Consider the following 121896-nt stretch of genomic DNA (forward strand, 5'->3'; position numbering starts at 1 on the left):
TCTTTCCTCCTTAGCACTTAGTTTACTCCCACTTGAACGCATCAGAGGAGCAAAGACAAAAAACCTTTGCTTTTACCATTCGATCACGCATACCGCTGGACGTGTGTCCTCAGCAGAGCAGTGGCCCCCTTCAAAAGTCACAGACTTTTCAAATTTCAGGCTTCAACTCACACTTCCAACCAGTTAGAGGCTACACAGCTAGAGCTAGCCAGTAAAGCAGGTACATGATGGCAGGACTGTTTCAAAACACAACGGTTATTTGTGTAGCAAGTGGGAAGGCATTTGATTGTTTAGTTATTGCTAAGATGAAAGTATGACAGAAACACCCACAGCAAAATTCAGGGAACCCAAATAGAATATACTTTCATTTTCACCAGGCTGTGTACACACACACACACACACACACACACACACACACACACACACACACACACACACACACACACACACACACACACACACACACACACACACACACACACACACACACACACACACACACACACACACACACACACACACACACACACACACACACACGGTTCTGATGCATCATAAACTTTTTCTGTTTCAGTGACACCGCATTGATGTTCAAATTCACTTCAGTGTGTTTAATTCAAAGCATTTTCTTTTTAAAGTAAAAGAATGTCAATGAAATGCTGTCCTGCACTGCTACGGCGCCCGTATAAGAAGGGTCAGATAAAGGAAACTGGTTTGTGTGGGGTGTGGAAAGGCTGTAAGACAGACAGGTGAAAGGATAACCTCAAACTAGATATTTAATTGGGTTATGTTTTGTTGTTTTATAAGACAAATTGACAAATTGCCATTCAACTGGCGCTCAAGCAATCATGTGTAGTTGTTCAAGGTGTGAATGACTCAGCCTACTCCATCTGGGACAGATTCATCAGCAGAAAACAACATTCCTCTTCTGTCAGGACCCCTTTCGTAAGTTGAACATGCCTGTTCAACCCTTTTTTGATAGTTTTTTCCAAATTGCATATCATGTTATTATCGACCTATCTGTGTGAGTTCCTCTGACCCAAAGGAAGTACAGGGTCCCATGGAACTTTAACTTTCTTTCTTTATTTTGATTTTTTTAGTTGCGTAATCACTCTAGACAATGTGTGAAATACCAGGATAGAAAAATCCATGCCATCAAATTGAATACATTGCATACAAATGTTGAGATTACACTGTGAAAAAACAACAACACACTTTTCAAATGTATGAATGCAGCCTATATTTCCTACAACAATAAGATACCTATTCATATATCCAGTTTTAATAAGTTATCCCGTTATGAGCTTATAATGCAGTCTGGTCAAATATTTGCACCAGAAATGATTGGTTTCAAATGTTTGTTTTTGCAGCTGAGGTCATGCAGCAGCCTGAGGTGTTACACTAAACAAGGGAAAACCTCACTGTAGCAGAGCAAGTAACCTTTGGCCTACATAATATAGCAACAAGTGCCGAGCCTGGTGCAGCTCTAAACTGTAGAAGTAATCCTTGAAAACACAGAACACTTACAAAGCAAAAAAAACAACAACAAAAAACAGACACAAACACAACAAAAAAAGAAGGAAAAGAACAAAAAGAAAGAAAACAGAAAGGAGAAGGAGATGAGTACCTGAGAAATAAGCCTCACAACAGTAGCTGCGTCTGTATTAGTCATCCATTTCAAGCCAGTATCTTTGGGGGAAAATACTAATCTTGATCCACAATTCTCACCGGGACAAGCGTTATTTCCTGCACTGAACACGAGTGAGTCCATGAGTGGAGGTTTGACAGAGCTGCGTGGTGTGACAATGAGTATGAAAGAGCAGGCAGGACAGAAAGGGGAGGGGGTGGGGGCGTTGCTGAAGGCTCAATGTGAAGGCTGATTTATGGTTCCGCGTTACACCAACGCAGAGCTGCGGCGTAGGGGACGCGGCGACGCGCATCGTACGGTGCGTATCGCCGCGTACCCTACGCCGTAGGCTCTGCGTCGATTTAACGCAGAACCATAATTCCGGCTTAAGGCGGGGACTGTTCCACCAGGCGGTTGCACAGTATAGAAAGAAGGGATTTGCGCAATTTTGTGTGCATGAAAATGTGTCTCTGACTGAACCGTATGTTTGCAGCAAGGCTACCGCCCAGTTCCAGCCTGAATGAATCTAACTGACTTTTATGATCATTTCATTTTGATCTCAGCACCATAACAAGGTTGTCAAATAAGTGATTTCAGTGGGCTTTAGCAGCTTGAAAGGGACACTATTGATGCACAATATAGGCTATGATGCAGGTTTGGACATGTCTGCTCATTCTCTGTGAATAGCTATGAACAAACCTCACCACCATACTTTGATTGTTCTTCTGTTCAGAGCTTTTCTTCCTTCCAGGGATAGATAACACTTTCATGTCTCATCAGGTTGATGAACTTTGACGGTTAACGTTTATCATTTATTTACTTTTTGATTTGACTTAAAAGCAAATATCCTCATTTTCTGATGAGCTTCAAATTATTGTTTTTTTAAAATATATTTTATCTCTTGCAACATTACAATAAAAACAGTGAAAGTAGTTGCCATGAATAAATAAATACAGCTAATGCACAGTATTTTTGTCTAAAGTGGTAAAGTTGGAAAACAAAGGACTTTAGCCGAGTTGAGGCTGTGACTCTAATGACCGACATTCCTGCGCTGCTGGAGAGAAACACTTTGTCCTCGCAGTCACTTGGCCTCCAGTCATCAAGAGGCAGATGAGTGAAATAGTAACACCACAGTCTAGTATACCAAAGCCCTCAAATAAATGTTTTAACAGGGAGTCAATGCAGGGAACAAAGAGAGAATGAATAAAAAAGGGACTTTCAGGGAATTTTGAAATATGTGACATTTGCTTACTGAATAACTGCTTACCGGAACTTAGACCGTGTAGTTACAGTCATTAAAGTGTCACAATGCCAAATGATGTACAAACATAAAAATGAAAGTAGACCCTACTGAACATACAATAGGATACTGTAAAATGTTCAAAGAGTGAAAAACAAACGACACTCTAACGTCTTCCTTTGATATTAAGAGGTTAAACTCAAACTGGGAAGCCTGATGAGGCCGTTTCTAAGAATGTCCGGATCCCTGCAGATTTGGGCCAATCACCTGGATCACTGAACAAACTCAATTGTTTCCGAATCTCAAACTCCAAGGAATTCAGTCCTAGTGCTAGGGATGCCTCTGTGTAGAATATATACAAATATTTATCTTGGAAATGTATTCAAGTAAGAGTAATAAGTAACAAAGAAATCTAATACTCAAGTAAAGTACAAATCCTCTGGATATGTACTTAAGTACAGTACTCAAGTAAATTTACTCCGTTACTGTCCACCACTGAACAAAACCAACTGGCAGCTTTTATTTAGCCTTCTTCTCAGGCTGACAGCATGTTAGTTGTGCTGTCGGAGTTAAAGTCGGTGCGGACGTCCTGCTGATCCAGAAGTCTTGCAAATGCAACAGATCTGTGTTTGTGAATCAGGACCCAGGTCCATGGACTCACTAGAATTCACAGACCCACCTGGGTCCACACACTCCCATTTCAGAGATACTGTTAAATGAAAAAGTGCTGCCAGAATCTACAGGGTTTCTCATGTTGCATGCTTGCAGGTTTGCATGCTCCTGAAATGTATGAAAATAACAATAAAGAAAAACTTAATGTGTTGAATAATGAACTTTTCTATATTCTCGACAAACAGAAGTCTTCCTTTGTTGAAAAACAAGAAAAAAAACATTATTTTAAATAAGCTTTAACTAAGCTTTGAATAAACCTCTCAAAACCACTGTTACACTCTCTGCTATAAATATATCTCATCCACATCAGAAGTATTTATTTATAGTTGGTAACAAATGCCTCCTGGTCACTACTCTGTACTCAAGTCACTATTTGGACTAGTCAGATCCGAGTTTTAGACCAAAGGGACACAAATCTCTTAAAAGAGTCACATTTAAGTCACTAGTCACTTCCAAATCATTTGGATGGAATATTAGAAAGCACTAAATACAGTTTTGAGTCTTAGGACAAAAGATCACATTAAGGTCAAATTGCGCAATGGTGCAAAAAAGAAAAAAAGAAGCAGTCAAACCCCAACCGTCAGTTAGTGTGTAAAATGTTAAAGTTCATGACAAATACAAATTGCTTATAGGGGTAGTAGAAAAAGCCCCTTTTTGTCTAAACGTGACATCAGCTTAGGTTTGTGAAATATCATCTGAGCAAACTTTAAGACTTCTGAAACAATGTTCTTTTGACAGACAAGACCATATGGAATATACCTATCTTCCCATAATGCACTGGGCTGCGTTCGGAAAACACCAATATGGCGTATGAGCACAAATGCCATCTTCTATCAGTAAAGAGTTGTGGTTGAAGGGGAATGATTTTGGCTTGTTTTCCATCCTGTGCAGTTACTGTGTTAACCATGAATTCCAGCAAACACCAGTCTTCTAGGGGTGGAGCCCGCTACTTGTGACACATTCAAAGTTACACTAAGGTTAATAAATTAAAGTATCTGGTTATGTCTGGACTTTAAATCACATGGTCAAAATAAGGAAAACATTATGTGCATTCAGAACAAATTAAATGATCTCCTGACCAAGCTTCAGTAGGCTATATCGCGATGGCACAACCAGAATCTGGTCACAGCAGACAGTTGACTGGCTTCTGGTTGTGTTGTAGTGCATTATGGGATATACAATACAGAACAGTAGCAGCAGCAGCACAGGTGAGTCCTTTCATCTCCTTCTCCAGTCCAATCTAAAATTGATCAGAAATGTTTGTAAAAACAAAAGGATCTTGAAGGTGTTTTTTTCCCCCAATCTGTGTCTTGGTCTGCATAACTACTTGATAAAGTAGGTAATTGATAAAGTGTTTGTTAGTTTACTTCAATGTCCCCAACAAAGGAAGACAAACCAAAGGTAACAATTCTAAATATTTGTTTATCAACCAAATTAATTGAAAAATGATTGCCAAAGGGAAAAGTTTCCTAAATAGGGTTGTGGGGAAAAACAAGGAATATCAGTATTAGGGTACTTATGGGACATCATGGTGAAAGTGTGAGTGATAAGTGTTGTTTGACAAATGAAGGCAAAATAAAGAAAAACTAAGGTACAAATAGGAATTGTAATATAAAATGACTGGAGCACAGAATAAATGGACTGCTGCAAAGATTTATGTAACCCCACTTACAACGGGCTTGTGCTGGACGTGCTCCATATAACGCCAACGAGCCAGCTGCAAAAATAGACCAGTGCTGATCTTCCCTGCAGTTGATGTGGTGTTGGTTGTTTAGACTCTAGAGCACCACCTCGTGGGAGTATAAATGTACAACAGATGGAGAAGAGTGGTTCATTAATTATACTGTGTTTCTCTCACCTGTTATTATTGTCCTATCGTCAGTAGAAACACAGAATAAGTTATTTAATTAGGCTAGTAGCTTATTAATTGCTTTTCACTTTGCATGATTTGTCTTTTTATTTGAAGAGTTTGTATAAAGTTTATATTATTGCTCACAGTCTAAACAAGCAATAGTGTATATTGATTTGTTTCTACATTTTTTTAGCCGCGTAGCATAATAAATGTTCTTAATATTTATTAGTACCACATTTTTTTCAACTTCAATCACTCAATACATTTTATTTAAATAGCGCTTTTTCGAAGATAAAGTTCAAACAGTGCATCACAATTAACTATGGAGTAAAATGGGCCAACAATAAAATGAATATATAAGCAAAACTAGGTAAAACAATATAGTCATGTTGCCTATTCAACTTAAAACTTGTTTAAATAAAAGGGTCTTCACCTGTTTTTAACAGTCAGTGTTTACTCTTAAAAAAAGCTGAAGACACTCAGGGGAAAATAAAGAGGGAGTGTTCATAAATGAGTGGCAATAGACTGAAAGGCATGATGTCTAATTTCATAAGTTCTTAGGACTGATAAAAGTTATGATCTGAGGAACTAAGTTTACGAGCTAAAGCATAAGGGGTTAAAAGATCACAAAAATATTTTGGGGCTTGGCAATGAAAAGCTTTAAAAGTCATAAAATCAAAGCATTCTTGACTGGCAGCCAGTGTAAAAAAATTGATGTGATGTGACGAATTGATTTGATTTTGTGCATGTATTGCTATAATAATAATAATAATAATAATAATAATAATAATAATAATAATAATAATAATAATAATTAGAGCTGCAAGCAGCAATGAACAGGCCCTCATACGTTCAGGCGTGCTGCAGTGGAAGCGCTTGTATGACTTGCTTGTAGATGTCTTCAGGCCTGGACATTTAGGAGATGACACCACCCACGACTCTATATATCAAACCATTCAAAAGTTATGGCAGAAAGTAGGAACTATCAGATATCGACCAATCAGATGCTAATTTGCAACAATTATGTTCAAGGACTCAAAACAGAGTCCGATGATACCACCCTCAAGTCTTTATGTCAAACCATTCAAAAGTTATGGCAGAAAATAGGAACAATCACATATCGACCAATCAGAAGAAGGGAGGGCGCGCTTTTTGGCGTCTATTGTCGCCACGGTAACGCTTTTGACTGAGAAAAGTCATGCGCGTTATCGCAGGATGGAGATGCATATTTTGATGTATAACACACCTGGGTGCATGTTACGGTTCGGCCCGCATTAACTGCCGAAGGAATGGCATAAATTTCGCTAAAATTACATGATTAATTCAAAATGGCCAACTTCCTGTTCGGTTTCGGCTATGGCGCCAAGAGACTTTTCTATAAGTTGCGACATGATACAGATGTGTATCGATTTTCGTGCATGTACGTCAAACCGTTTTGTGGGGCTTGAGGCACAAAGTTTTCTAGGGGGCGCTGTTGAGCAATTTTGCCACGCCCATTAATGCAAACCGTGAAATATCAAATTTATCGTCAGGCCTGGCTTGCTTGCAAATTTTGGCGACTTTTGGTGAACTATCAAATATGGACCAATCAGATGAAGGGGGGGTGCGCTTTTTGGCGTCTAGCGTCGCCACGGTAACGCTTTTGAAAGAGAAAAGTAATTTTCGTGGTCGCAGGATGGAGATGCATATTTTGATGTATATCACACCTGGGTGCACGTTACGGTTCGGGCCATATTAACTGCCGAAGGAATGGCATAAATTGCGCCAAAATTACACGATTAATTCAAAATGGCCGACTTCCTGTTCGGTTTCGGCCATGGCGCCAAGAGACTTTTCTTTAAGTTGCGACATGATACAGGTGTGTACCGATTTCCGTGCATGTACGTCAAACTGTATTGTGAGGCTTGAGGCACAAAGTTTTCTAAGGGGCGCTGTTGAGCCATTAGGCCACGCCCATTAATGCAAACCATTAAATATCAAATGGCATGGCAGCACCTGTGTCCAACTGGACTCACTGCAGTCTGACCAGCACTTTTCCAGCTGTACCCTCCTACTGTATGTGATTCCTTGCTTGTGTTGTTCTCTCAGATGTAAGTCGGTTTGGATAAAAGTGTCTTCTAATGACAGTAGTAGTAGTAGTAGTAGTAGTAGTAACTTGTGTATTCTACTTTTGTTACTATTAGCAAAAAACACCTAAAGTAACTTTGGACTCCCACGCCAGTCAGTTCTCTCTAAAACTGAATTTTGCACTATATGTACTATGTCACACATCATTAACTGAAGCTAGCGTACAGAGTTCCAGGTAAAGTTGCCAGAAGGAAACCTCCAACAGGGCCGACGCCCTGCAGAGCTCCGTCAGCGTGTCTCCGTTACACTGCAGCTCTACACAAGAACCAATGATCGAACAAATAACATTGCTTACCATGTGATGATGGTAATGTCTATTTTTCGTTGTTTGCAAACGTTCAACGACATAAAAGCAGACGACAAAGAAGAATGGAGGAAAAAAAGAAAGAGAAGAAGAAACAAGTAAACATGGAAGGGACAGTGACAGTTCTTGTTTGCACAAGGTCCAGTCTGAATTATTTTCTACATAAATCCTCATTCTCTGATTAACATTTAAAACATTTAGAATTGCATTGCCAATACAAAAGTTACTTATGAAAGCAAAACAAGATATTTTGGCCTGTAAAACATTGTTCTGTTAATTTCTCAAAACCAAAAATAGGAATTAAATTGTATTTTTATTCACCATTTGCCACCCGCTCGATGTCCTGGGAGTCCCTCTGATACTAAGCTCTGTTGGTTTCATGACATTTATTGTCCCCTCAAGGGCAGATGTTAAGAAATCATTACACAAACTGCAAATGAATTATCTTTGGCAACTTTTTCATGAAGTTCACAGAAACATAAGTCTTTATCAAACTGAGTTACTATTTTTATTTTAGCATATTTTATTAACGTGGCTTTCATGTCTAGTGTGCAAGAGGTATTTAAATATTTAAAAAGAATTTGCAAATTAAAAAGGTATTTGTACATTTTCTTCCTTTGGCAAGAAACAGTCTTAAATGAATTACTTTGCGTATTTTAAGGTCTGCATCATCTACATTATTTTTAAAGCGTTGTTATAAATAATGGTGAAAAAGAAAAACTTATAGCACATAATGAATATGTAAACTGTTAAGATGACACCCCCTAGGTAATGTATATGTGAAAATTAAGCAAGTACGTGATGTACAGACACGTACATGTACATGTTTCAAGATAAAAACAACTGAAACCATGCTGTTTATTAACTATCAAGATACAGATTCTGAAATGCTGCTAGTAACTGTACTGTACTGTAACTGTACACTGTGCCTGTGTAAGCATTCACACAATTGTTGCTCTTGCTTATTTGTAAACTGATGCTCAACATTGTGTTTTTCCCCCATTTTTTCCTTCCTTGTAGTTAAATCCATGTGATCTTTGTAGTGTTGCAACTCAATGACAAGGCCGGAATGTAGAACAAAATAATGTTTACTTAAACTAACTAGCAGTACAGCAAAATACAACTCAGCAGCAGATCGTAGTATCATGCATTTCAGTAGCCATCATCTGAATCTTCTTACTCTGCGTACACTTTACGTCTCAACAGTATCTGCTTTACAACACTGCCACCTAGCGTCATAAAGTAGCAATAACCAGGGAACACAACAATCTTAATGTTGACGATGCGTTGTAAACTACATCAGTGTTTGCAGCTTCGGATCCAACAACTGGAAATAGAGGGAGAGAAGGTGGAGGAGAGGGTGACCAACTTTAAGTTCATGTTTCAGTTGCATGTTGGCAAGGACCTAAAAAGGTCTGTGAACGCTGTCACTCTGGTATAAAAAGACTCAACAGAGACTTTTCTTCTTCTTCTGCTGGAGAAAACCCATCACCCTGAAAACCTGCTTGGATCCTTCCATGACTTATCAGTAGAAAATATAGTGACAAATTATTTAGCAGCCTGATAGGGGAACTGTTCAGTGGCTGAAAGAGCAGACAGATAGAACAATACTTCCTCGGCCCCCTCTAGAGGACATCTACAAACACTGTGAGAGATACTGTAATACTCGCCCCTTCTATGATCAGTTTTCACCACTGCATTCTGGGAGCTGGGATTATTTGAACTGTAACCACAAGCATATCATTGTAACACACTGGAGGAGCAAGGGTCCAAATGCAGGGGTTGTAAATTAAACACACACACACACACACACACACACACACACACACACACACACACACACACACACACACACACACACACACACACACACACACACACACACACACACACACACACACACACACACACACACCGTATATATTTTAGGGTTAATGTAGAAAAACAGCTATTTTGAAAACTAGCCGGTCAATGTGTAAATTAGCCGGCAGGGCGGTGAATGTGTAAAATAGCCGGCTAATGTGCAAAATAACCGTGAAGGCGGTGAATGTATAAATTAGCCGGCTAATGTGCAAAATAACCGTCAGGGCGGCTAATGTAGAAAAATAGACACAAGCTACTTTTTTTCAAGGTGGCAATACATTTTTAAGTTCATGGTGCGCGGGCATTTCACATTTTTAATCATCTCTCCAGTCTCGATGCTCCGGTCAGCTTGAATTGTCTCGAGCTGACCGTGGCATGCCGTGGCAATTATAGCAATTATTCTGAGTCCAAATCCCATGCAGTATATTCCTAAATTGAGTATTCCAAAACGAATAATGCAAACTACAGATCAAGGGTGCAAGGGCCCGTTCATCGCTGCTTGCAGCTTTAATTGCGACTTGAATTCTCTGACATTTCACAACTCATTTGACTTTTCATCAGTAGTTCAGATATTCAAAGAATTAGTAAACAGGATGATCGTATCAGAAGAAACATGCTGTCTTTAATCTGATTCCAAACAAGTTAAGGAATATGTTAATAAAGATCATGTCTCTAAGACCAGCAGGACATCTAAAACCACATGCGTTGACACAGCATCTTCCACTTCAGGCCCCCTCCCCCATTTCCTGTAAAAATAGCTGCGGAGCATCTCCTGAGCTACAATCTGTTATGTTCCTCCAAAGGTACGTTCTGTAGTTGGTTACTTCAGTCATCTGTTTTATTGTTCTTATTTTTACACTGGATTTCATGTTGCTGGTCAGTTTAATACTTTTTGATAGTTAACAGTTTTGCAAATGTTTTAGCCTGAGTTGCCCTGCTTTTCAGAGACTTATCTCTCTCTTTAAAAAAAAATCTAACTATCGACTGAGTAGACAGACCTGAATACAGTGTGTATGTTTCATATAGTCTTCTGTAGGGGTATATAAATAATGGTAATAGTTGAATACTGCCTGTGTCTTGCGAACATGCAGTGTATTTCAGATAAGTTGTGAAGACAGTCCAAGGACACCATCAGACCAAAGTCCACCTGGATATGGATAACATGCTGCTGCTGCTGCTGCTGCTGCTCCCGTTGTTGGCGAGCTCAGGTACGACTTCGGATGCAGAGATTATTGTTCACACTCAGCATAATTAATGAAACACACATATACAAAAGGATGCAAAGTAAATGACAGAAACAAATCTCAATTCATAAAATGACAATTACACTTCTCATTTTATGGCAGACACATTTTATTTTTGTCTGATGACAATATAATCTGAAACTAAAGCGTTTACCAAATTAAGATCAAATAAGAAAAATCTTAATTCCTAAAAGTAATGAAAATATTTTGAGATATGTGAAAAAAGAAAAAAACAACCTCTTCTCAGCAGAAATGAGTTTGGAGATTTTTGGTCAAATGTGTCTAAATGATAAAGTAGAATGTATAATAATTACTATAATTCTTTTCTCAATGGTTTCCAGTTCTTATCCTTCATTGTTTCCCAAGGCCTGCTCATTATTTCAGGGAACTCCCAGAACTGCATGTTGTTTTTTACCGTATCAGACTTGTTAACTTGTTAGTTGTTTTGTGTCTGAGGAAAACGGCTCCAGGTCTTATTGCTGACGGACCGTCTCTCTTCAAAACCTGTCTTTCTCACACTCTTTCTCGGTCGCCATTTCTACAAATATAGTTTACTTAATTCTGTCGGGATACGTTCATTGTTGCAAGAAATATATATCTAAAACACAATTTTGTAACATCTACATTTCAGCATCATCGATTTGCATGTTTTCCCCCCGTTGTGCCAGCTATGAAGGTGCTGACGTTCCAACTAATGTGTTGCTTTATGTTCAACCTTCTGTCCATGTCAACACTGATTTTGTTGGAAACTCCAGCTTTTCCTGCATCACTGTCTTGCTCTTCACGTTATTCTCATACTAAACTTGTCAACCCTTTTGTTTGTTTGTTTCCTTACCTGTCGATTGGGTTATTGTAACTCTACTTTGGATTGATCAGTCATTTACAAACTATCCAGAATGCACAAGCTTTATTTTCATTCCAATGTATATACTGTTTATATTTCGTAATTATATATTTTTTACGTTTTTACCCCTCCCCTTCATGTGTGTGTTAAGTGTACTGCTGCTAAACAAAGTGAGTTTTCCCATTGAGGGAGAAATAAAGGATAATCTCTAACCTTCTGACAGGGAAGAAAGGGTGTTTATTTGCCATTTTAATTCCCCTTTAATACATCAGGCTTTAGTAGCACAGGTACATAATTGAAACCCAATCCATTAGTGATATGTTCTGTGAGAAGTGCTTCAGGTGTATAGGGTGTCATGCCCTTTCCTATAGGCTGTTCTGCAACTGTGCAGCCAGTGTGAGACCCATTGTTGAGTGCTTGACTACAGCAGAGCTGTCATTTGTCACTCATTTCTACAGACATGATTTCTGGGTGCAACCAAAGGGTGGAAAGTTTCCAGTTCAATTATACTGTTTACCCAGTCCACAACAACAAGTTGGTTGTTGTTGCATGTTCAGTTTATTTTTGCTATAATTGATCCATTTGAAAAGGGGATCATTTGGAAATGATTGAAAAAATAAATGAATGAATGAATGAATTAACTAAAAATATGTTTTTTATTTATTTACGTCTGCACACATTCAAGAAAAATCGTTGCAGGGAACTCTAGCACCAGTAAGGAAGGGAAGAAAAACGGTTTCAAATTGGTGACATTAACAGGTGGAAATCAAGATAATATGGAACGAACGCAGCATCTTTTAAAGTTTACCGGAGTCTTTAGGAGAAAAATGTCAGATCATCCATGACCCTCCATGTTAAAACTGAAAATACAGGGGACTGGTTCTCTTGAATAATAATTAATATAACAGGAAACATCTGTTCGGTCATTCTCTAAAATAAGTAAAATCTCTGCTTGGTTCTGACGAGTTAATCGGGCTGTATTGAATGTACGTAGATGTGATGTTGAAATATCTGTGCTGTTAAAAACGTGTTTTTTATTTAATGATGAGTCTTTAACAGAAATGTATGGAGGGAGGTTTGAATCACTTAACTGTTGTTTCATGTCATCTTCTGCTGTGTGTCTGCTCTCTTTTATCTCTTAGAGTCTCTTCTGTCTAGATACGTCAGGTTGATGAATGGGACCACTCTGTGTTCGGGTAGACTGGAGGTCTATAACCCACGAAAGGGGACCTGGTTTTCATTGTGTGAAGCTGACTTTAACCAGCAGGATGCAAAGGTGGTCTGCAGGGAGCTTGGCTGTGGGCGTCCTTTAGTTCTCAAGGGGGTACTTTATGGAGAAGTGGAAGCTCCACTATGGACCGAAGAATTCCACTGTAAAGGTGATGAGTCTGATATCCAGAGCTGTGAAAGCTCAGGCTCAATTTTAAAGACCTGCTCACCTGGAAGAGTTGTTGGACTCACCTGCTCAGGTAGAAGAGATGCTTAAGCTTTGTTCATCATCATTTTTGATTATTGTTTCAGTGATGAGTTTCTTGTTTATATTCAGACCCCCTCGGGTTGATGGGAGGAACCAGTCGTTGTAGAGGTGCACTGGAACTGAAACATCTGGGAGAGTGGAGACCAGTATATGGCCCAGAGTGGACCCGGAGGGAAGCAGCTGTTGTGTGTGAATATCTGGACTGCGGTTCTGTAATTTCTGTACAACTGAGAAAGCTGTCCTCACGTAGGCCTGTGTGGTGGATCGATCCTGGCTGTGTTCAGTTTGGATTTTCTCTTAAGAACTGTACAATATCACGCTCCTTAGACTACATACTGGATGTCCAATGTTCAGGTGAATCCATTGGCGCTATCATTCGTGATTATCACGGTACTTGATGATGAAAATGTTTGAAAATTGCAAAAAGCTTTTAAAATCTATAACTGCAGCTCTGGAAATTTGGTACATTATAACAATTTTAATTTTTTGCAGAAATGATAAACCCAACATATTCCATGTTTTTTCTCCATCATCTTCCTTCTGTTTGTTAATTATCATAATTTTTTCTCATATGAGACCTTCAACACACTGAAATAAGTTGGTGCAAGGCACTCAAACGCTACAAAGGAGATGAACTACCACCTGTTGAGATCACCCTGTTATCTCAAACTGGTATCAATAAAAGTCAAAAGTCAAAAAGAGTCTTGAAAAACGATCAGAAGCTCAAATCAATATTTCCACAAAGACAGATCAGAAAATATCTGTATATTTTTCTTTCCTCACTGCATATTATCATTAAGCCATTTGAGAATTCTTAGAAATGTCTGTGTGTAAATGACACATGGAGGAAGTTGAAACTTAACACCAATGATCTCCAATCAATCAGATGGCGCTCCATCTTTGAAAGTTGATAAAACCAGAAAGACAAAATATTTGTTGTCAAGTACTACAATATGAAGCTATATTCACAGATGGCACTTAAAACTTTACTATAGAAAAAAACAATCCTAAATTGACCTTGTCCAGAGGTCCTGTCACTGTTTCCGGACCCAGAGGCCTCTGGGAGGGACTATCACACAGTGGAAGGATGTATAGAGGTCAGAAAATGTAGTATTCAAGATCTTTTATTAAACAAATGCACCATGTGCTCTGAACCAAATGAAATTATCATCCAAACATCAATTTTCACTTATATCCAGAGTGGTACAAGTTTATGCACAAATTAGAAATGGTACAATTCAAGACTGCACAACCAAAAAGGTGACTTGAGCTATCCTGAGATGTTGAATGCCCTAAGACATGTTTGCAAGAAGTATGGTACAAAACATCTGAAAGTTTTTATCACTTGGTATCCTTGATGCCAGAACATCTTTTAATTAAGGGTTGTGACAAGGAACATTTAAAAAGCTTTAAAACCTTTACTGTTTCAGTGTTGTTGTTGTTGTTGTTGTTTTGTTTAAATGTATGCCAGACCTGTAATGCAAAAATGTATTTATATTGATAAACAATCTCTTCTCATGCTTCTTGCTGTCTTTCACCTCTGTCTTGTATGTAGACTATGTCAAGTTGGTGAATGGGACCACTCTGTGTTCAGGCAGAGTGGAGGTGAAGTCCAACTCATTTAACCAGTATCACCGCCAGTGGTCCTCAGTGTGTGAAGCTGACTTTGACCAGCAGGATGCAAAGGTGGTCTGCAGGGAGCTTGGCTGTGGATCTCCTTCAGTTCTCATGGGGATGCTCTACAGAGAAGTGGAGGCTCCAATTTGGATGGAAAAATTCAACTGTGGAGGCTATGAATCAGCTCTCATGGACTGTAAGAGTTCAAGCTCAGATATAAACACCTGCTCACCTAGAAGAGCTGTTGGACTCACCTGCTCAGGTACAACATGGGGTGCAGGTATGAATTGCTTCCTTTCTGATTGTTTGAATTGAATTGAATTTGAATTTGAATTTGAATTTTATTCACACTCACACATGTGAATTGGTCTCCTGGAGAAGCTATCAAAAGCTTATGGTAGGTGCCAATGAACATACATACAGTAGGCAGGAATACATACATACACTTGCAGTTAATACACACATAACACAACAAAACAACATGCACATTATACTAGACTACCACTTACATGCAACATATCACATTACAAACACTTAACATGAAACATTTTGTGATCCCGGAGTGTACGTTTATATATATGAGCTTAACAATTGGTTCTTTAACTGCTGTTTAAATATGGAGATGGACTGTGACTTTTTAAGGTTATCATTCAGCTCATTCCAAATCTGTGGTCCCCGACACACAACACTCATACTTGTTCCCACAAGTTCACGTTTTTTCCCTATAATGAGGTGTTTGCGTCTAGTTTTGTGGGTGTGCTGGGGAACGGAGATTGGGATGAGTTGAGTTAATCTGGGATTCAAACCTGAGACCACCTGATATATTGTACACGCATTATGGAAGTAGTTATATTCTTTGAGAATACCATAGTGGGCAAACAGATGTCGAGTAGGTGAGTTAAATTCAGTCCAAGAGATGGCACGGATAATTTTTTTCTGTAAAACTTCTAATTTTTTTAGATGACTGGGGTAAGTATTACACCAAATAATATTGCAGTAATTTAAATGAGGTTCAAACAAGGTTTTATAAAGAGTGAGAAGGGCAGAGCGTGGAAGCAGGTGTCTCAGTTTGAAAAACAGACCGACATATTTAGATAATTTTTCCACAAGGTGATCTATATGACATTTAAAATTTAAATAGTCATCAATGAGGACCCCAAGGAACTTTGTAGAGTTTACTCTCTTTATTTCTTCATCATTTATTACGATCTGAAAGGCCAAATTTTCCATATTTATTCACTGAAGATTCTCTGGTTTGTGTTCAGAGCCTCTCAGGTTGGTGGGAGGAACCAGTCGCTGTGCAGGTATACTCCAGCTGCAACATCTGGGAGAGTGGAGATCAGTGTATGACTCTCTTTGGACCTTCAGGGAAGCAACGGTAGTGTGTAAACATCTGAACTGTGGTTCTGCAGTTTCCAAAAGACAGATACATTTGTCCTCAGACAGATCTGTGTGGTGGATGAGACCTGGCTGCATTCAGTCTGGATCTGTTCTGAAAGACTGTGCAACGGCAGGATTCTCTTCCTCTAACCTGGATGTCACTTGCTCAGGTAAGCCCATCAAAGACGAAGGCTCTCTGGTATAAGTACAGCAGTAATAGTTCCAGTCTGTTTCAACCTCACTTACAATCAGTAATTTATTTATTCATTTACTGGATCTTATCCAGAAGAATCCTTGTTGAATCTTGAATCTTGTTGAATACTTCAAACTTTCAGGACTGAGAACCCTGGACTTCAGTGACATTCTGGGCTTGAGGAGGCCCCTCTGATTTGATAGAATATTTTTGTTCATGTCAGTTACCTACGTCAGACTGGTGACATCATTTCCGTTTAGGGGGTGTTTTGTTGGATTGAAGGTAAATGTGCACGTTATCTCCATCATCTCTGGATGTGTTAGAATGGTGTTCTTTGTTTTGTGAAACTCCTGAGTAAAGTGACTCAGAAAAAAGCTGGTGTACTTCCTTAAGTACTGAAGAATAAAGTTGCAATGCATCCTCTATTATCTTACTTAGCATAAGTTACACTATTCCCACCATCTTTTCTCAATCTCATAAAGTTTTCCATCGACATCAAATGTGTGTCGTTGCAGATCTTTTTTCCCTTTGACGATCTGATCTCACCCTTGGTGTCATTACAGATCTGTTGTCTCGGCCAATTATATCTATGTCCTCCTCCAAGAACATTGTATCCAGGGACCAACCGCAGGAGTTTAAGGTTTCTCGGTGCTCCAGCTTCACCATCAGCTGCTCCATCCAGCCTCAGTACCCAGGTGGTTCCTTCCAGCTCTCCATGAACACATCATACAGCTACACCCAACCAGCTGTCAGTCACTCCGCACACTTCCTGTTTCCCGCTGCAGAGCCTTTCCACCAAGGAAACTACAGCTGTGTTTATCACATCTATATTTTTTCTCGTAACTTGTCCTCAGAGAGTCATCTTCTGTTTCTGACCGTCTCAGGTAAGCTGAAGCAGTCACAATGTTTATGTGCTTACACACTACACATGTTCACTGAAGACTAATTAAGCCCTTTCACTGAGAAGCAGTTTCTTTGCAGCCACTAAATTCATTATAACACCACTTAGTCTTACACCTCATGAGGGGAGAAATTTCTCAACGTATTATCATTCAAGTAGAAGTTAAGAGATCAAGGGTCTGTCTAGCTCTTTTTATCTAATCTAAGACAGTGAATGTTTAAAATGATGCGGCATCCTCAGCATTATAAGCGTGTGAGTATTGAACTGCAGTATCCCTGGAAGGGTGGGCAACAGCAACAGGTGGATATGAGAAGCTTCAGTAAAACGGTATTGTTTCCACCAGTTTCCAGTCTAAAAAGGTAGAATGAGACACAGATCCAGTTATTCAAATTTAATGAAATGCACACCAATATAGGCTAATGTGTAAGTAGCATCACCTCAAACAAGTCTAACATGTTGAGAGTATACACCGGTTGGTAACATTTAATTTGAGGTGGTCTGTATTGGTCTGGGTTTCATGGGAGCTTTTGGGCTTATGATGTTGTGTATGTCTGTGTTTGATCAGAGCCAACAGATTCAAAAGTTCTTCTCATCAGAGCGGCCGTTCTGTCGATGGCTTTACTGTTGGTTAACACTGCCCTGTATTTCTACTTTAAGGTACTATTTGCATCTGACGATTAATTTGCAGCTGACGATTAATAAGTATAAACTCGAAGAGGAGTGATGAGGTGAGATGTAATCTGTGTCCTGTTCTGTGGCTCCAGATAACAAGGGAACAGAAGATGATGAACAGGAAGAAGTCCACTGGTTGTGTTAATGATCTGTGATGTTTGTATGGCTGAAGAGGAAAGAGCTGAGTGACTGAAAGAGAAGCTCTGAGCATCTCATCTCACATCCACAATACCATTATGAAATATTAATTATTGATTAACCTTGTTCTGTCTATGTATATTTAATGCCACCATCATAGTATACATTCAGTAATGATACATTAATAATACACATACACCCTGTGAATAACATTTCCAATATCCGTAAATGGTTCACAAACTTTTATTTCTGGCTGCATTTTAGATAAGGCTTAACAATCCAAATCCTCATGAATAAATGAAATCAGATTAATCCCATCCATCCATTTTTTGCTACTACTGGTTCCAGGTCACAGTTTGAACAGTGGTCTCACAGCTCCCTCTCCTCAGCCACCTCTTTTAATACTGTAAGGCCCAAGTACCAGGAGGTCTTGCAGTCCATGTTTGGTGAACTGGGTCTAGTGATAGACTCTGTGGTCTTTGTTATTACTTATTTAGATTTGACTGTACAATGTTCCTGTTTGCTTTTAATTTAGTACATGTGTTAGTGGATTCTTAGTTTCACTGATGAGCAGATTAAGCCAAGATGTAAAATGTCCACCACATTTCATGTTTTAAAAAGCCATATTAAACTTGCTTCCTCTCTTTGGTACTGAAATCAGACTCAGACATTTGTTTTATATGCTGTATATGCTATTTTAGAAAAGGAAAATTTTAAGGAAAGATATAAAATTATCTACAATGTTGTGCATCTGATCCTGGTCTCCCTTTGTGACCTGGGGATAGTTAGAAAGACACCATCTGTGCAGCTCAGTGGTCTGGAGGGAACATACCAGGTAAACAAATCTTACATTTAGGTTGGAGCAAGACATGTTATGATATGATATGATATGATATGATATGATATGCTTTGAAGATGATAAGTAAGATTTTGGAATCAATATTCAATTTAACAGGAAGCCAGTGAAAGGAAGCAAGCAGGGGAGATGTGATCATAGTTCTTGCTGCAGCATTTTGAATTCATTGGAGACAATGGAGGGAACCCTGCCAATGATTTTTAGTATTATTGGTATCAGCAGGCATTTTGATCATCATCATGATATCACAATCATAATTTTATGTTTTACAAACTAACTCTTAAACTTTTATATTTGTAGTGCCTTTCGCCTAAGGAAAAACACACTATGCCACCTACATTCCCTCTAGCTTCTGAGAGATAATAATCCTGACATCCTGGCCTGTCCTACCAACCCAGCTCTTTCAAAAAAATTAAATTTTTTTAAGTTCAAAAAAAAATTTCCCTCCTTTATTAGAAGGTCAAAGTTCAGTCTCAGTTCTGTGTTTTATCGATGTAATTGTTAGGGTTTGGCACACCCTTCCTTCGCCAGAGGGCGCCAAAACCTGGTCAGGCTTGGCCAGAGCACCCGCAGCTGATCCCAATCACCATCCCCACACCTGACACCATTCAGCCTCGTCACCCAGCCTGCTCTTAAGCCTGCCTCCCACAAGCTGCGGTGTCGGATGATTCTCTCCAGCTCAGAGCCCCGTTTCCCGTTTGTGGACCTTCCCTTCCTGGGTCCTTTTGGATTACTTTTTCCAGCCGTGAGTTTCTCTCCGGTCTGCGCCCTTTGTTGGATTTTCCAGCCGTGAGTTTCCCTCTGGTCTGCGCCTTTTGTTGGACTTTCCAGCCGTATTTTTATGGTCTGTGATTTTGTGTTTGTCTTCCTTCCCTCCTGTGGAGCGCCTTTTGTTAATAAACTTTGTTATACCTGAACCTTGCTTGTGTTGTCCTGCATCTGGGTCCGCCCTCCTTCCCTCGAGCCTAACAGTAATGTTCTGTCCATATGGGTACTATCTGGGTAGATTTTTGTGTTATGTTATCTGTATCACGTGTGACATGAAATAAGGTCAGAATTTCCTCAGAGTGGATCCAACAGTTGGCAAGACTGTGCACCATTTCGTCTGAGTCCCTCATCCTTTCTGGCTAGCCACAGGATCTGAATCAAATCCTAATCGGCAACAAAAAAACAGTCTACAGAGAGTGCAGAACAATTAAACATTACTCTCTATTCAAATCACACAACATCTTACTTTCACTTCTGTGACAAACTGGGTGATGTACTTTACTTGTCACTTCTTTCCTCGCATTACATTTTTAGCCATATTTGTTTGAAATGCTTCACTTACTATCCTGGGTTTGTTTGTGGCACCATTAAACACAATATCCAAAACATTAGGAAATGAAAGCAAATGCACAATTAGTTTAATAGGTTTATTTAGGTACAGGTTTCATATTGGGTTGATTATACTTACCATTTGTTCATTTCCTTTCTCTGACTCAACAGTCAAGTATAGTGTTTGGGAAGGGCCAGCCCAGCATTTCTCATCTTTTTTTAACATCAGTGGTCATGGAGATTATGTAACAAAAACCATTATCCTTTAATCAGAAGGTGGCGCTATGGAGTTCATCCAAGATTGTCATACCCACTTGTTCAGAATGGATCATTAAGTGCTTAAATTTTGGGTGAGATTGGACAAGGTATGTGCAAGTTTTTTTATTTATTTAAAAGGGACAACGCACATTGACATGAGTTCATCACGTTTGTTTATGTTCATGTTCTGGATCTCTGGAAAGCGTCTAGAGACAACATCTGTTGTATTAGACGCTATATAAATAAAATTGAATTAAATGTGCCAGATTTAGCCATACAGGCTAATTTACATCTGCAGTCCCTGGCAGGTTGATGGCATATGTAAAAACACACACTAAAACCTTAACACAGAGTACAAACAATTAGTAAAACCATGACACTCCGAATAATGACAGACAACATAAAAGAATTATAGCACACAAACACATTAGCTCACATAAAAGCACATAAACACAAACGGGTATAAGTTTAATATAAGTTAATAAGTTAGAACAACTTATGTTCATGTCGAACATTGCTGCCCTTTCCCAGCAACGCCTTGATAAAAATTTCCAGCCATATTCAATGTCTTAACTACTGGTTGTATCAGCTCCTCTCGCTTGGAGCTGTGATGCATAATAGGAAACATGACATTTCCTTTGTGCCAAAAGGTGGTGCTACAACTGTTCCTGAATATTCCACTGCATGTAGACATGTTCAGGCTCAGACCACAATCGTACAAATCATTTTTGGACCAGATCAAACGGATTGAGGAATGGTAGCAGAACAGGTTACAGAGGTGGGCTTGGGTCTGGAGGACTCGGGTTCAAGCCCCATGATTGCAACCACTTTGGGCCACTTGGGGCCCAACCCTAACCCAAACAATGGCAGCCCAATGCTCCTAGTCAACTAGAGATGGGTTGAAAGCAGATAATAAATTCCCCTTGTGGGATGAATAAAGGTGAATAAAATAATAAAAAATAAACATTACAGATACAATAGGGTCCTCGTAGCCTTGTGCTCAGGCCCTAATAATAAAACTGCAAGCAGCGATGAACGGGCCCTCGCACCCGTGTGCATGTTCAGGTGTGCTGCAGTGGAAGCGCTTGTATGACTTGCATGTAGATTCTTCAGGCCTGGAAATTTTGCGGATGACACCAGCCACGACTCTCTATACCCAACCATTCAAAAGTTATGGCAGAAAGTAAGAACTATCAGATATCGACCAATCAGATAAAGGGGCGGGGCTAATTTGCACCAATTAAGGAGGAGTCAAAACCGAGTTCGACGACACCAGCCACGACTCTCTATGTCAAACCATTCAAAGGTTATAGTAGAAAATAGGGATTATCAAATATTGACCAATCAGAAGAAGGGGCGGGGCTAATTTGCAACCAATTATGTTCAAGGACTCAAAATCGAGTTCGATGACACCAGCCACGACTCTCTATGTCAAACCATTCAAAAGTTATGGCAGAAAATAGGAACTACCACATATCGACCAATCAGAAGAAGGGGCGGGGCTAATTCATGCCAATGAAGGTCAAGTAGTCAATACCGAGTCCGATGACACCACCCATGACTCTTTATATCACACCATTCAAAAGTTATGGCAGAAAGTAGGAACTATCAAATATGGACCAACCAGATGAAGTGGGGGCGCGCTTTTTGGCATCTATCATCGCCATGGTAACGCTTTTGACTGAGAAAAGTAATGCACGTCATCGCAGGATGGAGATGCACATTTTGATGTATAACACACCTGGGTGCACGTTACAGTTCGGGCGAAGAAGCGGCTGAAGAAATGGCATGAGTGCAAAATTTGGTGACTTGTGGGGCACATTTAGGGGGGCAAAAAGACCCTCCTTTTCGTCGGAAAAATAAGAAAGAAAGAAAGAAAGAAAGAAAGAAAGAAAAAAAAATGTCTACAGATACAATAGGGCCTTCGCACTGTAAGTGCTCGGGCCCTAAAAAAAAATCCCTACAGATACAATAGGGCATTCGAACTGTAAGTGCTCAGGCCCTAATAATAAAAGTAGATATTACAAATACAATAGGGTCTTCGTGCTGGGGCCCTAAAAAAGGATTGTTGTCGCTTAAAGATAAAGCTACAACAAGTGCACACGCCCCACCACAGCCCCTGCAAGACATTATCTGTTTTTTACAGACATTGACACATACAGTGTGTTTCTGTGTGTGCGTAAGCCACCACTTTCAATTGGTTCTTGAGAAAAGTGTTATTTTCCATGGCCACTCCTTACTCACTCTCAGGCTTCACAGAAACTCAGACTTCTTGGAAAGTGACAGCCATCCTATGTGAGGGGATATCTTTCTTTCACAGGCAAAATCTCAAGGTAAAATGTGAACAATTTGTTTGAAAACATATATATATATATTTAAAGTTATTTTACATGGTTAGAATTTCTGACAAATATTATAGGTACAAGGTATTACTCATGTTTACTTAAATGTGTTGATGGTGTTATAAAAGGTAATCTGTTAATTACGCTTGTAAAACTTGGACTTGACAAATGTAACTCCTAAAGTTTCTTTGACAGAAAAAAAACAACTATTCAGTATTGTTAAAATAATCATATATTCACTACGACGGTTTAAATTATATTTTTCAGTTTCAAGCTGGTGAAGTTTTGAAACCTTTTATGTTTCCTCAAAATTAAAGCTTGGATTCAAGGAAGAAAGAGCGTCTCATAAAAGCGTGGCGCATGGATGACATGAGCTAAGGTCGTGTGGGGAGGAAAATAAAAAAAATGCTTGCACCTCAGTACAAATGTGCATATATTCATTCAATTGGAACCAAATTGAATTTTCAGTTCTGCTGTTTCTATGGTAAATATGTATATACAGGTACACAGGTAGTCTTCAGTGTGTCCTAACAGCTTAATGTTTGTAATTTACAAAACTGTATGCAGTACTACTGCCACATAATGATTTGCTAAAATGCTGTATTCAGCAAGTAAAATGTTAAGAGCACAATGAATCATGCTCACAAAAGTGTTATATTACAAATCATGAACAAATTCATGATTTGTGATTGCATCACATGGAAAACAGCCCATGAGAAAAAAGAAAACAAAAAGAAAGCTGCACAAAACCTATGGAGGTAGATTTGTGTCTTAATTATTCAATCAAAAAAAAGATGGCTTCAATCAAAAAATATATTTTACATTTTCAAAAACCAGGCCGCTGGACAGTATCTGTCCATCTGTATAGAGGCCTTCCACACGTGCATTTTGATTTCTTACCTGTGTAATCTTTTGAGCAATTATGCCCTTGAACTCGATTTCTGCTGACTTACTCCCTTATCACAGTTTTGTGCTGGAGGCTGATAAGTGCATTAACCACATGCTTATCTGACAAAAGTGCTTCAACTTTATGATCCCTGTAATTCAGTTGTTCAAATCAATGGAAATGACTTTTTGGCCTAGTGTGACCTGTTTACCAGGTTAGCATGAGAAATGTTTTTGTCACATGAATCAAGGTGTGAAACCACTGAGGGAGGCATTGTTAGATCTGTGAAATCTGATGCCATAGATAACACAAATGGCTTCTTTCACTGAGGGACTTTAATATATTACATTTTGTTTTGCAGTGTTTAATGATAAATTCATTCAGAATGAGGTGCAATATTTCTTTTTATTTAACGTTTGGGTTTCAAATAGTTAATTGATACATTCTCCTCACAAGAAGCCCTGTGACCCAGTTGTGGTTTTAAACTCAAAACAGTGATGTTTTAAAGACCTTGTAGTCTGTAGCATAGCTATAGAGTCTTGTTCCATATTTTATGGTCAAAGTTTCAAGGAGAGATGGGATTAATAGTTTGATTGTGAAAATATTATGGATTTCTTGAGAGACAAGTAAAGATTTAATTTTGAACGCATCTTGTTTTTTCCTTTGAGTTAGTGATTTAACTTGTGAAATGAAGGTTTTGGTGATGATATTCTGAACCATTATTAACAATAGCAACAACAATTTTTTTTATCAGACATCAAACAGAAAATATAATTGTTGTTACTATTTCTGTGAAATTTGATAACATTTTAGTGTGTAACTTTATTTATAAGGATATAAAGCATTTTGTAATACTTACTGCAGCCACAAGAACCAATGGTACTTTCTTAAATAGCCTCATTCATACAGCTACTTGTTTCACTGCTTTAGTGTCTTTTTTCTGCCCTGTTGCGCTGCCTCAGGAGCTGAGTGCTGTGTGAATATGAAGTGCAGAAAGACATAAAGAAGATATGAGGATGGCTGCAAACACAGTGCAGAGGATAACATCAGTTAGTCATGGGATGGTGAGATATGACCAGAGGGGCTGTCTGACAGCACAGTTCAGTAAACAAGGCTTAATGAAAAAGTGGTGGGTGGGTTACGAGTGGGGTTAAACCACAGTGGCTGGTAAGAGAGAAACCAAATGGATGCTGAAGCTTGCTTAAGTTGCAGTAACATGCCAAACTCCTTCAGTGATGGGGAAACTGAAGCCCTACATAGCTGTGTGTGTCCTGGAGGTACAACCAGGTAGAAACTTCATTGTTTAGTTTGCTATTTTTACAGCTCTGTGTTTAATTCAGCACTGACTGAACAAAGCAATCAGTGAGCAGAGGCATTAGGGACTTGTTACTGATTGTAGACCGCAAAGCTGAGGAAAGGGGCAATCTTTAGATGCTTTTTTCACAACATACGCTGGGAATGGAATATTGAGCCTTCCTGGGTTCAGTGTGAAAGCACAGCTGGAGAGTGGAGGTGGAACAAAATTACTGGAAAAATGAATCAAAAGATCTACTTTGCCATTTTACTTCTGGTGATTAAAAATAATACTGAATAATATCTTTATCTACTCTGTGGTAATGCTGAATTCAATATATATATATATGTATATATATATATATATATATATATATATATATATATATATATATATATATATATATATGATAAATTATTTGATAAATGATAATATGTTGAATTCCTTGTTATGCTCTGACGTACAATGATTTAATTTCTTCCAAGGTTGAAATGGACCATAGACAAATCTCCCAAGGGAAACTAAATCTGAGTCCTGGGAACACACTGGGACATATTCAACCCAAGCCTCAGGAGAGAGAGCAATGGTCCAGTAAGATAGAGTTCATCTTGGCGGTGGCCGGACACATAGTTGGTCTGGGAAATGTTTGGAGGTTTCCATACCTTTGCTACAAGAATGGAGGAGGTAAAGCTCTGTTGTTGTTGGCTTTGTACAATATGATAACTTTATTTTGCTCTTTTATTCCCTTCTTATGTTCTTAATCCCTGTTTGTTTTATACTTTATCCTGCTCCGGTTTTTATTGTAAAGCACTTTGTGATTTTTATCTGTGATAAGTGCTATAGAAATAAAGTTGATTGATTGATGCTTTGTTCAGTTAATATTGTATGCACTTAAAAGTGAGGTAAGGACATAAAGATACTTAATAATCCAATTCAGTAGAAAAAAGATGGATCCCTTTTTGCAACAAGAGATGCACTTATGTCCTTGCACAAACGTGTTCGTGTATGTGCAGCCAAAAGCTTTTGAACAGGAAATATGTGGTAGATGAAGGCAAAAGGTTACATGCTCTAATGTGAATATGATTACAATGACATATCCCCAATCTGCAAATAATTGTTTACTGATCTCGGTTTAAATATTATAAACTGGAACTTTAATAGATCTCCTCACCTCTTACTTGGAATGATTGAGGCTGGGATGTGAGAAGAAAAAAGATTTCTTTGCAGAACATTTTTTAAATAATTACTAATATGTTTGTCATTCAGGAGCTTTCTTCATTCCCTACGTTTTGTTTTTGTTTACCTGTGGCATCCCTCTCTTCTTCCTGGAAACGTCTTTGGGACAGTTCACCAGTCAGGGTGGAATTACATGTTGGAGAAAAATCTGCCCTCTTTTTGAAGGTGGGTCATGAATCTTATAAAGAGTGGTAGTTTTGCCAGCTGTTTGCCTGTTATAATTGCTTGCTAGTAGGTCAATCCAGATAAAAGCACACTATCAGTACTATGCAAGGTCATCTGAACTTGTTTTTACTTTATTTACTTTATTTATTGCTTTTAAATCATTTGATCAGAAATGATTCCAGTTGGGATACTACATAACTAGCAGGGTTTGAAATATAACTCTGAATTCTATTTTGGGCAGTTTTTGATCTTTAAACTAAATTAGTTGGAATAGGATGTTTCTATAATAATGCGTAACCATGTTTTTACAGGCTTGGGATATGGAAGCCAAGTGGTTGTGTTGTACACAGGGGTTTATTACATCATCATACTGGCTTGGACTTTTCTCTACCTGTTTTCATCCTTCAAGACTGAGCTTCCATGGGTGAGCTGTAATAATACTTGGAATACAGGTAACAAGACTTCTATTGAGAAAATGTTTTACTTATGGTTTCCTTCTTAATCACAAAATCTCCCCCTCTTTTATGGTAGAATTTTGTTTTCAGCACAGCGATAATCAAACATCCCAGGACCTGTTTGGAAATGCTACATCTTCAGTTGTGGAATTTTGGGAGTAAGTCTCAGAAATGACACATTCATATCAGGGCTTCTGTTTGTCATATGATACTAACTTAACTTTGTTGCAGGAGGAGAATCTTGGGGCTGTCTGATGGAATTGATAAGATCGGAAATATTCGATGGGACCTGGCCCTCTGTCTTCTTCTTGCTTGGGTATTGTGCTATTTTTGTGTCTGGAACGGTGTGAAGACCACAGGAAAGGTAAATCTCAGGTCACATGTTAAATTGTTGTGCCTGACTCTACTTTTTCTTGGTTCTATGAAGTACTTAGTCATAAAAACTTGCACAAATTGTTGTCTTGTAGGTGGTGTACTTCACTGCCACATTTCCATATCTGATGTTGGCTGTGCTGCTCGTTCGGGGTCTTACTTTACCAGGAGCTAAAGAAGGCATTATGTTCTACCTCTACCCAGACCCATCACGCCTCACTGACCCAGAGGTATTATTACAAATTCAATAAAGTATGTTAAATCAGACTTTCACGAGTGCTGGAGGAAAAATTCATCCTCACCCTTACATATGAACAGAGAAAACCTACATCTGCTGCAAGATTAAATCACACAAATGTTTTTTTTTTAATTATTAAATTTTTAATTCAACATACATATATATGCAGACAGTTGTAAGAAGCAGACAAACAAATTTACCCAAGGGTGAGATTATGCTATGAAAATATAAAACCAAAAAAAAAAAATTCAGCTGTCATTGCTGTACCGGTAATTACCAGTCAGCTCTAGTTTTTTTTTTTTTGTACTTTCACACTGTGTATTTATGCTGGTTCAGCTACAATTCTTTTTTTTTTTCGGGGGTAGCGGGGTGGGGGTGGGGGTGGGGGGGTAGAAGAACTAAATACTTATTACTTATTATTACTTACTGAAGTTTAATTAAAAAAAGTACAGGCTTAGGAAAAAATAGAAAAAGTACAAAAAGTACAGGCTTAGAAAAAATTGGATTTTCTTTTTACTTTGTAACTTTTTTCATTATCTTGACTTGAAGTTCTCACCATAGCAGCAGAGAATTACAGGAACTGAGTCCAGTAAAAAAGTATCCATTGTGAGTGTTTCTGACAAAGGTAACCTTATAGATGAGCAATAATCTAACAAGTTTTTTTAACCACGCTATTATTCATTAAAAATGAAAACAGCATTGAAAGTCAAGGGCACAATACTTGATATTGTAAATCTATATCTGTTGGTGCAGATGGATCAGATTATAATTATAAAACAATTTCCAAACAATTCAGAGTTCAACATTCAGTTTGATTTGATATCACATCATTAATCCCTGAAGGCGAATTGCATTCAACATTCTTGGTTATTTAAAAAAAAAAAAGAAGTGCAGCCGTCTCACAGCAAGAAGGTCCTGGGTTCAATTCCCGCCGGGGTTGCTGTGGGTGCTGAAGTGCGTGTTAAGTTCCCCCATGACTTCAGCGCTCACACCCTGGGTGGGGTTGGCGAAAGGGCCTTTCTGTGGGGAGTTTGCATGTTCTCCCCGTGTTCCCTTGCGTAGCTAATGTGAGCTACCCTCACAAAAACATGCAACAGTCCTGGGCTATACATGCCCCATCTGACCAGCCAGGGCGCCGGGTGGGAGGGATCTGGCCGGAATAACGTGATCCTTCCACGCGCTACGGAGAAACCAGAGAAACCCCACATGTCTGGTGAAAAGAAGCAGCCTGCTCACTCCTCAAGTAAGGAGGATACTTGAGCCCAGTGTAGGGCCCTTCCGGGGTTGGTAGAGGATGGCAATGCCCAGGGCTGACTTAGGTAGGAGCACTGGGTGATAAAATGGGATAAAAAAAAAAAAATAATATTTAAAAAAAAAGATATTTTTCAAAATGGCAAAGCATCCAAAATAATAACCAGTCAGGAAAAGACATTTTTTTCAAATTTACCCAAGGGTGAGAATATGCTATTAAAATATAAAACCCCTACCCTAACCCCATAGAACTGAATGTGAAATTCAAAAAAGACCCGACTGAGCTTGTTGAAGCACAAAGGAAACGAAATGGGGCAATTTAGCTCAGAGGCTCCCCCTGTAGATGAGGAGGTTAAGTCACTGTTCCAATACTGTTCAAGGTCTACTGTTGTTTGGTCTCTCTCATGTTTTCGCCTACATCATGACTTTCTTGAGTGTCTTTGTTTACACTGTACAATTGGCAGTCTTATTAGATAAGGAAATCTCACGCTGTATGGCTTAGATCTGTTTATTATTGGGTAAGACATGAAGATCGGTGTGCTTAGACTCTAAGATGGAGCCCCCTAGTGTTGTAGGCTACGATCTGATACGGTGCGATGTAGGTTGCATCACTAGCAAGCGGAACAGTAAACAAACAAAAAGTGAAAATAAACTGCTCTGTTATAGCTTTTATGTGTGCAGAAAATGCTTCAAAAGAGAAACTGGCAAAATAGAGTCATGATTCGGTGGAAGAGACCAAGTTTGGATGTCAGTTTTGCAAAAAGAGACCGTGGTATACTCTGATGTGACTCAAGATGAAAATACAAATGTACATTAGCTTGTTATGTTAAGTGTTGATTTCTGTCACCACAACTCCATCAAATCTGATTCTTTTATCAGGGTTTCATAAAACTTTGTCTCTTTCATGTTACATAATTTTTTAGGGCGTTGCTCTGAGTCACGTTAATAGGTCATTGCAAGTTGCATTTTAATTTGGTAGTTAGTTGACAGCCACTGGGATACTTGTTGTTGCTTACATGGTTGTTCTTTTCATTTTGGCCCTACTTTTCTTAAAATCATCAAGGGACAACATTTAATTTATTTTTTTGTAAGTAAAGGCACAGTGAAAAATATATATGTTGTTATTCTGCAGATGCATTCTTCTAATAGTAAGATCCACAAGATTGTGAGACCCACCATGATCAGATGATATTGGAAATAATTTAAGCTTTTTTCCACTGATGACGTTGCAGCTAATATAAAACTAACTTGCACTGACCATTAACTCATTTAAACCCCTCAGGTATGGATGGATGCTGGCAGCCAAATCTTCTACTCCTATGGAGTTTGCACTGGGGTTCTGACTTCATTAGGAAGTTATAACAAGTACAGCAACAACTGCTATAGGTTTGTATTTCATGACTTTTACTACGCCCATAAATGACTTATGATAACTTATTTAAGTGTATATGATTTCTCCTGTTTGAATATCTCACCAACAGGGACTGTGTTTACCTGTGCCTGTTGAACAGTTTAACTAGCTTTGTTGCTGGTTTTGCTATCTTCTCTGTGCTTGGTTTCATGGCTAAGGAGCAAGGAGTGGATATATCAATGGTGGCTGAATCAGGTATTGAAGGTTTATGGTCCATTTTTAATAAAAAGCTGATGATGTGAATGACTAGAGTATGACTATTTTTCATGTCCTTTTACAGGTCCAGGCTTGGCATTTATTGCTTATCCTCGAGCTGTGGCTTTAATGCCACTTCCTCAGCTTTGGGCAATTTTCTTCTTCATCATGATCATCTTCTTAGGATTAGACAGTGAGGTAGGATTTAGATCAAGTCAAAAAACAACTTGGATTCTGATACTAAAATACAGCACTTTTGAAATCATGCATAATACTTTTTCACCACAGTTTGTATATCAGGAGGCCATGGTCACAACCATCTCCGACATGTATCCTTCCATCTTTCAAAACACCTGTTGCCGAAAACTTCTTCTTCTTGCAATCTGTGCTGGAGGTTTCTTAGCTGGCCTTGTGATGGTAACTGAGGTGAGTGGTCTGCGATTGTTATTAGTTAATCCTTCATTGACAGTGCAGTGGACAATAATATAATTTGTATTTTGACAGTTTTGGGTTTGAAATTATGAAGTTGAAATAATGAATTCACCTCTATTTGTGTAATTTTGATTGTTTCAAAAATGTAACATTGATCTGGGAACATTTGCAAGGCTCCATCTGAAGATTCCCTGAATAATAATAATCATAATATTGAACTAAATCATCGTCATCACGAAGCAGTTCGTTGCAACAATGCTAGGGGGTATGGAGATTCGGAAGGATCTCGGAAGTTCCTTGCAAATGCTGCATTGTAAACAAAAAAAAAGTCGAGTGAGAAGATGGTCTGTTTACCCTTTAAACAAGTCTAGGAGAAGGGCAAAGCGAAAAAAGTGAAAGGATGCAGTACAGCTGACCAATCCCAGCCCTTGCAGTCTGGCCCACCTCGAAGCATTGTCAAAACATTTTGAACGTGCACATCGGGTGATGCAGAGCTCTATGGGGGGTTCACGTTGACAGAGAGGCTCTGCTTCACGATGCCATCAATTCGATGGAGAAGCATAAACTATAAGAGCGGTGGAGAGTTATGCTGCTCTCCTTTTCATTGATCTAATTCTTCCTGTTCGTAGTGTTCATACATTGCAAAGATTGGCTGTGGTCTGTTTTTTTTCCTATTTTGTTTTTAAGTTCTCAGCAGGGAGTTTAAGCTGATGCACCATGAGGTCCTTAACTAGATTTTCAGGTCTGATTGGTTTCCTTCACAATCTGGTTATGAGCAGTGATAGAGGGAGAACTCCCACAGCATGAGGGGAGTGATGAAGGCCCAAGATGAACCACCTTGGGCCCTCTGAGCAAGACCCTTAGCCCTAATTGCTCCCCGTGTGTTTGTTCTCTCAGATGTAAGTCGCTTTGGATAAAAGCGTCTGCTAAATGACAGTATTATTAGGGCCCGAGCACTGACAGTGACATTTTTTTTTTCTCCTCGTTTTTTTTCCGAAGAAATGAGGGCCTTTTTGCCCCCCTAAACGTGCCCCAAATTTTGCACGCAAGCCAGGCCTGGCGATAAATTTGATATTTCATGGTTTGCATTAATGGGCGTGGCCTAATGGTTCAACAGCGCCCCCTAGAAAACTTTGTGCCTCAAGCCCCACAATACAGTTTGACATACAGTACATGCACGAAAATCGGTACACACCCGTATCATGTCGCAACTTAAAGGAGCTTGACGCAGGATTGAGGCAGGATTTATGAAAAAAATTCGTAAACGTTTTAAGTTTTCTAGTAATAATGTCAGATGAAGCGTTTCAAACCAAAAAGAATGAGCCCTCTATCGTATCTCTCCGTTGCCTTGAGCAGGCTGTGTGCTGCAAAATGTGCTGCAGTGCTGGGGCCGAGTTTCCCGCGCTGTCCTGCGGATGTGACGTCACATGACGCTGCATGCGCGTTCTCCCCGTTCTCCCGTGCCGGCTTCACTGTTGGCTGCAGTACCCCCAACGGCCGTCGTGGTGAAGGGTGGCGCTAGAGAGTCTCATTTCTTAAAAGGAGCCTCATGCTCCTTTAAAGAAAAGTCTCTCGGTGCCATGGCCGAAACCGAACAAGAAGTCGGCCATTTTGAATTAATCGTGTAATTTTGCCGCAATTTATGCCATTTCTTCGGCTGCTTCTTCGCCTGAACCGTAACGTGCACCCAGGTGTGTTATACATCAAAATGTGTGTCTCAATCCTGCGACGATGCGCATTACTTTTCTCAGTCAAAAGCGTTACCGTGGCGACGCTAGACCCCAAAAAGCGCGTCCCCCCTTCATCTGATTTGTCCATATTTGATAGTTCCTACTTTCTGCCATAACTTTTGAATGGTATGACATACAGAGTGGTGGTGTCATCGGACTCGGTTTGGAGTCCTTGAACATAATTGGTGCAAATTAGCCCCGCCCCTTCATCTGATTGGTCGATATCTGATAGTTCCTACTTTCTGCCATAACCTTTGAATGGTTTGATATGGAGAGTCGTGCCGGGTGTCATCCGCTAAATGTCCAGGCCTGAAGACATCTACATGCAAGTCATACAATCACTTCCACTGCAGCACACATGAACGTGCACAAGGGTGCGAGGGCCCGTTCATCGCTGCTTGCAGCTTTAATTATTATTATGTTTTCTTCAGCATTTACAGCAACGCATTTTTACCCATTTTGTCTTCATTGCATGAAACAGATGATAGAAAACACAAGATACATAATCTTAGGTCTATAGTATTTACTATAAAATAAATGTTAAAAAAAATACTAATGCAAAGGGCTGAAGTAATGGTTTCTGTTTCTGTGCATTTGCAGGGAGGCCTTTATATTTTCCAGTTATTTGATTACTATGCCTGCAGTGGGATGACACTTCTACTTTTTGCCATACTTCAGTCTGTCTGTATCGGATGGGTTTATGGTGAGTAGCAGTTTTTCCTTTTGTAAAGTCCTCTCGCACCCCAGTTTTTAAGGTCTTTTTGAAATTAGGTCACATTGCGCTAGCCATTGAAGGTAAAGTAATTAACACTACTGTACCTATTTTCTCCAGGTGCAGATCGTCACTATGATAATATACAGGATATGATTGGATATCGTCCCTGGCCATTTATGAAATACTGTTGGAAATACTTCACGCCAGCTATCTGCATTGTAAGTACATGGAATATAACCAACCTGCTCCCTGACCATCTGACAGCTGCCAGACTCTTTTGATCTGAAACTCAATAGTGTCTTCACAAGAAGGGATCAATCATTTTTGGGTGGAATGTATGAAAAAAGCCTGTCGTTTTTGTGAATAAACTTGGTGGGTTGTCATCTAATGCATAGCTGTGTTAGACACAAGGGTTTTTTTGTCTAGTTTAAAAAAACTAGTCACCATGTTGACAGCCATCCCAGCATCTAACAAGTACAGTTTCTGATTGCTTGAATATCTTACTTCAGTCTTTTTAACGTCAACACACTAAACCAAGCTTTGGTCGTGTAGATGATTTGTATTTTTGTCTTAAACTGTCAATATTTCTTACTAATCCTTTAATTTCTCTAATGGTAAGTGTGGATCATAACAAACAGATATTTCTGTATTGTCACCATTTAGATCATTTGGCATCTTTATGTGACTGATCTTTCTAGTGGACATTAGGGCCCAATATTCAGTCAAACTGATCTGGACATTTGCAGATGTAACACTCCTTATTGACATAAACCTTCAGGGGTTCAATCCATTTTTGAAAATTACTTGACACAAATCATGTCCGTTTGACTTCATGTCTTCTTCTTTACACTAATTGCTAGTATTTGTTTATTTTTCCATGTTTTTTCTTATAGTGCACATTTCTCTTCTCATTGGTTAAATATACTCCTCTTAAATTTAACAACACCTATGAATACCCATGGTGGGGATACGTCATTGGAGGATTCTTTACGCTCTCTTCAACATTAATGGTTCCACTGTGGATGCTGTATGCTGTGTGCGTCACTCCTGGAACACTAACACAGGTACATTTTTCCTATAGAAAAGCTTGTCTATTTCTTTTACCTGCTAGTACTCTTAAAGTGTAATTATTTTATCACACGTTAAACTATGTTTCTCTTTCACCTCACAGAGAATCAAACTCCTGTGCACACCGGCAAAGATCTTTCCTGCTTCAAAAGTGAAAATGAATATTGAAGCATTTCAGACTTTTACAGGCTTCTACACACTTCGAAATACAGAGAATCTGGATGAAAATGACGACATAACTCAGAGGACATCTATCATTTAAATGGGGAGAGAAAAAAGAGAGAAAAACAATCCAAACAGTGAACAATACAGAATCAACAGTTTTACTTGACAACCAAAACACTGCAATATACAAATATATATGTGCTCTCCATTTAAGTAAGATGCCTTGACCGTGAACAAATCGTGGCATTGACAGTGATGGATTGCATCAATCATGGCCTTTGGTTAAAGACTTGGTCCAGGACTACAGTGGACTACCACTAAAAATAAAGATCAGGTGAAAAGACATATCTGAAATATATAAAGATACTTCCAAACCTCAGTATTGTTCCAAGTCATCATCCAAAATTGCCCTAAATCATGTTGTTTTGCAAGTTCTGCAAAAAAAGAACAAACAAACAGAAAACAAAACAAAAGCAGAAATAAAAACAGGACCAAATATTTTTTGGGTCACTTTATTTTGAAAATATGATTTAGGCCATTATTTTAAGAATATGAAAAATAATCCCCAAGATTTAGTCTTTCTGCAAAAAATGACACATTTAAAAAATAAATAAATAAAATCTTGGTTAAAAGATGTGCTTTTTTTAAGTTACTACAGGTGATTAATTGTAATATTTTATGAGGCATCAAAACTCATTTTCAAGTATACATATTTTACAATATTAAGAACAAAAAGCATAAGATAAATGTAATGGTAACTTTTAAGAAAAAATTAATAATTATAATAATTAATAATTCTCTGTTGACTTACTTACAACAAAAATAAAACATTTTGTTCCAAAATGGAAATCAGCAAGTGACTGTTAGCTATTTTAGCTTAACCACATCCAAAACAGTAACAAATCTAAAAATACAGGTTCGCCTTTTTCATGTCAAAAGAGAATAATAATTATCCAAAAAAAGTGCACATACTGTATTTCATGAACAGACAAATTTGTTTTCATGTACATTTTGGTTTTCTGAGTCCTACATATGTTTTTGAGTGATTCATTAGTTACTATGTCCAATTTGCTTGAAAGATGATGATGATGTAAAAGAAGAATACATTTAGTCAAAAAAGACAAAAAAATGAAAAATGATGTTGCTTTCTTTCTGCCCCATTTAGATGTTAAAGAAGCTAAAGTACTGACATATTTTCTACAAATGCACGAGAGATGAAGATAGAAACTTAACTTCACAATGCACCTGTAACAAAAGTAAAACAGGCAACACCTTTAACACCTGATACTGTGGGAAAACTGGGTCTACGAGTTGTACACAGAGTGCACATTCCGATTTTATTACAGACTGATTACAGTGTAATATAAAACCTATTTTACGTTTAAAGTACAGTTTAACTGCTGTTCAGTGCAACTGCAAGAAAACACATCTCTGTGATAACTGCTTTGATTTAACAAAAAAGATAAATTTCATACAGATATGACAATTCACATTATTTCAGCAATATGTTATTGGGATTATTCTGCATTATTTTTGTTGGGGGATAACTTAACATCCTTTTTTCATGGCCAAAGTTAATTGTTAAAAAAGATAAATAAAACAAAAAGAAGAATATTTAAAAAAAAGTATATTAATTGACAAAAATATCCGCTTTTCTTTTTGTCTCATTGTGTTGTTCAAAAGTTAATGTCAAAACATGTTGCAGGTACTCTTGACAAGGAAAGACAGTAAAGAGCATTCATAATTTTTCTAATAATTCTACATTTCTTAAATTTAAAGTAAATACATTTTATTCCTTTAGGTTATACTTTGACCATGCTGGTTAGAAAGTCTAAGTATTTAGACAGTTACACAACATCTTTTCTGCAGGGTCTGTACAACGATTACAAACAAATCATGAATCCTATTTTACAGGGCTCAGGCTGAGTATAGAGAAATCAGAGTTGGGTCTTTTATCACCAAAATAGAGATTCTGAATAACCCAATGCATGCAATGCCAAACAAAATTACAATGTTTAATATTTTTTGTACTCATTGTTCAGTCTTAAGCTCAAGGGCAACTGAGGTTTTTTTTTTTTACTGCAGACACCCTCAGCTTTTGCCTGTTGTGCAGTCTCTTTTCTATCAGGTCTTAAAGACTTCCATCATTGTGACCAAATGCAGTTTTTCTCTCCTCTGTGTATTGAACTTGTTTCCAAAGGACATTTGGGATCTTTTTGTTTATTGTGCATTGTAACTTGACTTTTGTTTAAAAGGATAACTATGGATTATAATCTTGTTGGTTAGCAGAAAAACATATCTGTTAGGTGTAAGACTGTATTCAAGGACTATATCTTTTCATCCAAATCGCAATAATGAGTGGAATAAGGCTTTAGTGCCACAGCATCTCACACCAGGAGGATCACTTCTCTGTCTAATATAGAGGGAAAGGTAATGGTTCTTCTGAACTTATGAAAATACTATTAAATGTGGTGTTTATTATGTATATTTGTGCAAATCTATGTGCAAGACTTTCTTTGTTTATTTATATTAGGTTTTATTTTCATAAAGCCCATTTTGAGGTCAGAAGCAGGTTTCTTGTGTTTATTTAAATTCAAACTATTACTGAATTGAGCATTTGTTGCTGCATGTAGTTTGTTTGGTTCATCAAAAATTCTATATTAGAAATGTAATAACTTTGTTCATGAAATTAATATCTTAGAGTATTTTACAATTATTTTAGACTTACCTGTTATTTTTCTTACAAATGTGCACTCTACCTTTACTTTGTGATAGTTATTCTTCATCCTCCTGCAGTTCTAGTTTATGTAATACCAACACACTGTATTTATCATTAGTCATGATCAGTTTTTGGCCTCTGGGGGGCGCTTGAGATCAGTATTTGAAACTGAGTGCAGAGAGCAGAGCCTGATACTTCTCGCGTACAGTATCTGCGCACGGTCTCAATGTTAAAAAAAATAAAAAAATATAGGCTCTATGTATGTATATATATATATATATATATATATATATATATATATATATATATATATATATATATATATATATATATATATATATATATATATATATATATATATATATACATACGTGTGTGTGTGTGTATACATGTATGATATCAACGAAATATTATATCAACAGAATAGAACATAATATAGGCCTGCTTCATATATATTTGTGGGATATTAACTCTTCATCAGCACTTCTTCTTTAAAACAGAAATCAGATGTAAATATAGTGTGTTTAAAATGTGTTATGTTTTCCAATCTCTGAAATTACCTGATGGTTTGGCAACCTCCCAGGTCTAAAATGAAAGAGGAACTGGCGTCATCGAGAAACGACCCTTGTTGCTAGGTTAAAAGACCACTAGGGGGCTTGAGAACTGTAGTTCTTCCAATCCCACACTCTTTTGAGTTTCCATACAGAAAACAGAAATTAAAAGCTAACAAAAACTAAAAGAATATTGCTTTCAGTTTTCCATCCTGATGCTTTTAGCTCATTGTTCAAAATAACTATTTCCATTTCAGTCAGTACCTGGTGCCTAGAGACAGGACCAAACAAGGTGAAGCTGTGTTTCAGTTTTATGCCCAGAAAACCTGGAGCAGTCTTCCAGAAGATGTGAGACAAGCCTCAACGCTGACAATGTCCAAATCCAAGCTGAAAGCAGTTCTATTTAGCTGTGCATATCTACTGAACAGATTTTACCTACACTCTTTAATTTAATCAATTAATTATTATTTTTATGTTTTTAAGAAAAATGTTATTTGTCTTCTTGGGATTGTATCTAGCTGTAAAGCACTTTGAATTGCCTTGTGTATGAATTGTGCTCTAAAAATAAACCTGCCTTGCTTTACCGTCAGTACAGCACATCACCATCCAGATAGATTACATGTGAACCTTAAACAGTCCTGGCTTTTATCTTTATGAATTTATCATTGTGTAAATTTGATTTCATTTTGAATTTTTTTGTCATATCATTTATGTATATTTTGTATTTCTACTGCACAGTTTACTTTTGTTTTGTGTTGCATTCACAATTTCCCAATAAAATCTATTCTATTCTATTTTATAGTGATGTGTTAGCCAGGATCCTGACTGACAGGAACTACCGGTACTGCTATTTTCTTGTCCAAATAAAAACATATACTGTATACAGATGATTGCCTGAAGGAAAGCAACAAGTTGGCACAGCCATTGGTGATATGAGACTGTTTTTTGTTTCTTTGTTTTTTTCCTTTGACATGAGTTGTAAACTAAACAGTGTTTCATTTGCCCACTGGAAGGTATTGAATCAGTTTCTTTACATGGTAAAAATGGATCCATTCACCGGAAAATGCATTCACATTTCTGTTTTTCAGAGTTTTATGGCACTTAGTTTAGTTGTGTTGAGTTTAATTTAGTTTAGTTTAGTTGTGTTGAGTTTAATTTAGTTTAGTTTAGTTGGGTTTACACAAATGATATTGAAACGTTATGAATATTTATTAATGTCAAAATGGATCTATAACAATGCACGTTGTTCCCCTGTAGAAATGAAGACATTTAAAACTTTAAAAATGTATAACATTGCTACATCGTCAAATTCTTATTTTATCAGTGTGTAATACTTACCGGTACACACGGGGAGGAGAAAGCCTGAGAAAAGGACATTCTGCTTTAATCCTTAGTGTCTGGGCTACTAAGGTGTGTGTGTGTGTGTGTGTGTGTGTGTGTGTGTGTGTGTGTGTGTGTGTGTGTGTGTGTGTGTGTGTGTGTGTGTGTGTGTGTGTGTGTGTGTGTGTGTGCGCGTGTGTGCGTGTGTGCGTGTGTGCGTGTGTGCCTGCGTGCGTGCGTGCATACGTGCGTAAATGCGTACGTACGTGCGTACGTGCGTGCGTGCGTGCGTGCCCGGGGTGGGATTAGACAGGACACTGATCTCCTAACAAGGAATCTGCAACAGCAGGCCCTTAGGAAACTCTTCCCTCATGAATGTTTATTTTACAGAAACACAGCAACATGACAGAGAATGTTAACCACTTGATTGAACTGTAATTTTGATAGTAAAGTGTCTCTGAGAGTCACTTTTCAGGATTGCTTAACACATAAATTGAGATAATTTTTACATTTTCTGGGTAAACGTGATCAAGCAACCACCCCTAATTTCCCAGCATCATTCAGGATTCACGATTCGATGTTGTAATCAATGTTGTAATGTGATGTTGTAATGTAGAGTTATTAAAACATCCAACCAAACAACAGTTTGATTTCCAATGCTTTTGATTCAGAAATCAGAAATAATCATATACATATTTATAAACCTGTAAGGACATAAGTCATTTTCTTGTACACTATTTATATTTAACCTTTAAACCCTTTTATATATAATTCCACACTGACACCATTATTTAAGAGTTCTAAAAGACCTTTTTACTTTTGTAATTTATTTCCTTTATATGTATGTCTACAGAAGTTACCAGATACGATAATTTGCCTAGTAAAGGATTAGGCAAGTGTCCTTTTTCTCAACCCTCTCATCCCTGCATGTGACGTACATGATGTCCCCTGGGTAAAAACGCAAAATGAAGATTAGATCATGTTTATATATGTATGTAGTATGTATACTGAGCATCATAAACAGCAACTGTATTGAAAGTGTTTTCAAAACTGTGCTGTCCATGTGCCACAAGCGTTTTTGTATTACTCCTGCAAGCTGACAAGCTGGTGTGTGGTATAACCGTTCTAGATCCTGTAGTCTTTTTGACCCACTGACAGATTAGCTGCAGTTCCTGTTTTCTTCCTGCCACAGTTTCAACGCATTTAGGCTCCACAAGTGTGTTAAGTACTTGTTACTGTAAAGCAGAGTGCTAATGCCAATCAATGGTTGTTTATGCACGGCTGCAGGCGTGGGCAGGACACCCTAGTGATCTAAGCTGTTTTGGTCTTCTCACCTTGGTCAGGCTTTGACTTAAATCTCATTTAGTGCTCAGCTCTCACATCCCTGTGACACCAGATGCCCCACAATAAGGGGAAACAGAAAGCACGTTGACCTTCCAACACCATGCCTATCTATCTATCTATCTATCTATCTATCTATCTATCTATCTATCTATCTATCTATCTATCTATCTATCTATCTATCTATCTATCTATCTATCTATCTATCTATCTATCTATCTATCTATCTATCTATCTATCTATCTATCTATCTATCTATCTATCTATCTATCTATCTATCTATCTATCTATCTATCTATCTATTCATTCATATGTTCTCTTTTTACAATTTTTTTACACATCCCATACTAGACATTGTATGGGTCAATTTATGTCTAAATATTAAGCAGTAAATATTTGTAAAAATCTTATTGTTTTTCATAATTTTATACTACTTGCCATTTTTATTTACTGTACGTATACATAGAACGGAAAGCTGAATTGTCTTTATTTACACTAAATTGTTTGCAGATTATTGTCACAATCTCTATAATGTATGCAAGAACAATAAAAGAATAAAAAAAACATCACCATTCTTGTTTTGTTTTTGTTTTTAAATCACGTTTTGAAGAGTATATTATCAGCAATGTTGCCCCACAGAGAAAAATCAATCCAAAAAACAGGAAAAAAAAATTCTTCAAATAATAGAGCCAACGTTTTTTGTGGTAACATGTGAATTAAAGGAGACAGGAACTTCACCTTTAACCTGAAGTGTAATTCGGAGACAACCCAGTTTACTTATCACCTCTGACTTGCGTACAAGGTGTGAATCCAATTTGTGAGGATTGGAGATTAGGAGGGTACAAACCCTTCCGGTTTAACAGCCTGCTGGTGACAATTTTTGGATGCTAAGCAGATAAACACAAGCTTCTTGGTAAGGAAATCCTGCTAGTGCGCATTGCATTCTTATGAAAGCCTGGTGACAGATGGTTGTTCTGTTTGAACATTGAGGGCATTCCATTAAATGATGGTATTTTACTTATTGTGGATCACTTTCCTTTTGGAAGGATTTGAATAAAATGTGTTTTCAGAAGAAAAAATAATATTATTTGATTTAAATATTTTAAATCAAGTTAAATAAAAGTCTCTACTTGGGATAAAACATATATTGTCCTTATGCAAGCTAGGAATCACTTAATGCAGTGCATTTAATACATTCTAGTTGGGGTTAGGTCTGAATGAAAACAGCCAATTATGTTAATATGGAATGATTGTCTGAATTCTAATGGAATTAGATCAAAATTCATTAAACTTAAGATTTACACATGCCACATTTCTTAAAATGCTTGTATATATTCTTATCCAGGTCACAATAATAAAAAAAACCTTAAATGCTTGTCCTTAATTCATCTTTTAGATGCTTTAAGTGCTAGAATAAATTATTGCAAGCGGCATTTTCCAACAATAAATTAATTGGAATAAAATCAAATATAATATACACTGCCTTGTGGAACAATTAAAAAATCAAGAGAATTTTTAAAGACTTAGCTTTACATTCTGATAAACTGTGAGAAAAGTATTGTTGGTCCTATAAACATTGTATTATTAATTTTGATACATAATGAAGTTGATACCATATCCACACAACGCTTTTGTCCAGTGGATATTTGAGAAGTAAAGTGATGAAAACATTTACACAGAAAATAAATTGCACTCAAATGCTTGAATCTTTTATGTGGCAAACTATGATTATGTCAAACAGTTTGACTATTCAAGGTCACCTCATGTGTGAAACAGCTTCATTAGAAACTACTATGGAGTGCTGAAGTCTTTCTCACTCCTTCACATTCACAATGAATTTGTTCTTTGTTTGATAGCTGCAGTGTATCTCTCATAAACAAATATTTGTGTCAGTGAACATTACACAACCAAAATATGTCCTTATATTGTTTCCCCCAATTTCCTGTTCTTTTTTTCCCTGTGACAAATAACTATTAATTAATTATTTGGATAAACTTATTTGCATATAATGACTTGGAAGTAATTATTTTCATAGGATCTCTACAGAAACCAAGAATCTAAAACATTTAGTATAAATGACCGCTGGCTCATTCATATGTTGTATGGAATCTAAACTGTTGTTCATTAATTAAAATATAGTTAAAAAAAATAATAAATAACCCCCTCAATTTGATTAAAAAACAGACAAACAGACAAACAAATAAAACAAAAAACAAAAGAAAAGTCATGTTATGTCCATACATGTTACCGGGCACACAGTTATGTTCATACAGATTACGGGACACAGAGTTCCTGCAATTCAGATTCCACACAATGACCCAGCGGTCATTTTCCTTTAGCGTTTAGGTTGCCATAAGCAACTGTACATATTCATTTGCATGAAGTCACCTTAGCTTTTGAAGTTTGCTTTTGAAGAGTGAAAAGTTGATTTTCTAATGTGCTTTCTGATATGCACAAACATTCACTCAAGCAAAAGGATAAAACAAGCGATAACTTGCAACTATTGACAATTTAGAACCACTGAACATTTTTGAGTAAAGTAGTAGCTTCACCACGCTGAACTACTTACTTTTATTATTATTACAAAGAACATTCATGTTTTAGATTATTCATCATATTGGGGCAGTTTTTCTAGAGGAAGGGTCCAGAGATGTTTTGATTAAATGCTCTCCCTACATTTTAGCTGGCATGGCAATTTATTTACTCTTTATTCAGGAATTACATGTATCTATATATATATATATATATATATATATATATATATATATATATATATATATATATATATATATATATATATATATATATATATATATATATATATATATATATATATATATATATATATGTGTATATTTTTTGTTTTTTTTGTTTTTTTGTTTCCTAATAAACATGTTCACCTGTGGTATCTGAGGATGCTGCATGTGATATATGTACTGTTGCCAGGAAACAAACTCAGCACATCAATGCATTTATGACAATCTTTTTGTTTTATTTTTTATTATTGGAGCACTAGTGGTCTTTACTTGTCACTTATTTTCTAGTGGCCTTTATTGGGAAAGTAAGTAGACAGGAAACAGGTATTGATACGGGGGAGGATATGCAGTATAGAGCTCCTACTCAACCCACTGAGCTACAGTATCCATTCTTTACCACATTTCAACTGCACCTACAATCCAACAATTTTGACCTCATGCTTATTAGAAATTAACTTTTTTTATTTATTTCTTACATATTTGTTTATTTCATTTACTGCAAATGTATAATTTCCCTTAAATAAACTATTGTTCATTCAATTAAATTTAGCTTTTGTGAAAATCTGAATTATCGTTGCATAATCAAGCTTTGCTGACACAAATGGTGCTAAAAAAGGGCTTCCACCTCAACTGTCAATGAGGTGAAGACATTTCAGCATTAAACTGATAGAAGAGACGTTGCAGTTAATTGGATTTTGATTCTCTAATGTTGTAAGCTTACTTTTCCTAACAAAGATACAACCTGTCTGTAAAGGGATTACCTCAGGTGCTCCCAAACTTTATTCCTCATTGCCACTAATCTATTTAAATAGGTATCTCTTAGTTTCCCTATAACTTGAGGTGGTCAATAGTTTCTGTTAGGTTCCACACACAATGAGAACCAAATCAACATTGAAATTAACAAAAGATTGAACTGAAGTGTAAATGCATTAGTTACAAATGGTATTATGTAGTTAATCGATTAGGTAGTCACGTGCTAACTGAAGCAACCGACGTCTTTATTACATTTAACCTTTTAGGGCTCAAAGCTTTAGTGTTGAGACATTACAAGCTCTGGTGAACAGCCAGAATTTGTTAGATTTACGGAAATTACAGTATGTGATGTTCAACCTAAACCTCCATTTGAAAAGGGAAGAAAAAAAGTTATTTTAGTTCAGTTCATGCAGCACCAAATCACAGCATGTAATACCTCAGGATAGATTTGACACCGAAAAATTTACAAAAAATAAAAAATGGGTAGAACAAACCCATATAGAATGGTAAAAAAAAAATATTTGTTTCTTTCTGGCATTGTTGTAATTCTGTTTAACTTTCTGTTTTGTGTATATAGTATTTTCTGGACTATAAGCCGCTACTTTTTTCATAGGTTTTGAACCATGCGGCTTATACAAAGGTGCGGCTATTCTGTGGATTTTTCTTCCACCGCTCGGGCGCTCTAACCGGAATTAGAATAAAAACTAAGACAAAATAAATGCAAAGAAGAATACGTTACTTCTTCTTTAGCAGATAGAAGTAGGTAGAAGCAGATTTCAAACAGATACAGATAAATAGATAAATAAATACTGGTTATTTTCTCTTGGTTCTGTCCAGTTTTAATCAGCAAAGTTGCTGCCGTGTTAAAAGAGACTGTTAGGAAAGGATCTATTTAGGTACAAACATGTACATCATTTACAGTTCAAAATGGTTCTGTACATGTAGTAAATGTCTAATCTAACAACATAAATATTTGCGGCTTGCATATCTTTTTTTTTAAATAGAGCGGATGCAGCTTATATACAGGTGCGGCTTATAGTCCAGAAAATACGGTATGTCTTTTGGCGGCGGTAGATCGCTGTGACCCAATAGAAATACAGGATTAATAATGTTTGGATGAAGTCTTCATAAGAAAGTGTAGGATTGATTACCTTTATCTTTTTCTTTTAGAGGTTTTGTATCCCGCTCTTTTGAATGTAGTGCGCCTGGAAAAGATAAAAGAACATTTAGCACAAATACTGGGGTTCAAGTGTGAACAGGTCAAAATCTGGACCTAATTCAATCTGATTAGCTTACTGTATTTCTGTTCAAAGCTCAAAGTTCAGTTTCACTCTGTGATCATAACACTCTACTAAAACATTTATTTGAAGAAAAGCTTCCTTTGGGTGGTGTTCACAAACACTTGTAAATCCATAATGATGGTTTAATTAAGAGGCTGGATTCATTCATTGTTATTGGCTTGTGAATTACATTTGTCGGGGTAAAGCAATTGAACATTACTGACTAGACTGACCGATAACAAGGATGATGTTCTTACTTAGACAACCCAGGATTCCATTACCTCATTATGACTGGCTTTGAAATGGCATCTGCTAAAGTTAACTTAGTTAGTAGGGGCTTAGCAGAGGACTATTGTTTTAACCAACACCATCTGACAATAATGTCTGAAATGAACCCTGAAAATAATGCAGAAATAAAATGTGGATGTTGTATTACCTGTGAGTATTGAGTAAGGGTCAGGTTGGATTTTGTTTATATTATTCCTTATTTCATTGACGCCGGAGCAAAAGTGCTGCTTGAACCAGCAAGAGCCTCAGCTTCATGTGAGAGCTTTCTCTTTAACCATTTGTCCCTTGACTGTTTCTGTAATGTTGAGCTCTACGAACTGAAAACTACAGCAGTAGCTACAAGATATAGCCACCCCTGTTTCTAACCTCTTAACCTGGACTTTAATGCTGTCTTAGCCGCACTTACCTAAATGCTGTCTTAGCTGCACTTATTCTACAATTCAGCATGTTTAATGTGGCTTTATTGTTTCCTCTGTTCTAAGCCTTATATTACACACCATTTTATCATTTTGAATTATTAATGAAATCTAGCAGAATGATCTCTTAATACAATAAATACTGTATGCAATTTTTATTAGACAGACAGGACTCTCATTGGTGACGTGTTGAAGCTTGTGTTTGATGCCTTGAGGCTGTGATTGCTCGTTACTGCATCACACATACATGGAATAGTGGTGAAGTGTCATTAAAGAACTGAAGGAGTACAAATGAGAATAGCGTACCGTATTAGGCAGAGCTGCATGATGTCATTATACGTTGCATTTATCCGATCAGATCTGTGACCTGAGCAGTTAAAATAGCACCTATCCTCCTTGCTGTAGTTACCTAATTTCTATTGGTACTCGGTAGGTATATCGCTCTAACCACCAGAAGAAAGGTCTTCAGTGGAATACGGTTGTTCCACGATTTCCGGTCTTTTCATGTAATCCCAGAAAGCCACTGTGATTTTGAGATCACGGTTCAGTGGAAGCCAAACCATCTGTTGCAGGACTTCTTCTAGACTCTGGAGATAGGTCTGCATAACTTGCTGCATGTTTGGAGCTGCTGTCCCACTGCACACACTCTCTCTATGGACATAATGTCTAGAGAAGTATATACATTACTCTGCAAAAGTGTCAAACACCACTAGTTTTGTTGTTTTCCCAATATTTTATTAACACATATATACATTTTCCAGACTCTTTAAGGTAAAAAAAAAGATAATCCAAGAACTTGGCTCTCTTAAACCTTCACAGAGAGAAATTTATATCATGACATCGGTGTGGAAAAGCCTCCTTAAAAAGTGTTAAATCTGTAGTTGATTTTGAGAGAGGTCACTGTAAATACACACTTCTGCTTTAGCTTGAGTCATTTAGTTCAGGGGAATACACTTAAAAACAAACAAAGACAATCATTTAAGCTATGACATATCAAGACTAAAATTCATTATGTCTCTTATAAATTTTCTTTGACCATTTTTTGTTCTTTGTTATTAATCAAAGCTCAGCTATGATCTTGTGAGAACAAGACAAAAAATCTAACAGACTGGGCATCAGTTTCCTTGGTGAAGATGGTCTACACTATCATTGTTTTCATTACTGATAATATGAACATTTGTAAATAACACAATAAGAAATATTGTTAAAAGAATGTTAAGAAGTTGGTTTTTAACATGAGGTGAAGACGTGACTGAGGATGATGGTTGTGTAGAAAACCATAAATAAACTTGAGCTTACCATAACTGAGGAGCCATGAAGAGTGGTGAAGAAAGAATATTTCCAATTTCAGAACATATTGAGTGTCAATGTTGCCTATATCTTGCTATCACTATCTATCTATGTACTGCTTACTGGCAGGTGATTATTTAAGCACTCGTGTTCTCTGAAATCCCATTAAGAAATTGTTAGTTGCAAGCCAAGACTGTCAAACGCTGTCTTCCTTTAATTGTGTTAAACCAATAACCACAATTTGAAGTTCTTTATTTAATTTCGTCTCTTTATAGGCTACAGTTTCAACAGGTGTTTTTACTTGGGGGAAAAAAGCTCAAATTTAAGGTTAGACTTAAATTAATTAGGAATGTTTCTGGAAAGAAATGGTCTTCCTTAACTTGCCCTACAAACTAGAAAAAAAAAAGAGATCACTGATTACCAGAGATTATGGGCTGAATACCCGTATCCTCTTAGCCTTCCTTCTTTTAACAACCTGTGGGGTATATAACCATGGCTCCCGAATTGCATTTAAGAAGTTAGAGAGCTGCAAAGACAGAGCTAGAGGGTTACTATACTCTACTAATTCAATTCCTAACTTGCAAAGATGGAGAACGGCACAGAAGGCAAGAACTTCTACATCCCCATGAACAACAGGACGGGACTTGTGAGGAGTCCTTTCGATTATCCACAGTATTATTTGGCGGATCCATGGCAATTCAAGGTCCTGGCTTTTTACATGTTTTTTCTGATCTGCACTGGCTTCCCCATCAACGCTCTGACGCTGCTTGTCACAGCTCAGAACAAGAAACTCCGGCAACCGCTTAACTTCATCCTGGTGAACTTGGCTGTGGCAGGACTGATCATGGTCGTCTTTGGATTCACAGTCACCTTGTACTCTTCACTGTTCGGTTACTTTGCTATGGGACCCCTGAGCTGCACTATTGAAGGATTCATGGCTACACTTGGAGGTAACTGTATCAGAATTGTGATTATCCTACATGGAGACTTATTCAATATCACAGTCACAGTAGACGTCCTTGTTTGAAGTTTTCATCACAACTTGTGCCTCATTCATTTATTATTTATTTTACCTTTTTCCCAACAGGTCAAGTGTCTCTGTGGTCTCTTGTGGTCTTAGCTATTGAGAGATACATTGTAGTCTGTAAACCCATGGGAAGTTTCAAATTCACTGCCAGTCACTCGGCAGTGGGCTGTGGTTTCACCTGGCTCATGGCCTCCACCTGTGCGGTTCCTCCTTTGTTTGGGTGGTCAAGGTAATGAAATCATGCTTTTTCCTAATTAGAAATATACTTTAAGTTTGTTCTTTATGTATACAGTATTTCTTTGAAAACTGGCTATCAAGTTGTATACCTTTCATTTCTGTCTAGTCTGTCTGTTAACTTGCAAAAGTTTTAGTCACCCAATTTACTGAGACTTAGTCAGTTTAGGATTTCTTCACCATGTTTTAGTTGGGCATCTAAGAAAAAGTGGATTTATTCAGCTATTATATATCATTTAGGCTTCTCTCATGTTTATGTTTGATTTTATATGCTGCCAAAGTTATGTCAATATACTGTTTGACAGTCGGCTACCTTGGATTTGGATATTCATCATGTTGTGACAGTTAAATGTCTAAAAGCAACTTCATAAAGATATTCAACATTAGCCAGTGATTTACCAGCCAGACCAGAAAAACAAGGACCACACCATCACTCACCACTGACGTGCATGTTTTATATATAATGAACAAATATATTGTTCCAACCAAACATGTAAAAACACCTGCTCATTCAAAATGTTAAAAGAAAGGTCATGATCATAAATAAGATTCCAATCTCATAAGATGATGAAGACAGTTAAATGACCAGGGTGTGAGAATGGATCCAGCAGCCTCTTCAAGTAGTACAAGCAGACCCTTACCCATAATAAAGTAAAAAGAGGTAAAGGAATGGAAGAGGCCAGACAGGAATTTATGGACATGTTCCAGGAAAGAGGGGCTCTGAGGGCTGGTCCCATGCTGGAAATTCAGCTGAAAAGTATTTCTCTCCAGTTAGTGGTTGGCATGTCCACAGTTTGGAGGAGGTAGTGGTGGTCCGGGCGTGGCAGCTAGGTAAGGGGGTGTGGTTGGCGTAAGTGGTGATTGGCCTGCGAGAAGTGTTAGGTGGTAAAATAATAATAATATACAGTGTAATTTGGCTAATGGTAAATAATGCAATTTCAAGTCTGTAATTGTGTGTGTCTTTAATATTTAAGATTCAGGTTTCATCTACAAATGAAGTACAATTTAAATCAGTAACATTTACTATTCATTAGACTTTTCTGAGGGGAAGGGGGTATTGGAGGCTTGTGATTTTGTTAGATGACTTTGGGACTAGTTCATAGTCATGTCAATCTTTAAAAGCACTCAAGTCAATCCTCAAATAGTGTAGAAATAGCAGTAGTGCAATTTCCACACATATTTGATCTCAGCTAATTGATAAAACATTTATAGTGAGTTCACAGATAAGACATCCACTGTGTATGTTTTGTTGTGCTACAGTTGAATACAACCTCATACACCAAGCAGCTGAAACAAGCTTATGTTCTACAACTCACACAAGATGACAAAATAACTTTTTTTTTTTTGGTCTCGGTCTTGGTCTTGAGCTGAACTAGTCTTGGTCTTGACTTGGTCTGTCTTGGTCCTGGTCTTGGTCTTGATACTCTCAGGTCTTGGTAGTGTCTTGGTCTCGGTTTAGGCGGTTTTAATTACAAGTCTAGTTAACATACACATATGAAATTTCATAACAATATGTCGGCATTATGCATTTGTTCAGTGTATGTGATCAACACCTCTATGGACTTGCACATGTTCGGCTGCTGCTTAACTTTGTGAAAAGAAGTTGGCTTTCTCATAATGTTTAGAATTTAGTTAATGATGTGTCTAACTTAGTATTCCCTGTATTCTCAGGTATATTCCTGAGGGTATTCAGGTTTCCTGTGGACCTGACTACTACACCCTGGCGCCAGGCTACAACAATGAATCATTTGTGATGTACATGTTTGCCTGCCACTTTACTTTGCCCGTCTTCACCATCTTTTTCACATATGGAAGCCTTGTGATGACAGTAAAAGCTGTAAGTGTTTATAGTTAGGTTATTGTCAGACCACTGAGAAAAGAAATGTTCTTAAGTGGATCTTGTCATATAAATTCAGAAACCAATGGAACAAAACATGTACAGATAATTGTGGTGGTCGTCATTTTCAGGCTGCAGCCCAGCAGCAGGATTCTGCTTCCACCCAGAAAGCTGAGAAGGAAGTGACACGAATGTGCTTCCTGATGGTGTGTGGCTTCCTTGTCGCCTGGGTCCCATATGCTTCCTTTGCAGCATGGATCTTCTTTAACAGGGGAGCTGCCTTCTCAGCCAGCGCCATGGCTGTCCCTGCTTTTTTCTCAAAGAGCTCAGCGCTGTTTAATCCTATTATCTACATTTTGCTGAACAAACAGGTCAGATTTGCTTTTATGATTTTGTGTTTTAGCAGTTATACAGTGACACAAGGAATAAACATAATGTTTAAAAAAAAAGATGTAATATGCATGCAGACATTTTATTAAATGTCAAATGTAAGTTTAAAAAAAAATAACTGCAAGTCAAAGTTGTTAATAGCTGCGTGTGATGATGAGCATTGATGAACTGAAAAAAAAAAACAAAAAAAAAAACAAGAAATCAGTCGCCCCTTTGCACATCTCTCTTTTTTGAGACGGACAAAAGAGTCTTGTCCATCTCCACATATGCAAATGATGATGGCAAAAGTACTGTTTTAGATTCAGTTACTGTTCATTGTCTGATTATAATATATAACTCTTCATTATTTTATCTTATGTTTGTATTTTCTTTTCCTTATTTCAGTTCCGTACCTGCATTCTAGCTACAATTGGAATGGGCAGTATGGTTGAGGATGAGACCTCAGTGTCAACCAGCAAGACAGAAGTCTCTACTGCTGCATAAGGATTACAACAACACATCTTCTGAGGGTGTCCTTCCTAACATCTTCTTGATTCTGAATGGCTGTCTTGACATAGAAATACTAATTAAAAAAATAAAATTAAAGTGAAAAAAACAGAAGCAAAGAACATAAACTGTTCAAAAACAAACGGACATTCATCCTACACAACCCACATTACCAGACAGCGACAAGTTTTCTGTACACCTTTATACCGGTAATTGTCCTTAATTTTGAAAAATGGACTCTGAAATGAAACACAGCCTGGAGTGTTTCCTTGTTGAATGGTGATGCTAACATCTGCTTGGGAAATGTTCGAGGGGTGATGGGTGAGATTCACCTTTGTATATTTATGAAATGATGAGGTTTCAGCCCCAGTCATAATAGCCTGTAAATATTTTATAAATGAAAAAGTGTAGAAAAAATATTAAATGCATGCATCAAAATATGTACTGGTTCAACTTTCTTGCTTTTCTGTGGTTCAACAATTCTTTGTTTTATTTCAATTTTCCTTATGATTGTTCATTTTTCAGTACCTGCCACAGAATTTGAGACAAGCATTGGTTCGGTGTGTCAAAGTGTCACAGCCTTTGCTAAATCTTTCTTCCTCCAAACGACAGAGGATTAAATGTCAGAGGTAGTCAGCCTATTTACAGCAGTTGCTTGGCAGAGCGTCTCCATATAACAGCATAGGCTGGCTACAGATTCTATGAGTTTTACCTCTTGATTCATTTTAAAAACATGGGGAAAGACAGATATAACAACAGCCTTTGTCTGTTTTCCGTATTATAATGCTGTGAATGCACAAACCTTCAGCCAGACTTACTGCTTGTAGTGATGATTTCACAGAAGTGATTACACTGAAATAATACTACAGGCTAATTTTCCTCCTCAATATATCATCTTCTTCGGGTTGTGTTGTGTTGTATTCCACTTGTTGCCATCTTCATGAGTTGGAAAGTGCACAGCACGAGGCTGGTGGTGCTACTCAGTCTGCTTGGCGTCACTGGCTCTAGGGTTGTTCAACCAGAGACTAGAATCATATTCAGTATACCAAACATGTTGTTCTTTAGGACTTAAGATCAGACAACATAAGATTCAGTTCAGAGGAGTAAAATTATGTTCTTGACACCGGCCCTCCGTTGGACCGGTAACCTGTCCAGGCTGTACTCTAAGCTAAGACAGGCTCCATCAGAACCCGGTGACCCTGAGCATGAATGAGCAGATGCAGGTAATGGACGAATGGCTGCATGGGTGTAACACCAAATTCTGGGCCACATACTTAAGCCTCCTGGAAGGCTAAGACTTAGGCTCATTAATGGCTTAATTTGATGTATTATGTGCTAAGTTAATCATGCCTAGATTTTTAAAAGTATTATCAGCATCAATATTATCAGTAATATCTGGTAAGTAGCCTGTTCATCTATTCACACTTCAGTGGGAAAAAAATACCATTTTATATTTGGTTCGATACAGGATAACCATGGGATTTCATCTCTCATCATGTGCTTTAACATGTGGGCTGAATTTACCTTTACTAAAACAACAGCAACACAAAAACCTTTGGAGGCATACTTTTTGCCTCTTGTTCCTTCTTTTCTTATATAGTCTTAATTTGATTAAAACAACCTTATTTTTGAACAGATAAAGGAATTTTATGTTTTTTTTGTTATGCCGACATTTATTTTATTTTTTGTGATAGAAAATATATCAATAAAATAAAATCAAAAACATAAAATAACTTGAAATAAAAGCAAAAACATGTTCAAAACTTAACTAATGCCTTGTGGTAAATCTTGGAAATGCAAGTTTTTCTACTTCTGTTCCGTATTGATGTCAGACTAGGAAGCTGGATGTAACCCCTTATGGCAGGGGTCTTCAATTCCAGTCTTCGAGGGCTGTTGTCCTGCATGTTTACGATGTTTCCCTGCTTCCCCACACTGTGATACAAATGGCTGTGTCATTAACAAAGACCTTGCAGACCTTGATGACATACTGATGACGACCTTTAAATTGGATCAGGTGTGTTAAAGCAGACAAACATCTAAAACATATAGGACCCTTGAGGACTGGAATTGAAGACCCCTACCTTATGGGAATTAACAAACTAGCCTTGTAATACCATTTTGCCCCACTACAAGTCATTGTGGCAGGGTGGAGGACTGGGCGTGGTCTGCGGGGAGCAACGCACAGGTGGCGCAGGCCTGGTTCAGCTGATTGGGCACACCTGTGCCCAATCAATCTCTGCTCCCTGCCCGGGTATTTAAAGAGCGGCTGCACACCGGCAAAGGGCTCAGAGGGACGACACAGAGCTGCCGAGTGAGGGACGACGGCTACAGATACACGTGTGTGTCTGGGTGAAAATAAAAACCAACGATTTCTCCACTAAAAACCCTGTGTCGTCTTTCCTGTCGACTGAACCCAGTAGCACGAGTGGGCTACAGTGGCGCCCAATGTGGGGCGGAGGCAGGATGACGGAGGAATGCGGGGATCGGACCCTCGAGGCGGTGGCATCGCTGGCGCAGGTGCTGCAGCAGGCAGGGGAGGGTCGCCCGCCTACTCCGCTCGCGGAGGCCAGGCCCTTCACCTACCCGGACGTGAGGCGAGAGGTGCTGGACCGGGCGGTCCTGGACGCGGCGGTTCCTGAGGCGGTCTTGGACGCGCCGGTTCCCGAGGCGGTCCTGGATGCGCCCGCTCCCGAGGCGGTCCTGGACGCGCCCGCTCCCGAGGCGGACGCACCGACTCCCGAGGCGGACACGCCGGTTCCCGAGGCGGACGCACCGGTTCCCGAGACAGACGCGCCGGTTCCCTAGGCGGACGTGCCGGCTCCCAAGGCGGACGCACCGGCTCCCGAGGCGGACGCGCCGGCTCCCGAGACGGACGCGCCAGTTCCCTAGGCGGACGTGCCGGCTCCCGAGGCGGACGCGTTGGTTCCTGAGGTGGGCGCGCCAGCTTCTGTTCCGGAGGCGGTCCTGGACGCACCTGTTTTGGTTCCTGGGGTGGTCCTGGGCACACCTCGGCCGGCGCCGTGGATTCCGTCTGCCCCGAGGCCACCCTCGGTCCAGTCCCGAGAATGGCCCTCTCGCCGGTCAGCCCGGCACAGAGGGCGACCTCCCAAACAGTCTCGCGAGTCAGCCCGGCCCAGAGGGCGGCCTCCCAAACTGCCTCGCCGGTCGGCCCGACCTGGAAGACCCAGCCACCAAGAACCATGAAGACCCGGTGGCCTCAGGCCAGGGGGCTCAGATGGTGGTCCCTGGCTTCCTCTCCCACTCCAAGGGGTGGAGGGAGTTGGCTAGGCCCCATCGAGTCAGGCGATGGGGGTGTGTGGCAGGGTGGAGGATTGGGCGTGGTCTGCAGGGGAGCAGCACACAGGTGGCGCAGGCCTGGTTCAGCAGATTGGGCACACCTGTGCCCAATCAATCTCTCCACCCGCCTGGGTACTTAAGGAGCGGCTGCACACCAGCAGAGCACTCAGGGGGATGACACAGAGCTGCCGGAGATTCTGTCACGACGGCAGCTGCTTGTGTGTGTCTGGTGACCGACAGGTACCAATAAACCATTTCTCCGTTGAAAAAACACGTGTCCTCATTCCTGTCAGCTGACCCCAGTAGCAGGATTAGGCTACAGTCATATAAATCATTATAGCGTTCGATCATAATTTGCCTTCGGGCACACTCTGCTTGCACATTAATCAAGCTGAGACTAACACCCAGGAAAAATAATTTAGGCCGAACTCACAGTCACCTATTGGCACTTGAACGTTACGTGTGAATACTTTAATAAAGCAGCAAACGATATGTCCCGACACGTGGCAGAGCCATCTCCAACTATCACATGCTAAATATCTGTAGTTACCTGAGGAATCTTTATTCCCTGCTGCCATCACCGTAAAGAATTGAATCCTGTGAAGGACAGGGCAGCCGCTGTAAGTTTTTAGTGAAATACAGATTGATATCATAATCCAGGTGGGTAATGAACCTTTCAATACACCCCCAGCAGATATCAGATCTTTGGTCATGAAAACTATATTTACATATATAATCGTATTTATCTATCTGTCTGTTTATTTGAACTTCTAATAAAATTTCCTTGAATGAATCATTGTTCATGTTTATTTGTTGTACTCAAACCAATCCAGATGAGAACATACTTTCTGATGAGATATTGATACAGTTTATTTTTCCTCTGTAATCAAATGTGGTGCCCCAGAGAGTTTAATAAATTAAACACTATTTACTGAGTCCCTGGATTAATCTATACATAAAAGCACACTGTACATTATTTAGGATGTGAATTTATAAACACTCTTGTACAATCTTATTCATTACAAGCATTCTTACTCATAGATGTTTTTACATGCATTAAAGCAGGGGTTCTTAACCTTTCTGACCTTGGGGCCCAATTTTTTCAGTACAGAGTGGCCCGGGGCCCATTAAATATTAACACTTTATAGCAGGGGTATTCAACAAAAACTTTAAGAGGTCCATTTAGAGAAAATTTACTCAAGCGAAGGTCCAGAACATCATTATATATATATATATATATATATATATATATATATATATATATATATACATACACGTATGTATTTATTCAAGTAGCCTCATAGTTGTATCAACATCTGCATCTGACTGTTATATTAAAAAAAGTACATATTTTCCACTTAACATGTAACTTGAATTACACTTATTTTTTTCTCTTAAAAATAAAATACATTTTATTTAATTTTTCAAATGCTATCTTATTTTATATCTCTACCAGCAGTTTGAATTTCCCCTTTTCTTTCTTAATTGTCTCAACACATTTTTATAATAAATGCATATAAACATTGGTGAACCTGGAAGATATTTAGTTTCAATTATGTTCATTGTGGAGAAAGCTGCCTCACAGCTGTATGTGGACCCAAACATGTTTTTAGATGGTCAGTTTATTTTCTGTGACTTCAGTTCAGACTTGAGGTAATATGTTTGATGAAAAACTTTGTGTTTTGTTTCAGCGTTTCACTTTCGCACTTTGAACGCCACGGTCTCTGAACGTATGAGACACTGGTTTTGTCCCAGTGTGAAGACTGAACCAGGATGAATTGGTCCATTCCGGGTTGAACTTCCCTTTCCACCTGTTATGCTTCTCATCTCTGTATATAGAGCCAAGCTAATTACCGTATTTTGACGACCATTCGGGCGCCGTGTGGAAAGACGCACCCTCAGTTTTGTGTGTCATTTCTGGTTTTAAAACACACACACAGCGCACCGTGTGGAAAGGCCCCGTTAACACACACGGAGCGCCGCCGTACAACAACACACACAAGCATACAAGTGTGCATATTTAAAAATAGAGCGGGAACAAAACTTAGTTTGACTGTACTTTATTTAAGATATTACATGAATCAGTCGAGGACTCAGCGTGTCAGGTTTCATCCGAGCCTGATCAGCTGAGACGGGGAGCCCGCAGCTCTCTGGCTGCGGAGCAGCCGAGTCTTTCCAATGCTTTTGAGAAAGTCCGAACAGTCCAGTCCAGCAGACACGTCAGCCCACGCATCTACATGTACAATCCTTCAGCAGTAAACGACGGAGCCCGCAAGCCCGAGCGGCACCGACCTCCCCGGCCGCGGGGACGCGTCAGGATAAATGATCAGACCGCGCTCGTTCGCTCTGGGCGCAGACCCAAGTAATCGATCCCTGATCCTGGCGGAATCAGGCGGATCTAAACCTGCTCTGTGCAAAATGAAAGATTTACTCTGTAAATACACACCATTTCTCTAACTATTACACGTACAGCTAGCTGAGTGTCTTCTCCTCATTTGGTCGGGAGTTGCTATTCAGTCCTGCGGCCCCCGCGGCCCACACGTACAAAACTGAAATTTTTTTGCGGCCCACTAGGTGGCGCTCGCGGCCCAAGTGTGGGCCGCGGCCCTATGGTTAAGAATCACTGCATTAAAGCATACATATTCAACTATACTTGTTACTGTCCATATACAGTACAGACCAAAAGTTTGGACACACTTCCCCATTTTATACAGTGGGGGAAAAAAGCATGTAGTCAATCACTGATTGTGAAAGTTCTCCTACTTAGAAAGATGAGAGAGGTCTGTAATCTTCATCATCGGTACAATTCAGCTATGAGAGACAAAATGAGAAAAAAGGAAATCGCATTGTAAGATTTTTAAAGAATGAATTTGTAAATTATGGTGGAAAATATAATAACAAAAGTTCAACTCAATTCTTTGTAACATAACTTTTGTTGGCAGTGGAAGAGGTCAAATGTTTCGTGTAAGTTTTCACCAGGTTTGCACACACTGTGGCTGTTTTTTTGGCCCATTCTTCCATGCAGAGCAATGATGTTTCGGGTCTGCCCTTTGCAAACACTGACTTTCAACTCCTTCCACAAATGTTCTATGGGGTTGAGATCTGGAGACTGGCTAGGCCACTTCAGGACCTTGAAATGTTTCTTACGGAGCCACTCCTTCGTTGCCCGAATGGTGTGTTTGGGATCATTGTCATGCTGAAAGACCCAGCCACATTCCATCTTCAATGGCCTCCCTGATGGAATGAGGTTTTGGCTTAAAATCTCACAATACATGGTCCAATTCATTCTTCCCTTAACATGGATCAGTCGTCCTGTCCCATTTGCAGAAAAACAGCCTGAAACCATGATGTTTCCACCTCCATGTATCACAGTAGGTATGGTGTTCTTGGGATGCAACTCAGCATTTTTCTTCCTCCAAACACGACGAGTTGAGTTTTTACCAACTTGGTTTCATCTGACCATATGCTATTCTCCCAGTACTCTTCTGGATCATCCATATGCTCTCGGGCAAACTTCAGACGGGCCTGGACATGTACTGGCTTAAGCTGGGGGACACGTCTGGCACTGCAGGATTTGAGTCCCTACCAGTCGCACACCACCATATGCCGTTAGGCCAGGACCCGACTGTATCGACAGGCGGTGACTATTTATTGCTTTGACATTAACACATAAACCAATCAAAATTGACAACTCTCATATTTTGAATCAAATCAAACAAGCACACCAATCAAATGTATGAATTGCTTTCTTGACTCTTGACTTGAAATATAGAGAGGAGCTATTCACTAATAACCAGTGGCGTTTTCTTGCAGGTCAAGGGAAGCCAGGCTTCCTCACTTTACTCACTTTTTCAAAATATAACTGTTATTTAATAAAATACACTTTCTTTAATGGTTCAATTGATCCTTCTGCATTGTGGCTCTGTCTTCTCCTCGTCTCTCTTCATTAATTATTGAGCGTTTTATGATGTGTATAGCAGCGCCAACATAAATATGACATGGTGAATGAGAGTTGAAAACATGGTACCGCTGTCTATTGTCTGTAAGGAGGCCAAACTGAGTTGGAAAAATAAAAGAATGATTAACCAATCAGGTGAGGCTATTGTCACGACCCTGCTCCCCTGTGATTGGTCACGACAGTGTCAAGGGAAGCCATGAACTTGTTGGGATCAGGCCAATGACATTTGCATCTACTGTACGTAATGAATGAAATAACGGAAGATTTGTTTTGATAACTTGGTAAGCTAGCAAAATTATTAAAGGTGACCTATTATGGCATTTAATGTATATTTTAAACAGGCCTTGAATGTCTTAATAACAATCAAAAGCTTTTTTTTTCTACATAAATTAGAAATTCAGCCTCTGGGCCATGTCTTGATTTTTACCGCTTCTAACCTCCTTCTCTATGAGGGATTCTGAGGGGAGGGAAGGCTATGACAATGAGGCTCTGCACTGATTGGCTGTAGCAGGGGAGGGCACAAAGCCTCGCTCCTTGAGGCACAAAGTTTTCTAGGGGGCGCTGTTGAGCCATTTTGCCACGCCCATTAATGCAAACCATTAAATATTACATTTTTCGCCAGGCCTGGCTTTCGTGCAAAATTTGGTGACTTTTGGGGCACGTTTAGGGGGGCAAAAAGGCCCTCCTTTCGTCGGAAAAATAAAGAAAGAAGAAAAAAGAAGAAAGAAGAAAAATTCCTACAGATACAATAGGGCCTTCACACTGTAAGTGCTCAGGCCCTAATAACAGGTGATCACCAGATTCTGTCGCAGTGGTATCGAGAACTACAAGATTACCCCACGACACTGCTAATAACACAGGTTGCCACTGATAAAAACTGAGAAATACCTATTTACCCCTCTGTATGGAAAAAGACCACATTCACATTCATGCGTGCTCTAGTTCGCTACATAAATTATTTCCGTTTTCAAAAGACAAACTCTTGTTGAAAATGATAAACACTTTTCCACTTGATCTGAGGCTTGACATAAAAAAATACACACAGACATCAGAGTGTGGCAAAACAGACGGTCATTCATGTTTAGAGCGTCACAAAGACCAAAGAGCTCTCTCTCTCTCTCTCTCTCTCTCTCTCTCTCTCTCTCTCTCTCTCTCTCTCTCTCTCTCTCTCTCTCTCTCTCTCTGCCCCCCCCTCCACCTCAAAAATGGAGTAGTGTGTTACTGATGGTAGCGTTGGTTACTTTGGTCCCAGCTCTCTGCAGGTCATTCATCAGGTCTCTCCGTGTAGTTCTGGGATTTTTGCTAACCGTTCTCATGTTGATGAGATTTTGGTGATGAGATCTGGAGCCCCAGATCAAGGGAGATTATCAATGGTCTTGTATGTCTTCCATTTTCTTACAATTTCTCCCACAGTTGATTTATTCACACCAACCTGCTTGCCCATTGTAGATTCCGTCTTCCCAGCCTGGTGCAGGTCTACAATGTTCTTCCTGGTCTCTTTCTATAGCTCTTTGGTCTAGGCCATTGTTGAGTTTCGAGTCTGATTGTTCAAGGCTGTGGACAGGTGTCTTTTATAGAGATTTTTTTGTCTCATTTTGTCTTTCATATCGCGCTTTTCCACTAGTACCTACTCAGCCCGACTCGACCCGCCTCGCCTCGCCTTTGCGCTTCTCCACTAGGGGTCGAGGCGGGTGGAGGCGTGCCGAGTAGATACTTTTCTGTAACTATTCTGCTGAGGTTCTAAGCGTTCTAAGTCAGCCTGCATCTGACGTCATCACACTACAGGCCAACGATTGGTCAGGCGGCGGGGCCGTCAGACGTCTGGGTCAGGAGGCGGAAATCAGCAAAAGAGTGACTCGCTGCTTCTTGTTCATTTTATTCGACAGGCAATGGCAGCGCAAAAGTCTGTTTGGTGATCCATCTCTGAGGTGCAGATGTTCATAAACCTGGTGGCTGAGGAGAGAATAAAAAGGGATCTAGACGGGCGAAAAGGAACGACCAGATCCACAAGGCGTTCTGTCACTTCATAGCTGCTCGCGGCTCCCAACGGACTTTTCAGCAGTGCCGAGACAAACAAACAAAAAAAAAGCGGCGGCGCTTGAAGCTTCTTTCACTCTTATATTTTAACTTGATATCGGACACAAGTTACAGACCTAGCAGCACAGATATCATCTCCTCCAGGTTCTACATCTTTAGTTTTGTTGTCTTATTCGTTTAGATCACCCAATCAAATACATCACAGCAGCTTCGCTCCAACCCTCCTACGTCTGATCTGGGTATCGAAAATAAACGAGGGCAAGGCGTATATATATATATATATATATATATGTGTAAATGGTATGTATGGGTGTGTGTACTGTAGGCTATGCAGTATACAGTATACTGTATATATATTTGTATACCATAGTGAGATCAGTCAATCGTCCTGTATTTAAACTGGTCATTTAATCCCCTTAAGGATTTTTTTCAATCATGAAATACATTTAATAACAGTGTTAAATGTTATTTTGTTCCATTACATGTTCCATTGCTGCCTTAAGAGCCTAAATTGATGTTTTATCTCAGTCTAATAGGATTACTTCTTTAGCTAATTGGATTTGCCTAGACGTCATTGAGAACATGTTAACAGCTAGTACTCTCTCACAGTTGTACGCTTACACTAATGAGTTGAGTTGCCGTTTACATCTTATTCCAATTTATCAATTTAAGAGTGGTGTTTTTAATGCAACATGATCTAAGGAGACCCTCAGACTCTGTCCCACACAGGTCATGAAGTCTGTTAAGGTAGGATAAAGCAATAAAGTCTGACAATAAATTGACTTGACTGGTCAAGTCAATCGAGGATGAGGAACAGAATTGTGTCTGTGTTCACATACCTCTACACTGGGATCTTCCCCTTTTTTTTGCAGGAAACTGATGATTGTCCATGACACACACACACACACACACACACACACACACACACACACACACACACACACACACACACACACACAAATAAATAAAATAGCATAGCATGTAACACTGATGATATCAAACAACATACATAGAACTGTGTGGTGGTGCAACAATGTTGATGGTAATTTCCATCCTCTTGGCGATACAAGTTTACTTTAGCCGATGCTTAAACATTACATAGACTGCTTGCTTACCTGTTAGCCACAAATAAAAAATTTGGTGAACCACATGTGCTTTTGAGCCACACGTAGAAATACTAGCATACAAAGTTTGTTCATGTGTTAAGAATTCTCATTGATTTTGTCACAGAGCATTTTGGTGTCAGACTGCAGCCGAACTGGTGGTTTCTACAATAGAATAACAAGGATAACTTTCAGCTTTATGTCCTAGCTTGAGAAACCATCTCTTTACTTTTGTTTCGTAAGTAAAAGCACTATATAAGCTTAAGATTCGTCTCAAAACATTTTAATTATGGTTATAGATTGGTAGAGTCCAAGCAATCCTTTTAGTTTCACCACTATAAGCAGCTCAGGGACTTTCCTGTGATGCATAACCCGCTTTCATCATGATGCTGTCTTTACTCCATGTGTTCATTTTCTATTTTCCTTTACCTATTACGGCCTTTGTTTTTTTTTTTTCCACAGTGAGTGTACTTTCCGTAGCATTATTGTGTTTGTTGCATCTCTGGCCAGTTCTGTCCATTCTGCTGATGCAATTTTTCTCAAAACTCAACTTTTCATCCCTTCTGTTGCTCATCACATCATGCCTGCTCAGTATACAGGGTTAAATCATATAACATGTTGTTTACTGTCTTCATTTTTTAAATTATGAAAACTTTTTACATAGTTGTATTACATAAAGACCTCTTACTAGAATTAAGTTTGATTCACCTGAACTGGATCGGATGAGACTGGACTGGATCGTCTTTAAGAGGAGTTTGGTAAGATAACTTTTGTTTTGTATTTGTTATATTAATTGATGGAATTTGGTGTATTCCAGGTACAACAAAAATAACAAACATGTTTAAAATGTCATCAAAGCTATAAATACCAAACTTGTTTTTAATTTCACATTTCATTAGCTATGGCTGCATGCGGACAGTGGTTAGCATTGCCGCCTCACAACAAGAGAATTCATGATCAAAACAGTGGCTGTGCTCTTTCTGTGTGAACTTTCCTTGTGCTTGAGATCTCACCAGACACTCTCTCTTCCTCCCAAAGTCCTTTTCATACATGTGATATTGAGCGGTGGTTTCAAGTTGTCCAGGGATCCGCATGAGTGTGCATGTTTTATGGACTACCTGTCCTGACTGCACCTCAGCTGTTGCCCAGTGTCAACTGGGATTGGCTCCAGCAATAACTAAATAATGTCTGGTCCAAAACTGTTGTCCTCAAGAATATTTACTTTAAAATCCCAATTCCAAAAACCTTAGGACACTGTGTAAAATGTAAATAAAAAACAGCAATAATTTGAAAATCTATTAAACCCATATTTGATCCCCATTAGACATATCAGGTGTTAAAACAGACATTTTTGTCACGGGTATGGTGAGGACCTAAATGCAGCACGGCATATCAGTTGGTAATGACCTTTATTATTCACTGCAGTCTTTAACAGTTTATACATTGGCACGGTGAAAGGTCTTGGCTCACGGTGATATTCTGCGAGATCAGAGAAGGCGTGAGCACGGTGTCACTGACTAAAGGCAAAGCCAATTGGTGGATTACCTAGCTGGCAGACAGGTCCAGTGGTGAGCTGTGTAGCTACAGAGCCCAGCAGGTGTGTAACCAGGAGGGAATAGGCTAAACTTGTGGTCCAAGAGAGAGGGCTGAGGTAATATCCAGGGCAGAGATGAGGCAGGCAGGTTGGGGACAGGCGAGGTTGGCAACAGGTGATCAATCCGGGGAAAACCGCTGGAAAGTCAGGCATTACACAAGAACAACCTGGCACTGAAGCCAAGACAGGAGCAGGCTTAAATGCAGCCAGGGCCGTCACAGGTGTGGAAGGTTGGCCTGATGAGGAGAGATGGCTTACAGGTAGAGTGGAGCAAAGACAGGAGTTGAGCAGACTGTGACAATTTTGCCATTTCATGGAACGTATTAGCTCATTTTCAATCTGATGGTAGCAACACATCCCAGAATGATTGAGAGTGCGATGCTTACCATAGCGCATCCCCTATTCTTTTTACAATTGTCTGTGAACATATGTGAAGTAGGAGACCAGTTGCTGGCGTTTTAGGAGAGTGATGTTGTCCCATTCTTGTCTGATGCAGGGTTCTAGCCGCTCAACAGTCGTGTGTCTTCACTGCCAGATTTTTTATTTCATTATATGCAAATGTTTTCTCTTGGTGAAAGGCCTCGTCAGCAATCTGGCCACTTCAGTACCGGTCTCTTCTCCATTGGAGCCATGCTGTTGTGATGGATGCAGTATCCGCTTTAGCATTGTCTTGCTGAAATAGTGAAAAGGCCCTCCCTTAAAGAGATGTTGTTTGGATGGGAGCATACAGGACTGTCTCAGAAAATTAGAATATTGTGATTTTCTGTAATGCAATTACAAAAACAAAAATGTAATACATTCTAGATTCATTACAAATCAACTGAAATATTGCAAGCCTTTTATTATTTTAATATTGCTGATCATCGCTTACAGCTTAAGAAAACTCAAATATCCTATGTCAAAGAATTAGAATATTCTGGGAATCTTAATCTTAAACTGTAAACCATAATCAGCTATATTAAAATAATAAAAGGCTTGCAATATTTCAGTTGATTTGTAATGAATCCAGAATGTATGACATTTTTCTTTTTTTTTAATTGCATTACAGAAAATAAAGAACTTTATCACAATATTCTAATTTTCTAAGACAGTCCTGTATATTGCTCTAAAACCTCTAAGAACTTTTCTGCATTGATGGTGCCTTTCGGGTTGTGTAAGCTGCCCACACCATAGGCACTCCCCTTCATCCAAGAAGGCATCCATTTCCAAAAAGATAGATCAAATTTTGATTCATCTGACCACAGAACTATTTTCCATTTTCTCTCAGACATCTTTAAGAGCTTTTATTCTGAAAAGACGGTGGTGTTTCTTGATCTTCACCTATGGTTTATGAATTGCACAATAGAGCCTTACACTGCATTTTTGGAGTGCATGTTGAGCTGTGTACACAGACAGTCATCTGTGGAAAGGGGATTCAGTGATTTTAAACCTTGTTTTAATGCTGTGCTTCCTGAAGGCCCAAAGATCACGGGCATCCAGTTTAGGGTGAGGAGTTCGGGAGGAGCTCGGCGTCGAGCCGCTGCTTCTTCACATTGAGAGGAGTCAGCTGAGGTGGGTTGGGCATCTGTACCGGTTTCCTCCTGGACACCTCCCTAGGGAGGTGTTCCAGGCATGTCCCACCGGGAGGAGACCCCGGGGAAGACCCAGGACACGCTGGAGAGACTATGTCTCTCAGCTGGCCTGGGAACGCCTCGGACTCCCCCCGGAGGAGCTGGAGGAAGTGTCTGGGGTGAAGGAAGTCTGGGCATCTCTGTTGAGGTGCGACCTGGGAACGGATAAGCGGAAGAAGATGAGTGAGAATGAGTGAAAATAATTCCTTCCTGTTTTATTTACACAATACAAATTCTCTCTCTCTCTCTCTCTCTCTCTCTCTCTCTCTCTCTCTCTCTCTCTCTCTCTCTCTCGGTGCATGCTGGGAGTGTGAGCTGTGAGCAGGTGGAGGTGCGAGTGTTTGAGTGACTTTTTTTCTGTTTTTTCTTATGGTGATGGGTTTTGATTTAACATAGTTTATTTGTATAGTTTCACACCGTTTCACATTTAGTTTCTTTTGAGGGGTTTGGGGTTTTCTTTTCTTTTTTTGATCCCTTGTTTCGGCGTCTCGCCGTCGGCCTGGTTGACGCCATGGCCGGCGCGGATTTTAAATCCCTGACGCGGAAACATGGGATTAAAATCAGCACTGGGTTCCCCTGCAGCGTGGAGGAGATCGGGTTGGCTGTAGGGGAAAAAGTCGGACACAGCAGTGTCAGATCGGCCGCTCGGATGAACAGCGCGGTGGTCATCTTCCTGGACCAGGTGGAGAAGGTGAACCAAGTCGTTGAGACGGGAATCACGGTGTGTGGGAGTTTAGTGCAGGTGCTCCCGCTGTCGCTGCCCGCAACTAGGGTGGTCCTGAGTAACATCCCACCATTCATTTCTGACGAATTCATAATTCGAGAGCTTTCTAGACATGGCAAGGTGGTTTCACCTGTCAGAAAGATCCTGTCTGGATGTAAGTCTCCGCTGCTGAAACACGTTGTGTCGCACCGTCGACAGCTTTATATGATACTTCACAACAGAAGCGAGGAGTTAAACCTTCGTTTCCAAGTGAAAGTAGATGATTATGAATACGTGATTTTTGCCACCACGTCAGTAATGAAGTGCTTCGGCTGCGGGAAAGGGAAACACACCGTGAGCTCCTGTCCAGACAAGGGTGATCCGACTCCGCCTGGCCCGGGAGAGACTCCCGCTGCTCGGCCGGGGCCGGAGCGGCGGGGAGCCGCTGCCTGGGGGGCGGCCCCCGTGGCGGCGGACCCCGCGGGGGGGTCCCCCCGCCCGGGACACCGGTCCCCGGGACGTCGGCCCCCGGGACGCCGGTCCCCGGGACGTCGGCCCCCGGGACGCCGGTCCCCGGGACGTCGGCGCCCGGGACGCCGCCCCCCCCGGTGGCGGCTGCGGCGTCCGAGCGGCCGATTACAGCTCCGCGGATGATGACGCGGGGATCCACTGCTGTGTCCGATCCCGACGGGGTGAGTTCTGTTGCACCGGGTGTTTGTGTGAATGATGTGAGTGAGTGTGGAGCACAAGGTGAGAGGGAGACAGCAAAAAAGGTGGAGGAAGCAGGAGGACAGAGTATGGGTGAAATAGGAGGAGAGGTGGAGGAGGTAGCGAGACAGAGTGTGGATGAGACAGGAGGAACAGAGGTGGGAGAAAAGAAAAGAGTGATGAATGGAGAAAGTGTGTGTGGTGAAAATTAAAAAAAACAGAAAAAAAGGGTGAGCAGGTGAAGATGACTGGTGAGGAGGAGGGGCAGGCAGGTGAAAGACTGGAGGGTGAGCACAGCGAGAACAGGGGTTCATAGGCAGAACAAGTGGAGGAGGAAATGGAGGGAGTGGCAGAAGGAATGAATGTAAGGGCAGCAGCAAAAAGAAGGAGAAAGACAAAACATACAATTGAGACAAAAACAAGTAAGGTAGGAAAAACAGAATCCATTTAGTGATGATGATGATGATGATGACGACAGTGAAGAATGGAGTACAGACAGTGAAGCAATAACGCTCAGCAACAGTCAACGAAAGAAGATGTACTCGGCAGGGAAAATAAAAATATTCCTGCAACAAACAAAAAACCAGCACAACGTAAAAGTTGAGGATGGGTTTCCTGACCTTAAATTGTTTTGTTCTTCGGCCAGGCTTCACATGTCTAACAAAGAAAAGTCTGGCCTTACAACTCAGGAAATTTTTAGATAAAAAAAACTAGTGCTGAAAGCAAAAAAACAAATAAGTGATGATGAAAAGAATAAGTGTTTTAATTAATTTATTGGTTTTTACACTTGTTTTTATCATCTCATTTAACATGGATGTTTTTAAAGTGGGGGTTTTAAATGTTAATGGTGCAAGAGAAGCGAAAAAAAGAGCAGTAATATATGAAACAGCTCGAGTAAAGAAAGTCGATGTCCTCTTTTTACAAGAAACGCATAGTGATTTTAGAAATGAGACGGATTGGAGGAGGGAGTGGGAGGGGGAGGCCATTTTAAGTCATAACACTTCTTTAAGTGGAGGAGTGGGCTTCCTCCTCTCCAGGGCTTTTAAACCCAACTCACTGGAGGTCCAGCAGCTCGTTGAGGGGAGATTGCTTTTACTAAAAGCTCAGTTCGGCCATTTTAAAGCTGTTTTTATTAATGTGTATGCTCCAACAACCGGTGCAGAGAGGAAGCAGTTTTTACAACACATTGATGGTGTTTTAGATAACTGTGCGTCGGAGGATTTTTTATTCTTGGGTAGGGATTTTAACTGCACGGAAGACGCGACTTTAGATCGCAACCATGCAGAACCTCATCCAGTCTCACAGCACGTCTTAAAGCGGCTGGTCCACTCTCATGGCCTGGTGGACGTTTGGAGAAGGACCCATGCAGACTGCAGGCAGTACACCTGGTCCCACCTCAGAGAGGGCAGGGTTTCTTTAGCTAGGTTAGACCGTATTTATTGTTTTAAACATCATTTTAATGTGTTTAAACAGTGTGATATTTTACCTGTTGGTTTTACTGATCACTCACTGCTTTTATGTAATGTTTTTATAGGAAACTTTTCACCCAAAAGTGCATATTGGCATTTTAATTCAGTTTTAACACTTGATAAGAGTTTTAGGGAGGCTTTTATTTTTTTCTGGGATGTTTTTAGACAGAGGAAGGGTGATTTTAGTAGTCTTAAGCAGTGGTGGGACCATGGTAAGACTCAAATCAGACTCCTGTGTCAGCAGCACACCCTCAATGTCACAAGAGACATCACCAGATCTATGAGGGATCTGGAGACCGACATAGTGGACCTAGAACGCTTAAGTGAGTCCACAGGAAATCGAGGTTATATTGAAAACCTCAAAGTTAAAAAAATGGCGTTAGCGGACCTGTTAGACAGGAAAGTACAGGGTGCACTGGTCAGGTCCCGGTTTCAGAACATCAGGGAGATGGATGCTCCCTCTAGCTTTTTCTTCAGCCTGGAGAAAAGGAACGGACAGAGGAAGGTAATCCACACACTGCTATCTGACACGGGGCAGGAACTCATGGAGCCAAGCCAGATAAAACGCCAAGCTGTGAGTTTTTACTCTGCGTTGTATAAGAGCGAGTATAAGGAAGAGCGAGCTCTCCTAGAGGGGTTCTGCAATGGACTGCCTCAGGTCCCCGAAAGGACCAACTCACAGCTGGAAGCCCCCCTGGAGATGAGAGAGCTGACTGCCGCCCTGCAGGGAATGCAGGGACGGCGGGCTCCAGGGATAGACGGTCTAACGACCGAGTTCTACAGGGCATACTGGGACATCCTCGCTGAGGATGTCCTGGATGTTTTTAACGAGTGTCTGGCCTCTGGCTCCATGCCGGTGTCCTGCAGAAGAGCAGTCCTCACACTGCTGCCAAAGAAGGGGGACCTGCGGGACATCCGGAACTGGCGCCCCGTGTCGTTGCTCTGTGTGGATTACAAGATTCTGTCCAAAGTACTGGCCTCCAGGCTGGGGAGGGCTATGGAGCAGGTCATCCACCGGGACCAGACCTACTGTGTACCCGGCAGGTCCATGGTGGACAATGTCCACCTGATTCGGGATGTTTTGGATGTCTCCAGTTCATTGGGTTTAGACACTGGTCTGATTTCTCTGGATCAGGAGAAGGCTTTTGACCGCGTTGAACACAGCTTCCTCTGGACAGTAATGGGGAAGTTTGGGTTCAGCGCTGGTTTCATAGCTAAGATCAAGGTGCTGTACAGTGATGCTGAGGGTGTGCTGAAGCTGAACGGCGGTCTGTGTGCTCCTTTTAGGGTGTGTAGAGGTGTCAGGCAGGGCTGTGCTCTGTCTGGGATGCTCTATGCGCTCTCCCTGGAACCCCTCCTCCATAAGTTACGCTCTAGCCTGCAGGGTTTGGTTTTACCGGGTTTTAATGAGAACATGATTTTATCAGCATATGCAGATGATCTTATTGTTTTTATTGGAAGCCGGAGAGACGCAGACCTTTTAGCCGACATTGTGAGGGATTTTAGTACAGCTTCTGCAGCGAGGGTAAACTGGAAGAAAAGTGAAGCCCTCGCTGTAGGTGAATGGCGTGGCGGTCTCCCGGCTCTCCCCCAGAACCTCGAATGGAAGAGAGGAGGTTTAAAATACCTGGGAGTGTTCTTGGGGGATGAGAACAATGTGAAAAAAAACTGGGAGACCGTCACTGAAAAGATAGAAGGAAAAATGGCCAAATGGAAATGGCTACTCCCTCACATGTCTTTTAGAGGAAGAGTGTTGGTTTTAAACAACCTTGTGGCATCCCAGCTGTGGCACAGGTTAAACTGTATTGACCCCCCCTCAGGCCTGCTGACGGAAATCCAGAGGAAGATGGTGGATTTCTTCTGGGGGGGTCTGCACTGGGTGCCACAGGGGGTGCTGTTTTTAGCCAGGGAGGAGGGGGGACAGGGCCTCGTCCACCTGGCCAGCCGGACCGCCACTTTTAGAATTCAATTTATACAGAGATACCTCACAGGTCCGGCGGACCTGGTGTGGAGAGACGTGACCAGCTGCATCCTTAGACGTGCCAATAACCTGGGGTTGGATGATGTTCTGTTTTTAACTGATTCTAAATTTTTAAAATTAAATGGGTTACCTCCGTTTTATCAAGGTGTTTTTAAGTCTTGGGCTCTTTTTATTAAGAACAGATGTCCCGCAGCCGACTCTCTGCACTGGTTGTTGAGAGAACCACTGATCCACGGAGCCAGACTGGACGTCAGCAACAACGCGACGCCTGGACTGACGGCGGCGCTGGTCCAGTCTGGAACCCACACTCTGAGGCAGCTGGTGGATGCAGTGGGGCCGGCGCTGAGCGATGCCCGAGCCCTGGGCTCTTTGCTGGGGCTGCAGTCTGGTCGGGTGGCCCAGAGGATCCTGGAGCTCTGGGCCCGGAGGTTTTCAGGAGAGGAGAGGCGTCTCCTGGTGGACTACTGTACCAAAAAGGAGAAACCTGACCCTGCAGACCCCTTCCCTGACATCATCCTGAGCCCGGGGCTGGGAGAGCTGACCGGCCCCCTACTAAAGACGACAAACGAAAGGAAGTTGACGCTGCACAGAGCTGACAAGACAACCATTTATGCGAACTGTGTAAAAAGCATCCACAAGGTCGGACTGAGCAACAGACCCTCCACTGTATGGACACAAAAAATGGACAGAGATGCACAGTGGAGGGTTTTATACAAACCTCCCCTCAAAAAACGAGCTGGTGATCTCCAGTGGAGGATTTTACATGGTGCTGTTGCTTCTAATGCTTTTATCTCTGTTCTTAACCCTACTGTTTCTAACAAGTGTTCTTTCTGTGATTTTAAAGAGACTGTTTTCCATGTTTTTACAGAGTGTTTGAGACTTACTAGTTTCTTCTCTCTTTTAACCATGGTTTTTAGTCTTTTTAATGTGGCTTTTAGTAAAGAAGTTTTTATCATGGGAGCTGGCTACAGGCGTAAGGAAAGACAGAAGTGGCAGCTCCTAAACTTTTTAATTGGTGAAGCGAAAATGGCCATATACATAAGCAGGAAGAACAGGGTTGAGAACAAAGGAGGGCAGTAGGCCAGAGAAGTGTTTTTAACCAATGTCAGAGCCAGGCTCTTTTTAGAATTTAGATATTGCAAAAACATTGGTAATTTGGGTGATTTTAGAGATTGTTGGTGTTGGGAGGATGTTTTATGTTCTGTGAAAGACAATGAGCTGCTACTTGCACAGTTTTTAAGGGACTCATTTATTTTAATCTTTTTTTTAAACATTTTTATGCGTTAACACTTTAATGTGAAACGTCTGTAAGTTTCCGAATGTAAATAAAGTGTTTTTGTAAAAATCAAAAAAAAAATCTCTCTCTCTCTCTCTCTCTCTCTCTCTCTCATATATTCATATATATATATATATATATATATATATATATATATATAGCCTTTTGTGCGAGTAAAGCCATGAGTCTTCTTGGGAATGGTGCAACAAGTTTTTCACACCTGGATTTAGGGATCCTCGGCCAGTCTTCCTAGCAGATCCTCTCCACTTCTGTCAGGTTGGATGGTAAATGTTGGTGGTCATTTTCAAATCTCTCCAGAAATGCTCAATTGGGTTTAGGTCAGGGCTCTGGCTGGGCCAGTCAAGAATGGTCCCAAAGTTATTCCGAAGCCACTCGTTTGTTATTTTAGCTGTGTGCTTAGGGTCATTGTCTTGATGAACCTTCAGCCCAGTCTGAGGTCCTGAGCACTCTGGAAGAGGTTTTCTGCCAGGAAATCTCTGAAATTAATCTTTCCTTCAACTGAAACCAGTCATCCTGTCTGCATCTGAAAAACAAATGCAATGAAACAAAGAGGGAAACATTTAAAGCGGTCTGAATACTTTTCGTACCCACTGTACATCTCAGGAGATGGATGATGGAATGGCATGAAGAAACAATAATACTACACTAGTTTTGATGGAGCAGAAGGAAGCGCATCAGACAAGATAATATGTGATTCTCACTTCAAATCGCTGCAGCTATGTAGGACAGCAGAACACAAAATGTTCAGACACAATGCTCTGTTAACAGGATCTGAATGCACAAAAAACTCATAAATGAAAGAGAAAATCTAAAGAAATGAATTGAAATAACATATTTTCATCACAGCTGTAAGACTGCAACTGCTTAATTCTTCTGTGTCACTTGAGGCCTGGAACCTAGTCAGTCTGGACACTCTCCTTTTCTTTGTGATGTAAATAAATCTCATCCGGTTTTGGTTCGTGTTAGTTGCTGCCAGAGTTGTTGTGAGCGGCATCAGGGATGGCATAGCCTTTTGTGTGAGATGACACCCTCTGCTGGCAGGATGCAAAAATTGGTATTTTGTCAATTAACACATGCAGTGTTTCTTATGCCATTTTTCCAATTTGTACATCCTTCCATCTCTTTTTTGAAAAGCAATATTGAATTTTGATATTCAATGTATTATTCCTTAATACAAGATGAAAGGCAATTTGCATAGCAAGGAAGTTAGAAGAGCAAAACCAAATGATTAAATTAACCTGCTTTGGCATAATTTAGAAAACACAGTGAAATACTTTTAATATTAGCTTAATTACCCATTTGTCTTTCAACACGTAAATAATGGGGTTGTAATGACATCTTAAGATACTGAAAGAGAGAAGATAGCAGAACTCCAGACTGTTACTGTTGATATGTTAGTGTTTAGACCTGAGGCTTCTTTGCTAAACAAGTAGGCCTATTCAGAAGGTGGTTTTTGATGCCATATATGAATTATTTTGTCAATAACAGTAGCATGAAATTTTCATTGTCAATTGACTGGAGTCTTAAAAGAAAAACAAAAGATCAAACTACTGTTTCTTTTTATATATGCATTTATTACATACTCCACTCTATAGTTTGTTTTTACATAAAGCGCATAAAAATAACATATTTTGTACATGAGTAAAACAAGTGGCAGGGAAACATATTCTCCAGGGTTTACAGTATGTCTTCTGAGTTCAGAGTTTAGGGATCACTCAGATTCTTTCACTTATTCACTGATTCATTTGTGCACACACACACACACACACACACACACACACACACACACACACACACACACACACACACACACACACACACACACACACACACACACACACACACACACACACACACACACACACACAAATGCTGTACAAGGGAACTCCCAAGTGACTTTCCACTTGTTCATTTTAACAAATACGAAGAGAGTAAGAATTCCTCAGTGTGTTTGGTCCAGAGTCGTGAATTCCATAAAATCATTTGGCAAAAGTTCCAAACTTTTTTTGAATGGACTTTTGGAAGTATGAACATAATCTTTGAGGATAGTGTCCACTTGACTTAAAGAAGTCATCGCGATTAAGACAAATGATCCTTAAGCTGCAGTAGAGACTTCTGTCTTGCTTGTTGAAACGGAGGTCTCATCCTCCACCATGCCGCCCATCCCAATAGTACTCAACATGCAGTTACGGAACTGAAACAGAGAGCACAGAGGACAAATGCAGGAACTGACAACGGATGTTGAAGCATTGGAAAATAGTGGCATCGATAGAAAACACAGAACCAACCTGTTTGTTCAACAGCACGTAGATGACAGCGTTGTACAGGGCTGAGCTCTTTGCAAAGAAAGCAGGGATGGATGCTGTCAGAGCTGTGAAGGCAGCTCCTTTATTCAGGAAGATCCAGGCAGCAAAGCTGGCATACGGTACCCAGGCCACCAGAAAGCCCAACACCATCAAGAGGCACATACGTGTTACTTCCTTCTCAGCTTTCTGAGTAGAAGCTGAGTCCTGCTGCTGGGCGGCTGCCTGTAGAGTTTATTTACATAAAAAGATAACAGACGTGACTTAATTATTGAATTCAGACCTCAAATGCAGTTTGTTAAAGTGATTCATTACAACTCATATAAATGTGGCAGGAACAACTTCACTTACAGCTTTGACTGTCATCACCAGGCTTCCATACGTGAAAAAAATGAGGAAGACAGGAACCATGAAGTGACAACAAAACATGTATGTGACGTATGACTCGTTGTTGAAGCCTGGAGCCAGAGTGTAGTAGTCAGGTCCGCAGGAGCACTGCATGCCCTCAGGAATGTACCTGTGGGATATTTTAGAAAAGACAATAATGCATTTATTCAAAGAAGACAACATTCACCCTCTGCTAGTGCAGTATTTCTTTCTCTTGAGTTTAAAAATACGCAAGCATTACCTGGACCAGCCAACAAGTGGGGGTGCAGCACAAGCCATAGCCATGATCCAGGTGAAAAGGACTCCAGCTCCAGCATGGGAGCCGGTGAATTTGAAGCTTCCCATGGGTTTGCAAACGACAATGTACCTCTCAACAGCCAGGACGACCAGGGACCAGAGAGCAACTTGCCCTGCAGGGAGAGACGAGCATAAAAAAAGGTTATACATGCATATTATAGACATGAAGCATACTTTATTCTACCATCTTTTTTCCTACCTCCGAGTGTGGCCATGAATCCCTCAAGAGTGCAGAAGAGGGGTCCAAGAATGAAGTAGCCATAAAAAGAAGATGTGATGGTGATGGTGAAGCCGAAGGCGCACATGATGAGTCCGGCCACAGCCAGGTTCACCAGGATGAAGTTGAGAGGTTGCTGAAGCTTCTTGTTTGTGAATGTCACATACAACGTCAGTGCATTGATGGGAGTTCCAGTGATGATCAGGAAAAACATGTAGGCAGCTAGAAGCTTGTACATGATGGGGTCCACCATATAGAACTGAGGGTACTCAAAAGGACTTCTAACAATCCCAGTCCTGTTGGACATGGGGATGTAGAAGTTCTGGCCCTCCGTGCCGTTGGCATCCATGCCCATCTTTGTTGCTCTATCGTCTTAAATTCTCTGTGACAGTACAGTTGACCGACACAAGATCCAGCACCAAGTGGAGTGATTTTTATACCTTCCCACTTACCTTGTAGTTTAAGTGCTAAAATGGATTAGCAGGATTGTGAGGTTGGACAGAAGTTAAGAGGCCAGTAATTTACCCTGACACCTTATGCTGTGGAGAAATAACTTGTTCCACTTTTCATGTCCGGATGAACTCTGTTAAGCCTGACTGAATAAAAGGGGAATCTGCTTTTATGGCTTTAGAGCATTACCAGCGTAATACAGGACACATGACTCAAGACATAAAGATGCAATGGCCCAGTCTTCGAAAGCTGAAAGAGGAGTGGACTAAATGTCATCACATCAATGTTAAAGAGGCTGATAATTGAAAAGGAGAAGATGTTTTAAAAGTCATTGCTGCTAAATAAACAAGGCTCAAGGTCATGAATCAAGGGCTGTCACACTGTGCTTCTGCATCATAGTTTATCTTATATACAAACACATATGCGCACATAGACATACTATACTGCTGTAGGGCTATATGTAGGGCTTTGGACTTGAGCTGAGACAACTAATCAAAGGATTTGCACTGTTTGTGTCAATGTACAGCGAGCGCAATCGTAAGCATCACTATCCTGATGGGATTGACTTCACTATCCTCTTGTCCTACAAAGACATTAACCTGATGTAGCAAAAGCTTACCAACACAACTTCAACACCGACCTTTATTTGTTTTCTTCTTTTATCCATGTCAACAGTACTGAAGGAGATCCACTATGAAGTAACTTTCAAGTCAAAGACATTATTAACTACCCTGATCGAAGTAGCTAACTGATGAAATAGATTAAATTAAAGATATAGAAAGATAAATACAGTATACTGCACATCATTACAAAACGTTTGTAGGTACGTACGTAAATATATTTTTTCATGACAACACACAACCTCCTTTTAATTTAAATGTCCTTTTCGCATACATTTAATCAATTTTTTTTTTGGTTTAACAGCATTAGACATATAGTAACACTGTAGAGCCACCAGTACTGAGAATAACACCTTTCACCTTTACAACACTGGAAGTCTGTCAGCTGGCAGCCTCAAAGCCTGACTTATCACCTCAGTAAAAGGCTTAAAACACAATCTGGTAAGGTCATTAAAAAAAATTTACTTACCTTAGTCACCCTGGAAAAAAAGACAACTACACAAACCAGTGAACTCACGTGAATGAAAGCTTTGGCTGAAGGTTTTAGTTTGGTTTTTTTTTAATGGGAACCTGTTCCTTGAAAGCAGTAGGATTACAAGAAAGCACACCCTCCTGTTTAGGTTTATATTTCACCACCTAATTACAATAATTCTGATCCTCACTATGTCTTAATATTAGATAAATTCAACCTCATACTCTAGACCATATCGTGATATTATGTTCCTGCTTTTTTGGATTAATTGTATTTTCACTTATAAAATGTGTGTTTGTATATTTTGTAAGGTGACCTTGGGTGACCTGAATGGTGCCTCTAAATAAAATGAATACATTAATTAATTAATTACAAAACCTATTCCAATCCTATTCCAATGATCATCAACAGGTATGATCCATCTGTCTGAAAGCAGAGGTTTTCAGGTATGTGTTCTCAAACAATGTCAATAAGGAACGAAATCAACAATGGTCAATTGTTGCTCCAGACGATGTGGAGTCCATCATTCTACAGTGAGAAGGTGTATCCATCCCTGCAAGTTAAACCCAAGTATCAATTGTCAAGAGAAAGGCACCTTTACTTAAAAAGAAAAGAAAAAGAAAATTACATGGCAGCACCAAGTAGTTCTGTCTGATTTCATTTGAACAAATAACAAGATTTCTGGAACAATATCCTTTCCCCTTTTAGTCTGTTAATACCAAAGCGGAGAAGTTCGGCCATGATACCCAATACCACATTTGACGCATCACAATGTAACAATAAAACCACCTTATACCACTTGGTGGAAACATGATGATTTATGCTTGTCTTGCAGCCCCCTGGCCACCTTTTGAGCTCCGTAGTTGTAGCACTTGGGAAGTACAATTTTTGGGTTTTTTTTTCTGTTTGTTTTAAATAATTTACCGAGAAGTAAACGTTAAGAAGTAAAAAGGGAGGGGGCGATTTGGCAGACTCAAAGGTCTTCCCAAAAAAAAAAAAAAAGTGTTTCTATAACCTATTCAAAAGTGGATAAGACTTCCACTGACATCTATAATAATCAGCTCTCAGTCCTACTGGCAGGTTAGAGAAACACACTTCCTCAACCCTCATACTAAACACTGGTGTCCCACAGGGCTGTGTGCTGAGCCCTCTCCTCTACTCCCTCTTCACCTACGACTGCACACCTGTACGTTCCAACACCATTATCAAGTTTGCAGACGACACAACGGTGATTGGCTTCATCACCAACAATGATGAGTCGGCCTACAGGGAAGAGGTCGAGCGCCTAGCTGACTGGTGCACCAACAATAACCTGGCCCTCAACACAAGTACATGTAGACCAAGGAGCTCATTGTGGACTTCAGGAAAACCAAAGGTGGCGCACAAATCCCCATCCGTATTGACGGGACAGAGGTTGAGCGTGTCACCAGCTTTAAGTTCCTGGGTGTCCACATCTCCGAGGACCTCTCTTGGATCCTCAACACCTCAACCCTGATCAAGAAGGCTCACCAGCGCCTTTTCTTCCTGAGGAAACTGAAGAAGGCCCATCTGTCTACTCAGATCCTGGTGAACTTTTACCGCTGCACCATCGAGAGCATCCTCACCAACTGCATGGCGGTTGCTCTGTAGCTGATCGGAAAACTCTCCAGCTGGTGGTGAAAACTGTCCAACGGGTCACCGGTTCCCCACTTCCCACCATCGAGGCTGTCTAGCACAGAAGATGTCTGCGGAGGGTGCGCAGTTTCATCAAGGACAGCTCCCACCCCAGCCACAGTCTGTTTGCCCTCTTCCCCTCAGGGAGGCGATACAGGGCCCTCCGTTCACGGACTAGTAGGTTCAGAAGCAGCTTCTTCCCTTGTGCTGTCACCCTGCTAAACTCTGCATTCCCATTGCACACACTGTACCTCATTATTTTATACCACTGTACATTCCGCACTTTCTGCCTCTTTCCACTTCTGGTTTGATACTACATTTCGTTGTCTCAGTACGTGTACACTGTGCAATGACAATAAAGTTGAATCTAATCTAATCTAATCTACTTCGAAACACTGCCGTAATTGCAGGTTTTGGCTGTAGCTCCATTTGGCTGTGTAATTATCGCCATCGGGATAGACATATTCATTTTCACAGAGTCTGATGCATTTGAGGGGAGAAGGGCTCCGTCAACTCACTTTTTTAGTTGTTAAAACACATTTAACAAGCAAAGTATCTTATAGGGAAGCTTTGACACTGACAACTTAATTTCAAGATAAAGGGAGAGGTACAGAATCTATTTGATCAATCTGGAATGAAGCAAGCAGCTCACCTGTTGTGCAAGGCTAATTCCTGAAGTCCTGTCAAAAACAACAACGTGTTAGAACTGTCTTGCTAAACTGGCTTAACTCATGTACAGATGCTTTGTCACAGCTGGTCTGAACTGAAGTGCTGAACTGAAACTTTGGACAATGACAGCCCCCCACCAACTTGATTTGACCAACCAGCAGGAGCTGCACTGTAACTTTAATAAACTGTATGTAATTTATACTTGAATATACTGTATATGAATGATGGGTAATAATTTGTCAAAGCCATTTATTCAGTATGTTATTAACTAACTCAATAACCAGCATTAGGGGTAAAGATGGACTGATTTCTGATTGTTCTGTTCAGATTGAGAGCTGGGATTAACCACAGCAGAACAAATGACACAGTAACATATCAAAGGCTGGTGGCCCCTTAGCTTTTGTTAGTTAATATTTAGGTTGTTCATGCAATAAAGTTGGTAAAGATTTCTAATGAGGTTTTTTTTTTCTTAAGTACTTTACTCCGATCGTCCTGCTTCAAAAACGTATAATCTGTTGATAGCAGTGGTAGCAGATATTTACAAGAAGAAAAAAAAGGCATTGTAATTTAATGGTTAGGACTCCACCTCCTGGCTGCAAACGTCTTGGTGTTGCAGCAAACAAATCTCCCTGCCACCTCCAAACGCCATGTTCAGGACACTGAGCAGCCCTGCAGTGCTGCAAACAAAGCAAATAGAAGTGTGCAGAGGAACTGCAAGAGAATATGTGAACAACACTGTAATTATTTTGGAGCTATGCAACTTCCAATAAAAGTATTTAGCAAAGTGACAATAAATTATTTTTTTTATTTGTAGCCTAAGTGTGTTTGGTGAATTTGTGTCTTTTATCAGTTCAGTTTTAATTGAAGTATAGCCTCAGTACCTTCAATAATTACAATGTAGCCAATTTCAGTAATGACTTAAATAGTTACTTTCACATTTCATATTGATCATATTGACTTTTTTCATTTATAGGAAAATGAATGGTCATAAGTGTGGTGAATATCAGATTCCTCACAAAAGATCTTGGAAACATTTTGGTGTATAAAGCCACATCAGTCTCTGGCTCACTGTTTTCACGGCAGAACTGTGAACAGCTCAACTCTGCTTTGCTCAACTGATACTGAACACACCCTGGATCTGGAACTTCAGAGAGAATCATCATTTTTCTCTTCTTCCTTTTCCTAATATCAAGAACAGGATTAAAAATTATTTATGACTGTACCTTTTTATATTTTCCAAACCTTCAGATGTGATTTGTATTTCAGGCTCCTATTTTCTCAGCATCAGTGTTAGTCAGTGAGTATGGGCATTAGGGTGGTGATCTTTACAGCAGGATGTGCGTGCCAGCCATAAGCCACGTGTGTACCAAAGTATCTTCTGCAACTCCGATACAAACTAACATAAGTTCAGTAACAAGACTTCTTTAATACACCGTGTCACACAGTCCTCTCATCATCACCTTCAATGGGTTCTTTAAGTATTTATGTGTAAACTCGATTTTCAAAACGAAAGCTGTGGCATCATATTGAATTATTAAAATCTTCACATCAAATCCAAAACAATTCTGATGGAAAAAAGTGGATTTCACCTTTCCGCAATCAAAACCAACAAAGAGAATTAAAAACTACCCAAATTTTGACCTTAGACGTGACAGTAAAAAAAGAGCGGAGCAATGTCTTGACTTAAGGTCACTGCCCTTGATTGCTTTCTCTAAGTCAATTATCAGTCAGACCTGAGCTGTTCACTTCCCTCACAATCCTGCTGTAATCTAATTTTACTAATTTGAGGATAACCTTAAGAAGGTATAAAACAGCCACATCAGCATATGCAACCTATGTGAGTTTGGCTCCTCAGACTGACAGCGTTGGTGTTTTCCATCGGCTCAAGCTCTAGCAAACAGGACAAGTGAAGATGGGTTGGGATGGAGGATTCGAGCCCAACGGCACGGAGGGCCAGAACTTCTACATCCCCATGTCCAACAGGACTGGGATTGTTAGAAGTCCTTTTGAGTACCCTCAGTTCTATATGGTGGACCCCATCATGTACAAGCTTCTAGCTGCCTACATGTTTTTCCTGATCATCACTGGAACTCCCATCAATGCACTGACGTTGTATGTGACATTCACAAACAAGAAGCTTCAGCAACCTCTCAACTTCATCCTGGTGAACCTGGCTGTGGCCGGACTCATCATGTGCGCCTTCGGCTTCACCATCACCATCACATCTTCTTTTTTTGGCTACTTTGTTCTTGGACCCCTCTTCTGCACTCTTGAAGGATTCATGGCCACACTCGGAGGTAGGAAAAAAGATGGTAGAATAAAGTATGCTTCATGTCTATAATATGCATGTATAACCTTTTTTTATGCTCGTCTCTCCCTGCAGGACAAGTTGCTCTCTGGTCCCTGGTCGTCCTGGCTGTTGAGAGGTACATTGTCGTTTGCAAACCCATGGGAAGCTTCAAATTCACCGGCTCCCATGCTGGAGCTGGAGTCCTTTTCACCTGGATCATGGCTATGGCTTGTGCTGCACCCCCACTTGTTGGCTGGTCCAGGTAATGCTTGCATATTTTTAAACTCAAGAGAAAGAAATACTGCACTAGCAGAGGGTAAATGTTGTCTTCTTTGAATAAATGCATTATTGTCTTTTCTAAAATATCCCACAGGTACATTCCTGAGGGCATGCAGTGCTCCTGCGGACCTGACTACTACACTCTGGCTCCAGGCTTCAACAACGAGTCATACGTCACATACATGTTTTGTTGTCACTTCATGGTTCCTGTCTTCCTCATTTTTTTCACATATGGAAGCCTGGTGATGACAGTCAAAGCTGTAAGTGAAGTTGTTCCTGCCACATTTATATGAGTTGTAATGAATCACTTTAACAAACGGGATTTGAGGTCTCAATAATTGAGTCACGTCTGTTATCTTTTTATATAAATAAACTCTACAGGCAGCCGCCCAGCAGCAGGACTCAGCTTCTACTCAGAAAGCTGAGAAGGAAGTAACACGTATGTGCCTCTTGATGGTGTTGGGCTTTCTGGTGGCCTGGGTACCGTATGCCAGCTTTGCTGCCTGGATCTTCCTGAATAAAGGAGCTGCCTTCACAGCTCTGACAGCATCCATCCCTGCTTTCTTTGCAAAGAGCTCAGCCCTGTACAACGCTGTCATCTACGTGCTGTTGAACAAACAGGTTGGTTCTGTGTTTTCTATCAATGCCACTATTTTCCAATGCTTCAACATCCGTTGTCAGTTCCTGCATTTGTCGTCTGTGCTCTCTGTTTCAGTTCCGTAACTGCATGTTGAGTACTATTGGGATGGGCGGCATGGTGGAGGATGAGACCTCCGTTTCAACAAGCAAGACAGAAGTCTCTACTGCAGCTTAAGGATCATTTGTCTTAATCGCGATGACTTCTTTAAGTCAAGTGGACACTTTCCTCCAAAAGTCCATTCAAAAACAGTTTGGAACTTTTGCCAAATTATTTTATGGAATTCACAACTCTGGACGAAACACACTGAGGAATTATTTCTCTCTTCGTATTTGTACAAATTAACAACTGGAAAGTCACTTTGGGAGTTCCCTTGTACGGCATTTGTGTGTGTGTGTGTGTGTGTGTGTGTGTGTGTGTGTGAAATAATTTGAGTGATCTATAAACTGTGAACTCAGAAGACACACTGTAAACCCGTAAATACTTAACTGATGAATTTTTAGTCATCTGTGGGGTGTTTTCATGCAGCTGTATCGGGAACATGTTTCACTGGTGTACAAGTGGCATTATTTTTATTTATTTAAAGAAAAACAAGCAAAAAAAAAATCTGTAGAGTTTGATAGATAATAAATGCATGCATAAAACAAAAAATACTGGTGTCATCATTTAACTTATGATGGTTTGATTTATCCGCTGCTGCAAATCAACACATGTTTGTACATACACATTTTTTTAGAATTAAAATAGAAATGCTGTGGGAAAAAAGTAGACTAGAGTTAAAAGATCTAGTCTAAATGAGTGGTCTAGTCCTGTCATTTAGATCAATAATGTTTGTCTCAAACATTATAAAAGCACATACAGAATGTGACACACTAAATGCACTTCTCATGTCCTCTGTAACTGAAAATATTCACAATTAATATTTTACAGTTGATTGAGGCGATGTCATGACATGCTCAAAGATTCGACCCAATATATTTTTGTTATTCACAAAAGCCTGAATGTTAGCTTAAGTTGACACACTGAATGAAATACAGAACTGTCAAAGCTACTGGCTCCTTGGATGGCCATGTGCCACATCCAGCTTTTTTTTTTTTTTTTTTTTTTTTTTACCTTGTCTGCACACATATTATTGATTGATACCATGACGGTAGAAACCAAAAGTGTATATATGTGCATTATTACTATATGTAATATATACATATATATACGCACACATATGCGTACACATACATAAATATACACATACAAACCCAGTGTTTTTTTTTTTTTTTTTTTTTTTTTTTTTTTTTTTGGGGGGGGGGGGGGGGTGACGACATCCACTGCCAATCCAGGAAGCAGGAACACACGGAGACACACGTCAAGCACTGGAAATCTGCAACAAAAAACCACAAACAAAGCACGAAACCGGCACGGAGCCAACCAAAACACGAACAGCAATCGACCTAAATCTTGAGATCTGATCGCAGTCTGAGCTAAGCTATCGCTACCGCTACCTAAACCCAAAAACTAGAGAGCCAGCATGCAGGTGAACAAGCCAGTGTGTATGTCTATGTGTGTGTGTGTGTATGTATATGATCATGCGTGTGTGTGTGTGTGTGTGTGTGTGTGTGTGTGTGTGTGTGTGTGTGTGCATGTGACTAAATGACTATATGTGTGTATGTGTGTGTGTGTGTGTGTGTGTGTGTGTGTGTAATAAACCAAACAAAGCTCCACCTGAAGTGTATCTATAGTGGGGGAGGGGGGGGAGCGACCCCGCCACCCGCGAGACCAGAGGCCGACAAGGAAGAGCCCGGAACCCAGGCCACCGGCAAACCCCACAGAGGGGAGAAGTAGGAGGGAGGCAACCCACCGCCTGCGAGGCCCCCCCCCCGCCCGGCGGCGGCCGAGGGGGCCCGCGGGCGGGGCCCCCACGGCGCGGAAAGAAGCAGCCAGGGATCCCGCGGCGGCGGACCGCGACCCAGGCAATCCCCGGCCACCCGGTCCGGGCCGGACACGCGGCCAGGAGGCCCTCACCCTTCAGGCCAACGACCCCCACCCGGCAGGGGGCCAGCCTGCCCGGAGAGACAGAGCCGCCCCGGCCGCCGACGCGGGCAGGCGCACCCGTCCCCCACGAAAGTGGCCCTCCAAGACCAGAGGGGCGCCCCGCCGTAGAGGCAGCGGGGGGGACCGGAGACGGGCCCGGAGAGAGGGAACCCCCCAACAAGGCGACACCCGCGCAGGCCCGACAACGGAGGGCCCCAGACCCAGGCATCCCATTCATTCATCCATTCACCTATCCGATACCTATACTAATAATAATATAATATACTATACATAATAATAATAATAATAATACTAATAATAATAATAATAATAATAATAATAATAACCATCTTTGTATAATATAATATTGATAAATTATTAAGTTTTTGATGTCCTGCCAATGGAGGCTCAAATCCTCCATGGCAGGACCCTTCCATACCGCATTCTCACCGACACAGACATACAATCACGCACCGTTTCCCCCTCCCCGGGGGGGTCCAGCACCGCCAGAAGGCACCCCAGGCTGCACGGCGGGCCCCGCCAGGCCCGGGTAACCTGACCCACCCGTCCGAGGCCCAGGCCGGTGAGGGAACGCGGGTGATGTGGGACCCCCTCCCGCCCCTTGTGTTGAGTGCATGTGATTAATGCCATAAAAACAGGGAGGAGGGAGGGCCAAGCATCGATTGACACCGACCCCCCCCCCCTCCCGAACTACGTGTCCTTGTCGAGTGTATTTATAAAGTGTTGAATGTGCAGTGTCTAGTTTGCTGTTAAAACCGTGAGGCGGGGAGTGCCGGGCCACGCAGGACAGTGCCCCCCACGACCCGGACCCCCCGCCTTTCGCCTATGTGCGTATGAATCGTGTAGGGGGGACAAGAGGGGGAGCGGAGGCCGAAGCCAGGAGGCAGGACCAGCAAAGCTGGCCCTGATAAGACACCTGCGTCCCCCCACCGGCCATCCAGTAGACGGGGGCCGGCCCCCCGAGCCAGGCCAGGGCCCCACCGTACCTCCACGGGCGCCCCCGGAGCCGCCGGAGCCCCCAGACGGAGGGGGAAACGGTCCAACATCCTCCCATTCATACTGACAACATAAGACATAGATACCTGGGAATGGCGCCACCCCGCCGCCGCGCCCGCCCGTGCACCCCCCGGTCAGGGGAGGCCCGATCTCCGGACCCGGCCCCACCCCCCCCCGAGGCCACCCCGGCGGACACCCCAAGGGTCACGGAGTCCCCACATCCGCAGGGGCACTTGGCCCCCGCCCAGCGACGGAGGACCAAGGCAGCAATGCCCCCCCAGCGCAGACAGCCACCCCCCACCCAGGCAGGACCGGGCCCTCCGGGCGGGACCCCCACGTCCACGGCCCAGCCCCCCCCAGGAGGCCCGGAGACGCCCAAGCCACCGCCCCCCGCCCGAGCCCTCCCCAGCCACCCCCCCCACCGCCATGAGGTACCCCCCCCCACAGGCCCCCAAGGCCCCCACCGGCCAGGGACAGGACCCCGCGGCCCCACCCACCGCCCCCCAGGGGCCACCAGAGGCCCGCGCCCCAGACCCCCCAAGCCGACCCCCAACCCCAAGGGCTACGAGATCACCCCCCCCCCCGCCCCCACTAGGTAACGAGGCCAATAATCGGGGACCACAGAGAGTGCAATTCAGCCGAGTGTTGTTCAGTGGAGGCAGACATTATCTCACTACTAATATGATCTGATAAAAGATTCCTAAAATGGTTAATACATAAACTGGATTTTTGTTTCCAATTTACTAGAATGGTTTTCTTTGCGATACATAAGGCAGTGAGAATCCGGTGTGTCCAATTAGGATCTATTTGAGTGTCTCCCAGGTGACCTAATATACACACCGTGGGGCACACTGGGATTCTGTGGTCGATCCATGTGGATAAATCCTCACAAATCTCCTTCCAGAACCTCTGTACCGGTGTACAGAACCATAAAGCATGCATATAATTATCTGGGGTGTTCTCTGTGCACTGTGAACAGATATTAGAGGTGACAAAGCCCATCTGGAACATCCTTTGTCCAGTATAATGTATTCTATGAAGAACTTTATACTGTATAAGTTGTAAGTTTGGGTTTTTAGTCATAGTAAACGTATTTAAGCATATTTGTGACCAAGAAAGCTGGTCGGTATTCAGAGAGAGATCCGCCTCCCACTTGGAGATCGGGAGAGAGACTGACTCGTCCAGTTTAGACACTAACCTGTAAAGTTTTGATAACAACTTTAAATTGCTTAGATTTAATAAATCTATTATCTTAGCGGGAAGTTGTAAGTCTAATTGTCTAATTTTGTATGTTTTATTTATTATGGCCTTGAGTTGTTGATACTCTAAAAATTTACTCCTGCTAACTCCGTATTGAACCATAAGTGTATTGAAAGGTACAAACTGTCCTCCTACAATTACGTGCTGTAAATACCGTATTCCTTGATCTCTCCATTGAACAAAGTTAACCATCTTTTTATCATTTTTCACGATGTCTGGGTTGTTCCATATGGGTGTACGGTCACATGGAAAAAGTGAAATTTTAGCTACTTTAAGAAATTCCCACCAAGCTGATAAAGTTGTGCTAATATTAATGCTTTTGAAACATTGATGACGTTTGATACTTTGACTAATAAATGGTAACTCTGAGATTTCTAGTTCGTTGCAAAACACTTGCTCTGAGTCCAGCCATTGACTATCTAAAGGATGATCCTTTGACCATTTTACAATATACTGTAATTTATTGGCAAGGAAGTAATACTGAAAATTAGGTAGCTCTAAACCTCCATATTCTTTAGATTTCTGCAATGTCTTTAAACTAATGCGTGGAGTTTTATTTTTCCACAGAAATTTTGAAACACCTGAGTCCAGCGATTTAAACCAGGAAATAGGGGGTTTGAATGGTATCATTGAGAAAAAATAATTTACTTTTGGTAAAACCATCATTTTAATGGTGGCTATTCTACCCATGAGTGAAATGGGGAGAGAGCTCCATCTAGCAAGATCATCTTCTATTTTCTTTATAAGCTGAACATAATTTAATTTTATTAACTCTGACAGCCTAGGGGAGATGTTTATGCCTAAATATCTAATGTTCCCTGATTGTAATTGAGTATTGGATATATTCCTAAAATTGCAGTTCACGCACAAAACGGTGGATTTAGACCAATTAATAGAATAATCAGACAGAGATGAAAATCCCTCTATAAGTGCAATTGTCTGTGATAGTGAAGATCGTGAGTTCTGGAGGAAGAGGAGTACGTCATCCGCATAAAGACTTATTTTGTGCTCTACTATTTTGCATTGTATACCTTTAATATTTTGATTTTGTCTAATAGCTGCTGCTAAAGGTTCGATAAATATTGCAAATAATGAGGGAGATAGAGGGCAACCCTGTCTAGTGCCTCTTTGCAAGGTAAAACTTGTAGAGATTTGATCATTTGTCCTTACACGTGCCTTGGGAGAGCTGTATAATATTTTTACCCAGTCAATGAAAGATTCACCAAATCCAAATTTATGTAAGGTTGCCAATAGAAACTTCCAATTTACCTTATCGAATGCTTTTTCCGCGTCTAAGGATATAATAGTAGTTTCCTGTTTATTGATACTGGAATAATCTATAATATTTAATAATCTGCGAATATTAGTAGAGGAATGTCTACCTTTAATAAAGCCTGTTTGATCCGGATGTATAATAGAAGGGGTGACTCTTTTCAGACGTTCAGTAAGGGCCTTGCTAATTATTTTAAGGTCTACATTTATTAATGAAATTGGGCGGTAGCTCGATGGGAGCAAGTGATCTTTATCCGGTTTTAATAGAAGACTAATATTAGCAGAGTTCATATTTAAGGGTAAGCTTTTATTTTCCCTAATATTTAGAATCATTTTATAAAATGTTGGTGCTAATATGCTCCAGAATTCCTTATAAAATTCAGCTGGGAAACCGTCTGGGCCCGGAGCTTTATTATTGGGCATATGTTGAAGAGCTTCATGGAGTTCTCCTATTGAGAGTGGTGAATCTAAATTCGTAACCTGTTCCTGATGTAACTTTGGCAGGTTAATTTCTCCAAGAAACTCATTAATGGATTGATCAGATGGTTCAATTTGTGACGAGTATAATTTGTAGTAAAAGTCTCTAAAGATTGAATTTATTAAACAGGGATCATGTGTAACTTCCCCTGACTGGTCCTTAATAGATGTTATGGTTGTTTTTTCTTTGTTTAATTTTAATTGATTGGCTAAATATTTTCCTGATCTGTTAGCATGTGCAAAGTTTTCCAGGCGAAGCCTTTGTACTAGAAACTGCGTTTTTGCGTCAATTATTTTATTTAATTCTATTTTAGTTTTCCTTATTTTGCTAAGGATACGTTCATCTGCAGAAGTCTGGAAGGCCTCCTCTAGCGTCTTTATTTCACCTTCTAATTCTTTTGTTTTTGAGTTGTCTTTTCTTTTTTTATTTGACGAAAAGGAAATTATTTTGCCTCGCATTACTGCTTTCCCAGCTTCCCATAGAACGCTTGCTGATATTTCCGGCTGGTCGTTAATTTGCAAAAAAATGTCCCATTCTTTCTTAAAAAAGTTAGTAAAGTCGGGGTCTTTGAGTAATGATGTATTAAATCTCCAAACTTTGGAGGATGATACGCTCCCCCTCTTCCCCAGAGTGAAAGAAACAGGTGCGTGATCGCTAATATTGATTGGGTGTATTTGTGATTCTGAGATATCTCTCATCAGAGAGCTACTGACTAGAAAATAGTCTAACCTAGAGTATGAGTGATGAACGGCTGAGAAAAAAGTGTAGTTCCTAAGGGTTGGGTGTAAAGAGCGCCATGTATCGCAAAGACCCAGATCATTCATGTATTGCTTAACAATACTTGCTGACTGCCAACTCCTGTGTCCGCCTGCATTACTGAGCCTGTCCACTCCAGGGTCCAGAACCATGTTGAAGTCTCCTCCGATGATGACTGTGTTGTCTAGGTGAGCAGAAAGTGAGGTGAAAAAAGAGTGAAAAAACGAGGAGTCATCAACATTTGGACCATATACATTAGAAATACATAAATTCAAGCTTTGAATTTGCAAGACTAAAATTAAATATCTACCCTCTGAGTCAATGTGTGTGTCCTTTACAGTGAAATTTACTCTTTTATTAATGAGAATTGCTACCCCTCTTTGTCTGGAGTTGTAACAGGCGGAATAAGCGTGCGGAAATTCTGGCGTGGCCAATGCATCTGCTGAAGCTTTAACTAAGTGTGTTTCTTGTAGTAAAACAATGTCTGCTTGCAGAGTTTGAATTTGATTAAGAAGTTTTAATCTCTTTACTGTGTTCCCGGCCCCGTTTACGTTCCAGGTGACGAACTTTAATTTATCCATAATCCAATCACTGAAAATAACATTATATGTAAATGGTAATGTTGCAGGAGTTGGATGTGTGTGTGCCATGTTAATCTAAATGTATGTTTGTACCAATTAACCAACCGGAAAGTGCAGCAGAGTGAGACATGGAGGGAAAGAGGAAAAAAGGAGTGTGACAATTGGGGTGGGGTGAGGGGGAGGGAAATAATTCTAACCATAATTAAAAGAAAAAAGAAAACAGAAAAAGAGATAGAGAAGAGGGGGAAAAGAAAAGAAAAAAAAGAAACGATCACCGATGTGTGACTGTAACTCATTGAGACTAGCAGATCAAAAATTATAAATACCTTAATATGTGCCGAAAATTTTTATGAAACTTTATCTGATCTAATCACCCAGTGTTTATAAAGCTATCTCTCTAACTAATTATCAAATGTTTATAAAGCTATATCTGATCTAGTCACCATTTAGTGAGAGAGAAAGAGAAAGGAAAAAAAAGGCAAATTGTACTTATCTCTCAGAAGAGCCACGGCGTGATGTTGGGGTTCCGGTAAAGCTCCCCGTTCACGTACAGCCGGTCCACGGTGATGACAGCCCGACATCCCTCCGAAATGAGCCTCCTCCGGACCGGGAAGAGGACTCGGCGACGGTCCAGGATCTCCCGGGGGAACTGGTCGTTCACGGAGAACGGCAGTCCGCGCAGCTGTGGCCCCCGTCTTCTCACCAGCTCTTTCTGCTTAAAGTGTTCAAACTTGGCAACAATGGGTCTGGGTCTCTGGGCTTCCGATCTTCTTCCTCCAAGGCGATGGACGCGGTGAAACGTGATGGAATTCGCCATGTCTTCGGGAAGCTTCAGGTGGTTGCGGATGAAATCATGAACAGCTGCTTCCGGATCTTCATCAGATTTTTCTGGGATCCCAGAGAATACTAAATTGTCCCGCATGCTTCTGCTTTGAAGGTCTAAATTTGCCTCTTTCATGGTCTTATTGTCCCTTTTAAGCTGGCTCATCCCCTCTGTCAGAGATTTTACCGACTCCTTTAAATCCCGGTGTTGTGCCAAAAAGTGATTGCCTGCCAGAATCTGATTTCTGGCCGCGGGAGCGCGCACAGCAGCCCGTTGAGCGATAGCGCTAAAACGTCAGATTTTCAGATTATGAAGCTCAAGAATGAGATCAAGTCATATTTAGGCAGAAACAACTTTCCATTAACTGTATTTGGCCTTCAATCAATTTTGGGCAGGTGAAAATGCCTATTTTGTGTTGTAATGGTCCTTTAAAAGAGTTAAAAGCAATCCTGTGAGCTCTAGTGTTTATATTATGAAGCTCAAGAATGAGATCAAATCATATTTAGGTAGAAACAACCTTTCATTAACTGTATTTGGCCTTCAATCAATTTTTGGCAGGTGAAAAGACCCATTTTCAGGGGAGAAATCAGATTCTGGCAGGCAATCACTTTTTGGTACGACACCGGTTTTCAGCCGCGAGCGACTCCACCTGCCGTTGGCTGTATTCCAGGGAGGTCTGGAGCGCTTGTATCTCCTTGTGCAGGACCTCCAGGAGGGACAGACGGTTCTCAAAGCCACTTAGCCGGGCGTCGATGGACAGCAGGGCGTCTGTAGTGGTGTTACCTGGGGGGGAGACGGCTCCAGGTGATTTCTCGTCCCGGGATCTTTTTGACGATGAGGCGTTCGGGGTAGCTGCGTCTTTTTTCCCCATTACAATTCGATTGTAACTTTCTTCCATATACTCCTGCAGGGACTCTATGGTTTCTTCCTGATCCAGATTATTTATATCTATGTAACCTCTCTGTTGAATAAGTTTTCACTTACTGTACAATTTACTATTTGTTTGATAACCAAAAGTATATTTTTCAGCTCGACATTGAATGCTGCTGCTGTCTCTGTGTACCTCGTGCTCCTACCACATCTCCCCAGCTTTTTTTTTTTTAAATAATGTGCAGGTACTCAAAGACTACATAACTCCCTTTACACAAGTTTCTTGTATCAATACAAGAAAGAAGAATGGTGCGGATTCTGTTTTGTATACAAAGTGCTTCTATCACTTTGTATACAGTGTCACACACAAATGTGTGGCCTGGCCACCTTAAACTAGGAACAACTATCCTATTGTTACCATATTTAGCATTGCTGACGTGACCAAGTAAGGGATGACCAGGCTCATATACTGTATACGCTCGTCTAATCAATGTTGTTATACCAGCCTCCATAATACGCCACTCTCAGCAGGTTTTATGCCTGTTTTTCAGTCAAATTAAAACATTGCACGTGGTAAAGAGATAAAACGAATGGATACATAAAAACACAAAATTAACATTTTAATTTTTAAACGAGATCCTTCCTTTGAGAGCTTCGAGATAATAAAACAAGTGAACACTGCCCCCTCCTGGAGGTTACAGGAAATGAAACAATGGTCTGCTGATGTCACTTCAATGACCAGTATGATTCAAATTGTGCTGTATTTGAAAGAGTTACGACTGTTTCATGTATTTCATTGCAGGAACTAGAAAAACAAGTATTACACATCAGTCGAGATCGTATTACAGTTCAAAGGGGTTCAATTACTTTTAAACATACCCTTCTGCTCTACCCTGGACCATCTAGCTCATCTATAGCCCTTCATTTCCAGCTGATAACCCAACTCTAATTGTCATGCTGTGGGCACAGGCACTGTAATTTTCTTCAAAGAGCCTGATCTGGACACCTGCATGTGCTTAGTCTCTCTGTCAGGGGCCCGGAAGAGGCGAGTGTGGCCTCTCTTTGTTCTAATTGCTCAGATCAGATAGGAGGGACTGCATGCAGAGCAAATGTTCACAGTGAGAAAGGCTGAAAGGACATAATGGTCTTGCTAGCAGCAATCTGTATGCAGCAGTGTTGTTAGTGTTTACCTCCAGTTACATGATACCAGTACCCTCCACAGTTTTAGAAACAGTGGCACATCGTGGGTAACAATGGGCATTGCAAAAATGTTGACTCTTTTGCAGTGATTATAATGAATATTACATAATGTTATATCTTAACTTTGTCTATTTTTTTGTTTAAGCATATGATTATCAGTATGTGCAATGATTGCCTTTCGCATGTCATGTCAAATGAATTCACAAAAATGTTTAGCATGACCAATAATTCAAATGTGATTCAGATCTATGTGAAAGTGAAAGTGAATGATGTCAGCATGTTGCTGAAAACACAGACCGAATGAAATGGGGCACATTTTAATTTTTCTTTTTCTCACCCCTGTGTGAAATGCTCTGGGAGTCAAAGTGACCTCATCAAAGGGCGGTAAGTTAAAGAGGAAACATTTGTGCTTTATTTCATGTTTTATTTCCACCATAAAAAAACTCACAAATAATAAAAACTGATATGACAACAGTAGCCAGCGGAGAGTTTTTCAAATTTTCTTCAGTAAATTTTAACCCAATTTCATATAGAGCAGCTGCAGTTCTGTTAGATTTTGGGCATGTTCTCCATGCCGTTTTTATTTTGGGGGGTACTGAGGGCTATTCAGTCAAAAATTTCCAAAATATAAAGAAATAAACAAAACAAAAAAATGGATTCCAAGCAGTATTCCATTATCAGAGTCTTACGAAATACGTCATCATCATCCCGTTTTTATCAGTCACTAAAGACTTGAACAACGAACACCTTGTGCTTTTCTCAGATGAGCCATCCTCTTACACAACACAGCAGTTTTTTCTTCTAAATCTTTAACAAATTACTAAAGCACTTAGACCTTAGAAAAAGTTGTCTCCTAAATCAAATTCATTAATGTTACTTAATCGTTGCATGGTGCTCCTTTCCAATTTTTTCAAAGGAGTTCAAATGGATAAAAATTATACTCAAATCTTTAAAAAAAAAAAAAATAGCCACGATAGCTTCACAGAAGACACACTCACTTTGATATCTGGCCTGACAATCAAAATATCCATAAATGAATATTCAGCACAACTCCCTCAAGGAAATAACAAACTAACAAGATAAAGGTACAAATGCACAGAATACAACCTTACTTGTACCTTACTGTACATGAGTGTTTTTTGGTATTTTTTTCATGTCTTATATTTAATGTATCAAATCACACCCAATAATAATAATAATAATAATAATAATAAACAATAATAACAAGATTCAGTGAAACAGCATAAATGATTATTCTTTGTCACTGTTACTGAAACAGAACTGATTTATATCTTAAGGACAATGGGGATCCTTATTGATTATCAGGAAATCTACTGATAACAAATGTATGCACTCAAATGACAAAAATTACATTACATACATAAATACAGTACATACTGTACATTACACTTCAGAATATAAACTGTAAGTGTAGTTAGAGTGTAGGTCCAAATAAAAGCATGAACTATTAACAGGTTTCTCACTTGCTTCATGGATTTGAGATGCTGTGATACATTTTTATAGCTAAAACAAGTATTTAGCTAACAAATGAAATATTGTTGACTCTTATAGATAGACCTTAAATAAACCGATGTCCCAGAGTCCAGATGTGTCATACGGGAGGGGGATCCATTCGTAGTAATAAAATATAACACTTCTAATTTTGCTTTAATTTCTGTGGAAATCATATAATGATTTGTACACTGGGCTCCTCTAATGGTGGGATCATTGTGCTTTGTGGCACATTTAATTATGGAATAAATGAGTACAAAACGGACATCACTTCAATTCAATTCAATTCAATTCCATTCATAATTAAGCCCAAAAGATGAATTACATTTTTCAGTATAGGGGTCAGATCACTACCACTGGGTTGCACGCAAGGAAAAGTAGGATTGGCTCCAGCAGACCTCTGTGACGAAGCGCTGAAGCAGGTATACATAATGGATTGATAGATGGCGATCAGATCAATACTCTTGACTTGCTCCCAAACTTTGATTTGTGTACATGTTCCTTCTTGTATTTTTTTTATTATGCTTTTTTTATTGTTTGGTTTCAGCAGTTTTCTTAACTTTTTTTGAAAATGTGATGTATTAATACATTTCAGTGGTATTTTACATATTCAAACTCAAAGTCAAATCTCATTGACAAAAATCATGGGCCCCTGAGAAGCCATGTTATTCTCTCTTTCATCAAGGACTGTTTTGCCAAGATATGTTTGTGGTAAATTAAAGCTGACCTGTGACTGGTTGACACTCGCTTGTCTCTGGAGCCGCCTACTATAATCCGCCTTCGACTGACGGAAACTGTCTTGCCTAAGGGGACCAAAACTCTCCTCTGGCTGGTCAAAGCTGCTCTCGCTGTAGAGTCGTTGTCTCATTTCACTTGAGCGTTTTCCTGAAGCACTCCTGGTCGGGTACCTCTGACCAGTCTTGTACCAACCAGTCTCTTTGAACACAAACCAAATATTCCCTGACCAGAGGACAACATTAACAAAACCAAAAACCTGCAGGATGAAAAGGCAGAGGGACGAGTGTAAGTGGAATATTTTATCCAGACGGGGTGCTATTGATTGCCGGAATACGTACAGCAGATGTGTTAAGGCGAGACCAGAGAGGCTCCTGCGTAGCTGCACATGTGTTTTCCTGAGCTCTACAGGCCGAGATGAGAAGAAGCACCAGCCTTGGGTTTGTGGCAGTCTTGATATCAGAAAGAGTTTTGGCCCAATAGCAACTGCTGACCAGCCACAGGAGGGAAAAGATGACAGTAACAACGAAGTCCTGCTCAGGACAGAAAAACACATAAATGAAGATCATATTTGAATTATATATATGTATATGTATATATAAAAATGTGTTATATTTAATGTGTATGATTAAGCATGCGCGTCTATTTTTTATTGCAGGGACAAAATTAGATGTTCATGGCATATAAACGACATAACAGTTGAAAAACCTCAATAAAATACAGAAAAACATTTAATAAATCTTCACGTAATTTGATGTTTTGAGGAGAAATAAATACAAAACGAAACTGAGCTCAGAGAGACAGGGGCAACTGAGAAAGGCAAATATTCTCGAGTACTTTAGTCAATCTTTCATCAGTGTTAATAAATATCATAACCTTTAACATTTACAAATGTCAAACACAATGTAGGGATTTTTATTGATGTGTTGAATAGTGTGATTATTGTGGACAATACACTCATACTTCTGCTTTTCAAACAGACACACTGCTCAGGTCCAAGGTCACTCCAGCAACAGCTTCCTCTTCAGCATTTGATCTTAAGAAATATGATTCATTGCTCCTCATAATACTGCTATGAAATTCATGGCAATGCACAAGACAGATGATTGTTAAATTTAAAAAGTCACCAACCACAAGTGGGCCTCTGTTGTTCTTCAGGTACTTGTTCTGGTAGAAGACGTAAACGATCGTTGCCAGGAGCGAGTACAGAAAAGCAAAGACGCCCACAGCGAGAAAAAACTGAGCAGCTGGGGAAAAATCGCCATCCAGGAAAATAACCTCCTCTTGCTTTGCCTCACACAATGGAGCCTTGAAGTGCGCTTGCTGTAACCTGCATGACAGAAAGAGAAGGTTCATGGTGACAGGAGAGAAAATGGTCTTCAAACTGAGATGTGCTGTGATTCTCTCCCGAACAAAAGGGTGTTATTCTAACCACCCACTTTTCACTTGCACTGAGGAGCATGCTCATTAGTGCTGAACAAAGAGCAGCAAGGTTTGAGGGCACCTTTTGATTATTTTTGGAAATAATACTCTGTGCTTCTTAGGACAAAATGGATAAATAATAAAATCCAAGGTTTAGGGTTTATTGCCAATTCTATTTGACAAATACAAATTATTTTCTGATCCAGTTTTGTTCTAAATGCACCCCTTAAAAATGCGGTTACAACTGATTTAAAGTAAACCCCCCTCGCTCCGTGTGTTTAGGCATGAATCAACTTATATAAAACCAAAATATTGGTTCAATTTAACCTAATGGATTAAGGAAAATGCTTTCATTTGAAAAGTCTGGAGTAAAGTTTCCAGTTGAGCCACATTTGAATCACAGATTTCCAATAGAGAAAAAGCTTTTACTTCATAGCTAATAACTTCTCCAGTTTCACTTTACTGACTTGTAGCAGAAAACAGCCTGTGATTTCTCCCAAAGGGCAGGATTAAGCAGAAGACACGGAAACAGGCCGATGCATGTCAATCATTCCAGGTCTGTGTGTGTGTGTGTGTGTGTGTGTGTGTGTGTGTGTGTGTGTGTGTGTGTGTGTGTGTGTGTGTGTGTGTGTGTGTGTGTGTGTGTGTGTGTGTGTTTCAGCAGGTGTCAAAAGCTTGTGTCACTGCCACTGAATTTCAAAACAGATCAGTGTTGCAAAGTGTGGTGAGGAGCCACATGGAGGAGAACTCGTCACTGACCACCCCCTAGGTAGCTTGTGTTTTGGTTCAGCAAAAAAACGTTAAGAACAAATCGTTTTAAAGTTATCTTAAGAAGAGGGATGTGTGCTTTTTTTTTCTTTCGGTGTCATTTCTAATATGATCTGAAGCTTAAGTAGAGCACACTTATAGCACAGTGTGAGTGTGATAATGTTTAATTAATCAATTGATTAATAATCCTTCGGTGTGTATAAATGTGGGGGGCAGGTAGGCTACTTGTCTCCATGGGAAGGGTACTAGCTTATGATGAATAAATTAATATTATTAAAAATTAACCCAAACAATAATAGATGGAGCTGTTTTACTTTTATGCATGGCAATTTTATATTGATTACATGTCCCATTTGTCTTGCTTTTATATTGTTAATGTAATAAAACTGAATTTCTGCAGCATAACAAGCTCCAAAAAGAGAACAAGAGAACCTGGAAGGTCAAGTCGACAGAAAGAAGTTTAAAGTACATTGTCAAACAAAGTTAAAAAACCAGGGGTCCAGCAGCGTTATTTTAAACTGTGCAAGCTTCAAGAGAAAACAGCTCCTCCTTCTAATCCTGGCAACCTGATGGATCAGAGCTGTGATATATGAACACTTTTCTGTCCCTTCTTTGAAAATAGAAGAGCGATTAGTAGGACATGCTTGGTTTGGTTTGAATTGGCATACGTGCTCTGCATTCATCTATGGGATCAAGGGTGAACATGAAATCATTTTCACCCTCCCTTTTTTATGTCAGATATTTGGATGCTATATAAAAGAAAGAAAGAAGAAGAAAAACTAACTGTACCTGAACGGATATCCAAAATCAATTTTGATGGTAAGGTTGCTCTGCCTCTTGTTTGCACAGTCCACCCTAACCTGGAGATGACCATAGTATCCTCCACATGTTGCAAATGCACAAATGGCAAAAATCTGTGGAAAAAAGAAAGCCATTAAAGTGTAATTTGTTTATGTGGATTTCCCATGCAACAAATCAGCGTGAGCACGGATCACATCAATAATCTACATGAATGATTATTAGGTTTGAAAACAAAACCTGAATAATTTAACGGTAGGAAGAAAACTAGCAGAGCTGCGTACTGTGCGCTGGAGGGAGGCCACAGCAGTACAGCAAGATTCAGTTTGTACATGCAACACATCTTTTGGGAGTTGATAAGTGTTTTGTGTTTATTTTTTTTTCTCTTGCAACATAAAATGTAAAAATAATTAAAGCTTAACTTAGTGTCATCATTTTAGAGCTTACAAAAATATGGTTCTTTACTAAGGAAATAATCACAAACGTTATTTATCATACTCAAGGATCCAATTTGTTTTATACAATGTCCTTTATACTACAGTACAAACAAAGAGGAGCATCATGTCTTTTATTCCAAATGCAGAATGGAAACAATTAAAAGAAAAAACAAACTTACCGGAGCAAATATAACCATACACATTTAAAGATCACAGAGCCCAACTCCACACAGTGCCAGCAGCTGTAGTAATCAGGTTGAGATGTAAGTGAAGCAGACAGGGAACCAGAGCAACTGCCTGAGCAGAGGGGAGGGCTGACAGGAGGTCCCTGAGGAGGAGTCTATTTAACGCCACATTCAGTCACAACCCTTCCAATAATTCATTTATGAACACTCCAATAAACCGTAAATACCACAAATAAGTGAAAATGTACAACACATGTGGCTTAATGTATGTATGTGATATTGAAAGGAAAACAATATCTTTTGGTTCACTTTTTTATTTGGCCGAAGATTATGTTTCAAAATAAGGTCACATGAGTTATAGGAAACAAATATCTAGGGCATCACATGATTTTTTTGTGTACTATCTGAACTAATTTTGGTTACTAGACAGAGTTCATGTTTAAGTAAAAAAAGTAAGTTTTAGTCATGGGATGCTGCTCAAGGGACCTAAAAGGTAGTTGTTTTGTCTTCCTTGGCATCAGTTTTTGCTGTAGGCTTAAAATATTGAGTGATAAAGAAAATAACCACTCGCAAATAGAAAGGATTATAGATTATTAGGCATTTGAATCGTCCTCACCAGTAACTCATTGAGGTACATTCTGTTCATTTAATGGAATTCAACACTTTTACTGCCCGCAGTGATTGAAGGACGTTTAAGTCACTTATATAAAAGGTCTCCTACTGACCCCTTTTGGTAAAAGATCTGTATTACAGATTTGTTTTGAAATTGGGGTGAAGTTGAATTACAATGACCTGGTGGACTCCTTTGTGGCATATTGTGAGAACAGTCACCTAAATTTTGAATAAGCTGAAGATAAGATCCTGGATAAAAAGAGGTGAAGATGATGAAGGATGACACATGCCTGGATGTCGTAGCGGACAAATGGGTGGACTGCAGTTGAAACACTGAGGCTGTCTTCAAAAGGAGACAGACCACCATGCGCTCTTCAAAGAAGATCAGCAGGTCCTTCAGTGTTTACAGCAGGATTATGCATACCCATCCAGAAGCAGTGACTCCTGACAAAGTGAACAAGAAAAGAAAAAGAAGAAAGAATGCTGAATCTGTGCATACTACTGTGCCAGAGAGTGCTTTGGAGCTGACTGTAATACGGACAACACAACAAAATCTCATGAAAATAACAGAAAACACCAAAAAAGTCTTAGCACAAAATAATGATGAAACAATAGCCTTGATGGTGAAATGAAACATTACTCTTTGTTGACAGTCGACAATCAAAAGGCACAAGAATGGGCCGCTCGGTGGTGTAGTGGGTTGGGCAGGCGGCTCGTGTGCCGGGGCTGCAGTCCTCCTGCGGTGGTCGCGGGTTGGGGTCCCGGCCTGTGCACCTTTGCTGCATGTCATCCCTGTTCTCTCTCTCTCTGCCCCCTTCCTGTCTGGAACTTCAGTGGGGGGCCACTAGAGCCCAAAAAATCTTTAAAAAAAAAGGCACAAGAATAATGTGCTTGTGGATTACTGGTTACTGCAGTGTAAGGAAGAGAAACAATGTAAAACATGATGACGTGTTCAAAAAAACCTTGTGAGAGTGATGGATACCCAGTGTGGCAAAAGTAAGGACACATGGCATGAAGAGTATTTTAATATCTGTTTTGTTGAAGCCAGATGCTGACAAGAACATTGCATTCATATAAAAATAGAAATTGATATGACAAGTCTTGATGAGAAGAGACATCAAACTCCTCTATAGTATAGAATATAGGCTCATTTTCAAATATACAAAACCCGCCAAAGTTTTATTGCTGAAAGTTTGATTGCTTTGAATTTGCTGGTGGACCCCCCCCCCCCCCCCCCCCCCACCCCAAAAAAAAAAAAAAAAAAAAAAAATCACTCGGTTTGTATGTGTATATTTATGTATGTGTACGCATATGTATGCGTATATATATGTATATATATTAAATATAGTAATAATGCACATATATATACTTTTGGTTTCTACCGTCATGGTATCAATCATTAATATGTGTGCAGACAAGGGGAAAAAAAAAAAAAAGAATTTGCTGGTGGAATAGAGCTAAATCAACCACGTGTATGTTAGACCCCATCCCGACTCAACTTCTTTTTTATTGGCACGACAATAATGGAACAGAACAGATCAATTTATCCCTAAACTTGGGAAATGTTCCACAGGTTTTCAAAGTTACAGTAGTTAAACCTTTACTTAAAAAACTTCTTTTGACCCAGACATTTTAGCTAATTGTAGACCAATTTCCAACCTTCCATTTGTATCTAAAATTCTGGAAAAGGTTGCAAGCAGAAGCAAGAAATTATCTGTTTGAAGTTTTTCAGTCAGAATTCAGAATGCACCATAGCACAGAGACAGCACTGGTTCGAGTCACGAATGACCTTCTTATGGCTTTAGATAAGGGATTAGTGTCCATACTGGTTCTACTGGACCTCAGTGATGCTTTTGACACTATAGATCATGGCATCTAACTGCACAGGTTAGAAAATGTTGTTGGGATTAAAGAGACAGCTCTAGGTTGGTTTAAATCATATCTATCTGACAGATTCCAGTTTGTTCATGTACATGAGGTTTCCTCAGAACAGTCGAGAGTCTGTTATGGTGTTCCGCAGGGTTCAGTGCTAGGGCCAATCTTGTTCAGTTTATACTTGCAGCCCTTGGGAAGTATAATCCAGAATCACGGCATACACTTTCATTGCTATGCTGATGATACGCAGCTCTATTTGTCTATGAAGTCAGATGAAACAGAACCGTTAGCTAAACTTCAGGCATGTCTTAGGGTCACAAGGACTGGATGTAAGGACATTTTTTTCTTCTAAATTCCGATAAAACAGAGGTTATTATTTTTGGTCCAAAGCATTTTAGGAAAGGATTAGATGGTGTTGTGATGGCTTCCAGTGCCAGAAACCTTGGTGTTGTTTTCAGGGTTTGTCGTTGGAACCTATTTTACAAACCAGGTTTGGAAAATAGGGTTTTTCCTTCTCCGTAATCTCGCAAAGATTAGGAACATTCTCCCGCAGAGTGATGTGGAAAAACTAATTCTTGCATTTGTATCTTCTAGATTAGATTACTAGATTACTGCAATGTGTTATTAGCAGGATGTCCAAGTAAGCTTTCATGTAAACTGATCCAAAATGCAGCAGCGGGAGTGCTGACAGGAATCAGCAAGAGAGACGACGTCTCTCCTGTGTTAGCCTCACTCCATTGGCTACCCGTAAAATTCTGAATCCAATTTAAAAATTGTATTACTTGCGTATAAAGCCCAAAACGGCTTAGCACTGCGATTATTGAAGGACCTGATAGTCTTGTAAATATCTATCGATCCTAACAGAGCTCTCTGTGCTGGTCTGCCCCCCCCCCCTTTTCTCTTTTGTGTATGTTTGCAGGCCCGAGCTTCAGGAGCTGCATGCTGACCTGCAGTCCCCCCCTCTGATCATCCCACTGCTGCTTCCACCTGTCTGTGTGGATGTCTGCTATATGCTTGCTGACATCCTGACCTGCACCCCCATCTGACCACCTCAGTGTCTGCTGTCTACATCTGTTTATATAGTCATCCCTGTAGTGCACCAGTTAGCCATTGTGTCTGTGTCTCTCCTTTCTGTTCTTCATTCTCTCTGCCTGTTTTCTCTTTTCCTGCTCTGCCCAGTTTTCCTTGACACTGTTTGGCTGAAGTTTTTTCTCCCACTAGGGGAGTTTTTACCTGCCATTGTTTATGTAATAATTGCTTGGGGATCATGTTCTGGATCTCTGGAAAGCGCCTAGAGACAACTTCTGTTGTAATAGATGCTATATAAATAAATTTGAATTGACAAATATAGAAGGGACATAAAAATCTGAATCTCCTACAGTTGCTGTCCTTCATTGTTTTGGTTTACCTGTCTGGCTGTATTTTACTGAGTTAATTAGAAAATGCTACTGATCGTAACTTTCTGCAGTAAAGAGTGGAGATGCTGTCATGCTAGAAGAAACAGTCAAATACTACGTTGCCCATAGCAACCACTGCTGACAGCTCTGTGGCAGTTTCTGAGCTCCATCCAGCCTTTTGCCAGATATGTCTCCAATAAAAATATTTTAGATCTACTGTAAGAGCTTAGACTTGTTTAAAGAATAAAAAATAATCTTGTAAAACCTGATGCTTGTTTTGTTGGCATCCATACTAGAACAATTTGAAGGGTTAAACCCTGTACTTTTGCTTTTATATACAGTATCAGAGTTTGCTGACTGGCATCATGTATAAAAAAATACTTTTAAATATTATAGTATTTCAACAGCCTTGAAAATTTCTCACTCCAATCTGACATGTGAAAACACATATATGAGGTCTTTACGTCTTTTTTAAATAAATTCAGATTTCTGGAGAATGCATCATCTTGTCTCTTGTCAGTGCAAAAGGGAATATTGAATTATTTTGAAGTGTATATGTGTAGGAAGGGAAAAGTGGATGTGTCAGTTTCTGTTGTCTTAAAATGGAAAGTATTATGTTTTCATGAATATTCACTCATTATCTTTTGTTTATTTACCTATTAGAACACAGTGATGGCTTTTTGATAGGCTGAGACATTTTTATTAAGCTGCTTTCCCTAACAAAGCTAAAGGATAAACTAACATCTGTGTTATGACAAGTGAAAAAATAATAATTTTCCCCTACAGCTGTATCAACCTGCCATTAATGTTTTGTTATATTCAACAGTCATGCAGATGATTTTCTATTCACACGGAGGGCTTTGGGTAGAATATCTCAGCATAGATTCCCACTAATGAGTCTGTAAGGGTTGAAAAAAGGGATCCAAGGATGCAGAGCAAAAAACAGGTCCAAGGCAAGAGGATGCAGAAAAATCCAACAAAAGGATATTTATTAGATGCTCCCAGCAAAACATGTGCTCAGGTACACAGACAACTCAAGAAAGATCACCAAGAACAGAACTGCTTAAATACCCAGTGCACAAATCACAGACAACGATGAACACCTGGTGAACCCAATTAACCCCCAATGCAGGAAGAACACCATGTGTGGGGGAGGGAGGACATCTAGTGGACCTGAGGGAAAACACAGACAAAGGTAAGTATAAAGGTGCAGACACACAGACAGATAAGGGTAAAGGTGCAGACACAGACATGGTCAGGTGTGGACCATGACAGGACCCCCCTCCTAAGGGACGGCACCCGACGTCCCACCAGACCGATCACGGCGGTCCCGGCGGAAGGCGGTGATCAGATCAGGATCCATGATGTCCCGAGTTGGACGCCAGGACCGCTCTTCAGGCCCATAGCCCTCCCAGTCGACCAAGTACTCCAGACCCCGGCCTCGACGACGGACATCCAGCAGCCGCCGGACCGTGAAGACCTCAGACCCATCAATGACACGGGGGGGAGGCGGAGGACGGGGAGCCGGGACCAGCGGACACGAAGAAACAGGCTTAACCCGGGACACATGAAATGTCGGATGGACACGCAGCGACCGGGGGAGCTGGAGACGGACTGCCGAACGGTTGATAATGGCTGCAATGGGGAAAGGCCCAATGAACTTGGCCGCCAGCTTCCGGGACTGGACCCGGAGGGGAAGGTCCCGGGTAGAGAGCCAGACCTTTTGACCCGAGCGGTAACGAGGTGCAGGAACCCGGTGTTGGTCAGCCTGGCGTTGATACCGGGAGGCGGTGCGGAGCAAGGAGGAACGGGCCTTCTTCCAGGTCTGACGACAGCGACGTACAAACGCCTGAGCTGACGGAACACTGACCTCAGCCTCCTGGTCAGGGAAGAGGGGAGGTTGAAACCCAAGGGCACACTGGAAGGGTGACAGCCCAGTAGCAGAGCAGGGAAGAGTGTTGTGAGAGTATTCCACCCACGCCAACTGCTGACTCCAGGTGGTGGGGTTGGAGGATACCAGGCAGCGTAGTGTAGTCTCCAGGTCTTGATTGACCCGCTCAGACTGGCCGTTAGACTGAGGATGAAAACCTGAAGAGAGGCTCGTGGTAGCCCCGAGGAGAGAGCAGAAGGCCCTCCAAAACTGGGACGAGAACTGTGGCCCTCGATCAGAGACCACATCGAGGGGGAGACCATGCAGGCGGAACACATGTTGAACCATAAGTTGAGCCGTCTCCTTGGCTGAAGGCAACTTGGGCAGGGGGATGAAGTGGGCCATCTTGGAAAAGCGATCAACCACAGTAAGGATGACCGTATGGCCACTAGAGAGGGGCAGACCAGTAACAAAGTCCAAAGATATATGTGACCAGGGACGATGTGGAACAGGTAGGGGCTGGAGAAGTCCCGAGGGAGCTCGGCGAGAGGTCTTGTTCTGTACACAGACCGGACAGGCAGCGACGAAGGACCGGGTGTCCCTCACCATAGACGGCCACCAGAAGCGTTGGCGTAGGAGAGACAGGGTCCGCCCAACACCAGGGTGGCAGGCAAGGCGAGACGAATGGCCCCACTGGAGGACAGCAGAGCGAGCAGGGTTGGGAACAAACAAACGCCCCGGCGGACCAGTCCCCGGGTCAGGATGGGCACGCTGAGCCTCCCGGACCACATTCTCCACAGCCCAGGAAACGGCGGCCACCACACGGGAGGGTGGTAGGATGCTCTCTGGAACATAAGTGACTTCGTCTGCACAAAACTGACGAGACAGAGCATCAGGCTTGACATTTTTGGAACCAGGACGGAATGACAAGGTAAAGTTGAAACGGGTGAAAAACAAGGCCCACCTGGCTTGACGTGAGTTGAGCCGTTTGGCTGTCCTGATGTAGGCCAGATTTTTGTGGTCGGTCCAGACCAAAAAGGGATGTTCGGCCCCTTCCAGCCAATGGCGCCACTCCTCCAATGCCAGCTTAACCGCCAGCAGCTCCCGGTTACCCACATCATAATTCCTCTCGGCGGGGAGAAGGCGGCGAGAGAAAAAGGCACAAGGATGTGTCCTCCCATCCAGGGAAGAGCGTTGGGACAGGATGGCCCCCACCCCCACGTCCGATGCATCAACCTCTACTATGAACGAGAGAGAGGGGTCAGGGTGAATCAAAATAGGAGCAGAGGTGAACCGAGCCTTAAGCAACTTAAATGCCCTATCAGCAGCAGAGGACCAGACAAAAGGCTGTGAACAAGATGTTAAAGCATTCAGGGGAGCAGCCAGGGTGCTGTAACTGCGGATGAACCGGCGATAGTAGTTAGCAAATCCCAAAAAGCTCTGTAGCTGCTTGCGAGTGGAGGGAATAGCCCATTCCAAGACTGCCTTCACTTTGGCAGGGTCCATCTGCGCCCTCCCCTCCGATATCACATACCCTAAAAACAAAACTGTGGACACATGAAACACACATTTTTCTGCCTTCACAAAAAGATCGTTCTCCAGCAGCCTCTGAAGAACCTGGGTGACATGCTGCTCATGCTCCTGCTGGGTTTTGGAAAAAATCAAGATGTCATCAAGGTAGACAAACACAAAACGGTTCAGCATGTCTCTCAGAACGTCATTCACAAGTGCCTGGAATACCGCTGGTGCATTGGTGAGCCCAAACGGCATCACCAGGTACTCATAATGACCACTGGGGGTGTTAAAGGCAGTCTTCCATTCATCCCCCCTCCTTATACGAACCAGGTGGTAGGCGTTGCGGAGATCGAGTTTGGTAAAGATGGAAGCACCCTGGAGAGACTCAAACGCCGTGGAGATGAGAGGAAGGGGGTACCGGTTTTTAATGGTGATGTCGTTAAGACCCCGGTAGTCGATGCATGGACGGAGGGATTTGTCTTTCTTGGCCACAAAGAAAAAACCAGCTCCTGCTGGAGACGTGGATGGACGTATAAGACCTGCAGTCAGGGACTCTGCGATGTACTTCTCCATGGCCAGGCGCTCGGGAGCAGTCAGAGAGAAGAGACGGCCACGAGGAGGGAAGGTTCCAGGAAGCAGGTCGATGGCGCAATCATATGCACGATGAGGCGGAAGAGTGGAAGCGCGATGTTTGCTGAACACTTCCTTCACCGCCAAGTAAACGGAGGGAACAGAAGACAGATCAGGGAACTCGCCAGGGGCTTTGGGGTCAGGCCGGGGAGGAGGGGGGACTACAGCTGATCTCAGACAGTTCTGATGGCACGAGGAGCTCCAGCGGGTCACCGACCCGGAGGACCAGTTGATGACCGGATTGTGCTTCTCTAGCCAGGGCAGGCCTAGCACAAGCGCTGTGACTGGCGAATCCATGAGGCAGAACTGGAGTTTCTCATGGTGATTCCCAGAAACGCAGATGTTCAGGGGGACAGTCCGGTGGGTAATGGTGCCTAACGGCCTTCCGTCCAGGGCACAGACCTCCAGAGGAGGCTCGGTGGGAACAGTGTCTATGCTCAGCTGACGCACCAGGGCAGAGTCAATGAAGCACTCGTCAGCTCCCGAATCCACGAAAGCATGTAATGACTGGGGCTGAGACTGCCAGGTTAGGGTGACGGGAAGGTGGGAGCGAAGGCGATGGGGAACGATCCGGGATTGGCTCAGCAGTATTCTCCCCCCTACTGATGAGCCAGCTCTTTTACTGGACAGGAAGATGCCATGTGACCAGGCTGGCCACAGTAGAAGCAGCAGTTCATTCTGGTGCGGCGTTCTCTCTCCTCCTTAGAGAGCTTGGCACGGCCCAGCTGCATGGGCTCAACAGAGGTAACAGGTGAGTCAACAGCCATTGCCTGGGTGGAAGAGGTAGGCGGAACAGAAGGTCTCTGTCCAAACTCATGAACCCTCGGCATCCAGAAGTTCCCAGTGGAACGAGCCTTAGCCCGGTCACGACCGTGGTCCCGCAGCCGGTTGTCGATGCGGATGGCTAGGTCGATAAATTCGTCAAAATCCTGAGGAATGTCTCTAGCAGCCAGTTCATCCTTGAGACCGTCTGTGAGGCCCTCCAGAAACAGGGCTATCAGGGGCTCCGCACTCCAGCCAACTTCAGTAGCAAGGGTGCGGAAGTCAATGGCGTAGTCAGCCACACTGCGTGCCCCCTGGCGGATGGTAGTCAGTCTCTTGGCTGCCCCACGACCAGTGACTGGGTTATCAAAAATTTTCTTCATCTCTGCCATGAACATCCTGATATCGAAACAAAAATCGCTGTCCTGTTCCCAGGCCGTTGACGCCCAGGAGAGAGCACGTCCCGTCAGGAGGCTGATGATGAAGGCCACCTTGGCGCGGTCAGTGGGAAAACACGCCCTCTGCAGTTCAAAAGCCAAGGTGCATTGGGTGAGGAAGCCCTGGCACTTCCCCGGATTACCGTCATAACGCTCCGGGGGTGGCAGGCGAACCTCCCTCAGTCCTGGGGCGGCCGGAATGGAAGAAGCCCCAGGATCCCCCCAGTGGTCAGTAGTGGTGGTGGGAGGGGAAATGGGCTGGTTATGGTGCCGCTCGACAGCCGTGGTGAGTGCCCCCATCTGTTGACTTAGCCGCTGCACTGCAGAACCGATGGCCTGGAGGTCCTGGGAGTTCTGGCCTACCAGGGCTCCCTGGTTAGTCAGCGCAGTGCGGAGCAGGGGAACTTCCGCTGCAACAGCATTCAGTCTGTCCAACTCTGCTGGATCCATGTTTTAGTGCTTGAGTTGTTCTGTAAGGGTTGAAAAAAGGGATCCAAGGATGCAGAGCAAAAAACAGGTCCAAGGCAAGAGGATGCAGAAAAATCCAACAAAAGGATATTTATTAGATGCTCCCAGCAAAACATGTGCTCAGGTACACAGACAACTCAAGAAAGATCACCAAGAACAGAACTGCTTAAATACCCAGTGCACAAATCACAGACAACGATGAACACCTGGTGAACCCAATTAACCCCCAATGCAGGAAGAACACCATGTGTGGGGGAGGGAGGACATCTAGTGGACCTGAGGGAAAACACAGACAAAGGTAAGTATAAAGGTGCAGACACACAGACAGATAAGGGTAAAGGTGCAGACACAGACATGGTCAGGTGTGGACCATGACAGAGTCAACTCAACATGTGCTATTGTACCAATGACCAGCTGTCTTCAGCCATTCAGTAATGGGGGCAGAGGACCCATAGATATGTTACAGAAATTGTGACAAAAAATAGCAATGTGAAACTGTTTTCTTACAACCTTTACAGCAATTTAGGATGCATACTTTGCATATGATTCACAAATATAAGCATGTGTAGGTGCGTCACTTAAAGAAAAGAAAAATGATTGCTAAGCTGAATCCACAATTGATCTTGTTCTTTTTCTTCTGCTGCAAGTTGAGATTCTATTCTTTTAACTGACGTAATCAGATCTTTTTTTTATTGTTTGCTTTATTTCTGGCAATGGTTATTTAACCATGCAAACCAGTCGTCCTGTAATTAATCAGTCACCAGAGGGCAGTACTTAGCTGTTTTCAATCAGAAGAAAAGCTGTCAACCTGCAGTGAAAAGCTTTTCCCTTTTTTCCCCTCACTGCATTTAATCCTTCTTCTCACCAAAATTCAGTTCATGAATGTGACTGCTCCGTGCATAACAAGCTAAATATGCCCAGTGTCCCCCATTAAGGAATTATTTGTGTTCTGCTGTTGCTGAGAAGATTGTGCTGCTCCAACAGCTGTGGCTTTTTTCAGCCCGCTAAAGTGATGATGCTTCAGCCTCTCACTGCATTCATTATTAATGAATCTTTTTCTGGCATCATGTCTTCCCGCTACCTTGAAAAATGTTAGAGGAAGGGATGAGGACGAATCTGATCTACCTTGCAGACAGAGAGCTAAAAAAGAAAAAGAAAATCAACTGCCCACAAGCACAGTATCTGTGTTGCTTTTTATGTCTTATATAGTGTGTGTGTGTGTGTGTGTGTGTGTGTGTGTGTGTGTGTGTGTGTGTGTGTGTGTGTGTGTGTGTGTGTGTGTGTGTGTGTGTGTGTGTGTGTGTGTGTGTGTGTGTGTGTGTGTGTGTGTGTGTACTTTTCAGGGATATGCAAACTCTACCCCAAATTAAACCTGGATGAAGGAGGTGTTAAAAATAATAATTTTGTGCAGCCTGAGTTTATAACAAAGACCTGTCAGCCACGATTGTTCTACACATTGACAGATTTCATGTGAAGTACACCAGTATTTTTGCTTTAAAATAAAACAAAAATGTAAAAGAAAAAGAAAAGGCTGACACTATTCTTTAAAACCTTATAAGATGGTGCTCTGATTCTGTTGCAAGATTTATGTCAAGAAGTAAACATAAAGGCATTCAAAAACCATTTCAAAGGCTTTTTTTTACTATGGTGATTTGGGGGTGGGCTTGTGAGACTAGGTTATATAACAGGATTTATAAATTGTAATGTATTCAAAACAAATTTCTCGTGAACACCATGTACAAATCCATTTACAATTCAAATTCTTCCATTTTTTACATTTTTCCTATTTTCACTCTCATGTACTCACATATGCTAACAATTATTTTACATCAAATATCTTGAAATATCCGTTTCCCTGTATGCATTACCATTCCTGGTGAAAATCACTGAGCATCATCCTTTGCTGGGTGGGAAATCCTGTCTAAGACAAATATAATAGCTGCAGCGCTGACACTGACCTTATTCCATCAATCTCGCATTAAAAAAAGCTCCTCACATTTAAATATTTTAAAGTTTCTCAGTTAACACCACAGGAGCTCGGGGCAACTGTACATGGCTCTGACAAACATTTTTATCTAAAGAGAACAAACAATGCAGTTGATCTTTGGGTGTACTATCTTTGATTAAACATCAAGCAGGCGTCTGTGACAAGGAACATAGATCTGACTTATGTAAAATCAAGTGCACATAAAAAAATATATTCACACCTTTCTTGTGTCATTCTCTCATCATAGTTGGTGAGTGAAAAAATATCCAATATAAATGAAACTTGCTCTGTAAATAGAAAGACTAGCCAGAAGGATTTATAAATGAGGAGAAGCGATGGAGAGAAGTCATGAATATATTATCATGCTGTTAGTCTGTGATGTTTCAGCTGTGCTGCGCTGTTTGGTGCATCACTCTTGCTGTACATGTGCTATCTGTTCAGCCCTGCAAAGACAGTCACATGACAATGTGCAAACCATTCAGAGACAATTTGCTGTTCTAGCACAAACGTGGGTCTGGAACACTTTTGTTGGTTTTATTTATCCGGTTATAAGCCTTTGTGGCTTTAAATTTCTATTTCATGTATTGAAACATGCAAGATTAAATCAGAAAGTGAGAAAAAAAAGCTATTGAAAAGACATCCAGAGTGGCATAAGGTATAACGATTAAAGACAGGATGTTGCCATGTACCGGTAAGTATGACTGTGATTAAAAATGAAATTCCATGGGGTCAAGAGAAGTTCACATGATTCATTTCATTTCGATCTACCATAGTGCCACTCTTGACGTCAGTTTATTTCCTCCTGATGTGCTTTTTTATGTCTTTCTTTTCTTTTTTCCCCTCTTTGTGATGTATTTTCAACCTGTCATGTAACATGCAGTGACAAGCATATCACTTCCAAGGTTGCTTACTGGGCTTTTTTAGCTATCCCCCGCCTTCAGGGTACTATGAGTATATTGTAATGTGTATACCTTTCTGTGTTGGAAGAGGTCCGCAGGGTTAAAATCAGTCCACAGACGAGGGGGATACCCGCTCTTTACATGGCCTGTATGTAATTTTATCATCACCATGAATGCTGTTTGCAAAATGCAACAAATTTGTCATGCAAATAAAAAAAAAAGGGCAACTGCCAAACTTTGATCACTTATGACTTTGGGCTTGTGGAGGAGCGCTATGATGGATTTCTCTAACATACATACTGGGGGATACTGTACATCCCTGAGAAACAGATGGAGGTGGATCCTTGTCTCTAACACAGCAACCCTCGGCATCAACTGCTAATACATAAACTGGACATTTACATGCAGAAGACAGCAGTCCACTAAAACAACTACCAGCTGAACAATAAAAATCTTAGAATGAAGGCATACAGTTTCCTTTAGAAACACACACACATAAAAAAATGTTTAACCTGCATATGAAATCTTTTTTTTTAAAGTGACTGTCGTGCTGTTTTTATCCCAGATAACATCAAAATTTACTGTGCACACACTACTTGAAGCACAGCACAGAGAATTGACTTAAGTTAGTCCACTGGAACAGTGCCTGAGCTGATAATGAGCATACTGAGGGCAGCACCCCACGGAAAATGTCTGAAAAGTCAGCAATTGGTAGCATCTCTTTAGTCAAACCAGCCTTGGATAACTGGATTGGAGTCATTGTCAGATCTTGTACTAAATGCATTGTAATGGTGCAGAGCAAGTAGGATGTATATTGCATGTTTTTTTGCAGTATCCTAAAACCAAAGATTTGAGAAATGTAACTCTTACTTCAAAAAGATTGTTTTCCTTTATTTACATTGTCCACCTGCTTTCATGTAATTCATGCAAATATATATATATACGGATATATACATCATAAACCCATATGTATTCACATTAGAGTAAAGAGAACATATCAACCATTAACCATTTCATGAAAAATTTAAACTCTTTCAATTTGATGAGAGCAACATGTTGCAAAAGAATAAAAAAGGCCAGAAAATTAAGAGGTACAATAAAAATCCTAGAGGAACATCTTAAAACTAATTAGGTTAATTTGCAACAGGTTGGTGACATGATTGCGTATTAAATGAGCATCTTGGGGAGGGAGCGTGTAATCAATAGAAATGCGTCGTTCTTTTCGGTAACCATTGACGTTGCATCCTCCAGAGTAAAGAGAAGAACAATCAGCTTTGTTCTCACTGCTTATTCAAAAGCCTGCATCTCTAATGGTATTGTTATAATCACACTGCATGACCTACCACAATGATCTCTAGGGGGTTCCATTGGTGACAGAAATACATTCACACACTCTTTGTTAATCTCCACTGACCATTTGACAAGGCATTTGTCCATGTTCATCGTGCCTTCAACAATATTTTAGTGGTGCCAGATTTCCTTTATCAACTACATTGTCTATGAAAATCACTAACCCGACCGCGATTGGTTGAATCTATTCAACTTTGGCTTGTACTGCGACACAAGTGTGTCTTGTGTCATAGTTCTCATGTGACACTTTGAAGTATTGTTTGACCGTGTCTTTCTGATCTATCTTCCTGATTTGTCACCCTAAAGTGTTGTTCTAAAGTTTTGTTATGCTAGGGTATTGATCTGATGCATGATTATAAACAGTCTTTTGATGTGATTTTGGACCATTAATGGTTTACTTCTTTATTTAAAGGGGACCTATTATGGCATCTAATACCTATTTTAAACAGGCCTTGAATGTCTTAAAAACAAGCTTTTGATTGTTTTTGCTAAATAAATTAGAAATTCAGCCTCTAAACCATGTCTTTATCATCCCATTCTCTAACCTCATTATCTATGAGGGATTCTGAGTGGGCGGGGAGGTTATGATAATGAGGCTCTGTGCTGATTGGCTGCCTGAATGACGTGATACACCGCTACGAAAAAATGGCGGAAGCTCCGGCCGGCGGAGTTGTTGTTGTTGTTCCAGCCAGAGTTAGTTGTGGGCGTGGTTTCACGCATCGGAGGCCAACCGATGCAAATTGCATTTTGGTTACGTAACGAAAGGGAGCAGAATCTGAACGGCTCGTAGAAGCTACTGTCATGGTCTGAGGGGTCTGTATCGCCTTCACTGGCACTATGTAACTTTGAGGAGCATGGTAGGAACCCTTCCACACTAAAAAACTACAATTTTTTAAGGCTTTGACTGCTTTACGGCATACGTCACTTCCCCCTCCTTCCTGATTTGTAGTCGAGACGAAAATGAGCGGGGTGTGGGGCGCAGAGCTCAGGAGAAGCTGGTAACCCGTTGCTGTGTTGTGGCTGCAGCAGCTCCACATAACAGACGTGGGGAAAATATCGCTAATGGTTTAACTTTTCACCGCTTTCCTGCTTGGAGGCAGAACCATGGAGGCCGGCCAAGTATCTGAGATAACAGAGTAAAAGAGTAAAAGAGTCGTCGGCTCGGTTGGATCGCGGCTGTAACGACCAAACATAACCTTCCACACATGATCACAAACAAACAAACACACAGACCGGGGTCGGATCGGGTTTTATTCCCCACTTCTCCAGCTAAACGCAGTTGCTGGCCAGCTCTCTGCGGTGCGATTAACCCCAATCTTCAGATAAAACTAGTTTGTTGAGGAAAAAATATCAACTCTATTTGTAGCTGCAGAGGAAAACAATTATCTCACGAGGAAAACAAAAATATTGCTCACGCCTCGGAGCCTCTTCAGCATAATATAGCAGTAAAAAAAAAAAGAAAAGAGAAGTAAGAGTGATACAAAACATGTACTGTATGTTGTACTATCATACAAATGTATTGAAACACATGGCGAGTCGCACATTTACCAAAGCAGCTGCCAAACACTCCTAAACAAGGTAGCCTAAGACGTGGGTTGTGCAGAACTGCGGCAGTAAGTCCTCATCGGAGCTCCACTCTTTGATAGGGATTTCATATGGACCCAACCCGTTAATAATCATTATTTTCTCCATATACCGCTCCCTGGCTCCCTTGTTTAAGGTATCCCGGTAAATTCCAGTTCCTTTCCAGCAGTTTAACATCTTTTTTTTTGCGTTCCGTCTGTTCACTTGGTGAAACAGAAAAGTAGTTTTGAAAGTCCGTCCCGTCTTCATTCGCTATCAAAACAAATGCACGTGACCGGCACAGGATCTTTTCCGGCAGTACGCGCTGGTGCTCATGGGAAACGTCGTGTTCCTTCTGGTAAAGCACTACCGCTTTTGTCCAAAGGAGCCGCCAATCTCAACAAAAGCTGAAAGTTACATTGTGCTGCTTTAGGGAATCAATCTTAAAAGGGAAAAAGTGCATCAACTGCTACACCGAATACAGAACTACAAGTGCAAGGAGACTACGGAAGTATACACCAAAATGCAATGGATAAAACAAAACACTGTGGGATTATCAATCTACATAGACAAAGTAGTTGTTGAAAGAGCTTTGCCACAAATAAAGTACAGACGAAAGTTAAGTCTTACAGTTTTTTCTGAAAGCTTAGGCGCTAATCATGTTCTTGTAGCACAATTTCTAAAACTATTAATACATATAGCAAAACCACTCACTGAGTTAGCCAAACTAAAAGCACAAATACTGCTTTGCACTCAGTTTGTAATTTTGTAACACACACTTTGCAAAACTGTAGGCACAATTCACTGCTTACACTCAATTGCCAAATTTCCAAAACACTCCTAGCAAAATTATACACATGTATGGCTATTATTTACACTATTTTGCCAACTGCCTGGCACACTTTCACATGAGAAAACAATTTTAGAGAATTAGTTCACTTTGCAATCAGCCTAAGCACTATAAATAAGCCACAGGTAAGCTGTCTGTGTGGAGTACAATGGAAGGAGCAAGAAGAGTAAGAATCAGAGGAGGCCGAGGAAGAGAACGTGGAGGTGAAGAAGCAAGAGGTTTAGAGGAAGTTAGAAGAAGAGGACAAGGAGCAGCAAGAGGAGGACGAGGAGGGGGAAGAAGAAGGGCCAGAGCAGACCTGATATGTCATCAATGTTAGTTTCCATAGGGCTGCTTTGGTCCACAACTGGTTTACCAATCACCCACTCTTCATGGCACTCAACCTCCCCCCATACTCTCCATTCTTACTGTAAATCCAATTGAAGAGTTCTTTTCTGCCTGGCGCTGGAAAGCCCACGAGCGCCTTCCCCATCAACATGCAGCCCTTTTACAAGCAATGGAGGAGGCATGTGGAGATATTGAGCAGGCATCATGTCAGGCCTGGATACGGCATGCAAGGAGGTATTTTCCCCGGTGCCTTGGACTGGAGGACATCGCATGCCATGTGGATGAGATTTTGTAGCCGGACCCAGAGAGACGGCATGATGTAGGCTGATTGTCTTTTTTTTGTGAATGTATTATTTTGTGTTCTGTGCTGTGTCTTTGTTTTGACGAGTGTGAATAAACACCAATACTTGAAGTTTGGATCCCTATGTGTTTACAGAACTATGACAAAAGTATGACCTCAAACTGACCTAGCCTACCTTGTGCACAGAAAAAGAAAAAGCCAGATGTGTTTTGTATTCATACCATCAGTGTGTAGTTGGCACATTATGTGCTTAGTAAATGATGGCATGTGTTTACTGTCTGATATGAAAACACCATTTTTACTAAGGTGTGAAGAGTTAATCAAGCTGTGTTTGCTTTTGCAAGAGAACTATAAAGTTTTGATAATTTGGTGAAAGGTTTTCTCATTTGTGTGTAGAGTTTAGCAAAAATAGCCAATGTTGCAAAAAATGTGCTTAAAGGGGACATATTATGAAAAACACGTTTTTTCTTGTTTTAACATATATAAAGTGGTCTCCCCTCACCCTGCCAGCACAGGGGAGACAAAATACCATGAAATTCTGCAGGGTCTCTGACCCCCGCCTTACAGAGTCCCCCAGTGTCACGTGACCTTTTTTTGAGCCATTCTGAATCTGCGCCTATGGTGAAGTCACCATAGGCGCTCATTTCCATAGGTTCAGCCTCCGCTGCTGAAAACACGCCCACAACCAGCTCTCTCCGCTGCTGGAGCGGTCCTTCCTTCAGCCAGTCGGACACGGCGCTGCGGCGGAGCGGATCCGGGTTAAATCATCCAGGTTCCTGGGTGGTTTGGGAGCTGGGTCCTTGGGGGTCTGTCCCAGGTCGGACCAGCTTCACTCTCCGAGATTTTCAGCGAAATCTGTCGGTTTGATCACCGATAACGGGCGATGCGCCGCGGATGCGCTCCGGAGCCGGTCTGTGCGCCCGCCGTGCGGTTGCAGCGCCAGCGCGCAGAATCCGCCGGGCAGATCCGGCTGAAATTCCGCTGGTCGGTCCCCGGTTCAGGTCCAGGCCGGTTCCTGCGGTCCCGGCCGGTCGGAACCGGTCAGATTCCCCCGTTAAAGCCGCGGTGATGCGCGCTGCTCCAGCAGCGCTGCTCCCGGGCGCCCGGCGTGGCTCCGGGGCCAGCGTTCAGCATCCGCCGGGTAGATCCGGCTTAAATAGTGCATAAATGTTATTTATATACAACTCATATTTTATTTTTTTAACAATAAAGTTTCCATTTGTGAAAATTCAGTGTTGTGATAATTTACAGGCTTGGGCTGCTCTGGCGGAGCAAGGTTTATTCTCCTCCCCTGCTACACGTCATTCAGGGAGCCAATCAGCACAGAGCCTCATTATCATACCCCCCCTTCCCTAAAAATGAGGCGCAGAAAAAGAGGTTAGAAGCGGTAAAACTAGTGACAGGGCCCACAGGCTGGATTTATGATTTATGTAGAAAAAACAAGCTTTAGATTGTTTTTAAGACATTCAAGGCCTGTTTAAAATATACATTAAATGCCATAATAGGTCACCTTTAAGGATTCAGAAAAAACTGTAATGTCTGCAGCTCAGATGTGAAATTGGCAACAACTTCAGATACCTAGTATGCTAGATATCTATCTGGAGTCAGAGATGGCTCAGGGATGCGTCTTTGAGTTGTTCCTTCACAACAATGAGCAATAGATGATACAGTAAGTCATCAATTCAAGTTTTTGTTGGTGGGTTATAGCAACTCGGCATAAACATGTCACACATGGTGGTGACTGCAGTGAGCAGCTAAGATAATATGAATTGACTGAGTTTAGTAAAATATTAGCCTCTTCAGTGGACATGAGAAAGCAATCTCTGACAGTCTATACACTATACTGGGCAAAATCCCCACTGAAATTTTTTTTTTTGTATTGTATACTTGAAGCTATAACAAAGAAGTTAAATATTCTCTTAAATTTTGAGAAGACAACAATGGTTACACTTGATGGGGAAATACAGTTTGATCTTATCACTATTAATTCCGGGAAGGATTGCATGATTTCAAAAGAAGTAGTTACATCAGTGACCAGTTCAAAAATATGAGGGGGGAAATGGTGGGGGGTAAAGTAACATAACATTTTATCATTTTCAGGGATGGGAAACACCCCCTATATTGTGTAACCAGTGAAGCACCATAAATTGAATTAAACCCTGTCATACATGTGTCTGACTTGTATAAAATGTCCTGTGTTGCCCCACAATATCTATTCCTGACACCCATATCAATATACAGCCTAAATACCAATGATATATTTCCTCTCAAAGAGTAGAAAAGAATATAATCCAATTGTTTCCATGATGGTAGACAAGGAAAAGAGAAGAAATTGCACATCTGAAGATACCTGAGATTGTGAGATTTGGAGATGCTGTGGTCATTTGTGAAAGTGTGAAAGGTGGAAGACATCTCATCTGTAAATACACACACACACACACACACACACACACACACACACACACACACACACACACACACACACACACACACACACACACACACACACACACACACACACACACACACACACACACACACACCTACCCACGGAGCGAGTAACTTTAGATTTCAAATATGTAAAAGCATCCCTTTCAAGTTTTAATAAAAAACCAGATTAGTCCTAGTTAATGTCATTGACTAGAAACACCAAACTCTTTGAGGAGTTTATCTTACAACCCGATTGGCAGCTGAAGTTATAATCTTTTTATTTATTTATTTATTTTAATATTTCATGCCTAAACACATCAAATCCATGTGTGCGGGTGGCTTTAGGGGTTTTTAGAGCTTTCATTAATGGCAAGTAATTATATAAATTCCAGACTAGTGATAAAATAAATTGCAAAAGTGTTGCTAAGTTTGTTTCTTCTGTGTCATGTATAAAATACTTTCCTTCAGTGTAAAATACTTAATAAATCCTCACATCAGTGACTCTGAAGGATAGTTGGTATATTATGTCCTGTTAAGCTTAACTCAGAAATGCTTTGGACAATAGTCTTACAAAGAGAATATTTAAATAAAAAAAATATTTCCTCAACGATGAACACAAATATGTCTGTAATTGCTTGTGCAGGTATTTTTTTTCCGCACTGGCCGCAGTGTTGTGGTTCCCTGAAGAACATCAACATTTAATGTGTACACACCACTTGAAGCAGAAGAGCAGGAGCAAAGAACATCAGTCAATTATTAATGTTTAAAAGGTTTAGTGAGTTCTGTTGCTGAGGTTAGTACTAGACCACACCACGGGTGAAGTCCCAAAGAACCCTATGCTGTCAGTCCACAAACCTCCTCTCCCTAAAGTAACTGCTAGTGGTTCGACTCTCACAAAGCTAGAATCTAGCAAACTGAAGACTATGGAGTGGACAGGAAAACTGAATTATTTTATCCACTCTAAAATTGATGTTGCTTTGGTTTTGTTACTCAGCATGATTTAAACTTGCTGCAGTATATGACGCATTTTGTGTTGCAGATATAAATGTAAGGTATCCACAAAGATAAGCTGCAGGATCAAGTGCCAAGTCAGGGTAGCAGGAAATCTAAACCACTGTAGCAAAACTGAAGATAAGGAGTTCTTGAAAGCATGGTTAACAGCAGGGAAGGAACATATGGAGAAGCAACAGTCAGTCCAGCTGTTGGTGTCAGTTTAATTGCAGAAGTAACGTATGCTAACCTCATCTACCTCTGACTTCACAATTTAAAGGCGTGTAATGAAGTGTTGGGGCTGTTAAGTGTTATTAGCATGGACGGAGTAAATAAACGATACAAGATCAAATGGATGATGAATGATGATAAAAAAAGATGGTTAGACAAATAAGTATAGCCCATATCCCCAAATAAATATTTTATCACTAAACAACGCTGTAACTTTGATTGTTGCTTGTACCAATTGCCAACCAACTAAATTCTGGGTTGAATCCTTTTCGGAAGTTAATGTTGATTGAAGTTACTCAACCATCCGCTGGACGCTGGCTCCAAAAGCCAGTTAATCTCTATTGACTCCCATGTTCAAATGTCCAACTTTAGAACAGAAATAAACATTCCCTGCCTTTTTTTAAAAAAGGGGATGATTTAAAATGTTTTAAAGAGTTTGTACCACATCATGAGAGTTTATAAAAACCAATAAATTAATTTTGTAATATGAATGACTAACACTTGGCACAGCCAATAGCTATCCATAATATGTTCATAATCCGTAACTGTCATGCTAGCAGGGTTACAGAAAAATAATCAAAAATCAGGAATAATCAGTTTGTACTAACCTAGCATGGGCTAAATGCAGCAGTATTTTTAGTTTTTGCCATCAAAACAGCATGTGAAATGATTTTTGTTACTTTTTTTAGTTGGGACCATCTCAGCCGAATGTAGCAGAACCCTGATGATTGACAGCTTGTGTTGCAATGGGGGGTATGAATCATAAAGCAGATATTGGTCTCTGTGTGTAGGTTTCATCTGTATCTCAGCTTTGAAACGTCTGTCTTCCTCAGTGTTGACCGCATAGTCCAGAAAAAGGCAGCTCATTATTTTTGCATCCTCTATAGTGAACTTGGAGTTGCTTTCCACAGAGCTGTCATGTTTGGTGAAGGCATCTATATCTTGAGTTTGGTTTTTGACCTACTGTAAGTGTCATCCAGATATGGTTTGGTGTTGTTCTCTTGCAGGTGCTGAATGCTCTGCTTTGAGTTTCCATCAAATAGATAATGGCAAGAAGGGGTGACCTTGGAGATCCCATGGCACATCCACCTGCCTTCTGTTGAAGTTGTTTAACATCAGCATGACCTGGATGAGTAAGAAACCCCTCCTGAGCTTAGGTCTGTCAGGGTGTACACACACACACACACACACACACACACACACACACACACACACACACACACACACACACACACACACACACACACACACACACACACACACACACACACACACACACATATACCCATGGCAATTATGGCATCAAAACATATTTTTTTTCGATAATCCCCCATCGCACACATGGTGACTGAAGGGAAAACCTCCCCTGTCAGACCCAAACTCATGAGGGGCACCCATCCACCTGGGCTGGTTGGTAGTTGAGAGAACAGGAAAGAGGAGAGAGCAGCAACAACAATAGATCAGTGTCGCACTTGCAAAAATGCATTGTATGCCCTGTACACTCTCAATGTCAGTGGGCCCCTATCCATGCCCGCGAGGCGCGTGAGAGAAAAAAAAAGGGGGGGGGGGGGGGGGCGTATTTATACAATCTACTACAATCAACTACAATCAGATCAGATTATATTGATGAGTGGTTCTGAATTGATGCATTTGGCCTACTTGTGCTCAAATACCTAAAACATTAGGGTACATCTGGCTGCAATAAGTTGCAGAGGCAAAAATGTTTTAAGCCATTTTTCAGCCAGATTGAGAAGAATAGCTAATTGTTTTTCTATGTTCTCACCACCCAGACCTATCTCTTTCTCTCTCTATTTATCTATCTGTGGCAAAAATCACAATCACAATCATTTTTGATTGATAGTGAGATCACAGTTATTTAACATGATTATTCATTGGCTTTGGTAATATCATGAATTTATTGAACATTGACAATAGCTTTTAAGCACAGCACTGCACCGCAATGCTAAGGCTTTTTACAAGACAAAAGTAATAAATTGCGTTATTGCTAATATATTACTAGTGTGCACTTGAGCCTACAGTGATATTGGTATGTTATTTACATGTTGATATATGCAGCAGCAATATTGCTAGATGGATCATTCATTAAATCTCAGCACGGAGTTTCATTTTATTTTCTGTAATGCAAAAATGTCAGACATTCTGGATTCATCACAAATCAACTGAAATATTTCAAGCCTTTTATCATTTTAATATTGCTGATCATGGCTTATAGCTTAAGAAAACTCAAATATCCTATCTCAAAATATTAAAATATTCTGGGAATCTTAATCTTAAACTGTACGCCATAATCAGCAATATTAAAATAATAAAAGGCTTGCAATATTTCAGTTGATTTGTAATGAATCCAGAATGTATGACATTTTAGTTTTTTTAATTGCATTACAGAAAATAAAGGACTTCATCACAATATTCTAATTTTCTGAGACAGTCTTGTAAACTTGCTGGCGTGGTTGTGTTTGAACCACTTCTGAATATCCATCGTTACTTTGTGTTAATGGAGCAGCAGAGCAGCGTCTTGCAGATCAGTGACGTACACCGGCTGATTTATGGTTCCGCGTTGCACCAACGCAGATCTTACGGCGTAGGATACGCGGCGACGCGAACGTACGTTGCGCGTCACCGCCGTCGATTTAACGCGGAACCATAAATGAGGCTTAACGCGCACGCATTTCTCAGTTTTCTTTTCGTCTTTATAACTGAGCATGCAAACACATAAACTGAGGGTGCAAAGCTTATGCACCCTCGTAGAACCGGGCCTGTATAAGCAGCAGCTGTCTGGAGTGGACTATGTTAACTTTAATTGGACTTTGCATGACAAGCTAACTTGGTTCACCTTAGGGAAAGAAAGCAGTCAGCAGCTCCTTCCCCTCGTTCTGCCATCTTTCTTTTTGTTTCCTCTATTTCTTTTTCTGATAGCCCAATTTATGTTTTTTGGGCAGCATGATGTCTTGCACACAGGTCTCTGATCTGGGCGCACTGTCTGACCCATACCTGTTGCCGGTCGCTGTTGGGCGGACTAAACCATTTTGCATAGGGGGGGCCCAGAATGTCTAATATGTTGGGAGAAATGTGACATTAAGTTCCTTCTCTCATTTGATGTTATCAATATATTTGAAATAAATTATGACACCAATTAATTGGAGGGCCCAATTCATTCGAAATAAAAACATCACAAAAAAAAAAAAAAAAAAAATCCGGATTTTCATGGGCCCCTATCTCTACTCGGGCCCTGGGTAGTCAGGTCCACTTTTCCCCCCACTACCACGCCCATGGCCCGAACCGTAACGTGCACCCAGGTGTGTTATACATCAAAATGTGCGTCTCGATCCTGCGACGATGGGCATTACTTTTCTCAGTCAAAAGCGTTACCGTGGCGACGCTAGACCACAAAAAGCGCGCCCCCCCTTCATCTGATTGGTCCATATTTGATAGTTCCTACTTTCTGCCATAACGTTTGAATGGTTTGACATAAAGAGTCGTGGGTGGTGTCATCTGACTCGGTATTGAGTCCTTGAACATAATTTGTGCAAATTAGTCCAGTCCCTTCTTCTGATTGGTCGATATGTGATAGTTCCTATTTTCTGCCATATTTTTTGAATGGTTTGACATAAAGAGTCATGGGTGGTGTCATCGGACTTAGTTTTGAGTCCTTGACCTTTGTTGGTGAAAATTGCACACGTGAGGGCCAAGCATCGCTGCTTGCAGGTTTAATTATTATTATGTGCGGATATGGATTCATATTATACATATATTGCTAGAAAGTAAAAGAAAAATGTTTGGTGTTTTTAAGTCCACCTTGGCCTTTATTATTCTGTAATATATAAGTTTGTTTGTTTGTTTGTTTTCAGTAGGCTAGAATTGTGTTATTGTTGAGTCAAATAGCCTACTGTAAAGTTGTTGGTGTGAATAATAGAAAAAGGAGAACAGAGAGCAGAGAGGTTACTCTCAGTTAAGATTTTCATATTAATGTTATTAATATGAAAATC

General features: G+C 40.8%; 7 protein-coding genes across 8 annotated transcripts in view; 4 read left to right on the top strand and 3 right to left on the bottom strand.

The window, feature by feature from the left end:
- The window catches only part of slc6a22.1 (solute carrier family 6 member 22, tandem duplicate 1), a 15789-nt gene extending 13978 nt beyond the window's left edge, over positions 1-1811 (bottom strand). Inside the window, exon 1 of one of the 2 annotated variants that reach the window (XM_061727263.1) lies at positions 1729-1811. The gene's annotated coding sequence lies outside the window, so the exon portion shown is untranslated. Of the gene's footprint in view, positions 1-1627 lie in introns of both variants that reach the window. The other variant, XM_061727262.1, reaches the window with a different exon arrangement.
- Positions 1812-10838: 9027 nt separating this feature from the next.
- On the top strand, positions 10839-16452 carry LOC133449149 (scavenger receptor cysteine-rich type 1 protein M130-like). The gene is made up of 5 exons (XM_061728281.1): positions 10839-10893; positions 12916-13242; positions 13320-13556; positions 14806-15129; positions 16418-16452. The coding sequence occupies exons 1-5, from the start codon at positions 10839-10841 to the stop codon at positions 16450-16452; spliced, it is 978 nt and encodes a 325-aa protein (XP_061584265.1).
- Positions 16453-25591: 9139 nt separating this feature from the next.
- On the top strand, positions 25592-34846 carry slc6a22.2 (solute carrier family 6 member 22, tandem duplicate 2). Its single transcript, XM_061728521.1, has 14 exons — positions 25592-25788; positions 26371-26505; positions 26817-26957; positions 27037-27118; positions 27192-27324; positions 27428-27562; positions 30104-30207; positions 30303-30427; positions 30513-30625; positions 30716-30853; positions 33190-33292; positions 33422-33522; positions 34198-34368; positions 34476-34846. Exons 1-14 carry the CDS (start codon positions 25596-25598, stop codon positions 34632-34634), a joined length of 1833 nt encoding a protein of 610 aa, XP_061584505.1. The 5' UTR covers positions 25592-25595; the 3' UTR covers positions 34635-34846.
- A 12914-nt stretch (positions 34847-47760) lies between these two features.
- On the top strand, positions 47761-51665 carry LOC133448592 (green-sensitive opsin). Its single transcript, XM_061727264.1, has 5 exons — positions 47761-48201; positions 48339-48507; positions 50184-50349; positions 50481-50720; positions 51124-51665. The coding sequence occupies exons 1-5, from the start codon at positions 47838-47840 to the stop codon at positions 51220-51222; spliced, it is 1038 nt and encodes a 345-aa protein (XP_061583248.1). The 5' UTR covers positions 47761-47837; the 3' UTR covers positions 51223-51665.
- Positions 51666-72535: 20870 nt separating this feature from the next.
- LOC133448593 (green-sensitive opsin-like) lies at positions 72536-74600 on the bottom strand. Its single transcript, XM_061727265.1, has 5 exons — positions 74169-74600; positions 73914-74082; positions 73637-73802; positions 73271-73510; positions 72536-73176 (listed from the first exon to the last, which is right to left on the bottom strand). Exons 1-5 carry the CDS (start codon positions 74539-74541, stop codon positions 73078-73080), a joined length of 1047 nt encoding a protein of 348 aa, XP_061583249.1. The 5' UTR covers positions 74542-74600; the 3' UTR covers positions 72536-73077.
- Positions 74601-79892: 5292 nt separating this feature from the next.
- On the top strand, positions 79893-81680 carry LOC133448594 (green-sensitive opsin-like). Its single transcript, XM_061727266.1, has 5 exons — positions 79893-80347; positions 80434-80602; positions 80714-80879; positions 81001-81240; positions 81335-81680. Exons 1-5 carry the CDS (start codon positions 79963-79965, stop codon positions 81431-81433), a joined length of 1059 nt encoding a protein of 352 aa, XP_061583250.1. The 5' UTR covers positions 79893-79962; the 3' UTR covers positions 81434-81680.
- Positions 81681-92929: 11249 nt separating this feature from the next.
- Positions 92930-97491, bottom strand: synprb (synaptoporin b). Its single transcript, XM_061728522.1, has 5 exons — positions 97390-97491; positions 96765-96889; positions 94917-95115; positions 94127-94318; positions 92930-94044 (listed from the first exon to the last, which is right to left on the bottom strand). Exons 1-5 carry the CDS (start codon positions 97411-97413, stop codon positions 93673-93675), a joined length of 912 nt encoding a protein of 303 aa, XP_061584506.1. The 5' UTR covers positions 97414-97491; the 3' UTR covers positions 92930-93672.
- Between the last annotated feature and the right edge of the window lie 24405 nt (positions 97492-121896).

The sequence above is a fragment of the Cololabis saira genome, chromosome 8 (assembly GCF_033807715.1).
Source record: "Cololabis saira isolate AMF1-May2022 chromosome 8, fColSai1.1, whole genome shotgun sequence".
In the NCBI taxonomy this organism is placed as follows: Eukaryota; Metazoa; Chordata; class Actinopteri; order Beloniformes; family Belonidae; genus Cololabis; species Cololabis saira.

Bases quoted from the DNA above. Each gene is read 5' to 3' on its own strand.
- LOC133449149 (XM_061728281.1), top strand. From the start codon at position 10,839: ATGGATAACATGCTGCTGCTGCTGCTGCTGCTGCTCCCGTTGTTGGCG. The intron at 13,243-13,319 runs GTAGAAGAGATG...GTTTATATTCAG, and splicing joins TGTTGGACTCACCTGCTCAG to ACCCCCTCGGGTTGATGGGA. The intron at 15,130-16,417 runs GTACAACATGGG...TCACTTGCTCAG, and splicing joins TGTTGGACTCACCTGCTCAG to GTAAGCCCATCAAAGACGAA.
- slc6a22.2 (XM_061728521.1), top strand. From the start codon at position 25,596: ATGGACCATAGACAAATCTCCCAAGGGAAACTAAATCTGAGTCCTGGG. The intron at 27,325-27,427 runs GTAAATCTCAGG...GTTGTCTTGTAG, and splicing joins GTGTGAAGACCACAGGAAAG to GTGGTGTACTTCACTGCCAC. The intron at 27,563-30,103 runs GTATTATTACAA...TAAACCCCTCAG, and splicing joins CACGCCTCACTGACCCAGAG to GTATGGATGGATGCTGGCAG.
- LOC133448592 (XM_061727264.1), top strand. From the start codon at position 47,838: ATGGAGAACGGCACAGAAGGCAAGAACTTCTACATCCCCATGAACAAC. The intron at 48,202-48,338 runs GTAACTGTATCA...TTTTCCCAACAG, and splicing joins ATTCATGGCTACACTTGGAG to GTCAAGTGTCTCTGTGGTCT. The intron at 50,350-50,480 runs GTAAGTGTTTAT...CGTCATTTTCAG, and splicing joins TTGTGATGACAGTAAAAGCT to GCTGCAGCCCAGCAGCAGGA.
- LOC133448593 (XM_061727265.1), bottom strand. From the start codon at position 74,541: ATGGGCATGGATGCCAACGGCACGGAGGGCCAGAACTTCTACATCCCC. The intron at 74,083-74,168 runs GTAGGAAAAAAG...CTCTCCCTGCAG, and splicing joins ATTCATGGCCACACTCGGAG to GGCAAGTTGCTCTCTGGTCC. The intron at 73,803-73,913 runs GTAATGCTTGCG...AATATCCCACAG, and splicing joins CCACTTGTTGGCTGGTCCAG to GTACATTCCTGAGGGCATGC.
- LOC133448594 (XM_061727266.1), top strand. From the start codon at position 79,963: ATGGGTTGGGATGGAGGATTCGAGCCCAACGGCACGGAGGGCCAGAAC. The intron at 80,603-80,713 runs GTAATGCTTGCA...AATATCCCACAG, and splicing joins CCACTTGTTGGCTGGTCCAG to GTACATTCCTGAGGGCATGC. The intron at 81,241-81,334 runs GTTGGTTCTGTG...TCTCTGTTTCAG, and splicing joins ACGTGCTGTTGAACAAACAG to TTCCGTAACTGCATGTTGAG.
- synprb (XM_061728522.1), bottom strand. From the start codon at position 97,413: ATGTGTATGGTTATATTTGCTCCG. The intron at 95,116-96,764 runs GTACAGTTAGTT...TCTGTCATGCAG, and splicing joins GATTTTGGATATCCGTTCAG to GTTACAGCAAGCGCACTTCA. The intron at 94,045-94,126 runs GTACGTATTCCG...TTCATCCTGCAG, and splicing joins CTCGCCTTAACACATCTGCT to GTTTTTGGTTTTGTTAATGT.